The sequence below is a fragment of the Indicator indicator genome, chromosome 15, assembly GCF_027791375.1.
Source record: "Indicator indicator isolate 239-I01 chromosome 15, UM_Iind_1.1, whole genome shotgun sequence".
NCBI lineage: Eukaryota > Metazoa > Chordata > Aves > Piciformes > Indicatoridae > Indicator > Indicator indicator.
This window is the reverse complement of record NC_072024.1, coordinates 24518135-24660047: the sequence shown is the minus strand read 5'-3', so window position 1 is coordinate 24660047 and position 141913 is coordinate 24518135. Positions and strand designations below refer to the sequence as shown.

Sequence of the window (141913 nt, the reverse complement as noted above, 5' to 3'; positions counted from 1 at the left end):
GTCTCAGGGGTTAGCTAGCATGGCAAAAGCCTGTCTAGCTTCCTGCCTTTCTGCCAGCTAGCCCCCACCTGAGCTTGTAACAGCTGCTGCTGGAAGTGTTGGCGTGGAGGCAGAAGTCACAAATGGAATAGCTGATGACTGTGTTTAGCATCTCAGTAAGGTTCCCTTCATTCTCTGACTCCTTGTCTGCCCTTCCCAGTGCCCCGTTTCTGGTGATGTTTGTGCAGAAGGATGGGGGTGTGGCTGCTGAATGTGGGCAAGGTCCCTGCAGAGTCTGTGAGCTGGGAGTTCTTGTGCTCTTGGTTGTCATAAATGGATCTTGCTGTGGGGTTGGATTTATAAAGCAGCAGAGCCATCATTGTGTGGAATCTCTTGCTGTGGTTATCAATTGTTGACTGAATCCTCGAGCATCATTTCTTTGATTGTTGGTGCTGGGCTGTGGCTGGCTGGTACTTAGGCTGAGCTTCAGCTGAGTGTTTGGGTAAGCTGTGGTGTTTCTTCTGAAGGAACATGGTCAATGCAACTCTTTTCCTGTCTGTGTGCTCCTGACAGCAGCTGTTGCTCAGATGGGAACTGTTGGTGACATTTGACTCTGGTGTTCCTTGCTGTTCCAGCTAGGTCTGCTTGTGGAGCCATCCATCCCTGCAGGTGAGGATGGTGATGGTGCAGCCCTGACTGCCCTGCTGCTTTTATTAATGCAGATCAGCTCCAGGAAGGCAGCATAACGAAATGGATTTTCTGAGCTGTTGGGTTACAAGCTCTGTATTATGAAAAAATTGGTTGCTCAGAGGGCTCTGGATGGCTCTGGATGACTCTGGTGCTGACGTTAGCTGTGTCAGTAAATAGATTCATGACAACTGATTCATCCTCCAGTCCAGCTTGCGGCAGGAGGCAGCACCTTCTGCCATGACATGGTCCTTGCTGCTCGTTGTTCAGGGGTAGCTGCAGTGTACCATCAAGATTGCTGCTGCATGCATTGGGAGCTGTATGCAGCTGTACAACTTCTCCCTTGAAGTAACTTCCATGTGAAGAGCTTAGAGACTGTGTGACTCTGCAACCTTACCACAAAGCCTCCTTAAGCTTTAGATTTTGCTTGATAAGCACAGAGAAGCTGTGCATGGAAGCTGACCTACAATCTTGCTAAGGTATCTGTTCTAGCAGTGACACAGTTGTGACGAGTTCCTGGTCTGCCAAAGTCTGGTGAGAAGAGAAGAGAAGCTTGGATTCATTCACTTTGTTGCAGTGCCACTGGATGGCTTCCTGGTGTCTATTCAGCAGTGGCAGATGGACAAGGGAGAAAGAGAAGTCAGGATTTTTTTTCCCCCTCAGGAAGCAGCAGATGCCTGTACTTTGCCTTTCACAGTGGAGGCACCACTGAGCACAGCTCCAACACTGCTTTCAAGGGCTTCTAGGTGATGAAATAAGAAATACAGTGCAAGAGGGAGGGTATCCAGAGAAGAGCAGAGATGCTGGTGAGGGGTTTGGAGAGTGTCCTCCAAGGAGCAACTGAAGGAGCTGGGGGGAGCTGGAGAAGAGGCTGAGGGGAGACCTCATTGCTCTCTACAACTAGGGATAGAACAAGAGGAAATGGGGATTATAACAGGGTTAGGTTGGATATCAGGAAATTTTTCTTTCCTGCAAGAGTGGTCAGGCACTGAAATAGACTGCCCAGGGAGGTGGTAGAGTCCCCATCCCTGGAGGTGTTCAAGAAGCTGTAATGTGAAGCTTCAAGATATAGTTTAGTGGTCATGGGAGCTGGGTTATGGTTGGACTTGATGATCTTAGAGGTCTTTTCCAGCCTAAATGATTCTATGATAGGATAAGCATGGTGAGAGCCTCTCAAGCCACTCTTCTGGTGACTTCTTTGTGCCTTATTATAGTTTTCCTGAGACATTCAGGGGTCTGACACCTTCTGAGATTTTAGGAAATGTAAGAAGATGTAACCAGCTGCCAGTCCAGCCCAAACAGGTATTCTTTGATCCAAACAAGTTTTTCACTTTGCAAACGAGCAGAAGCTTCCTCAGCATGCAGTGGCTGTGTTTCAGGCTGCACAGAGTGTATCTAAGGTGTTCCTCACTGCTGGCAGCAGCTACAGGATGTGCAGTTGCTGCCTTTTCCCATATCTCCCCCCAGCACCGAGGAAGTTTGGATGTATCCCAGCTCTCTGATCTCCTCTCTGCTGTTACCTGGTCAGTCTTTGAGAGTTCCCACTGACCTCAGAACAAAGAGCCCAGGTGCTGTCCTTGGGACGTGGGCTAAGCAGAGATTTGTATGTGCCTCCAGGACTTGTGTGGGGTTTGGCTTCCTGGCTGACCTGTGGTGTAACCGGGGTCAGACCCACTGCTGCCCGAAGGTTTTTCCCTGTTGTTGGAGGTGGTTCATTCTGTCTTGTTTTCCTGGATGGACAATGCTGGTTATCAGTGGCAAGCAGGTGTTGAGAGTGGTGCTGGATTCAGGTGGATCTGCAGAACCAAAGTAGATGAGAAGCTCAGGGAGGAATTTTGACCAGGACATGATTTTACTTCCTTTCAAAGCGATTCTCCCTATGAGCAGGCAGAGCAAGAAATACAGGAGGGAGAAAATTTGGACCACAGTTAAGGAAAGCAAAGCTAACCCGTGGAGACCCAGCAGGAGCTCTGCCAGACACAGCATCTCTTTGCACAGGGCACGTTCCCCCGCTGGCCCTCGCCTGCCCTGCTGCTGTAAGCAACTCTGCCTTTCTCCTGAGTGCATCCTGCGAGCTGTGTGCTCTGTGACCCCACCTGTGCTTGCAGAGCCCTTGCAGCATGCATGCTTCTGTGCTGCTGGTGCACGTCACCGTGAGCATGCCACCAGCACCGCCGCTGGTCCCTGTGTGGCTCGTCCCGCGGGGTCACAGGGATGCATGGTGGCACCTCCCTGTGCTGCCGCTGCTGCTGCTGCTTCAGCCTTCTGCTGTGCTCTGGGCACCCTCACTGCATTCTGTTCTGGTGCTGTCGTTTCGAGCCCTTAGCACCTCTGCACCCTTTTGTGTCCCGCCAGCCGTCTGGCCTGGTCTGTGAAGGGTGGTGGAGGCTGATGGGTCCCATCCCTGCCTTGTGTTCTGCTGCCGTGGGTATGGCTTCCCTGCCTCCCAGGTAGGAGCAGGATCCTGGGCTGAGGTTGGACAAGGGAGACGAGCTTGGGCTGTGTTGCCAAGGCTGCAGGCACAGGGAGCTGGTGCTCACAACTTGCCTCAGCAGTCTCACCACCCTCTCAGCAGCCTCCTGCAGCAAGCACCCTGGTCCTTTCCCCTCCTTGCTCAGCAGCAGTCCCACGAACTGAGAGGAGCGCTGGACACCCGTGCTGGCTGTCTCTGTTTCTGCCTCCTAGGAGTCTAGTCCTTCCCCCATGGGAACCAAGACTCCAGTCTGAGGGACTCCACAAGGTGCTGGGGTTCTGCCACCAACATGAATGTGTTTATGCTTCTGAGCTTTCAGTGCAACAAAGGTGATGTTACAGGAGTTTGGTCTCCGTTTCCCTGCGGTGCCCAAGCTGTGCACAGAGGCTGGCATGCTCTGACAGAAGCATCTTCTGCGTGCTCTGAGTCCACAACCTCCTGTGGCCCTTGTGGGTTTTGCTGGGGTTTTCCTGGATGTGAAATCCATGTATGGATGTCTTTTTTGTTTGTTTTTAGATGCTGAAAATGAGATCATCAGCAACTGACACGTGGCCCCCTCAGCTACAGTGCCAAGCGCGAGGCCCTGCTGCGGCTAAGGAGGAGGAAGAGGAAGATGGGAAGTGAATTACCATGTGTGAGAAATTCTGTGTTCTGGTCCATTCAACCCAATTTTGTAACTTCTTTCTAATAATTTTTTTATTTATAGTTGGAAATACAAAAATGTTATGCAAAAAAAAAAAAAAAGGAAAGAAAAATAAAGGAAAATTATTTTGGGGGAAAAGGATTTTGTTCCAGAGCGTTCCCTTCTGTTGTGAGCCAGGTTCCCCTGAGCAGCATCTGGAGAAGAGGGAGGGAGAGGAGGAGGCAATCCTTCAGACCTTTTTGTTTGGCAGTTAGTTGTGACTGAAGCCCTTTGCCAAAAGATAAGCTAGGCACAGGGCTTCACATTCTAGTCCAAGGCAGGTAAGTCCCAACTCCACTGAAGTTTCTCACAGTCCTTTTGTAAAGCTCATTCTCTGCTTTAAACCTGCTGTAATCCAGTAAAGAAACCTACAGACACTGCACCAGAGAGTAAGTTGGTGCTTGGCACTGCCCCCTTTACCCCTTTCTTTTCCTTATAGACCAGCCACACTTTCTTGCTCGAGTGAAACAGTTCTCTGATTGTTGATATAAGACTATAATCCTTCCACAGAGGAGTTGGTAGTTGGAGCAGGTTTGAAGAGACTTTGGAGTGCCTTCAACAGGCTAAAATGATGTAGTGGGAGAGTTCTGGTCCTTGATTCACTGTCTGGGTTTCAGCTGTCTGCTGGATTCCAGGTGATGTACAAAGCAGCCTGTGGCAATAATCTCATCAGCGATGGTTTCTCCTCTGCTGGGTGTTTGTAGAGAGGTGGCTTTAGCACTGTTCCTCAACGATGGGAGAGTGCTGCTCTTGCTGCTACCTTTGGGCCCCAAGCTTTCCCACCCCCTGCTGCTGTGCTGTGTGCCCAAGGACTTCAGTTGCTTCCCCATCAGACAGTTTCAGACTGTGATGTTCTGGCCTTTTCACTCTTGTTTTGGTACCAGAGAAAGGGATTTCTGTTAGCCTCATAGCCTTCCAGTGCCCCTCTGCCTGCAGCTGCAGCCTGGCATGTGGTTTGGTTGTTATCTGCCACGTCTGTCTCTTCCAGGCCTTGGTTCTCACCAATAAATCTTATTTTGATGCTGTTGTTCCCTATTTCCTTTGCCCCTCAGCTGTGTCTATCAGCAAGGGCATGAGAGCACAGGTGGGCTCAGATGTGAGGCTGAAGCTTAGGAGCCCTGAAGCAAGGAACCATTCAAGCACTTTGGCAAATGCAGAGTTTTGAAGCCCCAGGGCCAAAAAAAGAGAGATTTGTGTTAAGTTTGTGCTTCTGGCGGTATCCCTGTCCTAGCCCTGGCTAGGGAAATGACTCTGATCTCCTGCATGAGAGCAGGAGCTGAAGTGATAAAGGTTCTTGCTAGGTAATTGCTTGCCCTGGGCCTTTCTGCTTGTAGGAGGGACCAGATCTGTTGTTAATGGGTGTCAAAGTGGGGTCCAACCCAGCACTATGCCTTTCAGTTCCTTTTGTTGGTTGTTGTCATCTTTCCCTTGGCTGTGAAGGCATCTCCCTCACCTGCTGGTCCCACACACTCCCCCCCGACACTGCTGGCATACTGGTATGGGGTCAAGGACATCACGTTCCTGATGTGCTTGTCCAGGGATGAGTCACTGTTCCAGTGACCATGGCACAAACCCGATGTGTCCTCACCTGAGACTTTTATTCCCTGTAAGTTTCCAAGGCTGCTTTCTCCAGGGAAATGCCTTGCTGGTCTCCTGGGGTCCAGGTCCTCCGCAGTGTGGACAGCCTCCAGCAGTTTCTGTGCTGCCTGACCCTCTTTACTCCTCCTGCAGACCCCTGGGCTGCTGCATGGCCCTAGCTGTGGCTGCAGGGAACCAATGGGCCTCCAGCTCCAGATAAGCATTCTGAAAACATTTAGATTCAGAGTGAATATAAGGATTAGTGTTGGGATTAAAGATCAGGAGAGGAAACTGTGGCAAACCCTGGCTGGTGGTTGCTCCCCACCTCTGCCAAGCCTGCCTACCTTTACATCATCTCTCCTGCAAAAGGCTGCTCCCTTTTGGGGTGTAGTCCATCCATTTGCTGCTTGCATTGCAGTTTGAAATAAATACCCTGAGAGGTGCTAAGTGTCCTTAAGCTCCACTGAATGTGATCCTCCATGGAGGAAGAGCTGAGCTTTGCTGCTTGTCCTCCCTAGCTGCTGTCTGCAGTTTCTCTCTTCCTTGCAGAGCAATCACAAGTGTTCCCCTCTCAGTCTGATGACACCAATACTTTGGTCTAGAGTTCAAACAGAAGTGTCTTCTGCTGACCACAATCAAAAGCCCAGGCAGGTGAGTGTGACCATCACAAGGTGTAGCCTAGCACAGTATCACTCTTGCTGGCCTTGCTCCTGCTTCTCACCCATAAGGACTCAACCCTATCATCACCTTCATTACTCTGGATGCCTTCATATAGAGGCCACTCCACCTCTTCTTCCTTACCTATCCCTTCTGAAAGGCAGGTACCCATCGATGGCAGCTGTGGGAGCTGTCCCAGCTGCTTCCCCTGATGGCTGCTGTATCATAGTTTGCCCGGGGCAGGGGGGGATCACCAACCCTGGATGTGTCTAAAGGTCGTTTGGATGTGGTGCTTGGAGATGTGGTTTAGGAATGAACTTGATGTAGAGTAGGGTTAATGGTTGGACTTGATCCCAGGGGTCTGAGTGACACTGTGATTCTGTAAGAGCAAGAAGGAGGATATGAAGCCTGGAGCTTTCACTTTGCTCTCAAGTGCCACACTTGGTCCCTGCTTCCATCAAGGACACACACTTTCCCATGGAGGCTGGCCAGGCTTGTTCCAGTTCATCCCTGTGCTCAGCTCAGCAGCCCCAGGGGCAGTGTGCAGTGGGGACCAGGAGCAGGACCCATGTGTGAACAGCTCTGTCCACCTGCCAGCAGGCAGCAGCCCCTTCTGTGATGGAGCTCCTTCAGTTTGCCCCTTGGGCTGCTGCTAGTGAAGTGTTCCCAGCCTCCTTTTTCTGGCATGCACATTGATTTCTTCACTGAGGTGATGAGATGTGAGCTGGGTTAGCTCTGTGTGTCCTGCACCTGCTGCCTGCCTGGAACAGCAGTGCTGAGCAAGGGGCACTTCCTGCAGCTCTCCTCGTTGCACCCATGAATATCTCAAGGAGTTGGTAATGTCTCCAGCTCCAACTGTCTGCAGGGAGCCACCAGCAGCCTCACCATCTCCTCTGAACATCTTACAAATGCCCCCCTGCAGTGACCAACTCTATGCTGGAGCCATTGTGGTGCTCCTGGGGAGCGTCACTTAAACTGAAGTAGTGTTGGAGCTCACCATTTGTAGTGCTGCCCTTGCTTTGCTGCCTGGCTCGGGTTCATGGGAAGCCCAGGAGGATCTTCTGCCAACACCACTGCCTCCCAGGAAGTCACAACTAATGCTGGGCCCTCAAAAATACTTTTCCATGCTACTGTGGGTCACTGCTGTTTACAGGGCCCTGGGCCATCTCCTGAGGAAACCACAAACCTCTCTAGCAAACAAACCCTTTCAGCTTGGGAGCTTGATGCCATGAAAGCAATCCAGCACATTGGGTTTGACCACGACCATGTCCCTCAGAAGGGACTTCTCAGTGCTGATTGGTGATTCTGAAATTACTTTGAGTATGAAACAAGTGTTGAAGGGAAAATCAGTGACTCTGTTGTAATTGAGCCACCAGTGGTGCAGTTAGAAGGTTTAGAGAGAGTCATAGTAGACTAAGATGGGCATCAACTTGTCTTTAGCTAAATGCAGACCAGGTCCTAGATGTTGTTCTCCCAGTCTCTTCCATCTCCAAGGTGTGGAAGTAAAGCATAATTGTCAGTCAAGAGTTTCTGGGTTATTGGTGCTGGGGTATTTTTATGTATTCAAACTGCCCTCCAGGATGTCCCTAGAGTGGGGCCTGGGCTTCAAGGTTTCCTGTGTTCTGTCCATCCTCCAGGGAAAACAACTACCCCCTCTGGGCAGCAGCAAGAGGAATCACTAGTGAGGAAAGCTTCTGTGGGCATGCTAACAGCAGCCCCAGGGCTGTGAGAGCTCAGTCATACGCACATGGGTGTGATGGCTGAGGCAAAATGATGGCTCCCAAACCTTCTGACAACCCAGGTTTGGAGGTTCTCAGTCCACTGTCAGTCCAGCTTTGAGGGCTCCCAACCACCCAACAGCCCAGCTTTGGAGGCTGCATAGCTTCCCCAGTACCAGCCAAGCAGGTTCCAACAAAGTAATCACAAAAATTTGGAGGTTGTTCCATCAGATCCTTCTGAGATCCACTGATAAAATACAGAGCAAGTACCAGAATGAGCCTTGGTTGCAGTGTTGAGGGGGTAGAGGGATTTGGGCTGCAGCTTGTCTCCACCTAGGCTTGCTGTGCATAACCCTGGTGCCAGGGCAGTGCTGAGCAAAGCAGGGTGAGGTCTGAAGTCTGGCTGACATCCCAGCTGTGATCCACTCACCAGCTCCTGAATCACTCTGCCAAGTGTTGTTCTAAAAGCAGGTGAGGCTGTGGCCCCAGGGCTGCCTGGGCCAGCAGTGTGGCTTCAGTCAGGCTGTGGTGTTGGGCAGTGGTGCAGCTCCATCCTGGGGAAGGTCACAGCTGGAGCCTGCATGGTTTGTACACTGCTCTGAAATGCTAACTGGAGTTTAGAAAACAGGCTTCAGTTTATTAAACTCAATTCTGTGTTGTAAGCCTGCTTTTGTCCATCAGCACCCTGCATGTCTGCTCTGCAGCACAACACAAAGGCACCTGCCAAGGCAGGAAAGCTTGGGCACATGCTTAGGAAAATTGGAGCTTTAAGAGCTGGAGGAGCTGCTGGGGCAGCTCTTAGTGTGTGAAAGGATGAAGCAGACCCTGCCAGGCTGAGCTCCTTGCTGCTGTGCAGAAACATGTGCTCCCTCTTGACTGTGCCTGTTTATCCCAGCACTGCATCTCTGCCTTTCTTCTGCAGAAGCAGAAGGGTGGCTGCTGAAGATCTTTAGCAGCTGTTGAAGGGAATTTCAGAATCCCAGCGTGGTGGGGGCTGGAAGAGACCCCTGGAGCTCATCCAGTCCATCCCCACTGCTAAAAGCAGAGGCACCCACAGCAGCTTGCCCAGGAGCACAATGGCTGGAGTGTGTCGGTGTGAGCTGAAATTCCACCCCCCCACCGACAATAACCAGGCTAGCTCAGTCTGGAAGCAAATGAAAAGCTGTATTTACAAGCAGAGTCTAAAATCTACAATGAAATGCAATGAATATGTACAAATATACAAAATTCACAACATTCACAAATATATACAATCAACAGAAAAGCACAATCGATCTCCCTTTGCTTCCCCCCAAGGGGACCCTCCCAAAGGGGCCTCTCTCTCTCCCAGGAGCTTCCCCCCCAGACCCCCAGAAGCAGAGTTTAGTTAGAGCAGAAAGCTGTTAACTTAGCTGCCAAGGTCAGTGTGTTATCTTCAGCCAGAAGAGAAGAAGAAACAGCAGCCAGACAGCCCAGCAACTGCCCCCACTGCCGAACGCAGAATGTGCAGAATGCCTACTTTGTTTTGGGTAATAGTTCTTAAACATTTCTATCTATCCAATGGAAGTGTTTAGAACAATCGTTATTTTGCTTTCTTACACCCAATAGTGACTTATTTACATTCTTTCACTTTCTCTGTTCTGAACTTTGCAAGGAAAAATTAAAAAGACAGTTTCAAACCATCACAGTCCACCCCTTCTAAACAATTCCATTGGCTGCTACTATCCTTTATCTAATCTAAAATAATATCTACAACAATAGGTGAATAAAGACCATAGTCCATTCCGGCTATTTCAGATGTAGGTGATTCAAAAGAGTCAAATCACAGGAAAAACAGCAAACAGCTTGTTTCCTCGCAGATGGAGCGAAGAAAGGAACAGGGACTCTCAGGTGACTCAGGGCTCTCAGGGTTCGTGCACCGTAGATCTCATGAACTCTCCTCTTGGGCGCGATGCTGTATCTGCGCAACACTCTGAATTGAACCTCTCTCAGCCAAAGTTAGATTTCTTTGTGGAATACACTGAATTTCACCATTTTCTTGCATCACCCAATAGGTGTGACCAGGACCTTCAGCAGAAACCACCCCTCGGACAGGTTTGGCCTCTCCTGAAGGAGAAAATACCCAAACAGTTTTGCCTAACAGATTCTTTTCTCTGATAACAGGAACTCTATCACCTTCCTCCTTTCGCAACAAATCTGATTGGGCAGGTCCAGCTCGATTCACTGAACCTCTACTATTCACCAACCAGGTTGCTTGTGCTAAATGTTTCTCCCAGTTTTTCAAAGATCCACCCCCCATGGCTTTGAGAGTGGTTTTCAGCAAACCGTTGTAGCGTTCGATCTTCCCTGCAGCTGGTGCATAGTAGGGAATGTGGAATATCCACTCGATGCCGTGCTCTTTGGCCCAGTTTTTTACAAGATTGTTCTTGAAATGAGTTCCGTTGTCTGACTCAATCCTCTCTGGAGTTCCGTGTCTCCACAGGATTTGTCTCTCCAGGCCAAGAATGGTGTTACGTGCAGTTGCATGAGGAACTGGATAAGTTTCCAGCCATCCAGTGCTTGCCTCTACCATAGTCAGCACATACTGCTTACCAGATCGAGAACGAGGTAGAGTGATGTAGTCAATCTGCCAGGCTTCACCATACTTGTACTTGGACCATCGGTCACCGTACCACAAGGGCTTGATCCGCTTTGCCTGCTTAATAGCAGCACAAATGTCACAGTCATGGATGACTTGTGTGATAGCATCCATGGAAATGTCAATGGATCTGTCACGAGCCCATCGGTAGGTTGCATCTCTGCCTTGATGTCCTGACGAGTCATGGGCCCACCGAGCTAAGAACAGCTCACCTCGGTGTTTCCAGTCAAGATCAGGATCAGGATCAGAGTTTGTGTCCACCTGGGAAACTCTTGCAGCTAGATCTGCCTGATGGTTATGTTGTTGTTCCTCTGTAGCTTTGCTCTTAGGAATGTGAGCATCGATGTGTCTCACTTTCACTGGGATTCTCTCAATGCGAGCAGCAATGTCTTGCCACAGATCTGCAGCCCAGATTGGCTTTCCTTTCCTCTGCCAGCCATTCTTCTTCCAGTCTTTCAGCCAACCCCACAAGGCATTGGCTACCATCCACGAGTCGGTGTAGAGATAAAGCTTTGGCCATCTCTCACGTTCAGCTATGTTAAGAGCTAGCTGGACAGCTTTTACCTCTGCGAATTGACTGGATTCTCCTTCTCCATCTCTCGCTTCTGCAACTCTGCGCGTTGGACTCCACACTGCAGATTTCCATCTCCGCTTGTTCCCAACAAGACGACAGGAACCGTCTGTGAACAAAGCATATCTCTTTTCATCATCAGACAGATCACTGTAAGGAGGAGCTTCCTCAGCACGAGCTACTCTCTCCTCTGGAGGTTTAGCACAGCTTGTGCCTTCTGGCCAGTTTGTGATCACCTCCACCAAACCAGGCCTTTCGAGATTTCCCATTCGAGCTCTCTGTGTTATCAGAGCCATCCACTTAGACCAGGTAGCATCTGTTGCATGATGTGGTGAAGAACCTTTGCCTTTGAACATCCAATTCAGAACTGGCAATCTAGGAGCTAGAAGAAGTTGTGACTCAGTTCCGATCACTTCAGAAGCAGCTTTCACTCCTTCATAAGCAGCTAAAATCTCTTTCTCTGTTGGAGTGTAGTTTGCCTCTGAGCCTCTGTAGCCACGACCCCAGAAACCAAGAGGACGTCCTCGTGTCTCCCCTGGAGCTCTTTGCCATAAGCACCAGGTTGGACCATTGTCACTCGCGGCCGTGTACAGAATGTTCTTAATGTCTGGACCAGTTCGGACAGGTCCCAGACCCATCGCTTGGACTACCTCTCGCTTGATCTGGTCAAAGGCTGCTTGTTGCTCAGGACCCCATTGGAAACTGTTTCTCTTTCGAGTCACATCATAGAGAGGTTTCACAATCTGACTGTATCCAGGAATGTGCAGTCTCCAAAATCCCACTATGCCTAAGAAACGCAGAGTTTCTTTCTTGTTGATGGGATTTGCCATGGTGGAGACTCTGTTTATCACATCCATTGGGATGTGACGGCGACCATCTTGCCACCGCACTCCCAGAAACTGGATTTCTCTGGCAGGTCCTTTCACCTTGTCTCGCTTGATAGCGAAACCAGCTTGCAAGAGAATGTCAAGGATTTTGTTACCTTTCTCGAAGACTTCTTCAGCAGTCTCACCCCAGACGATGATGTCATCGATGAACTGAATGTGTTCTGGAGCTCCACCTTTCTCCAAAGCATCATGGATCACTGCATGGCAGATGGTTGAACTGTGAATCCACCCCTGGGGCAAACGATTGAATGTGTACTGAATGCCTCTCCAGGTGAAAGCAAACTGAGGCCTGCATTCCTCTGCTATGGGAATAGAGAAGAAAGCATTAGCAATGTCTATGGTAGCATACCATTTGGCCTGCTTGGATTCCAGCTCATATTGGAGTTCCATCATGTCTGGTACAGCTGCACTCATGGGTGGAGTTACTTCATTCAAGGCACGGAAATCAACTGTCAGACGCCACTCTCCATTCTGCTTTCTCACAGGCCAGATTGGACTGTTGAAAGGTGAATGAGTTTTGCTGATGACCTTCTGACTCTCCAACTGACGAATCAAGTTTTGAATGGGCACCAAAGAGTCACGGTTGGTTCTGTATTGTCTGTGATGCACAGTTTGAGAAGCAACCGGCAGCTTTACATCCTCTATCTCATGTTGTCCCACAACTGCAGATTCATCTGAAAGCTCAGGTCTAATGGACAACTTCAATTTTCCTCCATCAATTTCTACAGTTGCTATTCCAAAAGCCCATTTGTAACCCTTAGGGTCTTTAAAACGCCCTTCTCTCAGAAAGTCAATTCCCAAAATACAAGGTGCATTAGGACCTGTTACAATAGTATGTTTCTTCCACTGCTTCCCAGTTAAACTTATATCAACCTCTATCTTAAACAACTCTTGAGATCCACCAGTGACTCCCTGAATAGTTATAGATTCTCCCCCTTGATAATTTGATGGTATTATGGTGCACTGAGCTCCTGTGTCAACCAAGGCCCTGTACTTCTGAAATTTTGAAGTGCCAGGCCACTGGATGTACACATCCCAATAGATTCTGTTATCTCCATTATCCCTTACCTCCCCCTGGCGGAAGGCAGGGCACCCCTAATGGTGGGGATTACCTCCACATGTACAGCTGGCACAACGTCCAGCACCAGAATTAGGATCACTGTTGGAGCTATCAGAGTTGTTCTGGGAAACTGAGGAAGCGACAGCTACCCTCCTGGTATTGCTACCTCGGGATCTGCCCCTCTGCAGCTCCCGTAACCTCTTGAAAAGATCAGAAGTTGGTTGACCATCCCATCTGTTCATGTTCTCACCAAACTGATCACGCAGAGTTATCCAGATACTGCCACGTGATTGCCTCTGCTGTCTGTTTTGGTTTGACCTATTCTGGAATGGCCTTCTTGGAGCACGTCTGTTCCTAACAGCTGAAACTTGTATCCATCTGGAGGAAGAGGAATCAGCATCATCCCCCTTCATCAAGTTGGATATGGAGGTTTTAAGTTCCTCCTTCAGCTCTTTCATGCAATTCTCCATCTTTCCAGACAGAGTTTCAATGGCTGAAACCAAAGAAGTACGTGCAAGACTATCCTCCAACTGCCTCATTTGGTCAGTGAAATGGCCAACAGTAGGAGGTGCTCCACCATAATTTCTTGCCACAATCCTGCTTGCCAGAATAGTAGCATAATTAGGAGGAGCAAGCTTAATGAGCTTTTTGGCAAGGCCTGTTCCAACAGGAATTTCATCAGGATTCAGAGTCTTATGATCTCCATACATTACTTCTCTCACAGCAAACTCTCTCAGACGCTTGATTCCCTCAGCTATTGTGGTCCAAGGCTTAGGGTTCCATGGTAAATCATCTCTGCTGGGGTACCTCAGCGAGACTGCCAGTAGGAGGCGTGCCCACAGAGAAACTTTACCAATGCACTTGCCTAGATGCCTGTCTATGCCTGTATCCTTTGAGAGCATCCCCAACTGAGAGGCCGACTTGTCACCTACCACCAATGCTGGGGCTCCCATATCAAAACACCTGGCTAGCCAAGACAGGACTGGCTCATTATCTCCTCTGATGTAATCCTTCCTCACATGTCTAATTTCCTGTCTGGGTGCATTAGCTGACTGTATGTCATCCTCATCATCATCATCATCATCATCCTGAGGTCGCTGTCCCCATAATCCTGTTGTAATCCTCCGTTGAATTTCCTTGAGTTCAGAGGCTCTGCCAGCAGTTGCTAATCTACCAGGGTCTACATCCTGACCTACATCTCCATCATCCATGTGGGGTCTCAAGAGGTCTACCAGAGTTTTAAGGCTAACCCTCTCTTCCTCATCAGAAGGATCTTTCTTAACAGAGGGACCCTGAGTAGAAGGACCCCCATCTCCATCTGCACCATCTCCTGCAGCATCTGCATCTCCTTTACGCTTTCTGGTTACAGTGGCCACCAAATTTACTGGCTTGGTTTTCACATTCACAGCAGAGTTGGAAGAGCAAGTAGCCTTATGTCTTTCTTGACACAGTGCTATCAGTAGCCATATGATTATTCCAAGAAGCAACAAAATTAAGATTAAGGCTAGCACAAGATATCTAGGGTACCACTGGTTCCAAAGACCCTCTGTAGTTGTAAGAGGAGTAACAAACTCATATGTGTCTGCTAGCAGATCCATAGTTGAGTTACCATAGCTTCTTAGCCCAATAAGACCACAACAGAATTCACCAACATTCAGTAACTTGTTCTTAACCCAAAGAAACGACTTATATGCCACATATCTCACAATCTTGTCTATCATGCAGGAAACAGCCCATCTGTAGACAATCACACTGATAATAGATGAAATAAAATTACTCAAAATCCAAAACAGCTTCATTTTGCTTCCTAATCTGAGCAGAAATAAATCACAAGCAATCGAGCCCCACGTTGGGCGCCAAAAATAAAAAGTGTGTTGGTGTGAGCTGAAATTCCCCCCCCCCACCGACAATAACCAGGCTAGCTCAGTCTGGAAGCAAATGAAAAGCTGTATTTACAAGCAGAGTCTAAAATCTACAATGAAATGCAATGAATATGTACAAATATACAAAATTCACAACATTCACAAATATATACAATCAACAGAAAAAGCACAATCGATCTCCCTTTGCTTCCCCCAAGGGGACCCTCCCAAAGGGGCCTCTCTCTCCCAGGAGCTTCCCCCCCAGACCCCCCTGGACAGAGAAGCAGAGTTAGTTAAGCAGAAAGTTGTTAACTTAGCTGCCAAGGTCAGTGTGTTATCTTCAGCCAGAAGAGAAGAAGAAACAGCAGCCAGACAGCCCAGCAACTGCCCCCACTGCCGAACGCAGAATGTGCAGAATGCCTACTTTGTTTTGGGTAATAGTTCTTAAACATTTCTATCTATCCAATGGAAGTGTTTAGAACAATCGTTATTTTGCTTTCTTACACCCAATAGTGACTTATTTACATTCTTTCACTTTCTCTGTTCTGAACTTTGCAAGGAAAAATTAAAAAGACAGTTTCAAACCACCACACTGGAGGGGTTGGAATCTCTCAAGAGGAGACTCCACAATCTCTCTGGGCAGCTTGCTCCAGGCCTCCAGCACCCTCACACCAAGGAATTTTCTCCTCCTTCTCAGATGGAACCTCGTGGGTTCCAGTTTGTGCCCCTTGCCCCTTGTCCTGTCCCTGGGCATCACTGACAAGAGTTTGGCTTCAGCCTCTTGCCCCCCCACCCTTTAGCTCTTGCTGAGCATTGCTCAGATCCCCTCTGGGGCTGCTCTTCTCCAGGCTCAACAGCCCCAGGGCTCTCAGCCTTAAAAGGAATGAGGGAAATTGCAGAGAAAATGGGGAAGCCTTGGGGTCTGCTGGACAAGGACTATTGCAAACAGCATTGGAGTTTCTGCAGCAGTTCTGGTTTTTACCCTGGAACGGGACAGTTCTTCTCATTGTGGAAGCCATAAGTAAAATCTCTCAATACATTAGGAGAGCTGCATGTGGAAAAGCAGCCACTTCAATTGCACCAAAACCTTTTGGGGGGCAAAGTTAAAAATGCAGCTTAGGTTCCTGCAACAGAGGCTTCTGAAGTGGCAAAGCATTTTAGTAGCTTTTGATTTGTAGGGATAGAAATGGAAAGGGTTTCAAACCCCCTCTGGATTTGTGCAGTGTCTGTGAAAGCTGAGAGCATGTTTAATGGCATAGTAAGTGTTTCATTTTCTGGGTGCAGTTTCTGGTGCTTCAATGCTCTGAGCAAGAAGGAAGGAAAAGAAGGAATAAATTCGGTGAGATGCTGGGGCCATCTGAAGCTCCTAGAGGCTGTTAGATGTTTAACAAGGACCCCAGAGGCTGTTAAGGCAGTTGTGGCAATGGGGAGTCAGTTTGTAATGTCAGACACAGCAGAATAATTCTCCAGTGTTTGCTCAGCGCAGGTGAGCCAAGGCTGCAGGCTGTGCTGGGCAGCTGCTGCCCATGGGTGGTACAGGCAGTGGTAGAAGAGCAGTGTGCATGGAGATCCTGGAGGACTTTCCAGCCTTAAGTGCTCCATCTGGGGGGTTAACTCCAGAAGGTGACCTGCTTTTGTTGGCCCTCTTAAACCAAAGTGTGCCTTGATTTGAAACAAACAAAGGGTTGCTCAGGCTGGAGAAGAGAAAGCTCCAAGGAGACCTTCTTGTGGCCTTCCAGTATCTGAAGGGGGCTACAAGAAAGCTGGAGAGGGACTTTTTAGAGTGTCAGGGAGTGATAGGACTGGGAGGAATGGAGCAAAACTAGATTCAGATTGGATGTTAGGAACAAGTTCTTCCCCGTGAGGGTGGTGAGAGACTGGCAGAGGTTGCCCAGGGAGGTGGTGGAAGCCTCATTCCTGGAGGTTTTTGCAGCCAGGCTGGATGTGGCTGTGAGCAACCTGCTGTAGTGTGAGGTGTCCCTGCCCATGGCAGGGGGGTTGGAACTGGATGATCCTCGGGATCCCTTCCCCCCTGGCAGTTCTGCGGCTGTGAGCTGGTGCAGCTGAGCCCTGCTGCGCCTGCCTGCGGGTGGCAGAGTGAAGCTCGACATGGCCAAGGCTGCCGTGCGGCGCTGCGGGGCAGCGGTGGGAAGGGGACACTGCTCCAGGCATGGCTGCCCGGCCGGGGCCATCCCTGTGCTTTGCCCCTGCCGGTGCCAAGTAACACCCTGGCTGGTGGGGTTCTGTGTGCTCCTGCAGCCTCGAGGGTGCCAGCAAACGTTTCCCTACCGTTTGACTGTCGAGTGAATGCTCATTGTGAGATGGGATGGAAGATGGCAAATAGCAGTGCAGAAGGGAAAGTATTTCTCTTTAGGGACCAGTGAAGATCAGTAAAGGGACACACATTGTGTGAAGCACTTGGAGACTTCTATTCATCTCCTTTCCTTCCTTTCTTTTCTCTTTGCTGACAGCTGTCATTATGAAGTTCTGCAGTGGAGAAATGTAGTGCCTGGGGAAGCAAAGCCCAGGTGCTCTCCTATGGCTTGAACTGACTCTGCTCAGAGGTTTCCCTTGTCCAGCACCAGCTCATTTAGAAATGATTCTGAGCTTGGCCATCTCACCCCAGCCCTGTGTGAGGTGAGACCCTATCGGGGGAGGCTTAGCTCTCCATCACTTTTTAATAATCTCTGAGATGCTTTTTAGTTCCCCCCTTTGCCCTGAGCTGCACAAAGCCTCTCCCAACAGCTCTGTCTCCACTGGAGAGCTAACCCCAAGTGCTAAGGCAAAGCTGGGAGGCCAGGATGTGTTTTTCCACGAATTTCTGAGAGGCACAAGTTGGCTTTTCTGTGGCAGCAGCCCTCATCTCCTGTTCTTTGCCATGGTGATTCAGTAATGCTTCAGTGTTGTCATGGTTGCAGGGTTACTACTAAAGCCAAACCTGCTGCACAGCCCTTTTATTCATAGTTTCAGTATATAAACTAATTAAGTAAACTGAAAGCAGCCATCAGCTCCCTGGGCCTTGGTTTTATAATGCTCAGGCTCAGAGAAATTCAATTTCTGCAGTCCTCCAAAATATCAAACCTCACTATTTCATCTCCTTGGATGAGTTTTGCATCCTAAGGCTGGGAAAAGTTCCCTGAGCATTGAACTGCCCAGGACCATCCTTGCAAAACTGATCAGGTCTCTGGAAAATCTCTTTTGAGCTCCTGAAGTGGAGCTGGGAGCCAGCCTGCTCCAGGCAAGCTGCCTTAGCCAGGCAGAAACCCAGGCCAAGGGTTTGCTGTCTGAGCTCATGCTTGCTGTGTAGCAAGAAGAAATGGTGGCAGAATGATGGGGGGTGGGAGCACATCTGTGAAGGGCCCCCGCGCACTCCCCGCAGCGGGAAGGGTGGTGAGCAGTGAGCAGGGCGCAGGCGGTGCCAGGCTGGGCTGTGAGGGTTGTCTGTGCAGTGACACAGCCAGCTGGGGCTGAGCCATGCAGTCACAGCCTCATGAAGCTGGAAAAGACCTTGGAGAGCATCGAGTCCAAGCACAACCCAGCTCCCATCACCACCAAACTCTATCCTGAAGCACCACATCTTCACGCTTCTGGAACACCTCCAGGGATGGGGACTCCACCACCTCCCTGGGCAGCTTGTTCCAATCCCTGACCACTCTTGCAGCAAAGAAATTTTTACTAATAGCCAACCTAACCCTCCCCTGGCACAACTTCAGCCCATTTCCTCTTGTCCTATTGCTGGGTACTTGGGAGAACAGACCAACAGCACCCTCACTCCAGCCTGCTTTCAGGGACCAGTAGAGAGCAACGAGATCTCTCCTCAGCCTCCTCTTCTCCACACTAAACACCCCCAGCTCCCTCAGCTGCTCCTCATATGATGCCCTCAAAACCCCTCAGCAACCTCTACTGCTCTTCTCTGGACACCCTCCAGCCCCTCAATGTGTTTCCTATCCTGTGGGTCCCAGAACAGAACCCAGGACTCAAGCTGTGGCCTCATCAGTGCTGAATACAGCAGCACCATCACTGCCCTGCTCCTGCTGCCCTCCAGACCCCTCAGCAGCCTTGCTGCTCATCTCTGGTCACCCCCCAGGACCTCAACACTTCATAGGAGCCCCAGGAGCTGAGGGGAGCCCAGCAGGCAGTGTGGCCTGCGATGGGAGCGCTGGCACTGGCACCTGCCTTTGTCCCCAGCTGGTGTCCTGCTTACTGCTCAGCTGGTGCTCTGCCCTTGGCTCTTGTCCCACTCTGCTGCGGGCAAGGGGGAATTCGAGAAAATGAAGCAAAGTAAAAACCAATTTCCTCTTAAAATTATCTGCATCTTAATGTTCTCTTGGTATCCCCCAGGAGGGGACACTTGCTCTGGCATTTGCTCCTGGGAAGCACAGTGCAGGGTCAGCCCTTTCCCTTCTCCTGCAGAGGGAAGCAAGGATATGGGAGATGCCCCCTGCCTCTCAGCTGAGCTGAGGCCACAGGTGCTGATCAACTCATCTCGAGGTGCAAGGGCAGCACAGCATCCTCCTACCCACCAGTGGTCCTCCCTCCCTGCCACTGCTGCAGGGCCCCTGCTTGTCCAGCATCAGTGCTCCTGCTTGGCTTTGTGTGGTGAGTATGGGCTCTGGCACTGAGGGGGCTCTGCTGCTGTGGGAGGCTGGGGGGCACAAGGCTTCTGGGGAGCTGCCCCTCATTGAGCTGAAGGGACCAAGGGGCTTTCTGGGGACCACTTAACTTCTTCCCTTTTTCACACCAGATGAAAACGCTCAGTTCTCACCCAAACTTGTCCCACAGAGAAGCTTCCCTCTGCTACCTGTGATCTATCCCTCTCCTCCACCTTCTACGGGGTGTGAGAGCAGCAGGACCCCAGCTGTGATGCTCAGGGATGAGGGATTCAGAGGCAAACTTGCTCTGCCATGGCTCCTGCTTACTCATGGCTTTCTGTGTTCAGCATTGCTACCTAGTGCTTTGGTAGGCCTATTTATTACTACTACTACAACTACTATTATTATTGTTATTATTATTATTAACATATGGAAAATTGAAAAAGCATTCTCTGGAAGGCAGCCTGAGGTCAGGAGAGGTGCTGGCTCTGCAGTACTACTTTGCCACTCTTCATCATCACCTGGGTTTTGCTGAAGCTGCAGCTCATGGCCCTGCAAGCCATCCCTGCACTGCCCCGAGGAGGGAGCAGGGGTTGGGGCCAGGGCCAGGGTCCTGTTCACCTGCGTATGTGAGGCCAAGAGCCTCCCACGGTCGCTGCGCGCTGCAGAGAGGCTGCTGCTTGGCGTCTGCCCGAGAAATGCGGAATCTCGGCGGTGCTGAAGGGGAGGTGACCTGCACAAACCAGGGAGGACTCCTGCCCCAGGAAGCGGTGCCAGCTGCTGACCCCCAGACGGGTGACGATCGCTGTCCCTGTGCTTCGTGCTCAGTGCCTTTGGGAAGCAGAGATTTCATTTGTGCAGCAGCAGGGACATGGCCAGGGGGTGATGGAGGGGACCCCTCAGTGGCTTCAGCCCTCCTGCATGTCAGGCTGCACAACAGCAACCCCTGCTTTCTGCCCCTTCCCCTTGTCCACTCTGGATGAGACGCGTTCAGGGGGTGTGCTGGAAGCTGCTGCTGGAAATGTGGTGTGGTGGTTAATGTGAGAAACATCTGTGCAGCAGCCCTGCTTGCAGGACCCAAGAGCTATGGAGGGGCTGTCCTGCTGCCAGCAGGGCATGAGGTGTGTTACTGCTGGGGGGGATGAGCCATGGCCATGTGAGCCCTGGGCACTACAGAGGCTTGCTTGTGCTGGAGCCCTGGGATGCCTGGGGAAGCAGCATCACTCTGCTGCAGCATGGCTGGGCTGTCCACATGGTGACACCAGGCAACTTTCTTGAAGTTCAAGGCCAGCAGCTGGAGCAATATAGCCAGATCCACCTGAACTAAACCATGGTAACCACCTTAATGTTACCAGCCCTAACCCAGAGCTGCTGACTCCAGGGCAGGTTCTTTGCTGCAGCCCTGCCTGTACCAGCAGGTAGCCATGAGGCAGCATGGCTCAGTCACTGCATTTGACAGCTCTTAACTGACTGCAGTTCAAAAGAGGCTTACTTAGGAGAAGGTTAAGAAAAATCACCACGTTTTGCAGGGTTACCCTTTAATCTGGCAAAGCTGTGTCAGAGCCTGCAGCTCCTCATACCCAGAAAGTGCCATCTCATTCTGCAGCCACTGCCTTTCCCCTTCTCATGAGCAGAGAGATCGATTCCCTCCCTTGCACCAGCAGCTGGGCCACAGCCTAGCAGTAAATCAACCACCTCTGTGGGCTTGCTTCCACATCCACCCAGTGCCCTTCACTGGCAGAAGAGCTCCTACAAGGCTGTTCATAACCTGTGCCCACCCAGCTGACTCCTGGTTGGTGGCAGTAATGAAAACAGAAAATATTTAATCTCTAAGGAGTGAAATTCTCCATGCTGCCTTCTGCTTTGGTAGTTAATTAAGGCAGCATGACCCAGTGCAACAGGATCACAGGATGTGAACGGCTGGAAGGGACCTCTGGAGATCTTCCAGTCCAGTCCCCATGCCAGAGCAGGACCATAGAGTCCAGCACAGGTCACACAGGAACACATCCAGACAGGGCTGCAAATGTTCCAGAGAAGGAGACTCCACAACCTCTCTGGACAGCCTGTTCCAGGGCTCTGGGACCCTCACACTCAAGAAGTTCTTCCTCGTGTTGAGGTGGAACCTCCTGTGCTGCAGTTTCCATCCACTGCCCCTTGGCCTATCCCAGGGCACAAGTGAGCAGAGGCTGTCCCTGTCCCTTCCTTCCCGACCCCCAGCCCTCAGATGTTGACCAGATCCCTCTCAGCCTTCTCCTCTCCAGACTGATCATCCCCAGGTCTAACTTCACCTGTCTAAAGTCTGTTTTGCAGCATTAGCAGCAAGCACTTTAAAGTCCCTAAATCCCTCTCTCACAGAGGGATGGCTTTAAGGGATGGCTACAAACAGCTTTCCATGCTGCTGCTTTCAACATTGTCAGTAAAAAGCAGTTCTGTGATACAGAAAGGGAATTTCCTCTGAAGGTATGCAAGAGGTTTTGAATGGTTCAGTCACCATTCCTTAAAGGAGTTCAATATTTGATTATCCTTCAGTTGCAGCACTGATTTCTTTTGGAGGAGCCTATCTGCACTGAATATTGCAACTTTGCATATTTATGATGCTGGGGAAGGGTCTGGGGTCTGGCTCTTTAGTCTGGAGAAAAGGAGGCTGAGGGGAGACCACATTGCTCTCTACAACTCCCTGAAAGGAGGCTGGAGCCAGGTAGGGCTTGGTCTCTATCAAGTGATAGGACTAGAGGAAACGGCCTTAAGTTGCACCAGGGGAGATTTAGGTTGGACATTAGAAGAAAACTCTTCCCTGAAAGGGTTCTCAAGCACTGGCAGAAGCTACACTGGGAGGTGTTTGGATCCCCGTCCCTGGAGGTGTTTCCAAGAGGCAGAGCTGTGGTGCTGAGGGCCTTGGTAGAGTTAGAGACTGGTTGAACTGGATGAGCTTAAAGGGCTTTGCCAGCTGAAACAGTTCTGCAGTTCTATGAAAGGTAACTCCATAGGCATTAACTTCAGCTTTTCAGGAGCAGTTCCAAGCCCACAATTGCTTCTTGGTGCAGAACAGCAGCTCTGGGCACTTCTCAGAGCCCAGCCTGGTGAACTGATCTGCAGCAGGGTGAAGGTGGAAGCAGAGCACGGCTCTGCAGAGGGCAGAAGGTGTTCTGCAGAAGCACTTCTTACAGATGGAGTTCTGCACCTCCCAGCAAATGCCTTCGTGCAGGGGTAGCCTTCCCAGCACTGTTTGAAGCTGTTTGCTGAGCGTGCTCCCAGCGCCGCCTTGCTCCCGGCAGTGCTGCTGGGTGGGCACGGCGGGGCCAGGGCGAACAGAAGGGCCTTTGGTGCTGTCCTGGGGCCGTGCCTTGGGGAGCCACTCTGCTGCCCCACAAACATCCAGCAAGGGCTGCTCTGCTTGCTTCCTTAGCAAATACTTCTGTCACAAAGATTACTAGGCAGACATACATATATACGTATCATGGCACACCCAGCTTTATTTAGCAGCAGCCTTTGGTACACTGGTATCAATCTGCCTTCGCTGGATTTACTCTCTAGAACCAGAGCCTTTTGAGTTAAAAAACATCTTACTAGATGCAAAACACTGAAACACTGTGCTAGAATTGAAAGCCAAACTGGTGTGAGTTAAACTATTTACCAACACAGACGTGGAGGGCACAAATACAACAGGTAGGGGTGGGAGATCTTCTTCCTCAGCTCCAGCCCCTGCCTGGGGACCTTTATGGTGCTTAGTGCATCAGTGGAGCTCCTGCCTTACCAGGTGTCCCAGGTCCCACCACTGTCATCATGCCAGTATGGTATGTGCCTGAAATCTGGGCCTGAGGGCAGGTGGAGGGGTGGCAGGGAGGGACCCATCTGGCCTGGTACAGAGGCTGTGTCCTGCTCAGCAGTGCTCAGAAGGTGCAGGAATTGCAAAGCAACCTGCAGCAAGAGCTCCACCAGAGACAGGTGGGGATCCCTGAAGGGAGGAAGAGCAAGAACGTGGGAGGAGGACAGTTAACAGCAAGGTGAGGAGCAACATTCTGAAGTGCCTTGTGCTTACAGAGGTGGTCTGAGCAGCTTATGGAAGGGTTCATAGAATCACAGAATCATCAGGGCTGGAAGGGACCTCAAGGCTCATCCAGTTCCAACCCCCCTGCCATGGGCAGGGACACCTCACACTCCAGCAGGTTGCTCACAGCCACATCCAGCCTGGCTGCAAAAACTTCCAGGGATGAGGCTTCCACCACCTCCCTGGGCAACCTCTGCCAGTCTCTCACCACCCTCAAGGGGAAGTAACAATCTCTGGAGACAGAAGATGGCCTTTTGGTGCTGAGTGCTTGGGGACTTGGTGTGCTGCTGTAGCTGAGCAGGAGGGGGTTGCTGGCTTGCCCCCTCTCCTGCTAGATGTGTAAGTGTGGGGTCGTAGTGTTTCTGCTGGTTATCTGTGGGCATAAGAAACCAATCCTCTTGATCTGTCAGCTACTTTGGGGTTGGGGGGGAAGGGTTTTGGTTTTTTCCCCTCCTCTCAAGCACTGAAGATTAGTCACAGCCAGAAACAGGATATAAGTGAGATTTGCTAAGTGCCTTTAAAGTCATGGGGGGTCTCCTGGTTGATGTCCTCACAGTCAGATTACTCACAACTTTGGGGTGGGATGGAAACTTCTACCTTAGTCAAGGCAGCAGAGACCCCCCCTGAGAACTGATGTCCTTGTCCCCCTGTGCAGGAGGGGACATCACTCACTCCCTGGACACCACCAGCACTTTTCACTGCACAAATCTGCATCAGGACACAAATCTGCATCAGGAAGTGCTGCCGCTGATGACTTCTAACTCTCTTCTTGCTGCATGTCAAAGGCCTGAGCTTGGGTGCTTGCTACAGGCCACAGCATTTGGCATGTAAGCAGATGCCCTTTGTGCCATTGTGCCCCAATGGCAGGCAGATGTTGGGACCTCAGCTATGTAGCCCTGGCCTCCTGTCCAGCCCTCTTGTTCTTGCATTACCCACACATGGTGGTACCCCATGGTCTGTGCAGATCATCTTGCATCCAGTGCTCAGTGATTTTTCAGTGGAAAGCAGATGAAGAATGGTGAATTTCCCAAGCTGTGGGGCAGGATGCTGGCTCCAGTGCTAGGAGGCACCATGAGGATGCTGCCTGCTGTCCTGCTCACTGGATGCTGGTGCCTCACCTCTGCCAAGGGGCTACCCCCTGTGTTTCTGGGCATCACACTGGACACAGGGCATGGGCAAATGGAGAATACCTACAGGGTCCCAACAAATAACACATACAGCATAGAAGAAAAGCAAGGTTTGATATTTCATTCATTAAAGTACATTTGTTTTCCTAATAAATAAAAGTCTGTTATGTCCAGCAGGGCTGAGACAGCAGAAACTCTCCAGTTTGCTTTCCTGAAGCCCTCAGTCCCCTGCCAGCAGCCTCGGAGGCCTGGTTAAACTATTTCTGTCTATTAGATGACAGCCACAGTATTTGTGTGGGCTCTCCAAGCTGCACCCCCCAGACCATCCCCAGTCCTTGCTGTTACACAGTGTAAGCCCAGAATATCTGAGGCATGGGTTTGTATTATGCCAAGCTCCTCTAGAAAGCGCTCTTCACTGATTAGAAAGTAATTACAGAGGACAAGTTTTGCTCAGTCCCAGAATAGCCTCGTGTCACATTCTCAGCTGAAGTAAACTGATTGCCTGGAGCAAATCCACCAGGACAGAGCAGCAGCAGCTTTGGCTCCAGCTGGTGAGTGGTGAACATGGCAAAGAGGCTGTCATAAAAGGGATGGGAAGTTAGACTTGATCCTTCCCCTGCCCTCCCCTCCCCTTCCCTCCCCTCTCCCCTCCCCTCCCCTCCCCTCTCCTCCCCTCCCCTCTCCCCTCCCCTTTCCCCTCCCCTCCCTTCCCCTCCCCTCCCCTTCTTTCCTCCCCTCCCCTCCCCTCCCCTCCCCTCCCCTCCCCTCCCCTCCCCTCCCCTCCCCTCCCCTCCCCTCCCCTCCCCTCTCCTCCCCTCCCCTCCCCTCTCCCCTCCCCTCTCCCCTCCCCTCCCCTCTCCCCTGCCCTCCCCTCTCCTCCCCTCCCCTCCCCTCTCCTCTCCCCTCCCCTCTCCCCTCCCCTCTCCTCCCCTCCCCTTCCCTTCCCTCCCCTCCCCTCCCCTCCCCTCCCCTCCCCTCCCCTCCCCTCCCCTCCCCTTTCTCTTCTGTTTTCCCTTCCCCTTCCTCCTTCTCCCTTTTCCATCTTCCTCTCCTCTTTCTCTCCTCTTCTCTCCCTTCCTCTGTCTTTGTGCTGGGAAGCCCTGCATTGGTGAGGCTCTCAGAACATCCAAGTCAGTACAGTTCCTTATTTATGCAGCTTTCTTCAGAGCCCTTTCCCTACTCAATACTTCAGTGGTTAAAGGAACCTCTAGTTGATGCAGAGGATGAGAAGGCAGAAGATGAAGACACCTGCTGTAGAGATGTTCAGGACCAGGCTGGCCTCTTCCTTTGTGCATGGGGCAATATGTAGTAAGCATCATGAGCAAAAATCCTGCATTTCTTGTTCAGCCAGAACAGCTGTGGCAGGAGACTGCCAGATGGATTAGCACACACTTGTCATTCTTATTTGATCCCCAGTTAAGTGGTGAGGCCTTTCTGCCTACTGAGCTTCATCTCCAGCCTGAGAAAGGATTTTTTCTGCTATCCATTCCCCTCAATCACAGAAGTGCCACAGAATGGATTGGGTTGGAAGTAAACTTAAAGATGATCTGGTTCCAACCCCCTGCCATGGACCTTCCACTAGATCAGGTTGCTGAAAACCTCATCCAGCCTGGCTTTAGCCCATAGGATCTTCAGTGAACTAAACCACCTGAAGCATACAGGAATGGCCATGCAGCTGTCTCTGGTCAGCAAGACTCTGGAGCAGCTTCAGTGGCTGTTGGCATCACAGACTTTACTGCAGGTCAGAACACTGCTGGCCAAGAACTGTGTGGTACTCACAGCTCCTGTGCTTGTCATCCCAACACAGTCAGAAGCACCACAGGAACACAAACCAGAAGCACTAAACATCAGCCTGACTGCTGCCAACCAGGCAGCAGAGTTTGGCTGACAGAGTTTGGGATCTACCTCCAATTCAATCTATCCCACAGCCAAAGCCATGTCCTTTGGCTTTCAGCTCTTCTGTTCAGGACTTCAACGACTCCTTCATGGAGCAAACCTCCACCTGTGCGAATTGGGTGAATATTGCACCTGTTACATTTCCAGCTTTTCCCCCACCAGCACCCCCAAGTCCTTTCCCACAGGGATGATTTCTATCACCTCATCCCCAGACTGTACTAATAGTGGGAATTGTTCTGATCCAGGTTCTCCTGGGCTCACTTGTCCAGCTCCTTCAGGATGATATCCCAACCCTCTGGCATATTGACAGCACTACTCAGCTTGATGTCACCTGAGAGCTGCCCTCTCTTTGAGATGCCAGCACGTATGCTGATTTGCTTTGTTTCTCATCAGCAAGACTGTAGGATGTGCCTGAGCAACAGTAATTGAGTAGCAAACACTGGAGTAGTCCTGTCTGTTCTGGCCAGGCTCCAGGAATGGCACTGGGAAAGCCAAGGAACTGGAAGCTGAAGAGCTACAAACATGGAAGGCAAAGATGCTAAGTTTGCAGCATTGATTAGCACTTGGAAAATCTAATTCTAGAGCCTCAAACATCCCTGGGACCACAACCATGATGTTCCCTATAGTGTGAGGTGCTGAGCAAAGGGAAGAAACCACTGCCTGCTTCCAGCTGGTGGCAGGTGAAAAGACAAAGGAGTCTCTGGAGAAAAGGCTACCAAACGAGCAGGGGATCTGGTGCTGCCCAGCCACATGACAGTGCTGGCTGGGTCTCTGATAAGCTGGAGCATCACTGCTGCTCCTCTAACTCTGAGCAGCTGCAGTGGCTCAAGAAGAAAGGAGCTGTGGGGTTAACTGTGTGAAGGACAGAGCAAAACCACATCCTGATAACTATGATTGATGGTACAAAATGTATGGAGGTGGTCACAGAGCAAGGGGGTGGGCAGTAGGTGGGGCTGCTGCCTCTTTAGAAAGAGGATGAGAAAGGGATGAGGATGAAGGCAGCTGAATAAATCATGTAGAAGGCAGAGTGCTCCACATGAGCCACTACAGAGCAAGCAGCCCTAACAAGGGCAACTGCAGCTGGTGATGTGCAAGGAGTGGGAGAGGCTGGCTCAGACTTGCTCAGAGTAAATCAAAATGCTCACTCCACATCTTCCACTGTGCTCAGAGAACTTTCCCTGGGTAACAGTTTCCCAACTTTCTAAGTGTTTTTGCAATTTTAATGACATCTTTGCAGTCAAACCAAGCAACCAGTGGACAGCATCAGGCTGCATGAAGGCAAGCCCCTGGATGCTGTAAACCACAAAGCTAAGTGGAAGGCTGTGAGAGTGACAGCTTGTGATGATGGCAGCAGTTTGGGATGGCTGGGTTACCACATGGGATGGCTGGGTACAACACAAAGCTGCCTCTCCATTCATTTATTTAAAGCCATCTGGCTGTTTTCACATACTCTCTGACAATCTTTCATCTGCTCTCAGTGCCACAGCTGACCCTTGTTGACTAAGATACCCTTCACTCAATAGGTTTGCTCCTAAAAAAGCCCCAGTGAAGAAAACAGCACAGCTTATGTTCTCCCAAGGTGAAATGTTTTTCATTTCTACAGGCAGAAAGAGAGAGCTTCTCAGCAGTACTACAGCTGGCTGAAACAACCTGGCAGCTCCTCAGCAGATCAGAGGATGCCTGTGAGCTGTGCTGAACCGAAGGAGGGGGACACAGACATCACATCACAGCAGTACCCACCACACAAGCAGGGTATTTCCCAGCACAGGAGATGCTTCCCAGTGGCATCAGAGAGGTGCAGGTGGTGGTAAAAGTGATTAATTTGTTCTCAGATCTGCATGTGGCCAGTGCAAACCCTAACCTTTAGAATTCCTAATAGCACAGAAAACAACCCAGCAGCATCCATGCAGTATGAAGGATGCTAATTAGAGCCCCTCAAGTGTGAAGGCTGTGCAAAGCTCCTGCACTGGAGCCATATGATAGGGCTGATTTAGAGTGCAGTGTCTGTACCATCAGCTGGGGGCAACAGCACTGCTAGGGGCAGCACTGCAAATCAAGAGTGTCTGCATTTGTGACTGGACTTGGATGAAAGAGGAAGCAAAAAGCAGCCTGCAAAACTGAGAGATGCAAATGTGTTACCAAGATTGGAACAGAAAGCAGAGTCAGAGAACAGCTTCAGTTGGAAGCTCAGGGCAGGGACATGTCCCACCAGCCCAGGTTGCTCAAGGTCTCATCCAGCCTGGCCTTAACACTTCCAGGGATGAGGTATCCACAAGTTCTTTGGGCAACCTGTTCCAGTGTCTCATCACCCTCAAATCCTCATAATAATCGTGAAGTCTGATCTAAATCTACCCTGCTCTAGTTTCAAACCCCTCCTTGCCCTATCACAATAAGCTTTTACAAAAAAAAAGTCCCTCCTCAGTTCTCCTGGAGCCCCTTCAGGGACTGGAAGGCTGCTCTAAGGTTTCCCTGGAGCCTTCTCTTCTCCAGGCTGAACAGCCCCAACTCTCCCAGCCTGTCCCCACAGGGGAGGTTCTCCAGCCCTCTGAGCATCTTTATGGCTCCTGTGGACCCTCTCCAACAGTTTCTTGTCCTTCTTGTGCTGGGAGCCCCAGAACTGGACACAGTGCTCCAGGTAAGGTCTCCCCAGAGCAGAGCAGAGAGGCAGAATGCCCTCTCCATCTCTGGCCATGCTGCTTTGGATGCAGCCCAGGACAGGTTTGGCTTTTGGGCTACCAGCACATATTGTCAGCTCAGGTCAAGCTCCTCAGCACCCAGCACCCCCAAGTCCTTCTCTATAGACAGATATATATAAATAGATGGACAGATAGATAGATGATAGATAGATGGATGGATAGATGATAGGTAGATGGATAGATAGATGGTTAGATAGATGGGTAAATAGATGGATACATAGATGATGGATGGATAGATAGATGGTTAGATAGATAGACAGATGGATAAATAGATAGATGGTTAGATAGATGGATAAATAGATAGATGGTTAGATAGATAGACAGATGGATAAATAGATGGATACATAGATGATAGATAGATAGATAGATAGATAGATAGATAGATAGATAGATAGATAGATAGATAGGAAGTACCTTTGCTCACTCTCCAAGCCTGCCTTTGGAGTGATATGCCACCTGAATCCTGGAGTAAAGCAGGCTATCCAGCTCTGGCTTTGAGCTAACACTCCATTTTGTATCAAGTAAGATGTTGATCCTAGTGAAATTTACTTGCTCCTTTCACTGGTGTATTCCAGACTAGATCCCAGGGATCAGTCCTCCAAGAAACCAGGATTATCAATATGCTGCCACCAACACCCTAAGCAGGAGCACAGAGGAAAGCACTAACATCCCATGGAGAAGAACTGTCAGGGGGGAAAAAAAAATCTCATGTTCTGATTTGCATTTACAGCCCAAGCCAGGCAGTCTGCTGGGAGCAGGAGTCCTCTGGAAAAACAAAGCTTCTGAAGACTCTGCTCTTATTTACTTTCCAGCAGGGCTGCAGCACACTGGGTGTACTCACAGGGTATTTTTAGTCACAGATTCTGCCAGGCAGAAAGGCAGTGGAGTTAATCACACCTCGCAAATCAAACAGAAGCAAACCTGCTGGCAGGCTCAGGGGGCTTGCAGCAGCTGAACCCTTTGTCACCCTTTCTAGGCAAACCTTCTGGCATTGCATATGGGGAGGGAAAAGGCAAAGGCCAGATGAGGGCTTTTTTGACCTGGATCAAACAACCTACCTATGTATCTGCAGTTAGCAGAGGGAAGCAGCTGAGAAATCTGTCCACATTCATGTTGTGGTCAAAATTAAAGCTCTTTTATAGTCAAATTGTCACAGGTGGTCCACCAACATACCAGCAGTCCACTGAGAAGTACTTTGCAGGTGATGAGCTACTGTCTGCCCCGAGCTCCTGTCCCAGGCACAGGCAGGTGATGCAGGAAGGGCTCCTAAAGCACATAAAGGTGGGCAGAACACTCACCACTGGGGGACTGGTGGTTACCACCCAAAAGACTTCAAACAGTCTTGGATCTAAGGTGAAAATTCAGCAGCATGGTACAAAGGACACAGAATATTTGCAGAAAGGTATAAAGGGCAGGAATTAAAGGTGGTTTCAGCACAGCTCAACAGGATGCAGACATCCTTATCCTGTGTCCTACTAGGCTGACGAAATAGCTCCTGAACATCCTCTTCTGCAGCACAGCATTTGTTGGAAAGGTTGCTAGAAGATTCCTGCAGGAATGAACCTTCAGTGGACATGGACATGCATCAGTCCTGGTATCCTTCTCTCTAAAAACACAGTAACAGCAAGCTTCCCTTGCAATCAGTAGTTAAGTTCTAACAGACTAACTCAGCTCAGTGGAAATCAGCCAAGAGCACACAACAGAATTACAGCAATCAGTATTTATGGCAATGAACACATCACTGTTTTAAACAAAACCTATTCTTCCATTAGCTCAAAGCAGCTTGTAAAATCTCTCACCAGGACTTAAGTGTGGAGTGCTGCTGGCTGTCACTCACCCAAAGCTTGTGCTGGAAAGCTTATTTCCAGCATCAGCACTGCCAGTGAAGCACAGCAACAGCATGAAGTGGGCTCCCTCGCATCTGCTACGCCTTTGAAAGGCAGCATGGGCCTGCCTGGGAACTCAATTAGGAAAGAAATACTGAATGAAGAAAACACCTGGAATGAGTTAAGGATATCTGAATGCTGAACTTGCACCTCCCATGCCACAGGCATAAACAGAACACGTTCCAGCCACTGCTGTCCTGAGCAGAAGGTAACCGCCGGCAGCCCAGCACAGTGTCCCACAGCCTCTTGCCCAGGACAGGGCTGGCTTCGTCCCATGGCGTTGGGAAGAGCACACAAAAGTGTGCTTTGGATTCTGCCAGGGGGAGAGTAAATCACTGCTCATTTTTTTAGTGTGGCATGGAAGATGGGCTGGTGGAGATGCACTTTACACAAGACTCTACAACTCAGAAGGCTGCAAAGAGGCACCAAGCGTAAGACAATGATGTGTCTGTTCTGGAAGGGCAAATCCTTTACTCTCCAAGGCAAAGATGTAAAGGGGATGAAAATAGCAATATCCTTCCTCAGACAGGTTTGGGATGGTTTTTTTTCAGGCAAGAGAGATATTTCCTAATAAATAATTGCTCTTTCTTATGAGCTAGCTTTTATCAGTGACCACAGGACTACACAGACACAGGACAGATTCTATCTGCCCAAACCAGCTCACAGACACTGACACTCATTTTGTTTTCTTTACTGGGTAAAAGGAGGAAAATGGCTTTAAAATTAGATGTTGAACCCTTTCCAGAACTGCAATATAAGACACTGAATCAATCATTCTTCATACAGTTACCTCCTACTCCACAAGCTCCTACAACCATAAAAATCAGTTGTTGCCTGCTGAGCCGAGTGAATAATTTGCAGTTTCGTATTTGTTGGAGGAATTTTTCCTCTTCCTATTTTCATTATTTGTCCATGAACAGACTGACTTCCTTGATTTCTCCTTTTCAAAACCATGTTGTGTAATCACTCTGCAAGTGATCCTTGCTGTAAACCATTTGTGAGCTATTTGTTGCAGGAAGTCTTCAGTGCTCACCCTAATTCCATTCATTCTGTATGAACTCGGTGCCTGTTTCTGTGAACACAACAGCAAAAGAGACAGTTCTGAGCACTCTCCTGGAGAACCACCCCACTGCTGAATGTGGGAAACTCAAGGAGAAAGCACATTTGTCTGCAAATTTAGACTGAAGGACACAGAGTCACAGAATCACAGAATCAACCAGGCTGGAAAAGACCTCAGAGATCATCAAGTCCAACCTACTACCTAATCCCTAACACCTCCTGACAACTAAACCCTGGCTCCAAGTGCCACATCCAAGCTTGTTTTGAACACCTCCAGGGGCAGTGACTCCACCACCTCCCTGGGCAGCACATCCCATGGCCAATTACTCTTTCTGTGAAGAACTTTCTCCTCACCTCCAGCCTAAACTTCCCCTGGTGCAGTTTGAGACTGTGTCTTCTTGTTCTGGTGCTGCTTGCCTGGGAGAAGAGACCAACCCCCACCTGGCTACAACCTCCCTTCAGGTAGTTGTAGACAGCAATGAGGTCTGCCCTGAGCCTCCTCTTCTCCAGGCTAAACAGTCCCAGCTCCCTCAGCCTCTCCTCATAGGGCTTTTTAGGGGTTGGAAGGGACCTCAAAAGATTGTCCACTGCAAAGCCCCTGCCAGAGCAGGAGCACCTAGAGCAGATCACACAGCAACACATCCAGGTGGGTCTTCAGTATCTCCAGAGAGGGAGACTCCACAACTCCCCTGGGCAGCCTGTTCCAGGGCTCTGTCACCCTCACAGGGAAAGAATTCTTCCTCCTGTTTCCATGGCACTTCTTCTGCCTCAGCTTCCACCACTGCTCCTTGTGCTGGCATTGGGCATCCCCCAGCAGAGCCTGGCTCCAGCCTCTGGGCACTCATCCTGCACATCTTTATCCCCAGCAATGAGGTCACCTCTCAGGCTCCTCCTCTCCAAGCTCCAGAGCCCTCAGCTCCCTCAGGCTCTCCTCCTAAGGAAGATCTTCCACTGCCTGCAGCAGCTTTGTGGCTCTGTGCTGGACTCTCTCAAGCAGTTCCCTGAGGTCCTTCTTGACCTGAGGGGCCCAGAACTGGACACAATATTCCAGATGTGGTCTCAGCAGGGCAGAGCAGAGAGGGAGGAGAACTTCTCTGACCTACTGACCACAGCCCTTCTAATCCACCTCAGGATGCCCTTGGCCTTCTTGGCCACCAGAGCACATTGCTGGCTCATGGTCAACCAAGACCCCCAGGGCCTTTTCCCCTTCAGTACTTTCCAACAGGTCAGTTCCCAACCTATCCTGGTTCCTGGGGCTGTTCTTTCCTGGATGCCAGACTCTACACTTGCCCTTGTTGGATTTCATTCCATTTCTCCCCACCCAACTCTCAGCCTGTCCAGGTCTGGCTGAGTAGCAGCACAGCCTGAGGACTGTCACCACTGCTCCCAGTTTGGTGTCATCAGCAAACCTGCTGACAGTGCCTCTGTGCCCTCACCCAGGTCCTTGATGAACATATTGAATAGTGCTGGTCCCAGTACTGACCCCTGAGGGACTCCACTAGATACAGCCAGACTCTGTCCCACTGAGCACAACTCTCTGACTTCTTGCCTTCAACCAGTTCCCATCCACCTCACTCCCTGCTGGTCCAGCCCACGCTTGCTCAGTCCAGCTGCACACTGTTCACCAGAAGCTGGCAGGCTGTGCACATCTCTATTTTCACACTGCCTAGAAGACAGCTTTTCCAACCTGGAAGAGAACATTATTTTAGCCACTTCACAACTCAAACCTGCTCCTCCCAGAGCTTTTGTCTCATCCTGATTCATTACAACCTCAGCCTCACAACCCCCCTGTGAGAGGTGAAGCTTTCTTTCATGGTGTGGAAGGGGTTGGCTTCCCCATTAGGACTGAAGTGATGTGCAGGGTCACCACTTAAAACCAACCACAGGATTCTACTGCTTTTTGCTGCACCTTCATCAAAAACAGGACTGTATCACTAGCTGGAGAGTCTGATCCCAGCCCTGCTGGAGTCATTGGGAAGCCTCTCTCCCTCCAATATCTAGATGGGGAAAACTGCCCTGCTCAGATGACAAAATACCATCCTTTCAGGCAGCAGTTCAGAAAGAAGGACTGTGCTGTGCAGAGGGTTGGACACCTTACAATGTGTCCTCTTAAAGTGTTACAATCAGTTTGCAATATTGACAAGGAGGGCGACAAAGATGGTCAGGGGGTTGGGGCAGCTCTGCTGTGAGGACAGGCTGAGGGAGCTGGGAGTGTTCAGCCTGCAGAAGAGAAGGCTCCAGGCAGACCTCAGAGCAGCCTGCCAGGACCTGAAGGGGCTACAAGAAGGCTGCAGAGAGACTGTTTGCAAAGGGCTGCAGGGACAGGACCAGGGACAATGGCTTCAAACTAGAGCAGAGCAGATTGAGATTGGATGTGAGCAACAAGTTCTGCCCCATGAGGGTGGTGGAACACTGGAACAGGTTGCCCAGGGAGGTGGTTGAGGCTCCATGCCTGGAGGTATTCAAGGTGGGGCTGGACAGGGCAACCTGATCTAGTTGGGGATGTCCCTGCTGAGTGCAGGGGGCTTGGACTGGATGAGCTTTCGAGTTCCCTTCCAACCCACACCATGCTGTGATTCTGTGTGATTCTGTGATACAGAGTACCATCATACACCAGAGACAGAATTTCAAATCCAAGTCTTGCAGTTGGTCTTAAACATTTGTCTTGAAGCCATTTGTAAAACTCAGGACCCTTGGCTCTTCTGGGCACACTGTGGAAATACTTTGCTGGTATCTCACAAAATGTGAACAGTTGCTGAAGCTGTCACCCAGGCACTTGATGATGTTAATTAGGAAAACCTGTACTGCAGTGTGACTCCTGTGAAATGAAAAGGTCATTAAATTCATGGCTGATGACATCTGTAGCTGCAACTGGCACACCTTATGGGTGTCTCTTCCATTGTGCTTACAAAAGGTCCATTCTAGGAGAACAGAAACTGTTGCCTTTCTCACGGCAACGGTGACCTGGTTCAGGCACAGCACGACGACCAATCCCAGGTCGCTTGGGGCATTAGCCCTCTGACACCAATGTGGTGGATGGCAAATGGCGTTTATTGGTATGCAACACCCCATTATATAGCTTAGGTTTACAACGTAGCTTCCGTCTGCTTACATCAAAGGTTAGTGCTGTTGGCTATCTGGAGAGGTGGAGAGGTGTCTTATCTTTCCGTACAGCGCGACATCTTCCGACCGCCAGGCCCTAACTACCCAGGCCAGGCCCTACTGCCCACAAGAAACATCCTGAAAGAGATTAAAAAAATAAATCTGCACAGAATTACTAAAGAATGCAAGACAGAAAGCAATGGACGTGCTTTCAAACAGGAATTTTGCAAAAGGATGCTTTACTTTGCTCACAGACAAACTTCCTCTGAAATCAGTTTTCAATTAGTCAGTGCAGAAAAGACCTAATGCACCACATTCATCTTCTTGTTTATATGTTAGAAGGAAGTTCTTCCCCATGAGGGTGCTGAGACACTGGAACAGGTTGCCCAGGGAGGTGGTGGAAGCTTCATCCCTGGAAGTTTTTAAAGCTGGAGAGCAGCTCCACAGAGAAAGACCTTGGAGTGCTGGTGGGCAGCAAGTTCCGCATGGGACAGCAATGTGCCCTTGTGGCCAAGAGAGCCAATGGGATCCTGGGATGTATCCAGAAAGGTGTCCAGCAGGTCGAGGGAAGTTCTTCTACCTCTCCACTCTGCCCTGCTGAGACCACACCTGCAATCCTGTGTCCAGTTCTGGGCTCCCCAGTTCAAGAGAGACAGAGACCTGCTGGAGAGAGCCCAAGGGAGAGCCAGGAGGATGCTTAGGGGACTTGAGCATCTCCCTGTGAAGAGAGACTGAGAGCCCTGGGGCTGTTTAGTCTGGAGAAGAGAAGGCTGAGAGGGGATCTGATCAATGTCTATAGATATCTGAGGGGTAGGTGTCAGGAGGAGGGGGCCAGGCTCTTTTTGGTGGTTCACAGTGATAGGACAAGGAACAATGGGTTTGAACTAGAACATAGAAGATTTCAGCTCAACATGAGGAGAAACTTCTTTGGTGTGAGGATGACAGAGCCCTGGAACAGGCTCCCCAGAGGGTTGTGGAGTCTCCAGAGAAGGAGCCTTTCAAAATCCACCTGGATGCATTCCTGTGCAGACTAGCCTAAGTGACCCTGCTCTGGCAGAGGGGTTGGACCTGATGATCTCTTGAGGTCCCTTCCAAACTCTCTGATATACCCTGAAACTGTGATAATTTAGTCTGCTTCATTTAGTGTGCTACAGAAATAAGTTGTTGATGCTAAGCATAAATTTCCCTGAACCCAACTTCCAAACCAGCAGTTTAGGCTTGTCTACCAACCTGGGTGCTGACTCCATCCCAGCCCAGTGATGGGAGTTCCTCAGGAAGCCACATTCCTCACATCAGCAGAGGCACGGCCACCTTCCTCCTGCCAGAGCTGGGGTGTTTGGTACAGTTGAGTGTGCTGGCTGTAACACAGAGAGCAAAGCCACCATGAGCCATTCAGAAGAGATAATTATATCATGTTAATTGCCATCTCGTTTCTGTGAGGTAGCTGTGCACAGCAGGCATAGTAACGGGGAATGAATACAGCAGGGTTTGTGCCCTGTCACACTGCTGGCCCTTCTGAACAAGGAGTTTGTTCATAACTGCGCTCATAAATCAAGTCCCTCAAGACAAGAAAATGATTGTGAAGCTGAGCAATCATAACTTAGAACAGCTCCCTGCTTCTTCTTCCACCCAGAGAGCTCTTAGAATATTTTCTCCGGTGCCGAAGTGAAATCTGACATCTTCAGCAACAGCAAATAAATCCAGGGCTCTGTTATGCTGCTAACCAGTGCAGCCTCTCGAGAAAGGTCCTTGGAGTGGCTCATTCTGAAGGCATCACTCAAAGGCTGACACCTGTGTTTTAGAGAGGTGGCACAGCAGTTCCTGCATTGACAGCATTCCTCTTCCTGCTCACTGCAGAGCTCAGGCAGCACAGAATCTTTCACTCTGGTTTTACCTCTGGTTCATGCTGAGGCACAGCAGATGTGACTAACTCAGACATATTTCTTTGCGCTTTTCCCTGCTATCTGCTATGGTTTTCCCAGGGCCTACCTTATGGCACTTCACATTTGGCATTCTGGTACTAATAGCAGAGTTTTAGGGCACAGAATCATAGAACCACAGAATGTTAGGGGTTGGAAGGGACCTCTGGAGATCATCCAGTCCAACCTTCTGCCAGAACAGGATCACCCAGGGCAGGTTACACAGGAACACATCCAGGCAGGTGTTGAAAGTCTCCAGAGAAGGAGACTCCACAACCTCTCAGGGCAGCTTTGCTCCAGGGCTCCAGCACCCTCACACCAAAGAAGTTTCTCCTCATGTTGAGGTGGAACCTCCTAGGTTCCAACTTGTACATGTTGTCCCTGGGCACCACTGCAAAGAGTCTGGCACCTTCATCCTGATCCCCACCCCTTGGATATTGATAGACATTGATCAGATCCCCTCTCAGCCTTCTCATCTCCAGACTAAACAGCCCCAGGGCTCTCAGCCTCTTCACAGCAGAGATGTTCCAGTCCCTCCAGCATCCTCATGGCGTCTGTTGGACTCTCTCCAGCAGGTCTCTCTCTTGTGAACTGGGGAGCCCAGAACTGGACACAGGATTGCAGCTGTGGTCTCAGCAGGGCAGAGCAGAGGGGGAGCAGAACCTCCCCAGCCCTGCTGGCCACACCTTTCTTGCTGCACCCTGGGATGCCATTGGCTCTCTTGGCCACAAGGGCACATTGCTGTCCCATGGATAACATGGGACATGGGGATCTCCTGGCACACAGCTCTTTAAAACTCTCTAGAGAGACAGACTCTTTCCATGCACTTGTCACCTGTGATTCTTATAGAGGCCTACAAAATCACACATGAGAGGAAACTGCTGTGATTCCAACCCTCCCCCACCACACCTTGGCCTGGCTGATTTTGAATCTGCATATTCCAGGCCATTTCCATCACTGAGACGGTAGCAGGCCAAGATATGAATAACTGGAGCTCCACAAGCAAGGCTGCCACCCTGAACAGCCAGGAACCAGGGTGATGACAGCATAACAGCACTGTGCAGCCTCATTCCTGGGGCTTGCTTCCACCCACAGCAGAATGCAACATTTTGCTAACCTGTCTGCTGCTGTGCTCTGCTCCCCCAGACCAAGGCAGGTGAAAGAGCTCCAAATGAGGTACCCTGTGCACCCTCACTGCACAGGGCAGCTCTAACTGCTGTCACAATGCCAAGTAAGTGCAGAGCAATTGCATGTTCCCACAGCTTGGCTGCCAATTGTGCCTTGTTACTAACGAGTTCCCAGATAAATTATCACAGCCCTTGCAGCACTGAGGTGCTTGCAAAGCTCCCAGACTCTGCGATAATGGAATTTGTACTACTGAATGCTTGCTTAAGAGGTTGCCCAGGGAGGTGGTTGAGGCCCCATCCCTGCAGATATTCAAGGTGAGGCTGGACAGGGCTCTGGGCAACCTGATCTATTGGAAGATGTCCCTGTTGAGTGCAGAGGGGTTGGGCTGGGTGAGCTTTGGAGGTTCCTTCCAACCTAGCCCATTCTGTGATGCTGTGATCTGTCCATTGGAATGGGAAAGGGAAACCACCCACTTCTCACATCCAAAACACTTAAGTGCACATTTCTTCCTGGTACAGAAGTGGGAGGCTACCATGCCTCTTCTTCCAGGAAGGAAATCTAGATGAATTAACAAAAATCCCTATTTCCATTAATAAATCACTACTCAAATTCTGTGTAGGACTCTCCTAAGCAAATGCTGTGTTCAAGACCACTGGGACTTGCATGCAATAAAGTCATACTGTTGTCCTGAGCCAGTATTTCATGTTGCAGAGGCTGAAAACGAGAGGAAAGCATCCTTTGAATGATGTCACCAGCACAGCTCCTATTGATTTCAGCCAGGACAAGTCTCTACCCAGACAGCTTCCTCGTGAATGGGTTCTTGAAATAGCTTCTCTTATATTATGTCAGAAACAGCTCCTCGTGTAAGGCCATTTCACAGCCTATGCTGGCTCCTCCATCAGCTGCACTGCAGAATTTTACACTACAACTTAGAACTCTTAGGAGCTATTTCAACAGTATTCAACAAAATCAACCTAGCCTCCCTATTAACATTGTTCTTCTCCAAAGTGAAGCTTCACTTGAAGTTGTGACTCCATAGTGGCTGTTTGGTCAGCCATTCACACCACCTTTTACAATCCATACTGGGTCACCTTGGATTTATTTTGCCTTTTTCCCCCATTTCATTATTTTCACATTGATTTTCAGTCTGAAAGGTGATGCTGATTTTTCTGAGCCTTTTGTTGTTGTTGAGCATTTATTGCAAGGAAGTACCAACATTAGTCTTTAGGTGCTACAGTAACAAAACAGTCACCTATTATTATCTGCTACTCACAACAACCTTAAGTACAGACTAAAAGAAACACTGACATTGGCTCTGCATAAATGCAGAGGAAAAGGGCAGCCCCAGGCCAGGGAGGTGACATGGTGGGGATGAACCAGAGAAACACAGACAAGCAAGGAGATGGAGGCACTGGTCATGCTGATAGATTCTAGAATCATACAATCACAGGATGGCTCAGGTTGGAAGGGACCTCAGATATAGTCTACTCCAACCTCCCCACCATGGGCAGGGACACCTCTCAACTAGACTCAGTTGCTCAAGGCCTCATCCAGCCTGGCCTTGAACACCTCCAGGCAGGAGGCATCCACAGCCTCCCTGGGCAGCCTGTGCCAGAGTCTCACCATCCTCACACTGAAGAACTTCTTCCTCAGCTCCACTCTAACCCTGCTCTGCCTCAGCTTCAAACCATTCCCCTTGCCCTGTCTCCAGACACTCTCAGCAAAAGTCTCTCTGCAGCCTTCCTGCAGGATCCCTTCAGGTCCTGGCAGGCAGCTCTGAGGTCCCCCTGGAGTCTTCTCCTCTCCAGGCTGCACACCCCCAGCTCCCTCAGCCTGTGCTCACAGCAGAGCTGCTCCAGCCCTTGGATCATCTTTGTGACCTCCTCTGGACTCTCTCCAGCAGCTCTGTGTCCTTCTCCTGCTGGGGACACCAGAGCTGGAGGCAGGATTGGAGGTGAGGTCTGAGCAGAGCAGAGCCCAGGGGCAGAATCCCCTCTCCTGCCCTGCTGCCCACACTCCTCTGGCTGCAGCCCAGCACACAGCTGCCTGCTGGGCTGCAGGAGGGCACTGCTGGCTCCTGGGGAGCTGCTCAGAAACCAACTCCCCCATGGATCTTTCTTCAGAGCTGCTCTCAACCCTCTCTGAACCCAGCCTGGATTTTTGCCTGGGATTGCCCTGACCCAGCTGCAGGACCTTGCACCGTGACTTGTTGAACCTCCTGCAGCTGGCATTGGCCACTTCCCAAGCCTATTGAGATCCTTCTGGATGGATCCTTACCCTCCTTTGGACCCTGTCTACATATCTGTAATGAGACAGGGATAAGACACGTGGTGGTCTGACAGTGTTTTGAGGAAGAGTAGGAGTTAGCTTTGTGGGTGAGCTAACTTCTGAGCCACAGAGGAAAGTTTGGAATTCTTACCTGTGGCAGGGATGAGTCGGTAATTCCCCAAAGAGATGGCTGGGGGAGGTGGGTCAGGGAGGGTACTGGGAAAGAGCAATAACTTGCGTGAAATGACAGAGAAGCAGAAAACAGAATGGCACTGAAGAGGCTACTAGGGATGCAGAGCCATAGATGAGATAAAATTACTGTACTTTGTCATTCTAATGGCACTGGTCGAGCCCCGAAAGCAGGAGTGTTGTGGGTGTGAGCCACGAGATCAACACAGCCTGCTCCAAAGCCTTAGTCCCCAGCTGGGCTGGAAAGGGATGTGTTGTAAACACCACTGGAGTTTAGATATAGCCTCCACCTGCTAGCTGACAGTGTAACCTCTGCTGAAGATGAGACAGGCAATGGGAATGACAGAAAAAACAATGGGATCAGACTGGTCATAGAAACTGGGAGACAAATTGATGGGACAAGCTTGGGAGGGACACTAGACCCCTCTGGTTTAAGACAGTGACCTTGAACAGATAACTACACCTTCATGAAGAACTGACAGAGACATGGGCTGAGGTTCTGGTTTGCTTAGAAGCCTGCCCAGGAATGACAAGAGAGCTCATGCCTGTGGTAGAGGCTCCTTAATGTCCAAGCATGGAGGAAGCAGGAAGACAGATCAGAAGACCTTCAGCAAGGTAGAAAAAGGATGAGGATGATGCTCCAGTGTAGTTTTAAAGATAAAATAGAGAGACTATGATGTAGAAGGTTATATTTCAACAGGACAATAGCTGAAAATGCTCAAGGCAGACTTTAAAGTTGAAGACAAGAGTAAAAGAAAGGCCAAGAACTGGCTTAGAGAAGCCAAGCAGGACCCAGGCTGGGATTAGGTCACTGCAGGAATGCATGACATGCTGGGAGTACTTTATTAGGCAGCATGCTCTTGAACTGTGAGTGCAACACTGGCAGTCACTTCCAAAACAAAGTATGTTCTTGTAGGACACGCTTGGCTCCTGAGTGGGGAAATAACTTCAGATGCAGAAATGATTTGTTGGGTTTAATGGGTTTGTTTTCATGTAACTGACTTTGAAGAGCTGCACTGCAAACCTGGCAGCATAATTGAGGCTCATGAGCCCAGCTGCCAAAGCTGATAGTGTCTTTGAAGATGGGATCCTTGTTCAGATGAAATGATCTTGTTTTCCTGCACTCCTTTCACTCCCTCCTCAATCCTGCCTCAGAGCCTGAAGAAACATATGCAGGTTCTCCTAGAAACTGCTATAGACAGTGAGATTGGGGTACTCTCAGAAAATATGCAGATGACACCAAGCTGAGTGGTGCAGGTGATAAGACTGAGGGACAGGATGGTGCCATCCTGAGGGATCTGGACAGGCTGGAGAGGTGGCTGAGGAGAACCCCACAAGGCTCAATAAGGCAAAGTGAAAGGTCCTGCACCTGGACCAGGGCAACCCTCAATGTCAGCCCAGGCTGGGGGATGATGAGGTTGAGAGCAGCCCTGCAGAGAAGGACTTGAGGGAGCTGGTAGGGGAGAACCTGGACAGAAGCCAGCAATGGGCACTGGCAGCCCAGAAGGCCAATGGCAGCCTGGGCTGCATCCAAAGCAGTGTGTCCAGAGATGGAGAGAGGGGATCCTGCCCTCTGCTCTGGACCTCACCTGCAGTGCTGTGTCCAGCTCTGGGGCTCCCAACAGAAGAGGGAGATGGTCCTGCTGGAGAGGGTCCAGAGAAGGCCACAAAGGTGATCACACAAAGCTATGAGGTCAGGCTGAGAGAGCTGGGGGTGTTCAGCCTGGAGAAGAGAAGGCTCCAGGCAGACCTTAGAGCTGCATTTCAGTGTCTGCAGGGGGTCTGCAGGCAGACTGCTCAGAAGGGCTGTGGGGATAGGACGAGGGACAATGGTTTGAAACTGGAGCAGGGCAGAGTTAAGTTGGACATCAGAGGGAAGTTCTGCACAGTGAGGGTGGTGAGACACTGCAACAGGTTGCCTGGAGATATGGTTGAGGCTCCATCCCTGGAGACATTCAAGATCAGCCTTGATGTGCCCCTGTGCAGCCTGCTCTAGCTGGAGGTGTCCCTGCTGAGTGCAGGGGGCTGGCCAAGCTGCCCTTTGCGGGTGCCCTCTAACCCCATGCAACTGTAAAAACACACATCTCCCTAAGGCAAAGGGAATCAGCTGATTCTTCTTCACTCCTAGGGGCTGATGTTGTTCCTCCTGAAATTTGCGGTGAGATCCTCCTGCCTTCAGCAGTACCAGGCACTGTCTGACCAGGCCAGATGCAAGCCTGAAATTCTCCTAATGAAAAAGGCCTAAGTGTAGTGCACTGGGGAGATCCTCATTAATAACCATTGAGGAGATCACAGTTCCCTTGAAAAGGTTAAGTATTTTCAGTGTTGCCCATTCAAAAAAAAAAAAAAAAAAAAAGAAAAGTCTAATCAATGAGAGAACAAATTAAAAATGAAGACTCTCTGATAAAACCAGAGAGCAGAACACTACATTCAAGAGGACAGCCACCCCTTAAAAGAAATGTCAACAACTCAAGAGGCAGTAACTTCAAAAGGGAAATCTTTTCCTCGTGCTCAGATGTATTCTTCACAAGTGACATCAAGAAGTGTAAGACGCTAATAGCTAATAACACTCAGATTAAGATCCACTCATTTACTAACTGCATAATTTAATGCATATCAAAGGAATGATTTTCTCATTTCATTCTGGGGCATTATCAGGCAGATGGAGCTGCAGAGATTGCAGGCATCCCTCAAACAGCCACTTTGGAACTGTGTTTGATTTCTTCTGCTGGGTAGCTTGGTTGGCTTTAAGGAATCAAAAGCCTTTCCCTCTCCTTGTAATTCAGACCTCAAAACAGAAATCAGGAAGACATCTGTATAGATGTGATGTTTAACAAAAACCAGTCTGGAGAAGAGGAGGCTGAGGGAGACCTCATTGCTCTCTACAGCTCCCTGAAGGGAGGTTGGAGTGAGGAGGGGACAGCCTCTGCTCCTTGGTGGCAAGGGACAGGAGCAGAGGCAATGGTTCCAAGCTGCCCCAGGGGAGGCTCAGGCTGGATGCTAGGAAATATTTCTGCACTGGAAGGGCTCTCAGACATTGGAATGATCTGCACAGGGCAGTGCTGGAGTCACCATCCCTGGATGTGTTCAAGCAGCTGTGGAGCTGTGCTTAGGGACATGGTTTGGTGGTGACCCTTCAGTGCTGGGTGGAGGGTTGGACTGGATGAGCCTGGAGGTCTCTTCCAACCAGGTATTTCTGTGATTCTGTTCTGCAGAGACAAATCTGTGGTGATGTTAAACTTTGAAGAAGCTGGGAACTGCAGTAGTGCCATCCTCCTGTCCCTGCCTCCTGCTGTGTGGAAGCTGGGAAGATCAGGCCCTGAGCTGAAGCAGGGACAGGAGCAGTGTGCTGCAGAGGTCTTGACTGCTGGCATGGAGGACTCTCCCTCCTGCTCCTAGCAATGGTGAGAAGTTGGTTTGCTTCCAGTGCAGAACCAAAGAGAACTGTTTGGTGGTTTTTCAGTTGCAGAAGAACCTCTGCATTCTCCAGTGTGCCAGCCTGGGTACTGGCAAAGGCAGAGGCAAGAGGGCAAGAACCATTTCTTGCCATTTTTGGAAGCTTATTCACAGGATTCTGCTACATTTAAACAATGCTTTTGCCTTTGCCTCTCTTACACACTGTGCAGCCCACCACCACCTGCCAGAACACTTTACGAATGGGTTCCCAGTTAAATTACCAAGCTGAAAACCCACTTTGGTTCCTGTGTCATGGTCAGAAGTCACACTCAGAGAGACTCCAGACAGCCACCAACACTTGGAGGCCAGAGTGAAGCAGAGCACTCCAGGGTCAGCACCAGGGCTGACACTGTTTAGCATCTTGTCTGACAACCTGGATGATGATACAGAAACAACAGATCTGAAGATGACACTAAATGAAGGTTGAGTCATTGACATGCCAGGTATTAACTTTTGTGGAGGGATCTCTGGGAGCTTGCAAGCTGGCCAACAGAAATCCCAGCAAGTTTAACAAGCTCTGCAAAGTCCAGCACCTTGGGCAGAACAAAGCAATGTGCCATGGCAGGCTGGGGACTGGGGCCAAGTAACAGCCCTGCTGGAGGGAACCTGGAGGCTACACATGTGAGCCTGTGGCCTGCTCATTGCAAATGGGGCAAGCTGCACAGTGGCCTCAATTTGAAGAGGGCTGGCTAGCAGACTGAGGAACCTCATCACCCCTGTCTCCTCAGAGCCAGCTAACCTTCCACCTCAACACTCAGTCTGCCTTTGGGCCCTCCAGGCCAAGAGGGCATTCAGGAATGGAAAGGGAAGGTAGCAGAGGATGGTCAGGGACATGGAGCACATGCTTCAGGTGATGAGGAGGCTTTGGCTTTTCAGCCTGGGGCAAAGAGGCTAAGGGCTGATCTAACAGCAGGCTGCAACTACTACAACTTCAATTAGAAAGAAGGGGGGGGGGGGGGGCAGCTTCTTTTTGCTAGTGACAGATGGGACAGTAAGGGGGTCATGGATTGCAGCCTGGGAGGCTCAGATTGGACTCCCTGCTTCCCTAGGAGGACACTGCAATACTGGGAGAGGTTACTCAGAGTGGGCTAACCAAGATTTGGCTGGACAAAATCACAAGGGACCTGCTCCAGTACTGGCTACAGTCCTGCTTTGAGTGGAAGGTGGCAGGGGGAACCCTTCCAACCAATGTTTCTATGACACAACTCAGAGTTAAGCCAATGGTGTTAATAACTCTTACGTAGATGATATTAAACACAACTACATGAAAAGTTCACTCCTAAGCAAGAGGAAGGAAGCTCTGCCTCCTGGGCTGGCAAACACCACCCCAACAGGGCAAACTGCTGCAGTAGGTACCATTCAGATTGTGCTCCTGTCCTGGTAACCCAGCAGCAAACACAGAATCACAGAACTGTCTAGTTTGGAAAAGCTCTCTAAGAGCATTGAGCCCAGCCACCAACCCAACACCACCACAATCACACAGTTCTGGAACACCTCCAGAGATGACGACTCCACCACCTCCCTTGGGCAGCCTGTTCCAATCCCTGACCACACTTGCAGCAAAGAAAATTTTTCCTAGTATCCAACCTAACCCTCCCCTGGCACAATTTCAGGCCATTTCTTCTCCTTCTATCACCTGATTCTAGGGAGAAGAGACCAACCCCCACCTCTCTGCAGCCTCCTTTCAGGAAGCTGTAGCGAGCTTCTCCAGACTAAACACCACAAGGTCCCTCAACTGCTCCTTCCCAGCCCTGTTCTCCAGACCCTTCCCCAGCTTTGTTATCCTTCTCTGGACCTGCTCCAGCCCTCAGTGTCCTTCTGGGAGTGAGGGGCTCAAAACTGAACCCAGTGCTCAAAGTGTGGCCTCAGCAGTGCCCAGTCCAGGGGTGCAATCCCTGCCATGCTCCTGCTGCCCACACCATTGCTGATCCAGGCCAGCCTGCTGGTGACCTTCTTGGCCACCTGGGCAGTGCTGGCTCATCTTCAGCTGCTGTCACCCAGCACCCCCAGGACCTGTTCTGCTGGGCAGTTTCCAGCCACACTGCCCCAAGCCTGCAGCATTCATGGGGCTGTTGTGACCCAGGTGCAGGACCCAGCACTTGCCTTTGTTTAACCTCGTCTCATGAGGATCCAGCCTGGCAAGGCACTTCTGCAGAGCCTTCCTACCCTCTAGCAGATCAACAGTGCCATACAATTTAGTGCCATCTGCAAGCTTACTGAGGGTGCACTCAATCCCCTCCTCTGGATCATTGATGTTAAAGAGAATCCATCTGTTTCTGTGATGCCCCTGTAGCAGGGCAGGCCAGACTGCTGGACCAGGGGCTTTGTGGCAGATGGAGCAGCATTAGGAACTGGGAAAAGGCACTCTCATGATGCCACTGTATTCACAAGGGGCTTCCTCACAAATATTCTGCTGCAGTCACCCATAGAAATAAGCTCCCCATGGAGATAGTGCTTCTTCCAAAGGAAAGGCTATTTTTCAGCAGGCTGAGGACAAGGACCTCTCCACACAGGGTCTTCTGCAACCTCCTTTGCTTCCAGTCACCAATTTGCAGCGAGGCAGCACCTCACAGATGCTGCTTGTGGTAACTCCAGTGAGAGACAGCAGCAAGCAGGGCTGCCTGGGGCAGGCTGTCCAGCAGTGCCCCCCATGGCTGGGCTGGGCAAGGGGAGAGCCTTGGCAGCAAGGACACAGTGTGAAATCAAGCCTGGTCTGGTTTCCTTTGTGTGCTTTTGGGTTTTTCTTTGTCTCTCTGTGCATGGCTGTGCTCCTTGCATGGCAAGGAAAAGACAAAGGCTTTCCTGACCGTCCCTTAGAGCACCCACTGCTTTGTACAGCCTTATAATGGCTTTTATCAATTTCCTTTCAGAAGTACAATTCTATTCCTTTCAAATTCCACAGATATGCAACACAGACTCAGAGAATGGTTGGGTTGGAAGGGACCTTAAAGATCATCTAGTTCCAACCCCCTGCCATGGGTGGGGATACCTCCTACTAGACCAGCTTGCTCAAGGCCCCATCCTCAACTTATCGGGGCAACCTGTTCCAGTGCCTCACCACCCTTCTTGTGGGCAAGAATGCCTTCCTAATGTCTAATCTCAATCCAGCTTCTTCCAGTTTGAAGCCATTAGCCCTCATTCTGTCACTCCATGTCTGTAAAAAGTCCCTCCCCAGCCCTCCTGTAGCCCCCTTTGATACTGGAAGGCTGCTCTAAGCTGTCCCTGGAACCTTCTCTTCTCTAGATATAATAACTCTCCCGGCCTGTCCCCATAGGGAAGGTTCTCCAGCCCTTGGATCATCTTTGTGACCTCCTCTGGACCCACTCCAACAGTTCCACGTCCTTCTTTTTTTTTCTGGGGGCTCCAGAGTTGGACACAGTACTCCAAGTGGGGTCTCAGCAGAACAGAGCAGAGAGGCAGAATCCCCTCCCTGGATCTGCTGGCCAGGCTGCTTTAGATGCAGGAAAGCATTGCAGTGAGGTTTTGAGTCCATCTATGGGGCAGCAATCTGGAGTCAGACATGTTAAGGCACCATTGCAAGCAGTTCACCTGCTCTGAACCTGCTGCAGTTTTCATTGCTCTAAGTACTGATCTCTGAAGAAACTGAATAGCAAAAAGCCTTTCTGTGATGACCTTTCTGTGATTTGCAGAGGGCAATGTGACCAGGGTGCTTTTTTCTTACCAATGAGACAGCCAGTGCCCCCACCTTGAGAAGATTCTGAGATTCATTTTTAACTTCAAACTTTTCTAGGCATCCTGGAACAAGTTGAGTAACTCTGGTTTCATTTAGGAGTGGATTACAAGAGAAAGAATCAGTCTGATACATTTTAGAGTAGAGGTTCTTCCCCAGGAACAGAGGCTGTAACAGTCCAGTGTCCCACCCCAAGAAAATAATTTCTTCAGTATTGTTAGCTGGGCCCAGTTCTCCACCATATATAGATAAATAGATAGATAGATAGATAGATAGATAGATAGAAAGAAATATAAAATTCTATGTACACACACATAAATACATACATACATATATAGAATCATAGAATCAGTCAGGGTTGGAAGGGACCACAAGGATCATCTAGTTCCAACCCCCATGCCATGGGCAGGGACACATATATATATACATATACACAAATACATATATATATATATATAACTATAAATATATAACATAGAATTACAGAATGGCAGAGGCTGGAAGGGACCTCTAGAGATCATCCAGTCCAACTCCCTGCCAAAAGTAGGATCACCCAGGGCAGATCACACAGGAACACATCCAGGCAGGTGTTGAAAGTCTCCAGAGAAGGAGACTCCACAACCTTTGTGGGCAGCCTGTTCCAGGGCTCCAGCACCCTCACTGTAAAGAAGTTTCTCCTCACATTGAAGTGAAACCTTCTATGTTGCAGTTTGTATCCATTGTTCCTTGGCTTATTGCTGCGCACTACCCAAAGGAGCTTTTCCCCCCTCCACTTCACAGTCTCACAGTCTCAGAGTGTATCAGAAGTTGGAAGGGACCTCAAGAGATCATCAGGTCCAACCCCCCTGCCAGAACAGGATCACCTAGGATAGTCTGCACAGGAATGCATCCAGGTGGGTTTGGAAAGTCTCCAGAGAAGGAGACTCCACAACCCCCCTGGGGAGCCTGCTCCAGGGCTCTGTCACCCTCACTGTAAAGAAGTTTCTCCTCATGTTGAGCTGAAATCTTCTATGTTCTAGTTCAAACCCATTGTTCCTTGGCTTATCACTGTGTACCACCAAAAAGAGCCTGGCCCCCTCCTCCTGACACCTACCCCTTAGCTATTGATAGACGTTGATCAGATCCCTCTCAGTCTTCTCTTCTCCTGACTAAACAGCCCCAGGGCTCTCAGTCTCTCTTCACAGGGAGATGCTCAAGTCCCCTAAGCATCCTCCTGGCTCTCCCTTGGACTCTCTCCAGCAGGTCTCTGTCTCTCTTGAACTGGGGAGCCCCAAACTGGAGACAATACTCCGGATGTGGTCTCTCCAGGTGTATTAGTTTGGGTTAAATTAACGAGACAGGAATTATAAAATGTAGTTATTTTTATTTTCCCAAAACCCCACTCCAAAACTCTGTACAAAACTGATAGAATTATTTACAGGTTCTATTGGGTCGTGAATTCTTCCAGGGTGCTTATGGCAATTTTGACACAATTTAGAGAGTTCAGAGACTGGGAAAAGCTATGACACAAATAACTTCACCCACTTATAAACCAAAGGCCAACCAATAACCCTTAGGAAAAGATGAGCAGGCCAGGGTTTACTCACGAGGACTAGAGTGGGAATTTGGAGATGGTCCCTAGCTTGCTCTCCCTGCTGACAGGCTCCAGAAACTGTCAGTTTGTAATCCAGTTCCAGGCTCAGGCTTTATCCCAGGGCTCTGGACCAGGCACTGGAAGCAAGGCAGGACACTCCAGACGACAAGGCTTGAAGTGAGGAGAGGCTTCAGCAGATGTGAGCAGGGCTTCAGCAAGCAACAGCAAGGCAGATTTGAGCGAGGTGGATCTGAGCAAGCCCCCAGGCTCCCCAGCCACTTGTATATAGACAAAATGCCAGAGGTCACTTGGTACAATGGGCACTAAAGCTAACATGGAGCCACCCAATGGAAAAGCCTCTGCCAGGCTATGACCATAACAGGCAGAGGCCAGGACCTCGTGTCTGGGGAAGCTTTCGTGCTCTGACCCCAGCTGGCATCTTGTTTACCAGACAGGCAAGGGCCTGTGCCCTTTGTTCCTTTTCACACCTTGCTCTGTTGTTGTGGTGGGAAGGAGGGGAGAGAAAGGACCTGTCTGGACATCCTGAGGCCTGTCTGGATTTGTACTGGGCCATGTGTCATGGCCTACCACCACACCAGGGCACAGTAGAGGGGCAGGAGAACCTCCCTAGCCCTGCTGGCCACACTCTTCATAATGCACCCTGGGATCCCATTGGCTCTCTTGCCACAAGAGCACATTGCTATCCCATGCAGAACTTGCTGCCCACCAGCACTCCAAGGTCTTTCTCCACACAGCTGCTTTCCAGCAGGTCAACTATTTATACATAAATAGATGCATTATTTTTGTGCTAAACTAAGAGTTACCCAATGTGATGATTCAGCGAATTTAGCTACCTCTCCCTCACTCAGTGCTGGAATTAAAAAGCCATGCAGGTACTTTGCACCCCAGTGATATTCTAATTATTTCTGAGAAATGTAAAAATATCACACATCTGTGTTTTCATTCTCCAGCTTGAAATGTACCTCTAGGAAGGCAGCTTCTGATGACATGTTTGGGCAAAGGATCCTTAACCTGCATGCTTTTTTTCCTGTATCATCCTGATCTGGTAACCTGAACACCATAAGAGAAAGCTGTGTTCATTGTATGTGTTTTTAAGTCAGTCTGCTCCAAACCCTGCTCCTCAAACCAATCAGCCTCCCAAAGCCTGCTGCCTGGTTGAGGCACCAGAGATGCTCTGTCTCTGCTAGAGGAACCAGGTACACTCTTTGTAATGACAACAATCTCCAATCAAGGTAATCTCAGCCTCATGGATATTACAAACTTCTGATTCCTAAAATTAAAGCCATTCAGTGCATGATCTGGGACTGGAAACACAAGTGCCAGGAAAAGAGTTGTGCAGCTGGACTCCTCCTCCCACCCGATTCCGGCAGTCAGCAGAAATACTTATTCAGTACTAAGGTACAGTAAAGAATTGTTGATCCTGGTGTAACCGAGAGCAGAGAGAAATAGTCAGTGCTTCAGCCTCTGACGTGGCAAATAAAGCCTCTGGATTTGGTTGGATCAAAAAAATCAAAGCACCTAAGAAAACATTTGTTAAAAACTACAGTCTATGAAAGCTTCTGGATGAAATAACTGTCCCCAAGCTGCTCCCAGCTGAGCTAGCACGATCTGCTGTGAACCTGGGCTTCCTCCTGAACATTGTATGTTAGCAAACTTAGACTGCTTTACACATTGCTCTTTAGTTAAATTCTCTTTGCCTCAGTCTTCACCAGTAAGGCCTCTAGCCACACTGCCCAAGTTCCAGAAGGCAAAGGGAGGGAGTGGAAAAAGGGAGATCCACTCAGTATACAAGATCAGTTCTGACACCATCTAAAGAACCTGAAGGTACACAAGTTCATGCGATCCAATCACAGGTTGGGAGGGAGCTGGCAGACGAAGATGCCACAGCACTGTCCATCATATGTGAAAAGTCATGGCAGCCTGGTGAAGCCCCTGCTGACTGGGAAAGGGGAAACACCACCCCCATCTTCAACAAGGGAAAAAAAGGAGATCCCAGAAAGTACAGGCCAATCAGTCTGACCTCTGTGCCTGGCAAGGTCATGGAGCAGATCCTTCCAAAGGACTTGCTAAGGCACATGGAAAATGAAGGAGAAGTGACTGGTGGTAACCAACATGGCTTCTCTCAACCTCCTGGGCATCCTTCTGTCCACCAGCACCCCCAGGTCCTTTCCCCCGTGCTGCTTTCCAACAGATCAGCCCCCAGCCTATCCTGGTCCCTGGGGTTGCTCTTTCCCAGATGCCAGACTCTACACTTGCCCTTGTTGGATTTCATTCCATTTCTCCCTACCCAACTCTCAGCTTGTCCAGGTCTGGCTGAGTGGCAGCACAGCCTGAGGACTGTCACCACTGTTCCCAGTTTGGTGTCATCAGCAAACTTGCTGACAGTGCCTCTGTGCCCTCACCCAGGTCCTTGATGAACAGAGTCAACTTGGAGGCCTGTGGCAAGTGGTGTCCCCCAGGGATCAGTACTGGCTCCAGTTTTGTTCAATATCTTGAATTAACAACCTGGCTGAGGGCATTGAGTGCACCCTCAGCAATTCACTGATGATACAAACTGGGGGGTGGCTGACACCCCTCAGGCTGTGCTGCCATCCAGCATGACCTGGACAGCCTGAGAGCTGAGTGCAGGCAAACCTCATGGAGTTCAATAAGGACAAGTGCAGGGTCCTGCAGCTGGGGAGGAATAACAGCAGGCACCAGGACAGGTTAGAGGCTGCTCTGATAGAGAGCAGCTCTGCAGAGAAAGACCTTGGAGTGCTGGTGGGCAGCAAGTTCTGCATGGGACAGCAATGTGCCCTTGTGGCCAAGAGAGCCAATGGGATCCTGGGGTGCAGCAAGAAAGGTGTCCAGCAGGTCGAGGGAAGTTCTTCTACCTCTCTCCTCTGCCCTGCTGAGACCACAGCTGCAATCCTGTGTCCAGTTTTGGGATCCCCAGTTCAAGAGAGACAGAGACCTGCTGGAGAGAATCCAACAGAAAGTCACAAGGATGATTTGGGGACTTGAGCATCTCCCCTGTGAAGAGAGACTGAGAGCCCTGGGGTTGTTTAGTCTGGAGAAGAGAAGACTGAGAGGGATCTGATCAATGTCTATCAATAGCTAAGGGGTGGGGATCAGGTGGAGGGGGCCAGGCTCTTTTGGGTGGTACACAGTGATAGGACAAGGAACAATGGGTTTGAACTAGAACATAGAAGATTTCAGCTCAACATGAGGAGAAACTTCTTTGGTGTGAGGGTGACAGAGCCCTGGAACAGGCTCCCCAGAGGGTTGTGGAGTCTCCTTCTCTGGAGACTTTCCAAACCCACCTGGATGCATTCCTGTGCAGACTATCCTGGGTGATGCTGCTCTGGCAGAGGGGTTGGACATGATGATCTCTTGAGGTCCCTTCCAACCTCTGATATGCTGTGAGACTGTGATACTGTGATATTGAATAGTGCTGGTCCCAGTAGTGACCCCTGAGGGACTCCACTGGACAAAGGTCTCCAACTAGTCTCTGCTCCATCAACCTCAGCTCTCTGACTTCTTTCCAACCAGTCCCATCCACCTCACTCCCTGCTGGTCCAGACCACGCTTGCTCAGCTCAGCTGCGAGGATGCTGTGGGAGATGGCGTCAAAGGCTTTCCTGAGCTAGCTCTGTCACTCTTCCCCTCGTTTAGCTCTTTGCAGCAGTTTTCTCCTCCATGACTCAGTTGCACAGGGCTGTGGGTTTGACATTTGAGTTCTTGAGCAAAAGGTAAATTAGGGCTACCCTGGGGCCCAGCCTAGTCAGAAAGGGACAGAGCGGAGTGGTTTGGGATGATACCCACTGCTGCTGCCGCTGCTCTGCACAACACTATCACCTTGCAGCTGCAGAAGGGGTAGAGGTTGTCTGGGTGCCAATGTAAAGTTACTTTCCTAACTGTTGTTTTTTTTTCAGTTACTAAGTTGTTACCTAGTTACCAGCTAATCCCAGCCTGGTAACCATTTAGGGAAATCTAGGGATTTGTTTATGACAAGGTAAGTGAGCCTAAATAAATCAGCCTGGTGACACTTGAGCTGCCCAACTGTACAACAGGCTAAGACTCCCCATGAAATGCATTCAGACAAAAACTGCAGGATGAAGTTAATTATGATTAGTCTTGACAAGACTAATTCAATTTAAAACATGCTTAAGTGGTTAAAAATAAAACTTCAGGTTCCCTTTGCAAGCCAGTCCTAAAGCTTTTTAAGCCTACCTTGCCTATCTCCTGCCTGAGTTTCCGACTTGGTTGAAAGATTACTACTGACAGAGCAGAAGTGAGGTTAGAAAACACCCAGAAAGAAGCCAAATTACCTAATTCTGCAAACACTTGTGTTTGTTTATTAGCTTGCTCTGTGATAGGGAAGCATGTCCCAGGTTCAGTTTTCTGAGGGGGATTAATCTTTCCCTTTTGTGACTCTGGACCATCCATCCTTCTCTGCTTCTCCCCCCCGCCCCGATTCCAGCACGAGGTTGCTAAGCGACATGTTCCTCTCTTCTGTACTTTAGCAGGGAGGAACAGATCAAAGACACCCACAGTCCTGAATTATTTTATAAATTAATTTAAAGAGACACTCTCCCATGCCGTATTATGTAGGGGAGATCAAAAGTTGCTCTATATACTCAAAGCATCTGAAGAATTAAACCAGCATCTCTGGGAAAATAAAAACACTGTCATTACTGGGAGCTGTGCAATATCTACTCTGATGGTCTTTGCTTTTTCAGAACCAGGCTATGAATTATAGGATCCCAGGATGTTAAGGGTTGGAAGTGACCTCTGGAGATCTTCCAGTCCAACCCCCCCTGCCAGAGCAGGATCACTTAGGGTAGTCCACACAGGAATGCATCCAGGTGGGTTTTGAAAGCCTCCAGAGAAGGAGACTCTACAACATCTCTGGGCAGCCTGCTCATGTGCTCCATGGGAAAAAAATCTAAGACACTAATACCTCAGAACTCTCTGAAAAGAATGCAAACCAAAGGAATAATCTCCCACACAAGTTTAAACATTACCTCTAGCAAGGTGGGAGCTGCTCTGGCATCAGCTCAGGTCTGCTGTTGGGTACAGGCTGTGTGAGAGCATGCTGGCAGTTCAGGCAATAACTTCCTGAAACAGAAAAGGGAAGAATGGTTTACCCTCAGATCTTCCCCCTTTCAAACACCATCAACACTGTAAAAGGAAAGAACCAGCACTCTACCGAAGTGCAAGGAACTTTTCAAGGCTCTCATTCCCACAACCCACAGCACTGCACAGCCTGGAGGAGAAGCAAAGGAACGCAGCAACGTGCTTGAGGCATTGCCTAGGCAAAAGGGACAGGCCACTGGAAAACAAAACTCCTGGGTCAAATGGCTGCAGAAAAAGGCACCCTGAGCACTGCAAGCAGCATCTCTCCATGTGCAAAGAGCAGTGCTCTTTAGCCATTTCATCTGCATACAGAAATGACTCTTCCACAGCAGCTCACACAGGCAGCTGCTCCAAAACTGCAGGTGTAAAGTACACACAGGTGACCTCACTCCCGTTACCACATGTCTGGTCATGGAGCAGTGCTAGCTCCTTGCTCTCATCCTGTGCCTGCAACCTCCCAGAAAACTGAGGCCAGATTAGTGAAACCTCACATACTCCAGGACTGCAAAGGGATTAACCTCACATACACCTTGATCCCCCTCAAAACTCAGTGTCACTCTTTATTTACACCATTGTACTTTCCCAAGAGAACACCAGCCTCCCCTTTGGAAAAGCCTTGTTAGAGATCTCATTGCCCAGCTCTGGCCTTTGCAATGCAGTGCAGGACAGGTAAGGTATTCCTGTCAGAGCCCGGCCCTTTAGCAAAGGCCTGAGCCAGCTTTTCCAGCTCATTGCTAGGGATCTCTCAGAGGGGTGAGATGTGTGCTCTCCCTTCTCTGAAGCAGTGTTTTGTGTATAAAGATCTCTCCCAGCACTGTGCTGTCACTGGTGAGCACATCCCGTGTGTTTTGGCTCAGTTTCTGAAGGGGAAAGCTGAGACTTGCACTCTAAATATTTTCTCTGGAGAACGGATTCCTCAACAGACTATGGGCATCTTGTCCAAAACACAAGCAAACGTTAGGAGGGGAATGCAGCACTGCTGGTGGGGACTGACTTGCCAGCCTTGGAAACTGGAATCCTCGGGACCGGCGGCACAGGCAGAGCCTCGGAGCTGTGCTCCACAGCCCGGCCGGCTTCCCAGCGTTGCTCTTGTGCCGCTGCAGCCGTGAGGAAGGAAATACCGCCTGCTCCCAACAGCCCGGGAGTGCTTTCAGGGCTAGGGACAGCCGTGAGGAAGGAAATACCGCCCGCTCCCAACAGCCCGGGAGTGCTTTCAGGGCTAGGGACAGCCGTGAGGAAGGAAATACCGCCCGCTCCCAACAGCCCGGGAGTGCTTTCAGGGCTAGGGACAGCCGTGAGGAAGGAAATACCGCCCGCTCCCAACAGCCCGGGAGTGCTTGCGCTGCTGGGGAGCTGTGCTCAGGACGCTGCCCGCAGCTGCTCAGCCGCCCGGGCCAGTATCTCAGGTAACATCATCTGCAGCGGGGGAGTCCTCGGCCGTCCTTCCTGCTACTGCTCTGATCATATTGGCGGGCTTTTGGTTAATGAGTGTAAGTGACTGGGAATCACTGCTCCTTTTTACTTATTGCCAGGCTGCTGCCAAAACACAGAATCACAGAATGGTGGGTTTGAAGGGACCTCCAAAGCTCATCCAGTCCAACCCCCCTGCACTCAGCAGGGACATCCTCCACTAGATCAGGTTGCCCAGAGCCCTCTCCAGCCTCACCTTGAATATCTCCAGGCATGGGGCCCCAACCACCTCCCTGGCCAACCTCTGCCAGTGTTCCACCACCCTCATGGGGCAGAACTTGTTCCTCACATCCAATCTCAATCTGCTTTGCTCTAGTTTGAAGCCATTGTCCCTGGTCCTGTCCCTGCAGTACTTTGCAAACAGTCTCTCTGCAGCCTTCTTGTAGCCCCTTCAGGTCCTGGCAGGCTGCTATGAGGTCTCCCTGGAGCCTTCTCTTCTGCAGGCTGAACACCCCCAGCTCCCTCAGTCTGTCCTCAGAGCAGAGCTGCGCCAACCCCCTGAGCATTTTTGTGGCCCTCCTCTGGACCTGCTCCATATGCTGCAGATGGGCAGGCTCCTCACATCTGGACAGACCTTTGGGCCTATAAACAGGAAACGATGCATTGGGTAGGTGGGACAACATTGAAGGCCATGGAGAACTGGAATAGTGTTACTTCGTGTCTCTACAGTGCCCAGCCTGCTTAAAGCACCACATAGGCTGCTAGTAATTAGCAATGTGATTGTTTCTGAAATGATCAGCTGGATCATTTAAATCATCATTAGGATACAATTAGCAGCCCTTTGAGCTGAGTGCTGTAGTTCAAAAGAGTCTAATTGGTGGCTCATGGGCCAGATCTGGGCAACAGCAGGATTGTGTCTGCTTTTCCTCTTCCCTAACTGAAGCAGCTCAAGGAGCACCTCGTCCCAGGAGTGGTGATGCTGCCCATGGCAGGGACATGAAGAGATACGATGTGGCTGGGAGAGGCAGTGGCACAAAGCATCTTGTGTCCTGCCCAGTGCACCCAACAGCCAGGATTCAGCCTGTGTGCAGAGTCCAGTAGGCACAGCCCCACAACTTCACACGCTGCAATTTAAAGAAATGCTTCTTTTTTTGTTTGTTTACTTGACTTCCAGAGCACAGCCTTGTGCAGCAAGAGCAGTAGGGATGGTAAGACCAATAACTGAGCTATCTACATCTACGGCTGACACACTGGTAGACCACACTGGCATGTGTTTGGGTAAGATTTAGTTACTGTAGCAGACTGAAAGCCAGGCTCGGGCTTGGATGGTGTTCCCCAACCTGGCGCCCATATCCCACGTTTAGGCAGCTAAATCTGTCACTTTACATGCTTCAGACACTTGTGTTAATTGCATAAATGCCAATAAAAATGACATGTTTGTGAAGTGTTGGAAGTGTAAGTAGCTGCTCTTCTGCAAGGGGCAGAGGAAGTATTTTTAGCTCCCCGCGTGCTCTCCCGAAGACACCACTGGCAAATGCATCACAGTTGTAGTAATGGATCTGTTTGCAGCCCCATGGATGCTCCTGCAAGAAGCGCTGCAGCCTATACTTAAATGCTGGCTTTTTGTGCATCTCATACAACTATTCATTGCCACCAAGGGAACAGCAGGCTACTGTTCCAGGTTTTCCAAGAATCGGTGCTATTTCTCTCCACTGGCTCCCATTGCCTGCTTCATAACGCCTGCATTATTTACACTCTCACTCCTGAAAATTCAAATTTAGGACTGAAAATCTGCATGCCTTTTTAAAAAAAAAAAAAAATCCTTGAAGGCAGCAGTGAGTGGCCCTGATGTCAGCTGTATCCTGCATGCCCTGGCTGTGAAAGCACTGCTTGTTCTCTCAAAGGAAGAATTCTTCCAGGCAGTGTCACTCACCCCCTCCTCCATGAGGCCACTTTGCCCACCCCCTCCGAGTTCTTGCTGCCACTCATCCTCCTGCCCTACAAGTTTGCTGGAGCAATACTGACATTCACCTGGTGCTTGTGCAGGCCTAGCTCTAAACTGCTTGGCCTGATCAGGAATTTGTTTGAGTCTAGCAGGGACTCTGCTAAAGTATGATGGCTTTTAAATCACCTTTTCTTTGAACTGGTGATTGGACTGCACAGTGCTTCATCTTAATGTGGCCTTCACAACAGACTTTAGGAGAACTTCTTTGCTGTAAGGGTCCCAGAGCACTGGAGCAGGCTGCCCACAGAGGTTGTGGTATCTCCTTCTCTGGAGCCTTTCCAGCCCTGTCTGGATGTGTTCCTGTGAGACCTGTGCTGGATTCTGTGGTCCTGCTCTGGCAGGGGGGTTGGACTCGAAGATCTCCAGAGGTTTCTTCCAACCCCTAACATCCTGGAATCCTCTCATCCTGTTGTGGAGAGGCTGGTGCTTGTCTCTTCCCACCGGCAATTAGCGACAGAATGGCCTCATGCTGCAGCAGGGCAGGGTTAGGCTGGACATTAGGAAAAATCTTTTCCCAGCAAGAGTGGTTGGACACTGGCACAGGCTGCCCAGGGAGAAGGTAGAGTCACCAACCCTGGATGTGCTTAAAGGTTGCTTGCATGTGGTGCTTGGGGATATGGTTTAGGGGTGAGCTTAGAAGACTAGGTTCTTGGTTGGACTTGCTGATCCAGAGGGTCTTTTCCAACCTGAATGTTTTTGTGATTCTTTTCTCTTCCTCAGCCAGTAATGCAGCAAGCAGCAAGCTTTCAGATAGCTCCTGTCTATGAAAGTTTGCAGTGTTGGCCTGGCTTGTTTTACTAGTATTTGAATGGCCCAAAGACATTATTTGGAAATCGGCAGAAGCCTTTGGAAAAGAGAGAAAGAGAGAAAAAAACAGACTTGAAGAGGATATTAGCAGGTCAGCTGACCTGAGAAAAAGTACAACTCCAAAGTGGCTTACAACAATCAGTCTTGTTATGCCCACAGCTCCCGTGATCCTGCTTCTGTGGCCTGATGCCTTCGCTCCCTCTCTGTGTTCACCACTCAATACAAGAAACGTGAAGCATTGCCCAGCTCACTCAGATGTAAGAAACTGCCCACACCTGCTGTTTTCAAACACACAAAATACATGATGCCCCCAGAGGAACAAGAGGTCAAGAACTCCAAAACATGATGCAAGCTTTGTTCTAGGCACTACTCTAAGAACAGGTGCTCCAGGGAAGCCATTTGCTGGTGTTTTGCATGGGTAATTGTTAAGGATACTAAAATAGTTATCTGCTGGAGCACAGACAACACAGCAGAACACAGGCCAGCACTCTAGCAGCAGACAGGATTACAAGGGGCTCACAGCAAAATCAAGATGCCAAGAGAAATTCCCAAATACTACGAAGACACTGAAATGGAAAAAAAGAAATAGAGTCTTTGTTCCACCACTGGTGTCTTCAGTGAGCTTCTGCCCCTGTGCCAGCCAGCTGGATCAGCCTCCTTCATGGGAAGCTATCACGGCCACAAAGAAAGCACTGAATATGAAGAAGCTCAGGACGAGTTTTTGAACAACTAACTGCACTTAATGAAGAAGAATTAATCAAGAATCAATAGCAGTTTGCCTTGACAGCAAAGACAGATGCATGAAATCAAACAGCTTACCACAAAGTGACTTTTGACTAAAACTCAAAAACATAATGCAGAAGAACATGGTTTGGATAAACCTAAGTTCTTTTAAGGTCAATAAAAAAGCAAACGGCAGGATGAGTGGGAAAAAAAAAGACTTCTTCTGGTATGGTCAGCACTGGGCATGCATTTGCATGAGGCAAGCAAAAGGAGAGCAGACTTCCTGAGTGCCAGAATAGCACCCTATCTTAGATGGGCAAAGAAGAAGTGGGATCTATTCTCAGACCTCACAAAAATTAAAGGTCTATCAGGCCAGCTAGTGAGGATGAGTGAAAAAAAAAACATCAGTGGACTGCAAATTCTTGTGCATCTTTTTGCTACCAGTCCTCAGAGTTAGAATCAAAGAATCATAGAATTGTCAGGGTTGGAAGGGACCTCAAGGATCCAACCCCCCTGCCATGGGCAGGGACACCTCACACTACAGCAGGTTGCTCACAGCCACATCCAGCCTGGCTGCAAAAACCTCCAGGGATGAGGCTTCCTCCACCTCCCTGGGCAACTTCTGCCAGTGTCTCAACACCCTCATGGGGAACAACTTCTTCCTAACAACCAATCTGAATCTCCCCACTTCTAGTTTTCATAGAATCATAGAATCAAGAAGGCTGGAAGAGACCTCAAAGATCATCGAGTCCAACCTGTCACCCTAAACCTCATGACTATCTAAACCATGGCACCAAGTGCCACGTCCAATCCCCTCTTGAACACCTCCACGGAGGTGACTCCACCACCTCCCTGGGCAGTACATTCCAATGGCCAACCACTCTCTCTGTGAAGAACTTTCTCCTCACCTCCAGCCTAGACCTCCCCTGGTGCAGCTTGAGACTGTGTCCTCTTGTTCTGCTGCTGGTTGCCTGGGAGAAGAGACCAAACCCCTCCTGGCTACAACCTCCCTTCAGGTAGTTGTAGACAGCAATGAGGTCACTGCTGAGCCTCCTCTTCTCCAGGCTAAACAGTCCCAGCTCCCTCAGCCTCTCCTCATAGGGCTTGTGCTCAAGGCCTCTCCCCAGCCTCGTTGCCCTTCTCTGGACATGCTCCAGCAATTCAACATCTTTCCTAAACTAAGGGGCCCAGAACTGGACACAGTACTCAAGGTGTGGCCTAACCAGTGCTGTGTACAGGGGTACAATGACCTCCCTGCTCCTGCTGGCCACACTATGCCTGATGCAGGCCAGGATGCCATTGGCTCTCTTGGCCACCTGGGCACACTGCTGGCTCATGTTCAGCTGCTGTCAACCAGTACCCCCAGGTCCCTTTCCACCTGGCTGCTCTCCAGCCACTCTGACCCCAGCCTGTAGCTCTGCATGGGGTTGTTGTGGCCGAAGTGCAGCACCTGGCACTTGGATTTGTTGAATGCCATCCTGTTGGACTCTGCCCATCTGTCCAGCCTGGCAAGGTCCCTCTGCAGAGCCCTTCTACCTTCTAACAGATCAACACCTGCTCCCAGCTTGGTGTCATCTGCAAATTTACTGATGATGGACTCAATCCCCTCATCCAGATCGTCAATAAAGATATTGAACAGGATGGGGCCCAGCACTGATCCCTGGGGGACACCACTAGTGACAGGCTGCCAGCTGGATGTGGCACCATTCACCACCACTCTCTGGGCTCGGCCCTCCAGCCAGTTCCTAACCCAGTGCAGAGTGCTGCTGTCCAAGCCACAGGCTGACAGCTTGGCCAGGAGTTTGCTGTGGGGGACAGTGTCAAAGGCCTTGCTGAAGTCCAGGTAGACTACATCCACAGCCTTTCCCACGTCCACCAGGCTGTCACCTGAGCATAGAAGGAGATCAGGTTGGTGAGGCAGGACCTGCCCTTCCTAAATCCATGTTGGCTGGGCCTGATTCCTTGGCCATCCTTCAGGTGCGCAGTGATTGCCCCCAAGACAATCTGCTCCATGATTTTCCCTGGCACTGAGGTCAGGCTGACAGGCCTGTAGTTCCCAGGTTCTTCTGTCCGTCCCTTCTTGTGGATGGGTGTCACATTGGCCAGTTTCCAGTCTTCTGGGACCTCTCCAGTGAGCCAGGACTGGTGGAAAATGATGGAGAGAGGCTTGGCCAGCTCATCTGCCAGCTCTTTCAGCACCCTAGGATGAATCCCATCAGGTCCCATGGACTTGTGAATATCCAAGTGACTCAACAAGTCTCAACCTAATTCCACATGGATTTCAGGAGTACAACACTGCTCCTTGACCCCATCGACCAGCTCAGGAGGCCAGTTATCCTGAAGTCCTCCTGCCTTACTGTTGAAAATGGAGGCAAAGAAGGTATTTAGAATCTCAGCCTTCTCCTCATCCTTAGTTACAATGTTACCCTCCACGTCCAATAAAGAGTGGAGGCTCCTCTTGCCCCTCTTTTTAGCATTAATATATTTATAAAAATGCTTTTTGTTGTCTTTCACAGAAGCGGCCAGTTTAATTTCTAACTGTGCTTTTGCCTCTCTAATTTTTCTTCTACATGATCTAGCAACATCCTTAAACATATCACTAGTTGCCTCCCCCCCTTTCCAAAGGCGATAAACCCTCTTTTTTTCCCTTAAATCCTTCAGGAGCTGCTTGCTCATCCAGGCCGGTCGTCTTCCCCGCCGGCTCGTCTTACGGCATGTGGGAACTGCCAGTTCCTGTGCCTTTAGGAGCTCCTGTTTGAAGTAGGTCCAACCATCCTGGACCCCTTTGTTCTTAAGGGCTGTTACCCAGGGAACTTTCTGAATAAGTTGCCTGAACAGCCTGAAGTTTGCCCTCCAGAAGTCCAAAGTGAGGGTTCTGTTACTGCTCCTCCCTATCTCCCTGCATATTGAAAACTCCACTATCTCATGGTCACTGCACCCTAGACAGCCTCCGACCATCACATCTCCCCCCAGCCCTTCTCTGTTTGAGAACAGCAGATCAAGCAGAGCCTTGCCCCTGGTAGGTTCACCTAAGAGCTGCATCAGGAAGTTGTCATCCATGCACTCTAGGAACCTTCTGGACTGTCTCCTCTCTGCTGAATTAAGTTCCCAGCAGATGTCTGGTAGGTTAAAGTCCCCCACAAGGACAAGGTCTGATGATCTTGAGACAGCTTCCAGCTGCTTATAGAACATCTCATCGGCCTCCTCGTCCTGGTTGGGTGGTCTATAACAGACTCCAACCAGGATGTCAGTTTTGTGCGGCCTCCCTCTGATTTTAACCCACAAGCATTCAACCCTTTCTTCTGCAACCTCAAGTTCTGAGGCATCAAAGGATTCCCTAATATACAGGGCCACCCCTCCTCCTCTTCTCCCTTGCCTGTCTCTCCTAAATAGCTTATAACCCCCCAGTGCAGTACTCCAATTGTGAGAATCGTCCCACCATGTTTCTGTGATGGCAACTACATCATAGTTCTCCTGGTGAACCAAGAGTTCCAGTTCCTCTTGTTTGTTGCCCATACTGTGTGCATTGGTGTACATGCACTTCAGCTGGGCTGCTGATTTCACCAGTTTGTGTGGTCCTCCCTCCTCTCCAGGGAGACTGGTTTCCACACCCACCCCCTTCACACCTAGTTTAAAGCCCTCCCAATGAGTCCTGCCAACCCCAGTGCCAGCACCCTCTTACCCTTTCTAGATAAATTCAACCCATCTTGGTCCAGCAGGTCAGGTGCAGTAAGAGTTGCCCCGTGATCAAAGAAGCCAAAATTCCACTGCTGGCACCATCTCCTAAGCCAACTGTTGATGGTGTGTGTTTTCCTGTTCCTCTCAGTGTACACCACAGCTGCTGAGGGAACTGAGCAGAACACCACTTGAGCTCCTGCCCCGTCAATCGATTTCCCAAGGGCCTTCAATTCCTTTTTAATCTTCCTGGTGCTGCTCTTTTCAATTTCTTCACTTCCAGCCTGGATTACCAGCAATGGGTAATAGTCAGAGGGCTGGATTAGTTTAGGTAACCTCTGGGTGATGTCCTTCACCCGGGCCCCAGGTAGGCAGCACACCTCCCCATGGGATGGGTCGGGAGACATATGGGTCCCTCTGTTCCCCTCAAGAGAGAGTCTCCAATAACTATAGCCTTTCTCTTTTTCTTTGTAGCACTGGTCCTTAAGGTTTGGGGGGGCTGCTTCGTCTTTGGCATCTCCTTGATTGGTTCCTCTACAATACTCTCATCCACATTGCCCTCAGCCTGCAGAGTCTCATAGTTATTGCTCAAGGGCAGCGGGGGAGGGGAAGAGGGTAGGGGTACATTCCCTTTGCTTCCCCTGACAGGGACCTGTATCCATCCTCCACTGCTCCCCTCAACTGGAGGGGGTTTCAAAGCCTGTTCCCACATATCCAACTCCCTTTCACATTCTCGTATGGTCCTGAGCCTTGCTACCTCCACTCCATTTTGCTCCATTCCCCCCAGTCCTATCACTACCTGACACCCTAAAAAGTCCCTCCCCAGCTTTCTTGTAGGCCCCCTTCAGATATTGGAAGAATTATGTCTCCTGGGTTGCTTCTCCTCTCCAGACTTAATAGCCCAAACTCCCTCAGTCTGTCTCCATAGAAGTGCTCCAGCCCTCTGATCATCCTCATTGTCCTTCTTTGGACATGTTCCAGAACGTCCATCTTTCTTGTGAAACCAGCAGCTTAAGCTAAAAGAGAAAAAGAGCTTAAGAAAGGCACAAATTCTACAGGGCTGATGCAAGAACAGCACTGAAAAGCAAATCAAGATGCTGCAAAGCAATCCATCACCAAAGCTCATAGCAGCTGGTCAGAAAGCAGAGTCTTCTACTCCCCAGTACCAGTCCCCTGCAGAAGTTCCATGCTGCAGCAAAACAGAGTGGCTACATATGCAGCCACCAGAAAAGCCTTGACCCCACTGCAAAGATGCAAGTCACAGTCACCAGACACCAGGGCAACTGGTTTCTCACAGCTGTGGTGGAATTTGAATTGTAAATGAAGTTGAAATGTTAGAGTGGAGAAATGCTTGATGGGTGAGAGCAGATCGACCCCAACTAAACATTCCAGCAAAGTCTTCTTTGTACAAAGAAAGTTTTACAAAAGAAACCATGAGAATTGTTTGCTGAGTCATATTCCTTTGGGTAGACTAAGGAAAATGCAACTGTTAGCAGTAAGCCTGCTGAAGCCGACCAACCACTTCTGGCCTTCCACAGCTCTTACATCTTGCAGAAAGCTGAAAAAGGAAGAAGTTCCAGAAAGAGACTGAAACTCCTCCAAGAGCTGATGAAGAGACTGATAAGAACTGAAATGATTCAGTTAGGTGGCTCCCATATGCACACATTTTTGCCCTAGGAGGAAAATGTTCTATCATAGGCATCATAAATATTTGAAAACAGTTATTGTATGCTAAAGTGAGATGGTGTTTGGAGATAATTTTGGAAGGCTATAGATTCCCAAAGATGGGAATTCTTTAGTTGTCTGTATTTTGTGTGCCTGTATATAGTTTGATCCAAACTAAGATACAAGAAAGGGATGTCTCACCAAGTAGCAAGTCCCATGATACAAAATCAATTATGTCCCCCAAATCCTTTTTGAAACCTAAGCAATTTCTCTTCAATCTCTAATTTTGCAACTATTTTAGACTAAGTAGCAGGCACGTCTGTAACTTAACTAAAAAATAATACCAAATAACACCAAAACCCAAAAGGAGATAGGTTGGATTTGATGATCTTGAAGGTCTTTTCCAATCTGGTTAATTCTGTGATTCTGAGATCATTTGGGATAACACACACACAGAGGATGGAGGTAAGTCAACGTGCAGAAGTGCCCAAGCCCAGTTTTGCTGGGTTTAGATAAATCACATGAAGAGTCTGCAAGTTTCTGTCAGGAGAATTTGTAATAATTATTTGTAATAATACAGTAAGAATTTGTAATCATAAGTAGGTATGCAGGTAATACAAGGGGCAGATTCACTGCCACATGCTACTTAACCCTACCAGAGTCAAATGCTCCAGGTGACAGGGAAGGGAAGCAGGGCAGCTCACAGCCACAGCTACCAGCAGAGCACTAACCTCTATTGGACATTCACTTGCAAATGTCTGTGGTTAAATTTGGTACCAAAATAATAACACAAGAGACATTTCCCTCTGAGCACTGAAGTAACAATGCAGAAAAATCTCTTGCCCACAGGATGAGCCCATGGCTCCTCACAGACTTGGCAGTAAGGAGCAGGGCTGGGAGTTTCTTTCCTACAGCAGCAAGAACTGGGAACAGCAACTCCACTAGGACGAGAAAGGAGGAGAAATATTTAGGGAAATCACATAAACAAGTGTTTCCCACGGATAACAGATGTATCAGTTACTCCGAGGCAAATGCACCTAATCTAGCAAGGCTCCTGTGGATGGCCTGCTCCACAGCCTGTGTCCATGTTCACCCTACAGTGGGACCGAGTTTCATTAACAAAGGAATCAAGGCTGCAGTGATAACTTTCATCTCTATTTTCTTGCCCCAACATGGTTATTCTTTGGGAGTTCTTCCTAATGACTGTTCAGTTCCTTCCTTCTAGGGTGCCACTCCTAATTTTCTCTGTTCAGGTTGGATAATGAGTCACTGACTTTAATATTATTCTTTATTAACCCTTCCCTTGCACAGCCAGCCAGCCAGCCAGCATCTGGTACCAGTGAAACGTGCTGTCTCAGTGCTGAGAAAGAAAGCTCTCCAATGCCTTTCCTCCATTGCCCATTTCCTTAGATGCAGATAACCTGGCAATTCCTGCAGGCTTGCTGCCACTGCTGCTGGATGAAAAAAAATGGCCTTGTTTGTCTTCATGCCTTTGGTTAACTGCTCTTTAAGTCCCACCTTAGTCTACTTGTTTCCCAGTGCAATTCTGCCATTTGTAAATTACACTTTTTTTATGTCACCTTCTCGTCTGCCCAAAGTTTTAGTTGCAGTAAAACAGCTGTTTTTGGCAAATAACTTCTTGCAGCACCTTCTTTACCCTTCGGTTTTCTCTCTCTTTTCTTATTTAGTGGAGGGAGGGAGGGTCATGCTTGTGAGCCTGGCTGTTGTGCTTTGTCCCTGACTCCACAGGAAGCATCAGCACATTAACAACCAGCCTTCTGGTGGCAGGTGCTTTTGACTATTATTTCTTCTTAAACAACAAAACCCCCGAATAAACTTGGGAGATATTTTCTTTCCACATAATTTTCTATTCTGAGGACTATCTGTGAGACAATTACTTACTCAAGTATTGAATTCTTTTAGAATCAGCTGAAGCCCTGTCCTGTTTTTGATCTAACTCCTGTACTGTTTGGTTAGAGCACTGAACGTGTACATCTGACCACCTGCTTTTCATGCACTTCACATATCGCAGTACTTGCTTTTGATCAAATTTTGGTGTGTTTTAGCTTATTTGGTATTCCAGTTCTTCCCCTTTGATCCTCTTTCCTTTCTAAGGAGTCACCAATGCCTAGAGATGTTAAAAAACCACACAGACATGGCACTTCAGGACAGTTTAGTGGGCATGGTGATGCTGGGTTGACAGTTGGACTTGACCATCTTAAATGTCTCTCTGAATCTACTAGCACTGGTGGCCTACTGCCACATTTTGTGTGTCCTCCAAAGTGTTCTACAGTGGTTTATTATTTTGCTGTCATCATAGCATGTGACTACTCCTAAAAGGGAATCTAGGAAGTCTAAGTGAGAAGTTAGTTTGGAAAGAGTTCCATCTCTTTAGTTAGAAAACCACACTTGCAGCCTTCTAGGAAAAACTGTGTTTCTCTTTATTTCACTGTCCCTATGTTCTGCCTGATGGTCTTGGATACATCCAGAGCAGCCTTGCTTTAGCAACCTGCAAGGAAATCCACTCCTGAAGAACCAGCTATTATTCTCTGGTAGGAAGATTTGCTGCAGGTGCTAGTCCAGCCTGACTGAAATCTCATTAACACATTTTTTCCTGATTACTGAAGTATTAACGTGTGGCTATACAGGACGTGCAGCTTGACATCTTCTTGACACCTGTACAGCAGAGAACTAGTCAGATGCTGTGTTACTATTTCAGTGGCAAACTGCAACTCTCAGGCTTGGGTACGGCCCTAATACTGGTCTTTTAAAAGATAATTCTGTCCAACTGAAGTTAAAGAAAGCTCACTCCTCACTGCTTGTGCAGAACAGAATGGGTTTCCGCCGAAAGGTTCTGTTTAAGCTCATTTACCAGTCGCGGCAAGAGATTCGGCTGGCCTGTGGACAGTAGGCCTCAGGGTGCAAGCAACCACCTGATACCTCCGTATGGCGTTAAGATCAAAATCACCCCAAGTTTTACCGGCAGCAGCGAAGGCTCAGCCCGGGCGAGGCTAGCCTGTAATTACCATCCGTGAATAGCGGCCGCGCCGGCCATTTCTGTCACCACGGAGGAGCTGCGAGCCTGCCGCGCCGCCCAAACGGCCCGAGGCCGAAAGCGGCGTGGCCCCAGGCCGCCTGCTCTGCGGCCTCCCGCGTCAGGCGGAACCGTTCCGGGGGTGTTCCCGCTGTAAACGCCGGCGCGGCCACTGCTCGCCGGGGCCCCATCAGGGCCGGATAACCCCCCCAAGTAGCAGGCAACAGGTGCCCCGAAGCGCCGCTTTCCCGGCTCGGGCTCGCTATGGCGGCGGCCGCGCTGTCCCGCCCCGGCCGCTGGCGGCAGCGGAGCTGAGGGGAACGGCGCCGGCCGGGAACTTGGGGCGTGGCCCGGACCGTCAAGGCGGAGTGTCGGCGGAGGCACCGACAAGGCGTACGGTGACGACCACCAGCCGCACAGGGCGACGGCCTCATGGAGCCCGGCCCTCGCGGGCTCCCACCGCCCCCCGCGCCGGTCCTCACCTCCCTCCGCCACTCCCCCACCTCCCCCCGAGCCCCCTCCCCTTCCCCGCCAGCCGCTTCCGCCGACCCTCCCGCGCATGCCTGGGTTATGCAACGGCCGCGGTGCGCGGGCTGCGCAGGTCCCGCCGCCCCAGTGCCGCAGGGCAGGGCAGGGCAGCGCGGGGGCCGCGAGGGCGGCGGGCACCGGGCCGGCGGCGCTCCAGGCGCGCTCCCCCCCCCCCCCCCCGGCGCCCGTGTGCGTGTCCCGCGCTGCCTGTGAGTGGCAGCGGCGGCCGCCGCCAAGTCCCGCCTGTTCCGCTCTCCCTGCCGCAGGCGGCGGCGGCGGCGGGTTGGCTTCCTGCGCGCTGTGCCGCTCCCCCTCCCCCCGGCAGTCGGAGCCGCAGCGGCAGCAGCCCGGATCCCCGAGCCATGGCTCTGTGAGAGCAGCACATGGCGGCCGCAGCAGCCATGAGCCCCCCACTAATCCATACAACTCCCCCCTGAACGGCCACCGACGGCAGCCAGCGCTCCCACCCGGCTCCACCGCTCCCACCGCCCACCCGCAACTACAGCCGCCGCCGCGCCGCCCGGCCCGAGCCCAGACCCCTTCGCCGCCGCTGCCGCCACCGGGCCCCCGCTCGCCTGCCCGCCGCCGCCGCCCGGTCCTCACCATGGGAGTGCAGGGTTTTCAGGACTACATCGAGAAGCACTGCCCCAGCGCCGTAGTGCCCGTCGAGCTGCAGAAGCTGGCGCGGGGCAGCCTCGTGGGTGGGGGCCGCCAGCGGCCACCTCAGACCCCGCTGCGCCTCCTCATCGATGCCGACAACTGCCTGCACCGGCTCTACGGCGGCTTCTACACGGACTGGGTGAGCGGCGGGCAGTGGAACCACATGCTGGGCTACTTGGCGGCCCTGGCCAAGGCCTGCTTCAACGGCAACATCGAGCTCTTCGTCTTCTTCAACGGTGCCCTGGAGAAGGCCCGGCTCCACGAGTGGGTGAAGCGCCAGGGTAACGAGCGCCAGACGGCGCAGCAGATCGTCAGCCACGTCCAGAACAAGGGCACCCCGCCGCCCAAGGTCTGGTTCCTACCGCCCGTCTGCATGGCGCACTGCATCCGCCTGGCCCTCATCCGCTTCCACATCAAGGTGAGCAGATGGGGCCAGCCTCCCTCCCGGGCCGCCGCACCACGACCCCCCTTTGCCCCCCGCCCTGGAGACCAGCGCCCCCTCCCCGCTGCTCTCTTGCGCCCCCGCCGCTCCCCTCCGCCGGCGCCTCTGCTCTAAGATGGCAGCGGGGGCTGCCTTGGGCCTTGCCAGTGCCCTGCCAGTGCCCAGCCTGACAGAGGAAGGGAGGAGCGGGGGGCACCCTGTCTCCCCCCTCAGCACCTCAAAATGTCGTCGAGGCCCGCGGGAGCGGCGCAAGTTTTTACGGCCTGAATCCCCGGGGGATTTCGCTATTTATACGGCACCGTCGCTCCCCTCGGCGCCCCGAGCAGGCCTCTGGCCTGTTCGGATCGGCGGGGCGACCGGCAGCGCCCAGCGCCTCCCGGATTGCCCTGGCTATGAAGCCAGGCCCAGCAGCAGGGAACATTTTGCCTCCATGTTCTTTCGGGGCCGCCGCTCTGTTGACTCAAAATGTCCCTTCTTGCCCAGGCTCGTTCCCCCTTCCCTCTCCTCGGGAGGGTGGGGGGGCTGGGACTTTGGTACCGCAGGTGAGAGCGGCTGACCAAAAGCATCGTAATCTAATTAATTATTAAGACGAAAGGAGGAAAAAAAAATCAGTTTAGTTATCGCGCATGGTGGGTCTGCAACAAGTTCCTCACTGAGGCGAGGTGCCTAAACTTGTGCTGAAGGTGAAATCACTTGCTCTAGAATGCAGAGGTTTCAATTTCGTGCTTATGAAGGTGACGGTTTTGCTTTGGGTTGCCCAAATTTATTAACGGGATTTTAATCAAGTGTGGAATAATTCATTCTTCATAGCGGCAAACACTTTCGGTTTGCGTGCTCTGGAGCACTGATCTGACAGGTCCTCATTTCAAGTTCTTACTTTCAGGGGGAGCTTCTGTTTTCTTATCACAGAAGCCACACTTGAGGCAGGAGCTGGGGTCCGTGGTGATCTTGTGCTGATACCAAGGCCACACTTTCGAAGGCTGCAGAACGTTAACGTGTCCCAACTCTGTGGAGCGTTCAGGATAGGGGATGGTTTCTGTGAAGCCCGGCAATTGTGTATATTGAAACACAAGACGCTGGAAAAACAAGCCCTGGGATGAAGCTGCAGATTTAAGAGTTGCTGCTCACTCTCCCGCTAGAGAGGGAAGAGCCAGCGGGAGTGGAGTGCATGCTCCTAGGCTTTGTTATTGTAAATTACTTTTATATGTAGAAAAATATTATGCAACCTTTTAGATTGGCACACTTGATCGCTAGCAGCAGCTTGACCTCACCTGTCTTTTGTATGTCCCATTCGGAAGATCGTGAAGTTCTGAGCAGGCTGCAGTACTAGGGCGAAGATGTATCTTGAAGGAGCTCACCCAGAAGGTAACTTTGGGTGAAGTTCCTCCCAGTCCTGCCAACAGGGTGAGAGTTGCTGTTGGTCCTTCTTGGCACCCTGCTCACTCAGCCAGACCCACCATGGAGGAGTGTGTTCCCTTCACTCTCGGCCCTCTGGGCTGGTGTGAAGTCACCCTGGGCAGGCACGGCCCTTCAGCCCGGTTGCCGGTGGAAGTCCCACCCTAGGTGGCCCTAGCTCGGCTCTGGCAGGCCAGTCCCCACCGTAGTGGCTGAGGTCAGCACGCCGGTCAAAGTGTGTGCAGAGCAAACTGGAAGAATTCTTGCAGCACACCTCGAGCTCTGCCACACCGATGTCTTGGGATTGGGGCTTGCTTAGTGTGAAGAGGTTGTGGCTGTCTACTGTACTAATCTTTTCCTGGTAAGTGTAGAAGCAAAATCGTATGGGTGTTTTGGGTAAGAATTTGAATGATAGCAAAAGCATCCTCTCATTGCCACTTCCCCCCCCCCCTGTGACTAGGAAATACTTCTATTCTTTAAGCAAAAAGTTGTAGGGACCATACAGTGAAGTTGCTTACTTGGATCTGGTTTTGGGCATATTAGAGATCATCCTTGATCTGATTTTGAGACTTAGAGATTCATCAATTCATAGATTGATAGAATGGTTTGGGTTGGAAGGGGCCTTGAAGATCATTTAATGCCAACTCCCTGGCATTTGCAGGGACACCCTCCACTAGCCCACGTTGCTCGTTAATCGAAGCAATGAATGGGGTAAAATAAGAATGCTTTTCTTTTAGTGTGCAGTAGTGAAATGCATAGTACCGCCAGGAGGCTGGCAGGTTTGGTATGGATATTTCTTGCGGCAAGTTGAACTAGTCGTTAGTCTTTTAACTGCCTTCCGTCTCAGCCCTGCTTCTTTTCTGTCGAGGTGCTTTACATCCCAATAAAGTTGCTACATTTGACAACAGTGTCACCTGTAGCACCTTGTTTACTTTGCAGCTTAGCTGCAGCATTAGCTGCTTTACGGTTTCTCAGTTGCTCTTAATCTCTGGAAGCAGTTTTAGGAACAAGAGGACATGTCATACTGAGGCCCTTTTCTGTCATTTAAAACAAAACCTGAAACAAGCACAAAACTCCGTCAAGTTTGATGGGGAAGATTTCAGGGGTGAATATTTGTCTGCTTTGGGTTGGCAGTGTGAGTTGGGAAGGGCATATTACCGAATCCTGGGTGGGGGGAGCGCAAGAGTTGCTATTGGGAGGGTTGATACGGAGCTTGAACTGTGGATGTCCAGACTGCACCAGTTCTCTGAAGCAGGCAGCTCTTATGGGATGGGAACATAGCAGCAATTCCCGTTTGATGCTTCATCCCTGCAGCTGCTGACAAACTGGAGAGCCCTGTTTTTGACTGATTCACTTTCAGGTTAGGAAGTACATTTCATGGCTATAGTGGTAACATGCATAATACTCATCAGAGGTACTGCTGAAATGAAGTCCCCTTCCTTTTCTGCCTTTCTTCTCTCACGTGATTTGATATCTTTCTAAAGTTCTGTTACACAGATCTTTCTCTAAACCATGCTCCAGTTTATTGATATTCTCCCTCAGGCTCACTTTCTCGCAGCCCTTCTGGCGTGCAAGGAGCACACGCATCTTGAAGGTGTAATTTGTATTTGCATGTGTAGGTGACTTTAAAGAACATTTCCATGTGCAAAAGGCAGTTGTCAAATTCTAGTGTTTTCTTGCTTTGTTTTGTGAAGTTGGGCTTGAGAATACTGATTAAATATGAAACTGATTTCAATATTTTCAGGAAACATTGGAATCTTGAGTAGAAGGCTTCTTTGCATTGCTAGGAACTGGCTGTGAATTAATCTATTTTGGTAATTAGAAGGAGAAAAAGACTAATGTCTTCTATCCAGAGCAGTTATAAATCCCTTGCAGATGGTTTTAGCAGGATGTAAAAACAACAGGTTGCTGTTACAACAGATACCCTATGGGTTCTTAGTCCAATAGTGACCTGGTATTTTTCTGTTTGTAGGAGGAAGGGAAGGATATTTCTTAAACTTCTATGCAAAGCAGGTTTGCTAAAATGTAAATGTTTGAGCAGTGGAGATTTTAATATCTTTAATACTATGGTGAGACTTGGTTCTATCTAAATGTGCACATGCCTGTTCACTCGGACAGGACTCTTCTCTTATCCAGCATCGTTGATGTTTACTGAAGATTTAAACTTGAGAATTATTTCCAGCTCCTGGCTGCGATTTCCCCCCCTGTCTTACAGCCCTGGGTTGATTTGGAATGTAGCCTTGGTACAGATGCATCTTCAGACCCTACTTTTGTGAGAGCTGTTTTTCTGCCTCTCGTCTCATCAGTTTTATGTTAGGAGTTAACTGTACCTGGGTAAATAGAGCTCTTTTCCCTGTGAGAGTTCAGTTATTTGAAGGTGGGTTCTAGTATTACCTAAACATCCTGCAGTTTCATGCTGGTGCTGTGCTGTGTCAGATAGCTCTAATAAAATGAGGAGGAAGGGATCTGGAGGCTGTGGAGGTAAAGGAGATGGTTCGCAAGAGGTCAGAGTGGGCTTGCACACCCAGTTTCCTCTTGCGTTGCTTGCACACCCATGTCATGCAGTGCTCTAAAAATTCTTACTTGTTGGGGTTTTTTGATAGATGTTGTGTGGCTGTCATGCATGCAGAAATGTTGATTTCAGATAAATGTGCATAATTTATTTACTCATAATAACCCCCCCTGTGTGGGGTTTTCCACATTTAAAACATGTAAAGACTGAGCAGGGTGGCAAAGCCTAAATTCCCCTTCTTGAGTAAGCAACTCAGTAAATTTGGTATCTTTCAATTTCTCCGAAGGTGCTTACAGTCTCTTCCAGTTCTGTGTACAGCAGGCACACCTGATGCTGGATGCCAGTGTAATTATTAGGGAAATGAACATACTCCTTTTTGTTGGGAGCAAAAGTAAATCTGAGAAACACTGATATAATCCATCAAGCGTAGGGAAAGCTAAACTTCACATACCTCATCAGAAGACTGTAATTTAATGTCAGGTTAGAAAGTGCAAGGCATGAGGAGGACAGGAAGGGTTGCTGCAAATTTGCTGTTTATCAGAAACTCTTTGCTGAGAAGCAGATGGCTGTGGGACGGTTGGAGCAGGCTGCAGAGGTGTGTGACCCTCACTTGGCATCAGCTGCAGAGGAAGTAGATAGCATTCCAGCACTAATGCTGTGTTGTTCCTGCCTACTGTGGAGACTGAAGCTTATGGTTCTGTACTGGTCTGGTTTGGGATAGCTTGCTGTGAAATACTTGGTGAGGGTAGGTTATACCAACACCCAGCTTCTGCGGGGTTTTGTGACCCACTGGCTGTTTATTTTGTATGTAGTTAGTAAAAGCATTAAGCATCGAAAGCACTATAATCACTTGATTGCTGTGGGCTTGTGTGCAGACTGGTTGTAATGGCTTCTGACAGTGTATGGAAATGCAGGACTGTAGCTACTAACCTGTCATCTTGGGGGGGTTGTTTTCTTTCATCTTCTTGATGAGAAAGGCTTGCTTTTGTGTTTGCAGAGTTAGGAATTGGCCTGTCTCCCCCCTGCACCACAAGTCTGTTGAGTCATCTGATTGCCATAGCCTAAAGTATGTGCTTTGCTAGGCAACACGAGTTGAGAGGTGAAGTTTGGGCTATAAACTTGAAGCAGTTTGCAGCATCAGAGACAGCTGTGCACAAGTGAACAGACTGAAAATGAAGAGAAGGAAAAATTGGCTTAATACAGCGAGGGGGACCTTGAAAGGTTAAGAAAGTTACCTCTGCTCATCTAGGGTTATGTTTAACACAGGGCTGCAAAACTTTAGAAGTGCTCATGGGATTGCTTTTTAAGGGGGCATCTTGGCTTGCTGAGCTGCTCAAGTATCCACAACCTTAAGATTTTTCCCTTGAGTCAATCCAGCCATTGGTGCAGCGACATGTTAAGAGTTTGAGGCTTGCTGTTAGCAAAGAGTCACTTCGGATGAGCTTGGTAATCCATAACGTCATTTCAGCTCGTGGGCTTCCAGAACTTTGTGTTGTGCTGCTGGGTACTCCTTAAGGTCCCGTCTCAGTCTGCTGTGTCATTGGACTTTCCTTCGGGCTTTAAATACACGGCAAATGTTTCAAGTGTGTGTATGCAGTGTCAGAAAGACCCAATGCTTCGTAATCCGTGTGGTAAATCAGGACTGCCATTTACCACTGTGCCTAATTACTCTTGTCTTCTACCGTAGGTTGCACAGAGCATTGAAGATCATCACCAAGAAGTAATTGCTTTCTGCAGAGAGAAAGGTTTCCATGGTTTGGTTGCATATGACTCCGATTATGCGTTGTGCAACATCCCTTACTATTTCAGTGCCCATGCCCTAAAACTGAGCCGTAATGGGAAAAGCCTCACAACAAGCCAATACCTAATGCATGAAGTTGCCAAGCAACTGGACCTGAATCCAAATCGCTTTCCTATTTTTGCTGCTCTTCTAGGTAAGTGAAGTGCTAAAAGCAGTGGATGCTGCTAGTCAGCCTGTGATGGGGATTGCAGTTAACTATTGTAGCGTATGCATGTAACATTTGACACAGCACCTAGGCAAAGGCATTCCTTTGTGTTCAGACATTCCTGCTATACCTGAGGTGGGCTGGACATGTTTTTATGAGGCCAGACATGCTGAATTTGTAGAGACCTGTGAATGATGCAAATTGTGGCTGTCTAGAATCGAATAGAAAGTAAGAATTCTGCAAAGCTCTTCCTAGCCAAAATGTTATGGGTGGGTGGGGAATCAGGATGGTTGTTGTTTGGCTCAGTTTGGTCTTAGTATGTGAGGTCTACTTTTGATAAGGCACATTTCAGACTAGGGAAGCATACTGATGTTTTGTATTCTGCCTAAAAATAACATGTATGGAGATGTTTGGATTGCAGGGACTTTTTATTCCCTCAGAAATGAGTATTGGGCAAGTGTGACCAGAAATATGTTAGATTGCAGAATTGAGCGAAACTCCACATTTCTCATAACACAGGCAACCAGGAATTTTGTTGGGATAGTTTCTTAGCACTCCTGCTTCTAATGCAAAGTGGTGTAGTACCTTGAAGGAGGAGAGATGGGAGGGACTTCACACCTTTGCTTCAGTGGGACAGTTTTAACGCTTTTTTCCCCACCAGGGGTAGAAAACATCTGTCATGCTCAGGTGGAATTGTGAAGTAGTTACTAATAAAGTTTGCTCCAGTGAATAAGATCTTTTTAGAAGAGCATTCTGACATATTTTTTTGGTAAATCAGTGCGGGGCAGCCACGTTCTTGATCTTAGCATAGTAAGCAAACAAGAAAACATGGATTTTTCTTTTTATTTGCTCACTGACTTTGTGTTTGAGTGTGGGTACAGGGTGGAAGAGGAAAGCTTCCCCTTTGGAAGCTGTAAATGAGAGAGGCTGTGTGTTTCTGCTTTAGCATATTAATAGTTTAGTAGTCTTTAATATTAAATTGTTTCTAGTCCAGGCAAGTACCTTCCACGTTAAGAAGAGGAGAACCAAAGCATCTCACAGTAGAAAACCACAAGTATTTGGCTGGTTGAAGTTGCTCTCTGTTGGTGCCTTTTTTCATACCCAGGATGGTTACCTGTCTGCAGGGCTGTGTGCAGGAATGGCAGATGGTTGGCTAAGCTGCAATTTAGAACAAAACCCCAGTGTCAGTTGCATGACAGACTACTATTGCTGGGCTTTGTTTTAGATTCTATAAATAAGTTGTTGCATGCCAGTTCAGTGAGTAAGGATTACTGCTCAGAAGGCAGTTTCACAGTTGCAGATATGCTTTATGGCACCGGTGTGGAGCACATGTGAATGACATTGTTTTAACTTGTCATGCAGTTAGAGCTGCATGACCAGCTGGGCCCTTGCTTGGCTTTGTTAAATGACAGGTGAGAAATATTCTGCAAGTTTTCTGAAGGTTCTGCAATTTTATGCAAGAAGCTGTTGACTGTTTTTCTCTCTCGCTATCTTACACAACAAAATACATTTTAGCTTGCTCTTAGGACAAAGAAACTTGAGGTTACTTCACATGATTACTAGAGGGAGGTTTTGTAGGGTTTTCTTCCAAATTGATACAAAGGTTAAAAGAAGTTTAGCTACAAGTTTAGTTTTGTGTATTCTTCTGCATTTCTTTTTGTGTGTGTGCATGTTTGTTCAGTATGAGCAAGCAGGATAAAGTATGTGGAAGTCAAGGTTAGGACTAAAGAGCTTGGGAGGCCTTCCTGTGAGAAAGGGGGTTTATATACTATCAAATACTTAAAAAGCATAGGTATTTGGTGATCCAAACAAGGATTACATCAGTTTACAACAGACAGACTTCAAGTGCTGGCAACATTGCTTAACTTCTGCACCTCAGGAATATAGTAGCTTCAGGGGCTTTACATAAAGTACTAAATACATATAGGAGCGTAATTGTGTGTAGTGTGGCAAGTGTTTAAAGCAAGGTAGCTCATTCAGGTCTCCATTTTTATATTTGATTTAATATCTGAGGGTGTGTCTGGCTTCACAGGTTATTTGTTCTTGCTCCTGTGGCCTCTTATGGTCTTCTTTGAACCTGATAAGTAGAATGAAGAACATCAGACATAATAAGAGTGCTTGTTTAGATGGGAAGGCACATGAAGCTGTTAGGTTGCTCTTCTGTTCTGGGTACATCAGTGTGACTCCTTATGCTGGTACTTTGTTTAGGAGTAAATTAATGTATTCTGAAATAATTGCTGCTGGCTTAAATGATCATAATTACAGAAGGCCAAGACCACCAAGAACTGTATCAGTGTTCAGCTTTAAGGGTCAGTGTGGGGATGCTGAAGATAAAAAGGAGTCTTGAATGATTCAGCAGGTGGAGGAGCCTGTGGAATGACCCCTAATTGATCAATTAAACAAATGTTCTCAGTGGTAAATTATTTGGAATTGTGTTGAGGGGTAAAGGTTATATTGAAGTACTTCAGCAAAATACTTTTCTGCCTACCAACCAGGCAAATTTTTAAAGATTGCTGTCTGAGAAGGTTATTTATACCCTGTGGCTGCTTGCTTTGGTTTATAGGTTTTTCCTTCTTGTAGCTTTTAGTGTAGAAGAATTTTGTAGTTCTAGGTTGTTAATACAAGGAGTAGCTTTGTCGTGAGTAGTTAAAATGTGGATAAAATACTGCATCCTCCAAGAGTGTGCCCTTAAAATGTTCTGTCCTAGTTGCTGATGTAAACAGGTAGTTGATTGGGGTTCTCTTGTAAATTTTGACTCAAATACTTCAGAATAAAGAAACAAAGAAAAAAACCTCCACAAACCCAAGCTTCAGCAGTAGAAAAACAAACACAGTGTGAGGTATAGGACTGTAATTCTGTGAACCCTTTAGAAAGGGCAATGGCTTCAATTAGCATCTAATTGCTTTAAAAAAACCCAAGGCATACACTATAATAAGCCATTAAAATGGGGAAAATCAATATATGTGGAGGTTGGTCAGCCAGGTCAAGAAACAGAGGTTGCTTATGTAATGTTGATCTCTTTCCCACTGTGACAGTGCTTCCCAACATGTGTTTAGTGATGTAGTGTGTTGAGGTTCTCAGTAACATGGCCGGACTAGGTAAGGTAAGTACAGGCATTGCTTCTGATTTGGACTACAGAAGACACTGCTGCACTTCAGCATCCTAAACTCTATAGCTCAGTGTGTGGGCAGAATTGATCAACTGGTCAAAATGCCCTGTGTGTGTTTAAGGGGATGGAATTAACTGGAAAGACAGATGGAGAGCAAACAAGGTTGAAGTTTTGGTAGAAGGGAGAGAATGCCTAACTGTTTAAAAAGGTAAGGACCTTTTTAAAAAGCACCTAGAAGAGCTATTAGTAGTTATCACAAAAACTGTCCAGTGACCTAGCTGAAATTGATGTTTTCAGACCTGCAGGGTGAAGGCAGTCCAAACCTACCTCAATTAGATCAGTATAAATGTGGCTTTTACATAGAATCATAAAATAGTTTGGGTTGAGAAAGACCTTTGAGATCATCCAGTCCAACCATTCTCTAACTTTACCAAGGCTGGGGCTAAACCATGGCCCTCAGCACCACAGCTTTGTGTCTTTGAAACACCTCCAGCACTGGGGTTCAGATACCTCGTTGGGCAGCCTGTTCCAGGGTTTGAGAACCCTTTCAGTGAAGAGGCTTCTTGTGATGTCCAACCTAAACTTCCCTTGGGACAACTTGATGCTATTTCCTCTTGTCCTATCACTTTTACTAGGGAGAAGAGACCAACCCCCACCTGGCTCTGTCCTGCTTTCAGGAGCTCAGAGAGCAAGGTCTCCCCTCAGCCTCTTGAGGGAAGACCCTTACACATCTCGCATCTCTCTGATGTGAGTTTAAAGTTTAGCTCCTGGAAGATGATAATATTGCCTTGCTGGATGGAGATCTCAGCAGTAGGGGAAGCATTAGTTGGACACAAAGACTTCCCTCTAAGAGGACATCTATTAGTCACCAGGCAATCAACAGCTTTCTTGGTTTTCACATTAGGGGCAAACTATTTTACAAGCACAATATTAAGAAAGTAAACAGCTGTCATATTCAGAGTATCTGGTGATGTTCTTCATGAGTAGGTGGGAGCTGAAGGTGTTGTCCAAACCATGGAAGTTGAAAAAGCTGTAAGGACATGAGCAGCCCCAGGAACTGTGTATTCACTGCCATGCTGCTGCTCTGCAAAACCAGATGTTGAGAGTATCCCGAAGTTTCTACCCAGAGGGTAGCGTAATATTCTGCTTAGTTCTCTGCATTGTTTGCATCCACAGACACTGAACTCTGTCAGTGCTTGATTAGTTACTCTTTGATTAACTCAAACGTTTGAAATATTTCATAGCAAGCAAGAACTTAATTTTTTTTTCTGAGTATGATGTGCTTTGGAAGAAAAAAAAAGGCAAAAAGGCATTTTAAGTGATCTTCCATTTGGTGTGAGCAGCCTGGTAAATAGCCACTGACTCTTTTCATTGGAACAGCTACAGAATTGCCCAATTTCTTTGCTGCTGGTCGGGTCAGCAAAAGAAACTTCAGCAACTGGGATCCTTCTAGGTGTCACTGGAGCTGCCTGTGCTCCCAGGGTTAGAGAAATCTTGCTGGACGATGGAGCAGAGTGCAGATTGCAGAGCCAGCTCCGAGGTGGATCACAGGTGGCATATGCTGAGATGCAGGCAGAGCTGGTGTCAGAGGGCAGCAGGCTGTGTTCTTCCACTGTGGCACCTGCGGTATTAAATCCTCTGGAGAATCCCCTAACAGTGGCCATGCCAAGTTGAGGTTGACACCATGTGTCGTGACTGGCTCTGCTGCTTCTGTAAGTGACCTGGGGCTCATGGAAGAGTGCTCCTGGAGCAGAGGGAAGTGTATCTTGCTGCAGCAGCAGCATACTAATTGGGTTTTCCTGGAGTAACAGCAAGATCTCTGCAAGTTTAATCTCTCTTTGTTAATCCTATCGATTGGGAATTGAGGATTGTTTTGCTGCCTGTAGAAACAATATGTAACATTTATGGTGTACTTCAATAAAGCTCTGCATTATGTTCTAGGTAATCATATTCTACCTGATGAAGATTTGGCTTCCTTTCATTGGAGTTTACTTGGTCCAGAACATCCACTAGCTTCACTTAAGGTACAAATTTAACAATGAGCAATTAAGCTAAAGTCAATCACAGTGGGTACTCTGAGCAGTGCAGTAGGTTAATGTACAGCAGCTATGCAAGGCTCTTGTTCTGGGTCACCCTCTGGTTTCCCAGTCCCTCTCTGTTGACTGCAGAGGATATCAGGGGTGATTAACCTCATGAGGCTAAACTTAGCTTCTGTGACCCCCCTCTGTGCCCTTCAGCTACATGAGCCGTACTGCTGCAGCGTGGGTTGGCTTTCAGAATGTCACTTCTTACTCAATCATATTTTTAAGAAGAGCATTTTTTGTTTAGTCATGTTCTTCAACTGTCAGAGATAATTAGCTGGATCTCTTCCTACCATATTGCTTTATTTTCTGCTGATCTGAGTATGTGTGTGTTAGTGTTCTGTACTTAAAGTGTAAATGTGCTAGAGAATGGGCTGCACAAGGAAGTTAACGTGGCCTTCAATAGATTGATTGATTTTTGAGAGAGAAGTGTCTGATGCTCTTAGTTTACAGTATGTCTGTTCTGCTGCTTCATCACACCTGCTTTGTTCATCTGCCAAGTAGACAGCTATAAAAGGGAAGCTGGACACATCATAGAAAGGGGTAGTAGTGACCTTTCTTTCTGCCACAGCAGACATCTCCTTTCCCTGTCTCCTAGGGTGCATCATGCAGCAAATCAGTTTGTGTTTGTAAATTCTGTAAGACTCTGTTGTTATAGCTACAGCAAAAATAGGTGAGAGGTTTTTCCCCCCCTTCTGTTCCAAAAGTTTATTAAGCATTGAAAATATTAAGGATTTAAAATCAGATTGAATCTTTTCAGCAGTGTTTAAGGCTTGCACAAGCATTACTTAGTGAACAGCTGTGACAGTTTGATGTTACACTCATCCCCTTTTGCTGCTGCTCCTGTGCTTAGAAAGGTAAGTGTCAGCACTTTGTAGTGGCACAACAAAACCTGCTTGTGTGTTTTGCTGCCTCCTTGTCAAAGTGGAGGTGAAAAAAGGAAGGACTGAGTGGATCTGCCTTTTCACTTTTTGCTGTAAAAGTTATAATGTGGGACTTCTCTCAAAGCACTTCATAAAATTCCTGATGTTCAGAATACTTTGTGGTTTAGACTGAGTAGACTTGTTTTACAGCCAGTTCAGAGTATGACTTCAGACACCTAGGCCTTCTGGAAAGCTTTCTAAATATGTATTGAATTAGACTGGAATAAAAATTGGATATTGGCCATCTTTGCATCTAGATTTACATTTTCAGTGGGAACAACAGTTGGGCTTTGTAGCTGGCATCCTAAGGAAATGTACCTTGTTTCCTTGGAGCGTCACTGGGCTGTCTGAGGCAGCCCTCCCTGTCGTTACTTAATCTCTTTGCCAATGCTAATCAGATTTGAAAGTGGTTCCCCATTTGGCTGTTAGAGGCTCCATGAAAACTGGTGCACTATTACCAATGAAAAAGACCCAAATGATTGATTGCTCTTAGTGAGGGAAAAAGCTGGGACAACACATGGTTAGTTTCATTTCACTGCAGCTTGCTGCCTAGTTGTGAAGTAGTCCCAAACTAACCACAGCACTTCTGGCAGATAATGATGTCAAAGGAAGGTAAAGAAGGACTAAATCAACAGGGACACAAGCCTACAGGAAACCGATTTTCGTTAGTTACTGATCATGGAACAGTTGAGCTTGGGTTTCAGCAGTGCTCATGGTCTGAAATTATAACTTGTTTCAGTAGCTCATTAATTCAGTTTGGCAGTGTGGCAGTGATGTCATTGCAGCTCTCTTTATGGAGACCTGTGAACTGGGCACATGCAGAGAGCAGTCAGTGCTAGGAATGCCTACAGAACCCTAAAAGACACTTGCTTGTTACCCACAAGTGGAGAGCACAAAGGAGCTTCAGAGCAGTGTAGGAAGTGCAAGCTGTCATGAAAACTGGAAATGGGCAGTGGGGGGAGGTGGTGTGGCTGCCCAGGATGTCATCCCTGGGCTCTACCTCAACCTTTGCTTTGTTGTGTCTGTTTAGAGTTACTGTTGAGTATTCTCCATACTGACAACCAAGAGCTCTAATTCCACACCTCATCCAACTCAGGAGTTAGAAAACTTTCTCACTGTGCAAAGATTTCTGATCTTTTGTATCTAAGACAGTGTGGTGTTGAGCATCAAAGCTAATAGATTGAATTTCCAGTGTCCTGGTCTGGTGCTTTTCAGGGAGAGCTGTCAGAGTTAATAATGCATATTTTATTTTCTGCATTCCTTCTCAGTCTTTTATTACAAAGTAGAGAAATGGTTAGTCTTCTTAGAGGAAGCTTTGCTGGTTTGCCAATTAAAAAGTGGAACTTGAAAAAGACCAGTCTTTGCTGATAGAGCATTGGTGTGTCTGCTCAGGTGTCAACATAGTGAGGTGACAAAAAGCAAAGTGAATATTAGAGAAGGACATGAAGGTGGGACTTCAGTTCACATCTAGAAGGACATGAACCTAACGATCAGGAGAATATCTGTACATGTTGGAGAAAAAGCCATGCCTTTCACAAGACATCAGCAATGCAGCTCACAGACAAATTTAAATGAAGACGTTTCAATTGCTCTTGCTGCAAAAGGGACAAAGAATCCCAAACCTAACCCTGCAAGCTGTTCTGAATTTCCCAGTACAAAACAGATAATGCACCTAATAAATGTGTAGACCCATGAGTGAGTTCTGTTACCTGGCTGAGAGCAGAGCTTACTGAAATTCAGACCACCTGAGTGAGAAGCTGGAAGAAGAAAGGAGTTGATAGACTTCCCGAGAAATAACTTGGCTGCTAGACCTTGCTTGGAAGCTAGCATGGTACTCTGCTTTGTGTGCTTTGAGATCTACCTTGGAGACAAAGACATGTGGTTCTTGTTCTGGTACAGTGTGGAGCTTCAAGAGCAACGTGTAACACCATCAGAATGATGTTAGGAGAGCAGTTCCTTATCTCTGGAATGAATTAGTATCTCTTTGGGAGCACATACCACCAAAGAAGTGCTGACTCTCTATTCTCAAGGTTACCTTAGAAACAAGTCTTAGTGCAGTCTCCCTTTTGGAGAAGGGGTGTGCAGGGAAACCTAATCTCCTTGCTTGGTTCATCTCAGCAGAGTGGCAGAGAGAGAGGCTTCCAGAAAGCAATCCAAAGTATGCAGGTTAGGCTGCTTCTCTGAATTGCTCTAGGAAATTCCTGTCTTTCTCTGTTGACTTGAGAGGGTGTCTGCCAGAGGGAGACTCATATGCTAAGTAGAAGCCTGGGTAATTTGCTGCTGCTCAGGTAACAGACATGGTGCTCTTAAGATTTGCTTAAGTAAATGTCTGTCGGTTGTTGGTTTGGGGGGCTTATGCAAAGGGTCCTCATAGCGTGGTGTGGGAAGCCCAGCCCCCTGCTAAAAGCATGGGCATCTGGAGGTCAGAGCAGCTTGCTCAGGGCTTTGCCTAGGCTAGTCTTGAAAGCTTCCAAGGATGGAAACTGCACAGCCTGTCTGGGCAGCCTGCTCCATGGCTTGGCAGACCCAAGGGTAAAAATGTTTTGCCTTTCATGCCATCTGAACCATCTCTGTTCAGGCTGTGTCTGTTGTGTGTCTTTCTCCATAGTGGAGCACTGTGAAGAGTCTGTTTCCATCTGCTTGAGGACCTTTCTGCAGGTATGGGAAGGCTGCTGTTTGGTATCTGCAAAGCCTTGTCATTGCCTGGCTGAATAGAATCACAGAATGGTTTGGGTTGGAAGAGACCTTAAAGGTCATCTAGTTCCAACCACCTTGTTGGACAGGGACACCTCCCACTAGACCAAGATGCTCAAGGCTCTATCCAGCTTAACTGAACGCTTCCAGGGTTGGAGCCTTCACAACTTCTCTGGAAAGCCTGTTCCAGTGCCTCACCCCTCTCACAGGGAAGACTGACTTTCTGTCTAATCTAAATGCAGTTTATTCTAGTTTGAAGCCATAATCCCCATTCAGCCTTTTTTTCTAAAACAAGTGCTCCAAATCCTTGACCATCTCAATGGGCTTCTGTAGAACTAGCTTAACTTTTTTGACATCTGGCATGAGACCTAAACTGGATGTCGTGCTCTAAGAGTGGTCTAACAAGCACTGAGGAGCAAGATCCTTCAGTCTGCTGGCTGTGCTCCTGCTACACAACCCAGGCAAAGTGCAGCTGGCCTTCTCTGCTGCCAGGGCACCAACCTGCTTGGCTTGTATTCCATTTGCTGTCTTCCAAGAGCCCCGGGCTCCTTTTGGCATGACTCCAGCCTACAGAGTAGCCAGGGGTTATTCCTGCCCAGGTGCAAGACTTTGCCTTTGGAGTTGCTGAATTTCTTAAGGCTCATATTGGCTTACTCCTCTGCTTTGTGGATGTCTTTCTGGATGGCAGCCCAGCCCTCCTGGTGGTGTGCAGGGTTGTCATGCAGGTTGTCTCATGAAGTCTGTATGTGTCATGCTTTTGACTTTCTGCTCTCCTCTTTTCTGTCTGATAGCATTTTTGTTCCTCTTGATTGGATTTTCTGAGTCCTCCATGTATAAACTGCTAGCAAGGGATCTCCACATTGTGCATATTCTTATTACCATCAAGACACACAAAAGCAGAGGTCAGTTTCCCAACCAGGAATTTCCAATTGAATAACCTGATCCTCAGGGAAGAGCTGGGCTTCACTGGTTTGCAAGGATGTAAAATCATCCAGGAAACTTCTTGCCTCTTCAGAAAGTTTGTCATTGAACCAGATGCTCTAAAAGCTTGTAAGATGAGATGCTTCTAATATTCAAAGGCTGATACAAAATCCAAACTGTTTGTATGCCTTCTCTAATAGAAATTACTAGCCAAAAAAACCCCAAACCAAAAACCAAAAGCCATGCAGTTTGTTGTAGTGTTCTTCATATCTTCAGCCTTTTCTCTTGCCAGTGGGGAAAAAAAAATGTTCCCTCTTGTGTCACCTCACAGGCACTGAATGTTCAAGGTCTCTTTTTTTTAATGGTTTGAAAATAAAGCTAAATTGATTATCTGTTTCTAGCAGGCATATCAGTAAATGCTGCTACTTGTGTTGATTAGCTTTTAAAGGCTTCAGATCCTGGAGAGAGTAGGCAACTGGAATGATCCCAGGATTGAGGAGCTTTTCCCAGGTGTACCTTGGGTGCCTTCTGCAGTAGCCCACCAGTTCCATCAGTCACTTTTGCAAGTTTATTTTGTCAGACCACTACATTTTTATTTAACAGCTTATGGGCTCTGTAATGTTGCTCCCTGTCTCTCATTTTGACAAACAGTGGTACAGAATTAATTTCTTTTCCCCATGTAATATTTTCAGAGTGCATTAATAGGCCTCTTGTGATTTTTGTCAGTGGTCTGTCATGAAGTTGGAGTGGTGCTTTTACATCTAGCAAAAAAGGGTCATTTTTGGGCATTGTGCTTTTTAACCTGACCACTTCCAAGCATGTGATCCACCTCACAGGATGTTAGGGGTTGGAAAGGACCTCTGGAGATCTTCCAGTCCACCCCCCCTGCCAGAGCAGACCATAGAATCCAGCACAGTTCACATAGGAACACATCCAGACAGGGCTGCAAAGGCTCCAGACAAGGAGACTCCACAACCTCTCTGGGACCCTTACAGTTAAGAAGTTCTTCCTCATGTTGAGGTGGAACCTCCTGTGCTGCAGTTTCCATCCACTGCCCCTTGTCCTGTCCCAGGGCACAGTGAGCAGAGGCTGTCCCTGTCCCTTCCTTCCTGACCCCCAGCCCTCAGATATTTGTAAACATTGATCAGATCCCTCTCAGTCTTCTCCTTTCCAGACTAAACACCCCCAGGGCTCTCAGCATCTCCTCATCAGGCAGTGCTCCAGTCCCTTCATCGTTTTTGTAGCCCTCTCTTGAACTCTCTCCCATCAGGTCCCTGTTCCTCTTAAACTGGGGAGCCCAGAACTGGATGCAATATTCCAGGTGTGGCCTCACTAGGGCAGAGTAGAGGGGAACAGAACCTCCCTGTTTGCCTTTCTAAAATTGATTTTCTGTGGTGTTGCTTGTTTGAAACTCCTCTGTAGAAGATAAGGAAAAAAAACTTCTAGGAAGAGATATCCTATAATGAGAAATCAGTGCAAGGTGACAGTGACTGTGCTGTGAAACACTTTGTGTGCAGCTCCCAGTGACTGACCTATCAACATGTTTTCTGCGACTTCAGATGATAAGGCTTCCTTTTTCCCATAACTAACACTTACTAAGGACTTGTCCAGTGGTTTAATTCACACAGTATTAGAGAGATTGTTTATGGTTCAGTACAAGATCTACCCTTTTGGATTACTGGAAAGCTCTAAAATGAATAAAAACCTTTTCCTCTCTGTTGTCAGGAAAGTACATCTTGTGTTACCACTTCTTGTATCTGCCTCCTGTGCAGGCTGTGACAGTTTTAGTTTTGAGGGTCTTCTCACATCTGTACTGGATTTCTTTGAAACAGAATAAAAGAAGACAAAATGCCCAAATCTGAACCATTCTTTCAGAAGGTCTTGCTTCAGGAATGAAGAACATGCCCCAGGGAGGTCTCTAGGCTGCTTGTTTGAGAGCAGCTAAATGGGGGCAACGTGTGCAGTCAGCCTGCTTAGAGGTGAGCAGGTTAGAAAGCATGGCACTAGAAAAGAGCAGCTCTTTGCTCGTTGCTAAAGGACTACTACAATTCCTGAGAGACCTGAGAAAAATCACAGGAGGCCTACTAGTGCCCTTACTGTGTCTTGCTTGAGCTTCATGCTTCCAGGGTCTGAGGTGGCCATTGCTTCCAGAGTGATGCTAACCACTGATGGTTCGTTGCGCGTTGCTATCAGGGAGGTCACACACAAGCCAGGAGGGATTGCTGACTCCTTCCATCCAGCCACTGTTGAAGTGGTGATTGCAGAAGCACTTAGGTGGTAGTTCAAGGCTTCTCCAGGGAGCTCTGCAGAGGGCTCATTGAACATGGCACAGTCATATTGTGATTCGGTCGCTTTAGAGGGGTGTGATTATTCCATGTACAAATGGGCTGGAAGGTGGTGGTGAAACCACTGGCTTTGTACCAGTGAGAAGGAAATCTGCTTCTGCTTGCAGATTGGGTGCAGAATCTTGTCATCAACATTTGTGACTGCGAGCTTACACACAAATACCATCCATGGTTAGCATTGCCTGTATTCAGAGTGCACACCAGCAACATGGTACTGTCTGAAATAGAAATCATTGCTGTGCCACCACCTGCACTAAACAGAACCCTTCTTACTTTAGGGTCATAGAACATGGAGCTCAGCTTTGGTAGAGAATGGCCACATAGAGAATATTTTGACATTTGTAAAAATCAGGCATTAGAGAAGGAAATACATAAAAACAGGAATCTGGGCCTAAAAATGTTATGGTCTAAATATATGGAATACAGTCTAAGAAGTTGCGATCAAATAAGGGCAGGAAAGAGAATAATTACACATGGTAGACTGTCTCTATAAAAAAGAGTTGTGGCACAGGTTTTAAAGTTGCAGGGACAACTAGTGAAGTGCTAATAAGATTCTGCATAAATATTTCTCACAAGGCAAAGTTTTAGTTGAAGTGTGATACCTCTGTGTAGAATGCAAGCATAATTCTCTCATCTTCTCATCTCTTAAAACCCGGAACTGTTAAATAATAATAATAATGATCTCTCAAGTCTTGAATCCCTGAATTTTGCAAGTAGGAAGATAAAAATATGCTGAAAGCAAAAAAACTGAGCACCCCTGGGGAGGCGTGGAGGGAGCGCTCCAGAATTGCACAGAGGTTCCAGACAGAATTTTCAGAAATTCCTCAGGCATGCTTTAAAATGTAGGACACAAGGTTGGAGAGCTGTTTCCTGCCTCTCTGAGTGTGTGCATTGTGCAGCACACAGGGAAGGTTACAGAAGCAGCTTGGGGTTGAGTTGTTCTTCAGATTCAGCTGGCAGCACCACTCATTTCTTTCCATTTCTCAGTGGTTGCTTGCCCTAAGGTTTCTATACCCTATCTAGGATCATGTTGTACATCTAGGAGCAGTGATTCCCATAACTGTATGCTAAATGCTCCTCAGTTTGTTTTCAGGAGGAGCCTGTTTAGAGATGGAAGTCCAGGGATCCCAGCATAATTCCAGTTCTACTCTTTTCTCCCTATGGACACAAGAAAGGGATCAGGCCAGAGAACTGAGTCTAGAACTTCCTGGTAGCACACATCCATCTCCAGCTGCTTGTAGGAGTCCAGGGTTTCCAGGACTCTCCAGTTCCACTCTGTTCTCAGTGTAGACATAAGAAGGGTTCAAGCCAAAAGAATGAGTGTAGAACTCCCTGGTACAGCATCCATCTGCAGCTGCCCCTCGCTGAGCTGCAGAAGCTTCCTCTGTAGGGCTTTCAGCATCATCCCACGCAGGTTTCCCAGCTCTCTTTTCTTTCTACAAAGAGAGGTCTTTTGCTGCAAAGTCACAAGTGATTCCATTCAGACCCATGGCCTGAGTCAGTGAGCAGTGAATCAATGGGAATTCATCCTTTCCTACCATCTTGAGTGGGGTGTGCTCATGGACTCTGGTTTGTAGACAGATCTATGGTTTGTATTTGCTCAGGTTGTAACACCAGGGACGTTTTTAGCATGCATTTAAGAGCACGTTTCTCATCCGTTTAAAAGCTGGTGAATATGGGAAGTCAGACACATCTGTCACTGGATGGTGAAACATCAGTGATTTTTAATGCCAGAATACTGAGCCTCTTTTATCAGTGGAGTTACCTTAACAATTTCCTCTGTGTCTGCAAAGAGAGTAACCAGCCATATAACCCTGCTGCTACTGAAGTGCTTGAAAGAGCAGGTCACTGTGCTCACATCACAGCAGCAAGAGAATCCATCCATCAGCCCTCGTCCATGTGTCATACAAAAGAGACAAAAAGGGCTCCTTGCCTCAGATGTCATCTGAGTGTGAAGCTGTATGAGCGTGTTCTGCTACATCTAATGAAATACAGAACGTTTGAAAACACTGCTCATTAAACTCTGTAATCTTCAAATAGTGAATAAAATAGTGATTTCGATCAGTTTCTGTAGAATCTTGAAAATAAGTTTCCTTGTGCTACTCTATTTTTCTCCACTTGTTTTTGCTGTGTGCATAGAGATCTTCCCCTTCTCAACTTTTCTGTCTTGGTTCTGCTACCACTTTGCATTCAGAATAGAAGCTGTGTGAACATGAAGTGTTTGCTGGCATGCATGTCCATGTATATAGATGTGAAATGGATGTATCCACATCAGATGGAGAATTTTGCACTAGAGGAAAGGTCCAGCTAGAAAGCAGTAAAGTTATGAGCATTGTTGACCTTGTTTGTTGTTGGAGCTGATGTTTAACTAGCCAGTATTTACACAGAGGTGAGGCTCCACATATCCAGAGCTGTAGCACTGATGACAAACAGAGAAGTCATTGCTGAAGGTAAAGGCTTCAAAACAAGGTGCAAGGCACTCGATATATTTAGACCTTCAGGCAAGGTGGAATTTGTGGGCTGTATTTTCAACAAGCAAAGAGTGTTAAGTGTCTGCTGTGTGAATGAGGGGTGTGGGACTGCCCTGCCTGACTCTGGCTGTCTTTGTTTGCACAGGTACGTGCTCACCAGTTAGTTTTACCACCCTGTGACGTAGTGATCAAAGCCGTAGCTGACTACGTCCGAAATATTCAGGACACCACTGATTTGGATGCCATAGCTAAAGATGTTTTTCAACATTCACAGGTAAAGTAGAAAGCAAATAATTGGGTTGAAGGTGGTGGGTTTTTTAAGCCATTTTTGCTGTGTATTTGGGCTCTATAAAAACAGAGGGGTTAGTCAGTTGATAATAGGGGATGTCTTGTTATATGCAGGGGCTTAGATACTCTAATTTCACTTTCACAGTTTCCAAAGGTAAAAATGCTGCATTTAGCCTCAGTGCTTTAAAGTCAAATTAAAGATTCCCAAAGGGCTGTTGCCACCTGGCTTTGTGCACTGTTGTTGAGAGGCAGTGATACATGGAGATGGTGTTTTCTAGTTTTATCCTTAGATGGGCTGAGATAATAATGCTTGTACTGGAGTAGTGCTGTAGTCCTCGAGGGTTGTTGGTGCTGTGTGTGATGTGGTGTATGTTAACTGCTCTAGAGTGCAGTGCTGAGCTAGAGATGACATACCTGGATTTGCTCCTGACAGATCTTTTTCTTATTTTAGTCTAGAACAGATGACAAAGTTACTCGGTTTAAGAGAGCAGTTGCATATTACTCAGCAACTAATAAACCTATGCCATTTCATCCATCACATTACCTAGGTAAGTAATGCAAGAAATGAGGCTTTTCATGCTGACTGAAACCTGGGGCTGCCCTCAGTCACTATTAGCAAGATCTTACCCAAATGTCTCTGTTCTCTGGTGGCTTTCATTGAATGTGAGGTTTCAGAAGGTTTTCATAGGAAACCTGCAGAGGTTGTGTTCTTTCCCTAAAGAGAGGAGACCAGCCTGGACTGATTTTCCCTGTAGCCATTGGTTCATCGGTTCTAGCGTTAGGACACTTGAGAGTATGCTGCTGTGAACTGAGATCTGGTGACCACTTCCAGTCTTGGATGGTTTCTAAGCAGGAAAGTTTCCTAATAGCTTTATCCCATGAACCACATTTCCCGTTCAAGTAAGCTGGGCTTACTTGACATGTTTGAGAAATCCATTTGTAGTCTTTGATTACTTTTTTGATGTCGTAACACACCGAGTTAACTTGCAGCCCTAAATCATTCTGGCATTGCAGATGATGGAACAGGTTGCCCAGGGAGCAACCTGATCTCTAGTTGAGGATGTCCCTGCTGACTGCAGAGAGGGTTGGGCTGGATGAGCTTTGGAGGTCCCTTCCAACCCATCCCATTCTGTGATTCTCAAGGCTTACAAAAGAACTGTGTTCTCACAGGATTTACTACACGTACCTTATTCGTAAGAAGGAAACGTGATTTGAGCGCAGATTTCTAGAGTTTTCAGTTCCCAGCTTGCTATACTCATACAGATTTAGTTTTAATCTTTGGGGGAGGGGCTGGAGTGTCTTTATTTACAAAGCCCTGCATTAGATGGCATTAAGGCTACCCTAGGTCAGATACTCAAACGATTCAAAATGCCAGCACTGTGTGTCTGTATGACACAGTTGGTGCTGGCTCCTTCATTGTGACATCTCTTGGGATTTTTTTCTTTCAAGCTTCCTTTGATTTCCAGGTAGAACAAAAATGTGCAGTAATGAGAAATACAAAGCACTGAGACAAGGCAAGACAAGTAAAATAGACTTCACAAGCTACAAATACTTTCATTAAAAGGCAAGAATGAATAAAACTGACTTGAAGGCATACTAGGAAACAGTAATGCTAACAGAAGAAGAATAAATAAACCATAGAAGCAAGAGGATAAAAAGGGTAACGTTTGTGTCAAATACTGAACGTTTTCATGAGTGTTTGGGTTTTTTCTTCTCTCTCTCTTTTTTTTTTTTTTTTTTTTTTTTTGCTTCCTCCTCCCTATTCACGCTACAGCAGCCAGACCAAATCAGTTTGGTATGCCTGGGATAGTGCCACCATATGTTCCTTCTCAGATGCTTAACATTCCACAGACCTCACTACAAGCAAAACCTGTGGTAAGTATAGCCCTCTGCCCTTCTCCTTGGGAGAAGCCTATGTACTCATCACATTAAAACCTAGGTGGGTTCACTGATGGAATTTTAAGTCTGGAGCTACAGTGATGCTACAGACTTCTATAGATGTCCAAGATGGCTGAGATTTAATGTTGCACCTTTGGAAAATGCCACTTGATCAAATGCTGCATTTTGTTGTGAAACAACAAAATTCTCTACCAACAACAAAATTTTCTACCCTTCACTTAAGAACCATCACTTTCTTTTAGGCCCAGCAGATGTCCAATCAGGGTGGGGCCCAAGGTCAGGGTCCATACCCATACAGTCTCTCTGAGCCAGCCATCACCTTGGAAACAGGTGGAAAAAGTCTTTCTGAGCAGAACAACTACAGTAACATTCCTCACGAAGGAAAGCATACACCATTGTATGAGCGGTCCTCTCCGATCAACCCAGCTCAGAGTGGCAGCCCTAACCATGTGGATTCAACCTATTTCCCTGCCTCTTCTACATCCTCCTCCTCTGACAACGATGAAGGCAATGGTGGTGCAGTGAAGTAAGTTCTTCACGAGGATGTTTGCTTGCTCAGCTTCTGTTACATCAATCTGCTGTCAGAGTCATTTGCCAGTATCCTGAAAGTAAGAAACCTGAAAATTGGTAATGGGATAGACTGAGAAAAAGAGAGGTGTAGGTCACTGTGACTGCAAACACCCCCCCATGGTTCACTCAGGTCACCTCTGCTGGTTTCTTACCGAGCAGAAATCCACACCCAAATAGTGTTGGGTGTTTCTCCACTCCTTCCCTTCTCTTCTATTGAAAGGAGTGAGTGAGATGTTGGTAAATGTCATAAAGCCCTGGAGTTCTTTACTTAGTGTAAGAGAAGTTCCTAATTAACAGTGTAATTCATCAACATTTCAGTAGCAAAGAGCAGTGAACCTTCACTGGGTGTTGTGCTGTTTACCCTGGTAAAATGTGGGGATGTTGGGGCTTTGGAAGGACTGCTGCTGTGAATGTCACAGCTTCACCATTTAGAGCAGTGACCAAGAGCCCTCATGGACAGGCTGAGTTTGGAGCAAAGCAGTAAAGTTGGTTTTGTTCTGTTCTGTTCATGTGCCTGCTTACTTGAAGTATTTCTGACTTCCACCAGATCCTGTCTCTGCCCTTAGCAATAAAGTTGTGCAGACTTTCATGTAATTACCGCTCCCTGACCTAGAAAAAGGAAATTTGAAGAGAAGACAGTTTGGATTTACCTTTGTCTTGTCAGGGGTAGTGGCTTGCTGTGTGAGAATCAAAGCCTGGGGCTTTAGGAGGTCTGTGATTGCCCCTGGAAGTCTGTGGTTGTCTGTGACAGTGTGTGTTACTACTGGATGTGCCTGTGGTTCTACACATGGCTTGGACTTAGCTTTGGGATGCAGTCTTTAAATAATACCACGTCTTGCTTAGTGAAGCAGGTAAATGTGCATGGCTTCCATGCACCATGGAACTGGAAATGTGCCTGTTTCAGAAAAAAAAGGAGCAGATCTTTTTTTCAGGCTGTTTTAGAGTTGCCTTCTGCATTGTATCAATAGATGAGAATAAATTCAGAAGCAGACCTGAACAGTGTCCTGTATGTTGCAGTTTGGAGAGACAATCTCCTAACTGAGGGAAATTCTTGGCACAGCGACAGATATTTAAAAGTTCACTCAGGGCTTTTTCCTGCCTGAACATTATTTAGTCTTTAGTAATACACAGCTTTTAAATACGGGCCACCTGTTGACACGGGCTAAGGGTCAGGACTGGAGTCTTGAAGAGAATCCTACAAAGTGGCTTTTCTAGTACATAGCATCCCTTGAAATCAGAGTCTGGCCAGTAGTTCTGATAAGTCACCAAGGACTCATTCCCACCTTATCTCAGACAGCCCTCTGATACTTGACTGTTTTTCTTTCTGTTGTCCTTCAGCCATGTCAGTGGGAACAAAATAGGCTGGGAGAAAACGGGAGCCCAGTCAGAAAGTCAAACGCGTGGAGAGCTGGGAGACCAAACAAAGGTAATTCCTTCAGTTCCAGACACCACAATTTGCTCTTTTGTATTAAACTCAGCAAACTCGGAGTAGAATGTTCAATATTGGTCTGTAGGGTTTAGTATGAACTTGTCTGCATTGTTGTGAATTCCAGAGCAACAGCTTGAAAGCACAGGAAGAATTTTTGCAAGGAGCATTGTTGTAGCATATACATAAAGGAGAAAATGAAACAGAATGTGTTAGAAAGGTTTAGATATAAAATAGGAACCAATTAAGGTTAACTTAACAGTCGTGCTCAGATATTGCTGCCCATGTTTGCAGCAGGGCATTCTTTCGATCTTTTGTAAGTCTCAGGGTCTGAGCACACAGACTCCATGGCCTGCAACCTGCAGTGCAGTCAGAACAGCTCTAACACATTGTGGTGTTAGCTACAGACTGTTACTCATAGAGTCATGGAAAGGGTTGGGTTGCAAGGGACCTTAAAGATCATTCAGTTCCAACCCCCCTGCCATGGACAGGACACCTCCCACTCCCCCAGGCTGCTCAAGGCCACATCCAGCCTGACCTTGAACATCTCCGGGGAGGAGGCATCCACAGCCTCCCTGGGCAACCTGTTCCAGTGTCTCACCACACTCGCTGGAAAGAATTTCTTCCTAATATCCAGTCTGAATCTGCCTTCCTCAAGCTTCAATCCATTCCCTCTTGTCCTGTCACTCCCAGCCCTTGTCAGAAGTCCCTCCCCAGCTTTCCTGGAGCCCCTTCAGGTACTGGAAGGCTCCTCTAAGGTCTCCCTGGAGCCTTCTCTTCTGCAGGCTGAACAGCCCCACCTATCTCAGCCTCTCCTCATAGGGGAGGTTCTCCAGTCTCTGATCATCTTTGTAGCCTCCTCTGGACCCACTCCAGCAGCTCCAGGTCCTTCTTGTGCTGTGGGCCCCAGAACTGCAGGCAGTGCTGCAGGTGGGGTCTGAGCAGAGCAGAGCAGAGGGGCAGAATCCCCTCCCTGTGCTGCTGCTCTCCCTGCTTTGGATGCAGCCCAGCACACAGCTGCCTGCTGGGCTGTCAGCAGCCATTGCTGGGGAGTTTTTCATCAACTAACACTCCCAAGTCCTTCTCAAGGCTGCTCTTGAGCCCCTCCTCACCCAGCCTATATTTGTATTCCCTTATTAAAGCTCAGCTGAGGAATAAAAGTCTTTTTGTAACCGCCTGGTGTGAATGCCACACGATGCATATTAAAGTAGGTCTGTGGGACCAGTTAGAATGTTTTGCTCCTAAACTAAGGATGGGAAAACTAAGCCCTTGATAAAGACTCACCATTATACCATTCAGTTTCTTCATGGTTTAAAGCCATTGTCTGGTGTGTGATGGTCTGTGTTCCAGATCTGAGCCATGTTTGGAAAGAACATTCAAAGCATTTGCACCTAACATTGCTGCACCTCTGTGATGGAACTGCACGCTGCACACCAGCTCTTACTTCTGTGTCAGAAAGGCACTCACAAGTTCCTTACACTGCAGACAAACAGAGCATTTTCCCTGTACCTTTGGCATAGAAATTCCAGTGAAGTTGGGCTTTGTGCTTGGAATATCAAGCTGCTGAGTTCATCAGCAGTGGTTCTTGTTTTTCAGACTACACCCCATAGGATACATGCCGTTGTATGTGCCTGCAGATCACTCACCCTATGCAAATGCTGATTTGACCTATTCCATTCCTTTCTTCTTGGCATTTCAGGCTGGGTGTGAAGCCTGCTGGGTGCCAGCTACAGCCCTGCATGTGCTGCACAGCACTGTGTCTTGGGGAGGGAGAGAAGCCAGAGCAGCAGCAGGGCCTTCCCTAGAGCTGGATGATGGGGTGGGTGGGAGCTGCTGCATGGCTTGCCTGGCTGCCTGTCTTCAGGATTAGAGCTAGACAGGCAGTGGTGAAACCTTCCTTTAGGTGCATGCATGCAGTCCAACTGAAGTCCATCCACTGTAATATGTAAATACTTCTGAGTTTTACTTGCCTTTTTCTTTTTTACTATAAAACCACTTCTTCAGCCTTCACTAGTAGCAGACAGTTGCACCCGTGAAGCATGACAGGGAGGATTCTAAGTACATTTTGTAGATGAGCTAGTTTCCTAGAGAGGTAAGATATTAATGATTAAAAGAAATCTTCCCTGAAGATTGCAGCTGAACGAGCACTGTGAATTGCTGAGTTAACTTCAAGTGCTGAAAGCAGCACAGATCAGGCAGGTAGCAGCAGTCTTGACACTTCTCTCAACCTGATTTCGTTGTCAAAACTCTGTGCTCATAGTTGTCTCTTGGCATGATTATGTATGACAAAGGTAGGCTCATCTCATCTGGGAGGGAATGTATACTGCTAAAGAAAAAACCCACCTGTGGTAGTTCCTAAGATGTCTGAGCATGGCTGGAGCAGATCCAGGAGGCACCTTGTCATTCAAACAGGGCAAGCATTGCAGATGGGGGGAGGTTTGGCCATATTCCTTCTCTGCTCCCAGGAACTGGCAGATCTGTAAACTCCTCTTTGTGGTCCCCTATCACTCACCTTTAGTTGTTGGGGTAATAGAAGACAGGGACAAAAGTCTTTAAACTGATAAAGCCATATTTGATAATATAATAGAGTTTGACTAGAGCTATGATAGCTCAGCTGTTCATCACAACATCCCAGACTGTGTTAGCAGTGTTTTCCTTTGCAGCTTTTAACCCTTTCTTTTGTGTATTTTCATTTTTGTAAATGAAATAAAGATTTCCAGCTATAAAATAGCATCTTTTGGTCACATCCTCTTTGTCTGCTTAAAATGCAAACTATGGCTGAAAGTTTCCATTTTCCACCCAAAGCCAGCTTTGGATCATGCATTATAGGTACAGCTGAGAATCAGAAAATCACTGAACCATTTGGGTTGGAAAAGTCCTTTAAGCTCATCCAGTCCAACCAAGCTCAACTCTACCAAGGCTGGGGCTAAACCATGGCCCTCAGCACCACAGCTCTGCCTCTGGGAAACATCTCCAGGGGTGGGGATTCAACCACCTCTCTGGGCAGCCTGTGCCAGGCTTTGAGAGCTCTTTCAGGGAAGATGCTTCTTCTGATGCCCAACCTAAACCTCCCCCGGTGCAACTTGAGGCAACTTCTTAGCAGAGGGAAGAGACCAACCCCAACCTGGCTTCAATCTCCTTTCAGGTAGCTGTCTTCCCTCAGCCTCCTCTTCTCCAGACTTAACATGCCCAGTTCCCTCAGCTGCTCCTCCCCAGCCCTGTTCTCCAGACCCTTCCCCAGCTTTGCTGCCCTTGTCTGGACCTGCTCCAGCACCTCAGTGTCCTTCTTGCAGTGAGTGGCCCAAAACTGAACCCCAGTATTCAGAGTGTGGCCTCACCATTGCTCAGTACAGGGGCCCAGTCACTGCCCTGGTTCACCCATGAGGTGAAGATGTCCTATTTAAGTTGTAGGTGAAGAGGGAAAGTGCTGTTTCTCTTGGCTGATCTCCTGGCCTGTTTCTGCATGCATTGAAAACCTCTGCATTTTGTGTGTTCTCTTACAGGTAGAAGGTTCCTCTAGTGCTTCTTCAGGAAGTCAGGCAGCTGATGTCAAAGGGAATCAAAGCAGTAATCCACAAATCCCCTGCCTGTTGTCAATGCCCACCAGAAACCACATGGATATTACTACCCCTCCATTACCTCCTGTAGCACCTGAAGTATTAAGAGTGGCAGAACACAGGCACAAGAAGGGGTTAATGTATCCTTACATCTTTCATGTCCTAACCAAGGTATGGCAATGTAAAGTTCTCTTCTGTGCACTCATGATTCTGGAGAGATAATTGCATCTGCTGAAGGGCAGCACAACTTCACAGCTCTCATCCTGCTTGGAGGGTTTGGGCCATTTCAGAGCTTCTGCCAATATTTCCCCGTTTCCTAAGCACTGATTTGGGCTGGTAACTCTTGCAGTAAATGTGAGGTGATTGTGGATTTGAAATGTTTACTTACAAGAGGAATCCTTTTTCCTGCCTGGATGGAGATATTTTTACATCTGTGCATCTGTGTCTGTGTTTTTTATAGAGTCCATCTGAAAACTCCTGCCTGTGTGCTTTGGTGCCTGTGCCAAGGCTTTGCTATTTTCAGAGTTCAAACATGCTTAGATTGTTTTCCCTCACAGTCTGCTCCCTCCCTCCCATCCCTGGTAGCTAGCCCTGATGGAAGCATAGTAGCTGTAAGAAATCTCCTTTGTCTAGTCCTAAAATGGCATTCCAGAGATGTTCTGAGTTGGTGGTGGTTTGTAGTTTGGCAGAACATCTCTGATGGCTTTTTTTGCCTGGTGGGGGAAGGGAGGGAGGAAGGGAATTGGCTGTTTTACCTGCTTCCAGATTTGGTTTACTTTGAGGTGCCAGGTGAGCTTACAAGCATTTTCACACAGCTTTAGGACCCTTGGTCTGCTCAGAGTGTTCAGTAAAAAAAATTACCCAAATGGCCATGTGAGGATGCCTTAGAAGGCAATGAGGCAGCTTCTCACAGGGAGAGGCAGTTACAGCCTGCCTCAGTGTGTCTGGAAGCTGCTGAAGACTGCTTCATGCAGAACCAGGAAGGAGCCAGAGCAGTTGGTATTCCTGCACATCTGGATTTGACTTCATCCAGTCTCCAAAGACATTAAGTTTGTTCCTTTCAAGTGCAAAGAGATTAGTCCCAAAATGAGACAACTTCAGTCTTCTTCCTCTTCAGTGTTCAAAGCACTTAGTACAAACCTCAAACCTGTTCAGCATTCAGCAAAATGGCACTGTCCACATTCCTCTCAACTTGGATTTGTCTTAAAAATCCACTTCAGGACAAAAAGTACTGGAGGTGGGGGTCTGGAATCCATAAAAAGGAAAGTGGAGACGAATCAGAAGGTGTGAAGCCCATTGATGGGCTGGCTCTCTTCACTGCCTGCAGAGCCATCATAGAGTCATGGAATCATTCAGGTTGGAAGAGACATTTAAGATCATAGAATCACAGAATGGCTTGAGTTGGAAGTTGCAAGCCCCCCTGCCATGGGCAGGCACACCTCCCACCAGCCCAGGTTGCTCAAAGCCTCGTCCAGCCTGGTCTTAAGCACTTGCAGGGATGAGGTATCCACAACCTGTCCAGTGTCTCCCCACCCTCACTGTCAAGAATTTCTTTCTCATCTCCAGTCTCCATCTCCCCTCTTCCAGCTCAAAACCATTGTCCCTCATCCTGTCACTCCCAACCCTTGTCAAAAATGCCTCCCCAGCCCTCCTGGAGCCCTTTCAGGTACTGGAAGGCTGCTCTAAGGTCTCCCTGGAGCCTTCTCTTCTCCATGCTGAACAGCCCCAGCTCTCAGCCTGTCCCCATAGGAGAGGTTCTCCAGCTCTCTGATCATTTTCAAGGGCTCCTCAGGACTCACTCCAGCAGCCCTATGTCCTTCTTGAGCTGGAGGCACCAGAACTGGACACAACACTCTGGGTGAGGCCTCAGCAGAGCAGAGGGGCAGTCACCTCTCTTGATCTGCTGGCCACACTGCTTTGGATGCCATTGGCCCTCTGTGCTGTCAGTGCCTGTTGCTGGCTCCTGTCCAGCTTCTCACCCACCAGAGCCCCCAAGTCCTTCTGCAGGGCTATTCTCAATCTCATCATCTCCCAGCCTGAATTGGTACCAAAGATTGCCCCAAGCTGAGTGCAGGTCCTTGCACTTTGCTTTATGGAACCTCATGAGATTCTCCTCAGCCACCTCTCCAGCCTGTGCAGGTCCCTCTGCACAGCACCCATCCTGTCCCTCAGTCATGTCAACCACTCCACTCAGTTTGATGTCATCTGCAGACTAGTTGATGGTGCCTCAGTTCTACTGTCTGTAGCACTGGTGAAGATACTGACCAGCACTAGTCCCAGTACAGACCCTTGAGAACACCACTTGTCACCCATCTTTACCTGGACATTGAGCTGTTGACCACTACCCTCTGGATGCCACCATCCAGCCCATTCCTTATCCACTGAACAGTCCGCCCATGAAATCCAACTCTCCCCCCATCTCCTGTACTCAGAGAGAAGGGTGTTGTGGGGAACTGCGTCAGAGGCCTTGCAGAAGTCCAGACAGGTGACACCTGTTGGTCTTCCCTTGTCCACTGATGTAGTCACCCCACGGTAGGAAGCCCCTGGATTGCACAGGCAGGGCCTGCCCCTGCTGAAGCCATGCTGACTGTCTCCTGTCACCTCCCTGTCCTCCATGGGCCTTAGCAGAGCTTCCAGGAGGATCTGCTCCATGATCTTCCCAGGCACAGAGTTGAGGCTGACAGTTTGGTAGCTCCCAGGATCCTCCTTTCTGCCTTTCTTAATGATGGGTGGGGTGTGTCCCTTCAGTCTCCAGGGGCTTCACCTGACTGCCAGGACTGTTCAGATATCATGGAGAGGAGCTTGGCAACTCCCATCAGCCAATTCCCTCGGGACTCTGGGATGCATCTCATCAGGTTCCATAGACTTGTGTATGTTCAGGTGGTCCCAAACCTGATCTTCCCTTGCTATGGGAGGGACTTTACTCCCCTAGTCCTCAAGTCCAACCCAGCACTGATTGAGTCATCCTTAACTATGTCCCTCAGCAACATTTCTACATGGCTTTTAAACAGCTCCACTGATGGGGACTCCCACCACTGTCCTGGGCAGCCTGTTCCAGTGTTTGAGAACCATTTCAGTGAAGAAGTTTCTTCTCATGTCCAACCTAAACCTCTCCTGGTGTAACTTGAGGCCATTTCCTCTCATTCTATCACTTGTCACTAGGGAGAAGAGACCAAGCCCCACCACACTGCAGCCTCCTCTCAGGGAGCCTCCTCTTCTCCAGACTAAACACCTCCAGCTCCCTCAGCTGCTCCTCACCAGCCGTGTTCTCCAGACCCTTCCCCAGCTTTGTTGCCCTTCTCTGGACCTTTCCAGCCCTCAGTGTCCTCCTTGGAGTGAAGGGCCCAGAGCTGAACCCAGTGCTCAAGGTGTCACTGCACCTGTGCTGAGTACAGGGGGACAATCTCTGCCCTGCTCCTGCTGCCCACACCATTGGTGATTCAGGTGAGGCTGCTGGTGGCCTTCTTGGCCACCTGGGCACTCCCTGGCTCATGTTCAGTCGCTGTCAGGCAGCACCCCCAGGTCCTGTTCTGCTGGGCATCCATCTTTCCAGCCACTCATTCCTAAGTCTGGAGTGCTCATGGGGTTGTTGTAACCCAGGTGTAAGACCTAGCACTTGCCCTTGTTGAACCTCACATGGTTGGCCCCTGCCCATCTATCCATCCTGGCCAGGTCCCTCTGTAGAACGTTCCTACCTTCAAGCAGGTCAGTACTCCTGCCCAACGTGCTGTATCATACTGCACAGTGGGGAATGCTTTAGATGGCCCTATTTGAGAAACCCTTTAGCAACAGGGAAGTCATCAAATCATAGAAGGGCTTAGGCTGGAGGAGACCTTAGAGATCATCTAATCCAACCCCTCTGTCATAGGCAGGGATGCCTCTCAGCTAGCCTAGGTTGCTCAAGGTCCCATCCAACCTAGCCTTGAACACAGGATTATAGAATCAGTCAGGGTTGGAAGGGACCACAAGGATCAGCCAGTTCCAAACCCCTGCCATGGGCAGGGACACCTCACACTAGATCAGGCTGGCCAGAGCCTCATCCAGCCTGGCCTTAAACACCTCCAGGGATGGAGCCTCAACCACCTCCCTGGACAACCCATTCCAGGCTCTCACCACTCTCATGGGGAAGAACTTCTTCCTCATGTCCAGTCTGAATCTCCCCACTTCCAGCTTTATTCCATTCCCCCCAGTCCTGTCACTACCTGAGATCCTAAAAAGTCCCTCCCCAGCTTTCTTGTAGCCCCCTTCAGATACTGGAAGGCCTCCTCGGAGCCTTCTTTTCTCCAGACTGAACAGCCCCAACTCTCTGTCTGTCCTCATAGGAGAGGTGCTCCAGCCCTCTGATCATCCTTGTAGCCCTATCTCCATCATCTCCAGGGGGCATCCACAGCCTCTTCGGACAATGCATTCCAGAGTCTTGGCACCCTTGTAGTGAAGAATTTCTTTTTAAGATCCAATCTAAACCTATTCTCCTTCTCCTTCAATTGAAATCCATTTCCCCTTGTCCTGTTGCTGGACACTTGTAAAAAGTCCCTCTGAAGCCTTCCTGTAGGATCCTTTCAGCTATTGGAAGGGTGCTCTGAAGTCCCTCCAGAGCCTTCTCTTCTCCAGGCTGAACAACCCCAGCTCCCTCAGCCTGTCCTCACAGAGGACACAGAGCAGAGGTGTTCCAGCCCCCCTGGATCATCTTTGTGGCCCTCCTTTGGACTCGTTCTAACAGATTTATGTCACTCTTATGCTGGGGACACCAGAGCTGGAGGCACTATAGGAAGTGGTGTCTCACAAACGCAGAGTCAAGGGACAGAATCCCCTAAGTCCATCTGGAGATGGCTGCAGAAGAAAATCAGTCTTACCTGAGTTGCCATGTGTACACTGACTGGTGTCTTGGTGTTGAGTGACAGCATCTTGCAGAGATGGGCACGGGAGGGGTGTTCCAGGCCATGCTGCAGAGCCCTGTTAGACATGGCTCATACCTAGAGCAGCACTGCCTGAGTTAACCCTGGCAGTGTCCCTGTGTCATCACTCCAAGGTGTCACCCACAGCATGACTTGACTCCAAGGTGTCATCCAGCATGTCACTTGGGGAGCTGCAGTGGAGGGGAGGAGGTCAAAGTGAAGGTACTAAAGTGAAGCACTCGTTTGTCACTGTGGCAATTCCAAGCTGATACTTGGGAGCAGTGCAGTGAACTTGGTCATCTTCCAAGAGAGTCTTAACAGGGTGGGATGCAGAGACAGAAAGATAGAATGTTGCTGCTGTTCTGAGAGAGGAGGGTGGAAGGCTCCTTCCTCCTTTTCACTGAGAAAGCCTAAAATGTATATAAAATATAAACTATGTCTTCAGTTGGATACATTCCAGATCAACCTTGTTAAGGGCACTCCCAGTTGAGAGTTTTTGACCAGCCCTTCTCAGCATGGTGGTTTTTTCACAGCCTGTCCCCAAAAAGTCAGGCTGGTGGTTTTAGGCAGCATGGATGCTTCCTAATTTAACTGTCTGAAATCTAGAGCAGCTTCACACATGCTTTGGGTGTCTACAAGCACATTGCTGTATTTCCGTGTGTGCCATTTCACTCTTCATGTTATCCATATTTGAACATTAATATTTACCAGGTAACCTTCACCTGCAGATAGTCCAGACAGGAGAAAAAAAAAAAAGTCTATGATGGAGCAGAGAAAGAGGAAAGCCACAGGGATCATCAGAGCCTGGAGACTTACTGGAGGAAAGCAAGTGTAGGGTAATGCTCTGCAGCGTTACCTCCACCTACCTGAGATTACTTTACTACTGAAGCAGGTTTCTGTTAACTAGCTGAGGTTAATATTAGAGCTGGCTTGAGTTACCATGCAACCCTTCTGTTGGCTGTAACCTGCCTTTTTTTCTGCTTTCTCTCCTGCCAAAGGGTGAAATCAAAGTTGCTGTTTCTATAGAAGATGAAGCCAACAAAGACCTGCCTCCTGCTGCTCTCCTTTATAGGCCAGTTCGTCAGTATGTTTACGGAGTCCTCTTTAGTTTGGCAGAAAGCAGAAAGAAAACTGAAAGGCTTGCTTTTAGAAAGAACAGACTTCCACCTGAATGTAAGTGCTTGCAGCATCCACTCTCACTGTGCCTTCCCTCGCCTGTGTTTCCATGTCCATCCGTGCCAGGAGTCGAATGAGAAGAGGTGCTAAGGTTTCCCTGGTGTGGCTAAGGCTGGAGGGATTTAGGGCTTACTTGACCCCTGGATAATAGGAAAAGATGCTAGTTGGAAATAGTGTTTTCTGGTGTAGTGTCAGAGCTATAACTGATACCATTTCTGAGCAAGCCCTGGGGCTTGGGGGGTCAAATGTGCACTCCAGCTGCTCTCAAGCTTGCAGCAAGTAATGGCAGTCTGTGATGTCAGCTTCAGAGTATATGGCAGAACTTGATGAGGGGAGAGAGATGTCCATAAATCCCAACTTAGATACTCTTCACAAAGGAGAGGTGCTCCTCTTACCTTACCCTGCTTGCCCAAACGTGTACTGCAGTATCCTTCAGTGACGCTTGCAGGTCTGTAGCATCTTTATTGGTTTACGACTGACAGAAGTCAGATGCAATGTCAGAGTCTCAAACCTGGGTGTAGGCAGACTGAACTTCTGCAGACAGTCTGGTCAAAAGATCCTTTTGCTCAGAGGGAAGAATGTTAATCTTCCTATGAATCTGGAAGCCGTCTCTTCACATCCTCTGCTTCCAGGAATTGCTGTCATTCCAGAAAATTCAACCTCCTCGTTCTAGAGTTTTTCTTACAATGAAATGCAGACAAGGAAGTGATTGAACTTTGCAGTAGCATCTCATAAAGGTTAAAGGAATGCTGAAGCATTAAGTGAATGGCAGCAGCAGCACAAGGGTTTATATATAGGAGTCTGCTGTCAGTAGACTAAGAATCAGCTCTTTGAAGGGTATGAAAGCACCATTCACAGCCTCCCTGGGAGAAAAAGGAGAATCGGTTGTAAACTTGCTGTTCATTCCCTTTTCTCCTTCCATTTTTAATTGTGAAAATGAGTTTGTTCCTTCGTGCTGAAGTTGATCAGCTTCCAATAATGCTTGAAAAACTTGATCTTACTGAGTTCTTCTGTGGGAATTAGTATTTCCCCTGCCATTTCCCCTGCCTGAGTAATGCCTCAGCATATGCGTTGTCAGATACTGAGTTCTTCAGGCTCACACAGCATAGTAAGTATTTCAGGTCACAGGGTTATTTCAGGATTAAAATAGTGACGTCATTCATCCTCATTAGACTTCTGCCCTTAAAACTGTACTACAGTGTTTGTAGCGGTGAAGCAGCTGAGTGCCGAGGGTCTGCTTCAGTCTTCAGAATGTTTTTATCTTGTAAACCTGGGATTTTCTCTGGAGGCTGCTGAGGAAAAGTATAGAATCTAAATTTTCTCCTCATTTATGCTGCTTTTCAGAGGTTTATTCTCAATGGAGGCTAAGAACGCTACTGCTGACTTGGTTTAGTTGTGGGAGCTCCAGCAAATCTTGCTGCAGGACACATCCAGCTACTGACCTACTTCTATGTTGGGACTGACCACGCTCTTAACTACAAAAAATGTTTGGACGTCTGCCCAGATGTTAGCTGCTAACACTGCTAGTAAAGAGGGATTGGGGCTAAGAGGCAAGCATCTCCTTTAGCAGGGCTGTGTTGCTGAACAGTGATTTTGGTCACTTCTCTTACAAAGCAGCAAGAGCTGGGCGGGCTGTGCAAGACAGAAAGAGAGAATAGTGTCTGAAATGGCAATTTCTCAGATTGATTAGTCACACTCATTAGCTCGAGCTGGCTTTTCCAAGGGCTGGGGCTGTAATGAACTGGGCAGGCTGATTCTCCTTCAGTGCCTGAATTTTCTTGCTGCCCTCAAAAATCAGTTGTGAAACAGAGTAATGAAGACAATGAAGAGAAAAATTTAAGAATTAAGGGACATTAAAGGAATTAATTTGTAAAGTGTATGTTGGCCCTTAGGATTTATGTGGAGAGATAGGGAACATACAGCAAGAAGGCTGTTGTCTTTGTTGTACAGCCCAAAGCCCTGGCAATGCAATAACTGTGCATGAATAATTTGCAAGTGTATTACATGTGGCTGTGAGAAACACAGAAGTAGCTGACACATCAGTATTACTGCTAAATATATATACAGCAGGATAATGAATCTTTCCTAAGATGGATGGCTTCCTGTCTCCTAAATCATTATTGTTTTAATGTAGTTGAAAAGGCAATAAAAAGCAACGGATCCATTGGAAGCAGTAGTGGGTGAGGTTCTTCAATGATAATTGTCTGCTAAGTAATGCCTTTGCTGTATATGTCATCATGTCTGCTCTCAGAGGATATGGAAAGCTTAAATCACACAGTTCTTGATTGTGCTTTTGCTGCCAAGGGTACAGCACCGTCTCTGCTGCCTTTTCTTTCTGAGGAGAGGGGAACAGAGGGTCTGACTCTCCCTTCCCAAGCTCTGAGACAGGTTACTTCCCATCCTCTGATGAATCCATGTGTAGATGAAACCATCTGCCCTTGCCACTCGATGGAGAAACACAGGCTTGTACAAGCTGTTGGAACTGTTGCTTGATCTAGAGCTTTGTTATTTTAAGCCTGAGCACCTTGTGATGTACTGTTCCCCATCAAGGCTGGCCTCAGCTGATGCTGCTCCTGCCAAAAGGGAAGCCGTGTCTTGGGCAGCCGCCCTTCTGCAAAATCAGGCATGCTTAGCTCAAGCTGTGCTGTCAGTGAAGATTACAAGGTTAAAAGTCAGGCTTGATTAATCTGCATTAGCTAGCTCATCTTCTGCTGGCACTGAGCTACCTCACACCTCACCTTCAGCTCATGAAGAATGAACTGCAAAGAGATTACCAAGCCCACCTGAGTTGTGGTTAGCAACAGGGACTCCAGCAGACAGCTTGAGCATGCAGGGGGCTGTGACCAGTGACTTAGAGCCTGGAACAGCAGGCACCTATTTATCAGCAGGTTAGCCTAATGCAGATTGATGCTGACTCTTGTTACTTGGAGTGACCTGAAAGTGTGGTGAGGGTAATGATTAAAGCAGATGTCAAGCTGCTGGACCTGCTTTGAGTATCCGGGTCTGGTGATGGGCAGCAGGTGGAAGTTCAGCATGAGCAGCACTGCACTGCAGCTGAACACACTGCTCAGGAGGGCTTGCTGTAGGCTTCAGAGTAGACATTGCTGATCTCTAAGTGGAAGTCCTGGGAGGAAAACACAAAACATTCCTCTGAGGACAGAGATCCTCAGCAGCTGAGGAAGTCTGGTTTTGGCAGTAGGCCCAGCAGAGAGTTGTCAAAGGTGTAGGAAATGCCCTGGAGAAATAAGTGGCTGTGGACAAGCCCTCAATTTATCTGTTAAGTTAAAAGCTAAATTTAGGTGAACAGTGCTGCGGTTCCTTGTCGACTGATAGAGCTTCAATTCCTCTTCCTCACCATTCACAGTGACTTCTTATTAAAGACTTCTGCAAGAGGCATGGGTAACTTTCCCAAAATAACCACTACTTTGCAGAATTTTGAAGCCAGGCTGGATCTCCACTGTGACCTCTACAGGGAGCAAACTGTGGTACTCTTCCTCTTAGGGTTGTGGAAGTTGTCATCCCCAGATTAAAGCTTTGAACCAGGCTTGAATGTTGAAAAATAGGATTGCAGTTGGAAAACACAGAATAGTCCCTTCTAAGCCTGAGGTCTTCATACGGGAAAGAAACAGTACTGAAAGGTTTGTGTTCTGTACAGCCAAGTCCCTGTGCTGCTGTCTGCTGTTAAAGGAGTTGGAGGAGCTGGTCATTTGAGGGGGCTTAAGTGCCATGTGCACACAGTTCGCATCTGCTTGGGCATCCACACTGAACAACAGAGTGTAGCTGGTGGCAAAAGGAAGTTGAAGGAAAGGAAGGAAGAACTCCAAAACAATTGGGGTTGGGGTTTTTTCACTGCTAACACACAGATTAAACTCTTCTGCATAGTAGCCTCACGTTTCCTGTTTGCTGAGAGAGCTCAAGTGATCTCTTGCTTCTGAGACCTAAAGCAATTCAGTCTTTGAAAGCCTACATGGAATCCATCCTTTTATTTGTCCGTGTTCACTGTGCCAGGCCTAACCATGAAGCTGAAAAGCAATGTGATAAGCCATGCTCCAATAATGGAGTGGCTCTGCTGGCTGCTAAAGCCATCTCACATAGCTTGGTGGCAAAGAAAAACTGGTAGCGACCGAAATAGAACATGATTTTGTAGTGAGGCTACCAACTAAATATATCAGAATATTTATGGTCCTTGCTGCATGTTGTCTGGCTAGAACTTACCCTGAGCTCTACAAACTGCAGCTATAATGCTGGGCTAATTTTATTCCAGAAAAGTAAAAGAGGGCTTTGGTATGTTCTGGAAGGTCCATTTTTAATCCCAGCCATCATCCCTGCTGTGGTTTGCCCCATCCTAACTACAAAATTACTTGTAAGGCTGCTGTCTGATTGCTGAAGGAGACTGTAGCTGTAAGGGCTTTCCTGGCACCAGTGCTACTCTGCAGGAACTGTGACCGAGATTTCCAGCAGAAAGAGCAGATCTGTGCTCCTGCAATTGAATCTCTGCAGGCTGTAACCTGAAGCTTCACTAACAAGCTCCTTGAATCTTTCCACACTGCATAACTGGGCTCTGAGTTAAGGGTGCAAACACATTTTGAGCTGTGTCAAATTTGGGGTCATTCCAAGGCCAAAGGTATCATTACTCACTCTTGACTTTGCTTTTTGTTTTGAACTTGTGTTCTGTATGGTTGTCTTCCAGTATAAAAAGGAGATGATTTAGCAGCCATGTCAAGTTGAACAGTCTCTTTAGCTTTGGATGGAAGGCAGCTTAGCAGACACACAACTTCTGCCCTCTCCACAGAAAGCAGTGCAGTGAATGGAAAGGCTTTTGTGAAGTCGTGTTTGTAAAATCTGTGTTCAAAAAGCCTCACAACAGCAAATCCACCCATAAGAGACCTCCTCCCATTGCAACAGCTGAGCAGCTACAAACAAACCCGGTTGTATTTGTGGGCCCTTACTCCAGGAAGGACAATGTGGGGGCTGGAAAAGGGTAATGAGGTTGATGAAGGGTCTGGAGAACAGGGCTGGTGAGGAGCAGCTGAGGGACTTGGGACTGTTCGTCCTGGAGGAGGAGGATCACAGGATGTAAGGGGTTGGAAGGGACCCAAGGAGATCATCAAGTCCAACCCCCCCTGCCAGAGCAAGACCATACCATCTAGGTCAGGTCACAGAGGAGTGCATGCAGACGGGGCCTTGAAAGGCTCCAGAGAAGGAGACTCCACAACCTCTGTGGGGAGCCTGTTCCAGTGCTCTGTGACCCTTACAGTAAGGAACTTCCCCCTTGTGTTGAGGTGAAACCTCCTGTGCTGCAGCTTACATCCATTGCTCCTTGTCCTATCCCAGGGAGCAAGTGAGCAGAGCCTGTCCCCTCCCTCCTGACACCCAGCCCTCAGATTATTATAAACATTCATTAAATCCCCTCTAAGTCTTCTCTTTTCCAGACTAAAAAGCCCCAAGTCCTTCAGCCTCTCCTTGTAAGGCACATGCTCCAGTCCCCTGATCATCCTCATAGCCCTCTGCTGGACAGGGGGGGGTTCAGGGGTGGCCTTCTGGTTCTCTACAACTTCCGGAAGGGAGGTTGGAGCCATGTTGGGGCTGATCTCTTCTCCCAAGTAACAAGTGATAGGATGGGAGGACATGACCTGTAAACGTTTCAGGGGAGGGTTAGGTTGGACCTAAGAAATGTTTTCACTGGAAGAGGCTCCTCAGGGAGGTGGCTGAATCCCCATCCCTGGAATTGTTTCAAAGAGGCAGAGGTGTGGTGCCGAGGGCCATGGTTTAGCCTCAATCTTGGCAGTTAGAGAATGGACTCAGTGATTGTAAAGGTTTTTTCCAACCAAAGCTATTCTATGATTCTAAGTTTTAAATCTCATTTGGCTAAAATCCCTGGGATGCTATTTTCCTGAGAAGATGACAGATGGAATGTATTTGTGTTCATATCTTTATTTCTCACTGTGGTTCTGGATCAATGACCCAGATACTTCAGGAGAAAAGAGCTTTTTCAGATGATGTTGTTTGTTCTAGAAGAATCCATGTGGTGCCTTTACCTCCCATGTGAAGTTGAAAGGGTTAATGTCACATTCCTCATGGGCACCTGGTTTACTTGATTTGTAAGGGCTGGCAGGTGCAAGGTGCTCCATCCAGAGTCTGAATGAGCAATTTGGCAGTGTCACCCTGGACACTGGTAGCTGTCATAAAGTGAAGCTCTTGGGATCAGAATCTCTTGCAGGCAGAGTCTGAACTGCAGGCTGCTTTTAACTGGGAATGTTTTCTTTGCACTGTTGCCATTCTGCAGTTTCACCAGTGATCATTAAAGAATGGGCTGCTTACAAAGGAAAGTCTCCTCAGACCCCTGAGCTGGTGGAAGCACTCGCATTCAGGGAATGGACCTGTCCCAACCTGAAGAAGCTGTGGCTGGGAAAAGCAGTGGAAGACAAGAACCGAAGAATGAGGGCGTTTTTGGCCTGCATGAGATCAGACACACCAGCAATGCTCAACCCAACTAACGTGCCCACTCATCTTATGGTGCTCTGTTGTGTACTAAGGTCAGTGTCCCCTGGGGGTAAAACAGAGCCAAGGCAAGCCTTGGTCCTGGTACCTCTCTGACATATTTAACTTGGTGTTAAACCACAAGTAGAGAAAGTGTTCATTCATGTATGCATCAGGAGATGTTGTTTTGCTTTTAGAACGTTGCTGCTGGGGCTTCAGTGTATTCAGTGCTTTTTGCTTCAGGCACTGCAGGGCTGGGGGGGAGGAGGAGAAGAAAAAAAATCTTAGGCTGCAAAGAGGCAACTGTAGCATTTGAATTTGTTCACCCTTACTATACTCTAGGCTTCACCTTACTAACAAATAAGATTTGGGCTCTTGGAGACTGTGTTGGTGAAGTTATGAAGCAAAAGTGAGGGTTCTTCAGAGAGCAGCTGCACAGCACCTTACCAAGATGCAGAGTTCTGCTAGTTGTACATTCAGTTCCCTGTGTTGCAATTGCTCCTCTAGTTGAGATGACAATAACAGCTCCCTCTGTACTTCAACTTTCCAAAGAGAAAGTCACAAGGTCCAAAATAGTTGCCTGCTTAATTTTCATACAGAAAATAGAGGAATACAGAGGAATTCAGAAAATAGAGGAATGGAGAGATGCTTGCCTGGTTGGGAAGAGGTGATTGTTCCAATCCAACTAGCTTAGAAAGCTGGCAGCATCCCAGGTTAGCATGTTGCACATGACAAACTGTCAGCTGTTTCTCACAGGGGTAAAGGTCAATTAGTTTTTAGTTCTGTTTAACTTTTTCTTGCCTTGTGAGCACTGAATCTCATCTTTCTCTTCTTAGAGAATAGTAAATGTACCAAAAAAGAGTCCAAATGGCATCTCAGAGCAGAGCTCCTCCTTTCATACAGACAGCATGATTCTGTCCTATGTGTCATACAGAAAGTGCTCATTAAGACATGCTGAGCATTACAGTCACCAGCTAGAGAATTTCTGAGTAATGCCTTATCTGGAAAACCTGTTCACAAAGTCCTTGTACCATTCATCTTTTTCATAAAGATCATTCTTCTTCATATTACTTTATGTTTAGAGGTATCAGTATTGGTGTGTTGTAAACTTTATTTTGATGTCCTGTCCTCCCCTTCCTCACTGGAAATGGGGTTTGCACAACTGATTCACAGTCAGGAGCTCTTCCATAGGAACTGAAGCAAATTTGAACTCCAAATCTTTTTAGTGTTTTAGCCTTTTTAGCTACTCAAGTCATAGAATCATAGAATGCACTCTATGCACTTTGTTCCTTTATGCAACATAAGACTGAATAGTTTGGGTTGGAAAGGACCTTAAAGATCATCTGCTTCCAACCCCCTCCCACTAGACCAGGCTGCTCAAGGTTCCATCCAGCCTGGCTTTCAACACTTCCAGGCTTGGAGCCTCAACAATTTCTCTGGGCAACCTGTTCCAGTCCTCACCACCCTCATGGGGAAGAATTTCTTCCTAATGTCTGATCTTAATCCAGCTTCTTCCAGTTAAAAGCCATTCCTCCTCATCCTGTCACTCCATGCCTTTGTCAAAAGTCCCTCTCCAGCTCTCCCAGAGCCCCCTTCAAATCCTGGAAGGCTGCTCTAAGGATTCCCTGTCTGTTGAACAGAAATGCTGTTTCTGGTGACTTGTGATCACATAGAACACCACTTGGTTTACCTGTTGAAGCCTGTGGTTGATGCAGACCTTCCCCTGCAGGTATATGGTACAGTGGCCGGGGGTTCGGATACTTCGCCGCCAGGAACTCGATGCTTTTCTTGCCCAAGCATTGTCTCCGAAGCTGTATGAACCTGACCAGCTTCAGGAACTCAAGGTAATTCTGAATACAACTTCCCTAATTAAGAGATTTATCTGAGGATGATCCGTGTTGGTAGTAGTGAGTGACGTGTATGTGGCTGTGTCACTAAAAGCCTGCCCATAATATTAGATACAATGTTGTGAAGCCTTGTGAGGATTGAGAATCGGTTCTGTGTCACTGCTTGGATAGGTGACTCAAATCTCAAACATGTTCTGTGCTGCACAGCCTTTGCTTACAGGTTGCTAAGTAATTCTTTCTTGGAAGTTTGAAACAGATGTGCTTGTATTGAGAAGACAAAAAGGAAAACATGTCTTCCTTGTGTGGCTGGTTTTGAATACCAGCTTGGGTATTTTGTCATGGTTCAGCATCCAGAAGGTTTTTGCAGCTAAGTGGAGAAATGGAAAGAAACTTGCATAATGTGGAATGAGAAAATGCAGAAGGAAACAAGGGAAGAGTGTGTTAATACTCACAGAACTGGAGAAAGAATTATTCTGAGGATTAAAAAAGTTCAGGTCTTAAATGTTGTAATTTTTTCAAATACAGCAGAATTCCTTGAAGTGAATCCTGATAGCTAGTGGAGAGAGTTGTTCAGCTGGCAAATAAGCAAAATGCAACATGCTATTGATCTGTGCAACATCCTGGCACTTGGGGGCATTTCTCCACTCAACCTTCCTCTGCTCACACTGAAATTGCTTTTCTCTTCTAACCTTTGAGCTGTAAGAGACAAGATTTGGTTTTTGCTTTGTTTGCTCTTCAAATTTTATTCAGATCTATGAAGATTACAGTCCTTTGGGTTCTTTAAGCAAGTATTTTTCTGAATGGAAGTAATTTCAGATGCTTTTCTCTGTATAATGTTAGGCCAAGTAGTGTATTTGATGGGTGGAACTATGGGAGGTGTTAGGATGAATAGGAAATGCACAACTGGAAGTGATCTCTCTTACCTCCTGTCTGCACTACTGATAAACATAGCACACAACAAACCACACAACCTCATGGTGAAGAAGGCATTTCAGAGAGTCTTTCAGATACTGGGGTCTCAAGTCAGTTCTAGCAGGGCCTGGGTAGGTGCTGCCCTGGTAGAATCAGCAAGGAGAAGAAGGTGCTTGTTTGCCAGGCACACACTGCAGAGGGGCACTGCTCTTCTCAGGAGAAACAATAACTAAGCTCACACAAATTTCAGGCTTTTCTAAGGAATATTTTGCCACTGATGCCAAGTCTACAGGGGCATTCCCAAAGCCAGCAGAGTCTGGGTTGCATTCCTGCATGTAGTACCCTGGCAAGGAGTTCAGCTTCAGTCTCTAAACCAAATCAGTCTGCTTGTGGAAATCCAGACCTTAGAATTACTAATAAATGTAAGAAGAAACCACCTGAACCCATTTCAGAATGTGTTTGAACTTGTCACACAACAAGGAGAGAATTCACATGGCAGTACTAATGGCAGAGCAAACAGAGAAACAAAACCCTCCTGCCGTGTGCCAAAGAATGAATGTCAACAGCATATAAATAAGATCCAACAGGAAGACATTCACTTGTCCTTGCCCTCATTGCTGAAAAAGATGTGAGGAATCACAGGAAGATGACAGCTGTAGTGAACACCTGATGAGTACCTGCAGAACTGCTTGTTTGCTCCAGCACACAGGGCTGACGTGGCTGCTTGACATATATTAGAAACGATTTCAGCACTACTCACTGTCGCTAATTTCTTTAAAGCAGCCTAAAGATAGATCCTGGCCATTAGGAGATTCACTCAGGTGTTTGCTGGAACTCCTTTTCAAGGTGCTGGAAGCCCTGTGTGCTTACTGGGTCCTTCAGAACCCTGCAGACTCTGGTCCAAAGAAGCTGTTTGTGTTGTATGAAGAGCAGTGCTTTGTCTTCAGTGAAGTGTGTGGCCAGCTGACAGCTGCCTTGCATGTCAGAAGCTATGTACATAGCTCGTGTGAGGGAACAAATGTTGGGACTAAGCAGAGTGTAGTGGAGAGCCTTTTAACACCTCATGAGAGCTACCCCAGACTCTCCAGAGCTGAGTGATTGTGCCTGTGGGAATCGGTAGAAATTCCAATGGCAGTTTTGCAGGCAAGGCTGGAGAGCAGTGTGTCAGCCACTTAGTCTTCAGTGTCCATTTCCAAAGCACAACACAATGAGCCAATGACATCTAGGGGTAGAGATTTTGGCAACGGTATCTGTAAGTCAGCAAAGTCTTGCCTCATCTGTAAGCTTTGATGCAGAGAGGAGGAAACCCCACTGTGAAAATTGCTGGTCTCAGATCTAAGAAAGGAATTCCCTGAGAATTTTCCTTCTCCGTTGCAACAAGGCAGCAGCAGACAATATTTTTGTTCAACAGACGTTGTTCTCTAGGCGTTCCTTGTAAATTGTTGCCTGAAGAGTAACTTGTATCATTTCCATAATGTGTGTTAGGCAGCTGAAAGAGGAAATGTTTCCTGGGCTGTTGTTACTGTCTTGGTGTGAAGCTGCTGCTTCTCTTTTTATTGAAGTTGGCCAGAAAGAGAGTAGCTGAGGAGTTTGAGCCCAGCTGCAGATCTGCAAAAGAGTCTTTGGATCTTAAATTTTGCTTATGCATCCGCAAGGTAATGTAGTTGAATTTCAACGTTTAATACCAAGGTCTTGCAATGTTCCCAAGGAAGGGCTGATGTTTTCAGAAGTATTCCAGAGAACACTTGCAGTGATATTTTCTTCTGCCAGAACTAAAAATACATTCTCTGCAAGCAAATCCTTTTTCCTTCCACCACTAACCATTCACCATTTAACGCTGTCTCTAGCCTGCATCCTAAAGACAGCTGCCATATGTGTAAACATCACTGCATTAGTAAGAGACACTCCCTCCAGTAAGGTCTTTAGCCAAGCTAACAGAAAATTCATTCTAAAGGAGTTGGGAGGGAAATGTGATAGCTGGGAAGGAAAACTGAATGCTGACATTGAGCTCAGGCCTGAAACTTCACACAGGATTCTGCAGAAGCACAAGATTGTTTGAAGTAGGTTTTTGAGGGCATTCTTTACTGCTGAGTTCCTTCAAGTGTCTTCAGAGCTTTTCCTTGCTTTGAAGACCTCTGCACTGCATATTTATTGATGGTCTTCGTGCAGCTGAAGTTTGCCTCTTACATGGCTATGTGCCACAAGTTAGCCTTGAGTCTTGTATTTAAGATGTTTTACTGACTGCGTCATAGTGAATTGAGGTAAAGCATGCAAGCACTAGAAATTAATAGTAGAAATTAATAATAGAATAAGCATTGTTGAGAAAATAGGCTTGATTTTATTTCTCTCCTCTGGACTGGAAGGATGGGGCTAGCAGGCTTCATGAGTGTGACAGTTGGACGTGTTCAGGTGACATATTCCTTCTTGTCAGATTGGCCCTCACATGTGAGAAGTCTGAGCAGCATGGAAAACTGTGGTGTTTTCAGAGTGGTGAGGAGGTGCCTCGGGTGTTTCTGTGCCGGTCTTGTGCTCTCAGGCATCTGTGGCAGAGCCCAGGCCAGAGCCGTGGGAAGCAGGGTGGGATTGGAAAGGTTGGAGCAGATGATCCTCGAGGTCTCTTCCAACCTGGTAGTCTGTGATTGTGTGAACTGTTGGAGTAGCTGTGTTCCCCATCTCCTGATGACTCAGCAGCTTGCCCACTGTGTTCGCACAGATAGAGAACCTTGACCCACGCGGGATCCAGCTGTCAGCCCTGTTCATGAGCGGGGTGGACATGGCTCTCTTCGCCAATGACGCCTGCGGCCAGCCCATCCCCTGGGAGCACTGCTGTCCCTGGATGTACTTCGATGGAAAGTTATTCCAGACCAAGCTCATCAAAGCAAGCCGGGAGAAAGTTCCGCTCATTGACCTCTGTGACGGTCAGGTGTGTAGCCTGGGGCGCGGGACAGGGGAGCCAAGGCTGCCACAGTCTCACCAGTGTCAGCTGCTGACGGCATCGCTCGTCTCTCTACTTTCAAAAGAGACATAGGAGGTGAAAAGCTGTGGGGGCTTGGGGGTTTTCTCCTTGAAAAATGAAAGTTGAGTGCAGTTGTGGTGTAACGAATGACAGCACTCAATATGAGCTGCCATTGGACACTTGCAGCCCAGAGAGCCAAGCAGAGCCTGGGCTGCAGCAAGAGAAGTGTGGCCGGCAAGGCCAGGGAGGTGATCCTTCCCCCTCTGCTCCATTCTGCTGAGACCACACCTGGAGCACTGTGTCCAGTTCTGGAGCCACTATTACAGGAAATATCTGGAGGTGCTGGAAGGTGTCCAGAGAAGGGCCATGAGGATGAGCAGAGGGCTGGAGCTGCTCTGCACTGGAGACAGACTGAAAGAGTTGGGGTTGTGCAGTCTGGAGAGGAGAAGGCTCTGAGGAGACCTTCTTGTGGCCTTCCAGTATCAGAAAGCGTCTACAAGGAAGCTGGGGAGGGACTTTTTAGGGTGTCAGTAGTGATAGGACTGTGGGGGGATGGAACAAAACTAGAAAGGGGTAGATGCAGATTGGATGTTAGGAAGAAGTTCTTCCCCAGGAGGGTGGTGAGAGACTGGCAGAGGTTGCCCAGGGAGGTGGTGGAAGCCTCATCCCTGGAGGTTTTTGCATCCAGGCTGGATGTGGCTCTGGGCAACCTCATCTTGTGTGAGGTGTCCTTGCCTGTGGCAGGGGGCCTGGAACTGGATGATCCTTGAGGTCCCTTCCAACCCTGACAATTCTATGATTTTATGAGTTGAAAACTTCTCTCTGCTTAAGCCTTTTTGGGTCACACTAGCAAGACTGTCACAAAGGCCTAAACTGCAAGTGACTTTACAGTGAAAGAAAATATATGATTTCCATCTAGCAAATGTTACAGTCATGCCCACTGAAGTCATTCTCATGATCCTTAAGCTCAAAACCTTCTCCTGTTTCTTATAAGCATCTCAAAATAAAAAGGATTTAGTGTTTTGTTGTATGGAAATCATGCGAAGTTACTGCCCCACTATAAAACCAGGAATCTGATGAAAGTGTTTTGATTTTACTTTTTGGAAGGTGTGAATATTAAACAATTCACAGCTTCTTATTTAGAGAAGGCTCAGGGGTGACCTGCTGGCTTCCTGAAAGGAGGTTGGAGTCAGGTTGGGACTGATCTTTTCTCCCAAGTCAGAAATATCAGGATGAGAGGGAATGACCTGTAGGTGTGCCAGGGGAGCTTGGATAGAAGAAACTTCACTGGCACAGGCTGCCTGGGGAGGTGGTTGAATCTCCTTCCCTGGAGGTGTTTGAACGAGGCAAAGATGTATGTGCTGAGGGCCATGGTTTAACCCTAGCCTCGGTAGAGTTAGAGAATGGTTGGACTCAATGATCTTTTCCAACCAAAGCTATTGTATGATTTCTGACTCAGGGGACACTGATGATAGGTTAAATATTGGTGATGGCTGTGGTCCCTCTCAGGTTTATAGCCTCCAAGCATGCTTTAGCCTCTTCACAGAGACTTTGTTTTGTTGTCCCTGTTTGTGACAATTGCTCTGTTGAAAGTAAGGGGCTGCTTTAAGTGTTCAGGAGGCTATAGACAGAAATTCCTCTGTCCTTTCTGAAAAACCCTTTTTAACTTGTGAACTGTTTCCTCATTACCAGCTTTAAACAGTCTCAGGATTTAGACTCGCATCTCTCTGCCAATGCATCAAGATATTCTTGTGAACAATTTGTCATTGAACTATTAGTAGTAATCTGCAAGACAGATGTAATTTTCTGCCTAGCTTTACTGGAGCTGTTTGCAGTAGTTACCACTCTGCTGCTGTTCTGCTGTCTTTGGATTTGTTTTGTAAACCTAGCTTGATGCAACTGAAATTGGAATGTTAACATCTGTGCCCTTCTCCTTATTCACAGGCTGAGCAGGCAGCCAAGGTTGAAAAGATGCGTCAGAGCATCCTAGAAGGATTAAATTTCTCCAGGCAGAACCATCCTCTCCCTTTCCCACCTCCACCTGCCATGCCTTTCTATCCAGCTTCTATGTATCCTCGACACTTTGGGCCAGTCCCACCACCTCAGGGCAGGGGGAGAGGCTTTGCTGGTAAGTGCTGGGGCAGCGGTGTGGAATGCATTGGTGTTACCTTGCCTTTCCCTCTCCCAGAGCTCCAAACTTTGTGGGGAACATCCATCAAAGCAAGCAGCTGGCATGTGTTGGCATGTGCCAATCACTGCACTTGGTTGTTAGCTTCATTAGCCACGGCCTAGCAATATGGAATATGTTGTATTGCTGAGTGTTCCTGTCAGGACGGTTAGTAACTGTGCCAGATCAAAATATTTGTACTGCTGCTCTGTGAAATAGAAAAAAGGAATGGATCAACAGTGGGTGACATGAAAAGGCTCTTATCTGCACTGCACGCTGCCTCAAAACTCTTATGTTTATAAATATTAAGCATGCCCAAATCAATGGACACAGTTTAACTGTCAGGGTCGAAGACAACCTTTCCTCCCCAATCCTCTGTGTTTTGCTACAGTCATTTAACCATTGGCACCCTTAGGTGTGTACATGCTGATAAAGCCATTTCATCTGGAGTCATTCCCTTTCTCCAGATCTCTCCAGTACCATGGCCCATGGGTGTATTGATCCTGGACATTGGGAGTAAGATGTTCTTGGGGTGCCACAACTGTAGCCTTTGGACCTCATTGCCAAAACCTTGTCACAAGCCTTTGCAACGCTGATCGTGCCATAGAAGTCAGGATGGCTGTTCCAAAGCCAGGCTGAAGGCCTGCTCTTTGGAGAAGAGACCCCACACTCACTAGGGCAGCAGGACAGCCTCGGCCAGGGCTCCCCGGGCAGTGGTGGCTTGCTGTTGCGCAGCAGTGCCTGCAGGAGCCTGGCCCTTCCTGCTGACTCCGGAAGGGTGGAAGGAGGCAGCAGTGTCTCTGCTAGGGGCCTTCCCGGCTGCCTGGCCCCCTCACAGCTTTTCCCGTGTCTTTCTTTACCCTGGGTCTAACAGGAGTCTATGGCTTCGGAGGCCCTTATGGGGAAACAGTAGCCACAGGCGCTTACCGGGCCTTCCGGGTGGCGGCAGCGGCAGGACACTCCGGAGCCTTCTCTGGCAATGACAGCAACAGGACTAGCAAGTTTCAGGGCGGTAATTATACCCAAACCCCTTTTCTTAGAGCTTCTGGCAACAGCTTCCTTCACTTCACAGTTTGGTCTGAGGCTTTCCTGCTGACTGCCAGTCTCCCTTTCTCCCTAACTGTCTCAGCTCTCCTCTCTAGAAGCCTGCCCAGGCTGCTCTCTGCTCTGCTCTCCCAGGTCCCTGCCGCAAGCCCCCCCCCAGGCACCAGCCTCTCTTATGCCTAGAAACCCTTCTCCAAATGCAGGGTAGCTGTGAAGCCCAGGGAGATGGTCCATCTCCTGTGCTGTGAGCTGCAAGGATGGAGTCTGTAAGCAGCTCAGCTTGGCTCCACTGCATTAACAGTTGCTCTCTAAAATTCAGGGCAGTTAAGCTGTTGCTAGACCAGCCCAACATAGAAATCCTTGACTTGGGTCTTCCTGCTCACCCCTTTGCTGGTGTGGACACAGGCATGGGATTTGCCTACCTATCTGTAATCCTGCTGCCCACCTCCTGTATGAGGTGGGACAGTGGAATCATTAATCCCAATCCCCCCAAACAGGGTCAGAAATTCCTCTATATTTAGCTGTTCTTTCTGGCCTCTGAGCTTTTATCCTAAGAGCAAACATCCCTCTAATGCTTGGTCGTGTGAATAACTTTGCCCCTGTAAGCCCTGTGTGTTTGAAGCCAAAAGGCTTGGACAGGGAAGTGTGAACTTTTTGCCTTTAATCAGTTCCTAGCATATTCACGTTTGAAGGCTGATCACAGCTGCATCAATGCTGTGTCCGTAACCCTCTGAGTGCTGATGGTCTCACCAGGGATATCTGGCTCAGTTGCACTTACCTGGCTTCCTTGAGCTCTGTGTTAAGCCCCAGAGTTGATTTTTAAGGGCAAAGCACAGCAACTTGAACAGAAGATGGATTTGTATTGTAGACAACTGCCACTTCAGCTGCTTTCTTGGTAGGGGAAGGCTAAACCTACCTTTCACACTTTAAATGCTGTATTTTTATGCCAACTTCTGTTAGCACAGATCTGCCTAGTAAATTGATGGTAGCAATTATAGTCTGTGTGCCCTGTGTTGATACTCGGTGTTCACCGAAAGCGCCTTTAAACCAGCAAAAATCACTCCTTCATTAAGAATGCACCTGTCGATGTAGAGAATGGTTGGACTCCAGGATCTTAAAGGTCTTTTCCAACTGAAAGGATTCTATGAATGCAAGCAAAAACCCCAACCAATCTTCAGACAGCTCGTAAAACTTCAGTTCTTGAACACTTCTCTCAAGTGTATTTTTAGCTTGAAAGTGAAGTGCTCATGTAAGGTCATTTCACTTTCCAGAACTGATTACAAGGGGGGAGAGAAAGATTTTCGAAAGACTGCAAAATGAGAGAGAATCTGCTAGTGTCAAAGGAGGAAACTGTCTATGAATGATACCATCTGGGCAAACCATGTATTTGTGACTTCAGTGTTGGGATTGTGAAGGTCAAGGTTTGCTTTTGCTTTTCTGTGCAGGAGTCCAACCTATTCCTTCTCAGGGAGGGAAACTTGAAATTGCCGGCACTGTGGTCGGCCACTGGGCTGGAAGCAGACGCGGACGAGGGGGCAGAGGGCCGTTTCCTCTGCAGGTTGTGTCTGTGGGAGGCCCAGCCAGAGGGTAAGTGCAGTCTTGTGGAGTGTGGAATTCAATGGTGGGGGAGAAAAGTGAAAGAGGGAGAGGATGGGGGCACAGGAAATTGCATGCAAGCACGTTTTAGGGTGCACAGACACAGAATCACACAGAATGTGAGGGGCTGGAAGGGACCTCCAAAACTCATCCAGTCCAACCCCCCTGCCAGAGCAGGGTCACCCAGAGCAGATCACACAGAAACACATCCAGGCAGGTTTTGCATCTCTCCAGAGAGGGAGACTCCATAGCCCCCCTGGGCAGCCTGTTCCAGGGCTCTGTCACCCTCACAGTGAAAAAAAAATTCCTCATGTTTACATAAAACTTCCTCTGCCTCAGCTTCCACCACTGCCCCTTGTGCTGGCATTGGGCATCACCCAGCAGAGCCTGGCTCCAGCCTCTGGGCACTCATCCTGCACATCTTTATCCCCAGCAATGAGGTCACCTCTCAGGCTCCTCCTCTCCAAGCTCCAGAGCCCTCAGCTCCCTCAGGCTCTCCTCCTAAGGAAGATCTTCCACTGCCTGCAGCAGCTTTGTGGCTCTGTGCTGGACTCTCTCAAGCAGTTCCCTGAGGTCCTTCTTGACCTGAGGGTCCCAGAACTGGACACAATATTCCAGATGTGGCCTCAGCAGGGCAGAGCAGAGAGGGAGGAGAACCTCTCTGACCTACTGAATACAGCCTTTCTAACCCACCCCAGAATACTCTTGGCCTTCTTGACCACAAGAGCACATTACTGGCTCGTGGTCAACCTCCCATCCACCAGGACCCCCAGGTCCTTGCATTAGGTAACTTTTACCCACTGAGTAGAAGTTACAGTCATTGGTTTTAAGATGTTTTTAATCAGTTACTCAGATGAGTATAAACATTTTTGTAGGCATGTAAAATTCATACTCTGAATCTGAGATAGAGGTATACATAGAGAGCTGTATACACAGACAGGATATGACTTGGGGGCTTTCTCTTACGTGGAATCAATAAATACATTACCCCCAACCCAAACTATTTCAGCACTCAATTATTTTCTGTGCCATGGTAGAACATTTATTAAGTTATATGATAAAATATTTAATAACTTCATTATACAGTTCTTCTGTGAAGCAGAAAACACCTGAAGGACATTTCTAGGTTTAATAGTTCTGTGCTACAGTTGTAATGGGAGATGTGCTTAAAAGAATATTAATTCCTTCAGCCCTTCCATTTCATTTCACTACAGCTGAAATTACAGGGGCACAACATTGCTGAAAAGGAAATATTTTGTTACCAAAAAATATCTAGGCCTTTACTTCTAAGAGTTTTGTTTTGGTTTTGTTTGTTTTGGTGTTTTTTTTTTCCATAGGCTTAATCGTTTTGTGCCTTCTCTTTCATTAGGACTGTATCTATTAGAGGAGACAATCCCAAAGTAAAGTGGTTTATCTCTCATGTTTGTCTTCAGCTCTGTTAAAGGAGTGGAGCAGAGCAGGTGTGTTTATGCCATCTTGAGCTAGCAAACAACAGTCTGCAGGAGCAGGTCTCAAATATGTGATTGCCCCTCTAGCCATTAATAAATCAAATGTGCAGTGTGAAGCATAGTGCTAGAGTCAGCAAGAGCTGTTGGAGTGCCTGTCGTGTTGGACTGAGTGAGGAAATGGCTGGGTCTGAAGCCCTGGGAGAACAGGAGTGTGGGAAGGAGCTGCTGGTGTGGGTGCAGGGAGGTAAGAACAGCAGCAGCAAAGACTGACAGGTTCTGCAGAAGCAGTGCTGGGGTAAGAGCAGAGTCCATGTTTTGAGGGGAGCAGATTTTGGTAGGAACACTTCATTGTGTAGATGGAGATGCAGTTGGCAGAACATAAGCATCCAGTGTTGGTTTAGATGCTGCAGACAGCTGTCAGCTAACTGTGCGGGCTGGCAGGGTCCGTGGGACTCCTGTGCTCTTCCAGGGGAACAGCAGAGAGCAAGGCAAAGCTGAGGTGTATGAGGAGACACCAGGTGCCTTTGGGTATTTTAATCTGACTCCTCAGTTTCAGTGGATGAAACACCATTTTTCACCATTTCAATGAGATTAGTGAGTGCTCCTAGGTTCTGTTTCTATGAGGATCCATGAACAGAAGACTCTGTCTAGAGCTTGTTCCTTTTCTTCAGTTCAGTACAGTCTGGGAACAGGTCTGGGTCATTAGAGTGTCCTGCTCAGACTGCTGTCTGGCTGAGGCACCCCAAGTGATGGTCTGGAGACACCCTCAGCCTCAGCTCTGGCTTACATTTGTACACACCATTGGCTTCCTGCACAGAAAGGCAGTTGGCACATTAGCTCACCTATATAAATTAGTAGCCAGGAACCAACACTGGCAAGATCCTGAGAGCCCTACTTAACCTGAGAAGTGGTCAGATCACTGAAAGGATGTTACTGCTCCTGGAAGTACCTTGGTGATGGAGAAACAGAGATCTCCAGTAGTAGCTGTGGAGTCAGGAGATCAAATATCTGACATTGTCTTATTGTGGCCTTCCAGTATCTGAAGGGGGCTACAAGAAAGCTATGAGGGACTTTTTAGGATGTCAGGTAGTGATAGGACTGGGGGTAATAGAGCAAAACTAGGAGTGGGGAGATTCAGACTGGATGTTAGGAGGAAGTTCTTCCCCAGGAGGGTGGTGAGACACTGGCACAGGTTGCCCAGGGAGGTGATGGAAGCCTCATCCCTGGAGGTTTTTGCAGCCAGGCTGGATGTGGCTGTGAGCAACCTGCTGGAGTGTGAGATGTCCCTGCCCATGGCAGGGGGGTTGGAACTGGCTGAGACTTGAGGTCCCTTCCAACCCTGACAATTCTGTGATTCTTTGACTCTATGATGCTATTTGTAGGTGCAAGTTGTCACCTCAAAAAGACAGGACAGCTGTCAATGGCAGATCTTCCTATTGCCATCAGATCATTACTGATGTGAAATTCTTTACAGGAGGAGTTACTAGAATTAGAGAAGGAAAAACTGCATGGAGCTTCTCTTTTGTGTGCATGTGTTTGTTTGTATGATGTTTGTTGTGTCAGTTGGTGCTAAAAATAACACTTGATAGGAAGACACAGTGCTGGTGGTGCACTCAGCCCAGAGAGTTGAAAGGCTGAGGTCCTTGCTGGCAGATGCTGTGCCCTCTAGAAGAACTCCACCAGCACACTGCACATGACATTGTCTGCAGTTTACCTCCCAGTCCTGCACGCTTCTGTTTCATTATTTTTATCTCTGTTTCAGCTGAGGGGATCATGTCAGGCTTTGTCACCATGTCACCACTGTGTCTGTGCAAGACTCAACTTGGATGTTGTTCTTGTGTAAAATTACACCAGCTGCTTTTTATTGCCTTTGATCCATCAATGTATTTAAGTCTGATTTTTTTTTTTTTTTATGAGTAGGAAAAATCTTACTCAGCTCCCTGAAGGGCACACTTTCACCTTGTTAAAAAGCAAGTGGGATAGGTAAGCCCTGTTAAAACTTTTGGAAGAATGCAGTGGGAGTGAAAATACCAAACCCAACCCTTTCCTGTTCATGCTTCACTGTTGCTTTTAAATCTCAATATTTAATCTCTCACTGCTCCATGTGGGAATCTGCAGCATGTGAGAGAAGACTTGATGGCAGGGAGCAGTGTTTCTGCACTGAGTCAGTTCAGGTTTCCCAGCAGAGCAGCAGGGGGGTGGGTGGGAGCACTCCAGCAAACCTTCCCTGCTCTTCAGGCAGGTTTCAGTACAGCTCAGACTCCTCGTGGCATCGCTGGGTAGATAGGAAGTGAGATGCAGTCAAACTGCAGCTGCCCTTCATTGCCAGAGCCACAAACCAGGCAACTGCAGTCCACACAGCTTAGAAACTGGGGCTGGATGCAGCACCTGGCTGCTCTCTGCCAGCTTGAAGAGAGGTCAGTGGTGGTGTTGGGGCTTCTGGTATGGGGCAGTGGATCAGGGAGCAAAGTGGAGCAGTTGGGTGTTTCTAGGAGACAAAACAAAGATTTTCTTTTTTTTTTTTTTTTTTAGTTGAGAGGCAATCCTCGACATAAGGATAAGGAAGCTGAGTTCCTACAATTGATGGCATTAAAATAGTTTTAGCTGAGTGAAATTTTATTTTGATCTGATCTAATCTTTATTGAATCAAATCAAAAAGCTACCACCTGATGTGTCCTGGTTGGAAGCCTCCATTTGAAAGCATCCAAACTTGATAAATTGCTATGTCAGATCTGGCTGAAGCCTCCTCTTTCCCTCAGGTTCTTAGACAATTTTGCATTCTCCCATCAAAACTGAAGCAATTTTGTATTTTGCTTTCCTTTCTTTTCTCTGATTTCTTCTGCCTGGCATGTTTATATGTGGGGGTATTATTAAAGGGGAGAAATGGTTTGTGTTTTTTAAGGAGAAAGTATGATAAGCTCTGTTTTTAAAGCACTGTAAGGGTAATTTGACACTGAAAATGGTTTTGCAAAGCTTAAAAGTACTCATTTATTGTTTTTTTTTAAGAGTGAAATGCAGAAATAGTCATTTTATTGCTGTGAAAACAAAAGAGTTGTTAGGTTTCATGCACTTGCAAGCAGTAGAACCCTGTAATTCTGAATTGTGATGTGAATGGTAGTCACTTGACAGCAAAGATAGGGAAAAAAAAATCTTCCAGCAAACTGAATCTGAAGTAGTTTTAACCAAAGCTGATCTGTATCCTTCTTTCTCCCTTTCCCTCTCATCTTACAGGCGTCCTAGAGGAGTTATTTCCACTCCAGTGATAAGAACTTTTGGAAGAGGCGGAAGGTACTATGGGAGAGGTTATAAAAGCCAGGGAGCAATTCAGGTAATCAAGCCCTGTGCCTGACTTCACAACACTCTAGTTTGCAGGCTACTATGGTGTGGGCTTCAGAGCAGCTAATATTGACAAGATAAAAGTGTTCCTTACAGTGATCTTGCCTGCGTGCTGAAGCTGTAAGCTGCACCACCACTGATGCAGGCTAGAGTTGCATCTCAGTTCTAAGCAAACCTGGGTTATAAAGGGAGATGTAGAAAAATGTCTGTTGATGTGAAGGCTGTGCTTGCACAGGTCTGACCAGCCCTGGGATTAGAAGAAAATTTAGGAAAATGGGAGAAATACAAAGCTGAAACAAACCAGGCCTCTCTGTCCCACCCCCACTCCTTCCCAGCCTTTCTCCTGGGAGCACTGTCCAGCTTCGTGAAGAAAAAGCAGTAGCAGTAGAAGGATCTTTGCAGCTGTGTGGCTCCAAAGATAAGAACTCCCTCTGAAGCAAGCTGTAGGCAGTGACAGGTCTTTGCCCCCATGAACACTTCAGTGATGAAAAGTCTGTGGCTCATGGGGTCTGGCTTTTCCATGGATCCTTTAAAAACAGCTGAAGCAAACGGCTGTTTCTTATTAAATGCCAGTTGCTTCAGAGTTCTGTTTTCCTCCCTTTTCCATTGTTCTTGCTGCTCTGCAGTTCTGAATGCCGATTCAAGTCCCAGTGGTAATGGATGAGTAGGTAGTAAATAGGTGGAAAACTTTATAAATATATCCTATGGATGTGCAATTTGTCATGGAGACATTAGTGTAGAAGAGTAGGAGGTGTTTGCAGGTATCAGAGAGTATGAGGAACACATTGCTCCAGTGGATGATGAAGCAACTATTAACTTCAAGTAAAACTTGCTGTGTAAAAATACAAATGCTTCTCTTCCTTGTTGTATAATGTGTACCCAGAAACTGATGTCTACAAATGTACCTCTGAAGCTTTACATCTTTTACTTTAAATAGAAGAGAACCCACTGTGTCAATTAGAAAGTGTATCTAATTGCCAAATACCTTCACCCAGGAAATAGAGGAAGCCCTGAAAAGGAGCTCCCAAAGGTTCTAGGCTTACTACAGGTTTACACACAATTGGGATGGTACCTGAGGTGGAGGGTGGATAGTCCTGGCAGGCAGACAGTAAGTTTGAGTGTTCACATTTCAATGAATGCTATGGAATTTGACTGGTAAATAGCTGTGATCACAGGGATCTGGGTCTGAACTCATGCCTGTGGTAGGGAGAAGAAAGCAAAGTGTCATCTGCACTGCCTACTCTTGAGCTCACAGCGGGTCACCAAGGCACTGTGCTACATCTGGTGTCTGTGCCTTTTACAGGGAAGGAGAAAAGCTGCATTGATGTGCACCTGGCAGGGAGAGCTTGGGAAACTCGATGCGTAACAAGTAGATTTGATACCAGTGCAGCCCAACTGGCACCAGTGTACTTCCCTGTCCACAAAGCTGGGCCACTGACGAAAAGGTGCCTGTGCAGGGCCAGATTCAGGCATCTTTACATCAAGATCCTCCCTGCAGATGATGCTTACTGTGAGCTGATAGGAAGACAGGATGGAGAACCTGACGAAGCAGCAGTTTGTGTTTCTTCCCCGTAAAAGCCATGGCTGCTTTTTCACAAGAGGACTCTCTTGGCTTTTGGTCTGGAGAGAAGCCAAAGCCTGTGTTTGATCTCAGACTGAGCACTTGGTAAAGCCTGGCAAGAACATTCACACCTGGTGGGGAGTCACTGTCCTCATGCACCAGGCACACCTGGGCAGTGTTACCTCAGAGTTTGTTGTGCCCTTTGGGGGTACTGGAGGTCAACAGCCATCACCTGCAGGACCTACCAGCAGTTCAGGGAGGGCCTGAGCAGGCTGTTTGTAGTGTATGAAAGTGAAGACGATTGCCCAAGGACACTGCTTGCTGTTGATTGAGGTGTAGAAGACTTCCCTACCTTCAGTCATTTCTTAGCACTTGGCTTTGTTAAGAGCATGACCATGACCTATGTTGCTTCTTAGCAACCCAACCTTCAGATTGTGTGGTGGTGTTTAAAGCCTACGTTGATTCTGAAATGCTAAGAGTCATTGTTGCAGATAACCTAAAAACTAAATCCACCTTCTGATGCTGCCTAGAGCTGGCTCTGGTTGCTGTGCTCAGTCGTGTAAGATTCTGCTATCTGCTTTTTGTATGAAGTCACTTGCCTGATGCCTGAAGCAGCTAGACCAGGGTAGATAATACTGCATGGAACTCCTGCACTCCTTTAAAAGCTGTCCATAAAAAGGTTCTGGGTTGTGTTTGAGTCACATGTAATCATTAAGTCCTGCTCTGTGTGAACCAAGAAGCAGAGTTAAGCTCTATATTGATTCCTAGTGCTGGCGTTTCCAGATGCATTGAGGCATCAGAGTTAGCCAAGGGCATTTGACCACGGGAGGAGCAGCAAAAGGCATGGCTGGAAGGCCCTCAGAAATCCTGAGCAGTCTTTCTCTTCCCTCTCTGCTGTTCCTTTTGTCTGCCACTCCTTACTGCAGCAGCCCCCGCTGGCCAGTAGTGGCTTGTGATGTTTGTGCACCCTGCATGCTGCCTGTGATTGGTGTGGTTGTGCCGGAGCGCGGATCGCCAGTAACTCTCTTCTTCTTTCAAAAACTAGGGCAAACCTCCTTATGCTGCTTCAGCAGAAGAAGTAGCCAAAGAACTTAAGTCAAAATCAGAGGAATCTAAATCCTCACTTGTGTCTTCAGATGGATCCCTGGCTGAAAATGGAGTTGTGAATGAGGAAAAACCAGCTTCCCAGATGAATGGGAACACAGGAGACATCAGGGCTTCCAATCAGTCTGAAAGTGCCTTGAGTAATGACTCTAAAATGTGCAATACAAATCCTCACTTAAATGCACTAAATGCAGACAGTGTTTGCCATAAAGATGATGCTCTTGAGGCCACTGTCTTAAAAAAAGAAGAGTAAACTTATTTTTTATAGAGGGTGAAGGATGTTGGGAAGGGTCAGGATTAGGAATATCTGGAAAGAAAGAGAGCCTACAGTTATGTACATTTTTTCCTTTCCGTAAGAGAAAAATGAGGACTTTGGAAATTCGGATCCCTCTTTGATGTCAGAGATTTAAAAACAACACAATTTTTGGTTTTTTTTTTCTTTAGTTTTAACCAGTTGTAGTCAAAATGCTACAATAAAACAAAAAGAAGAAGAAAAAAAAAAAAGAAAAAAAGAAAAAAAACCACCAAGCAAGAGAATGAAGAGCATTTGACTCCCGCACTTAAAATGAAGTATACATAAAGTTGAAACTGGTTATGACGAAAGCTTGTAGGTTTTTGTTGGGTTTTTTCTTTTGAACTATAAAGAAAAAAATAAACAACAACAAATTTTGGCAGTCTTTAAGTATATATAGCTTAAACTATTAATTTGTAGTACTTGGCACCATATGTATGCCATTATATTTGAATTTTTTTTTTGCATTACTGTGTCACAATAAAAGCTTTCTTTAAGGCTTTGATTTCATGATTGTGGGGGGAAAAAAAAGGCACAACCACAGGTTTTGGGTTTTTTTGTTTTGTTTTTTTTTTTTTTCTTTAACTCTCATCACCGTTGCCGTGGTTCTTTTTGTGTTCCAATGTGCAAACTCTGGAAACAAACCAATCCTCGAGCATTCTTGCAGCTCTGCTGGTTTTCAGTACACATCATCCATGCTTTTAACAAGCAAGGTTATAGTAAATGGAGATAAACTCGAAACCATAGACGATGCTAAACGACCTTTCAAAAAAAAAAAAAACAAACCACCAATGTGTTGGGAAACTTTTTTGTGACTTAATACCATGCATCCGTGATCAATGAACTATGTGGTTTTGGAATCAGACGTAGACCATTAGTACTACTATTTGAGCTGAACTTCTGCATGGTTCATGATTTTTAAAGTGTGTAGTTAATATTATGCATGTTCTTGTCCTCTTTCTTCCATTCTTACCAGTACTGTGCCCATTCGCAAAACAACGAGAAGCTAATAATCAGTAATAGTCCTATAAAAGATGTTAACTATGTTTAGTCATTGACTGATCTTGCTCTAACCTTTAAAATTTTGTGATTATTGACCTCTGTTGCATTTATTCTAAAAAGTTTTGAGAGAAAAAAAAAACAAAAAAAAAGTTATCTAGCCGTTTTGAATATCAACGTTACCCTGGTGTACTCATTGCTGTATGCATTATTGTTCTCTGTTGCTGTTTTATGCCTTCATATTAGCAAATATGAAATTCTGTGGAGAAAAAAAAAACAAAAAAAATAATAATAATAAATAATATGCTTTGATCTTCATTAAAAAAAAAAGTTACCCCCCTTCTGTAGCAGGAAACAAATGGCTTGTTCTTGAGAACTTTCCCATCAAGGATTTAGTATAAGCAAATATACCTGTATCATTTTGATGTTTTTGTTAGTGTTTCCAAACTTAAATGTACTTCAAAAATCAGAATCATTTCTTTATATTCGTTTTCATATAATTCTCCTGATGCTCTTCATCACACATTAGTGATCAGAAATGAGGTGTAATTCCCCATTCCCTGCCCGCAAGAGCTAAGTAGGTATCTTAATGTAAGTTGAAGGGAGTTCTGCCCCAACTCATGGATTGTGCAAGAATGAACTACTGTTGGGTTTGATTGGTTGTAGATGGATTGTGGTGTGGTGTATTTGAAGGCTATTGAATGCAACTTACAGTGCTTAATAAAAATCTTTATTCTTTTAGTATAAAATCCTGTATGCCTTTTTTGTCTGAGCTCTTTTTTAATCCACCTGGTGTAAACAAAAGTGTTCCTGTGCCCAAAGAAAGCCATGGAGGTGGCAGGCCATGTGCTGTCCTCCTGGAGGCTGAGGAGAAGGCCACTTGACCACACTGGCACTGCTGGGGCATGCTGCTCTTGCTCGGGGTCACGCTTTGGCCTCCTCACTTTATGTCCGCGTTTGGATGCGAGATGGTTTGGCAGAAGGAACAGGGGTGGTTGTTTAAACAGGAGAAGGACCAACCCCAGGTGCTTGCAGGGTTTGAAAGGTAAGGGCTTGTAACACCAGGTTGGGAGCAAGTGTCAATCTGGTAGAGGGGAGGAGGGCTCTGCAGAGGGACCTTGCCTGGATGGATGAATGGATGGATGGGCAGAGTCCAAGGGCATGAGATTGAACAAGTCTGAGTGTCAGGTTCTACACTTTGGCCACAACAACCCCATGCAGTACTGCAGGCTGGGGACAGAGTGGCTGGAGAGCAGCCAGGCAGAGAGGGACCTGGGGGTACTGGGTTGCAGCTGAACGTGAGCCAGCAGTGTGCCCAGGTGGCCAAGAAGGCCAACGGCATCCTGGCCTGCATCAGGCATAGTGTGGCCAGCAGGAGCAAGGAAGTCATCCTGCCCTGTGCTCAGCACTGGTTAGGTCCACACCTTGAGTGCTGTGTCCAGTTCTGGGCCCCTCCATTTAAGAAAGATGTTGAGGTGCTGGAAAGTGTCCAGAGAAGGGCAACAAAGCTGGGGAGGGGTCTGGAGCACAGCCCTGTGAGGAGAGGCTGAGGGAGCTGGGGGTGTTCAGCCTGGAGAAGAGGAGGCTCAGGGCAGACCTCATTGCTGTCTACAACTACCTGAAGGGAGGTTGTAGCCAGGTGGGCGTTGGTCTCTTCTCCCAGGCAAGCAATGGCAGTCTCAAGTGCCTCCAGGGGAGGTTTGGGCTGAAGTTAGGAAGAAATTCTTCCCAGAAAGAGTGATTGGCCATTGGGATGGTCTTCCTGGGGAGATGGTGGACTCACCATCCCTGGAAGTGTTTAAAAAGAGACTGGATGAGGCACTTGTTGCCATGGCTTAGTTGATTAGATGGTGTTGGGTGATAGGTTGGACTTGATCTCAAAGGTCTTTTCCAACCTGGTTAATTCTGTGATTCTGTGAGTAGCAGTGCCTGTGCTCCTGCCAGCTGAGGATAAACTCTCCCAGTAAGTGGAAGTTTTCCCTACATCTGGGATCATCCTGAACAGCACTGTGTGGTGGTAGGCCATGACACATGGCCCAGTACAGATCCAGACAGGCCTCAGGATGTCCAGACAGGTCCTTTCTCTCCCCTCCTTCCCACCACAACAACAGGGCAAGGTGTGAAAAGGAACAAAGGGCACAGGCCCTTGCCTGTCTGGTAAACAAGATGCCAGCTGGGGTCAGAGCACGAAAGCTTCCCCAGACACGAGGTCCTGGCCTCTGCCTGTTATGGTCATAGCCTGGCAGAGGCTTTTCCATTGGGTGGCTCCATGTTAGCTTTAGTGCCCATTGTACCAAGTGACCTCTGGCATTTTGTCTATATACAAGTGGCTGGGGAGCCTGGGGGCTTGCTCAGATCCACCTCGCTCAAATCTGCCTTGCTGTTGCTTGCTCAAGCCCTGCTCACATCTGCTGAAGCCTCTCCTCACTTCAAGCCTTGTCGTCTGGAGTGTCCTGCCTTGCTTCCAGTGCCTGGTCCAGAGCCCTGGGATAAAGCCTGAGCCTGGAACTGGATTACAAACTGACAGTTTCTGGAGCCTGTCAGCAGGGAGAGCAAGCTAGGGACCATCTCCAAATTCCCACTCTAGTCCTCGTGAGTAAACCCTGGCCTGCTCATCTTTTCCTAAGGGTTATTGGTTGGCCTTTGGTTTATAAGTGGGTGAAGTTATTTGTGTCATAGCTTTTCCCAGTCTCTGAACTCTCTAAATTGTGTCAAAATTGCCATAAGCACCCTGGAAGAATTCACGACCCAATAGAACCTGTAAATAATTCTATCAGTTTTGTACAGAGTTTTGGAGTGGGGTTTTGGGAAAATAAAAATAACTACATTTTATAATTCCTGCCTCATTAATTTAACCCAAAACTAATACACACTGGTCCCAGCACAGACTCAGTACTGCTGCAGAACGACCAGGCAGTGCCAGGCTTGGTCCTGAAGAACAGTCTGCACCGTGGTCTCATACAGCAGCAAGTACCTTCTGCTGTGTCCTCTGTGTGCTCTACAGCCCCCTGAAAGGGCAGGGGTGGGGGGAGGGTTGTGCTCTTCTCCCTCTTAACAAGCGATAGGATGAGAGGAAATGGCACTAAGACAGGTTGAAGTTGGACATTAGAAGAATCTTGAATTTTCGAAAGGGCTCTCAAAGCCTGGCACAGGCTGCCCAGGGAGGTGGCTGAATCCCCACCCCTGGAGATGTTTCCCAGAGGCAGAGCTGTGGTGCTGAGGGCCATGGTTTAGCCCCAGCCTTGGTAGAGTTGAGCTTGGTTGGACTGGATGAGCTTAAAGGACTTTTCCAACCCAAATGGTTCAGTGATTCTCTTGATTCTCAGCTGTGCCCATAATGCATGATCCAAAGCTGGCTTTGGGTGGAAAATGGAAACTTTCAGCCATAGTTTGCATTTTAAGCAGACAAAGAGGATGTGACTAAAAGATGCTATTTTATAGCTGGAAATCCTTACTCTATTTCATTTACAAAAATGAAAATACACAAAAGAAAGGGTTAAAAGCTGCAAAAGAGAACACTGCTAACACAATCTGGGATGTTGAATCCCCACCCCCAGAGGTATTTCAAAGGCACAGAGATGTGGTGTGGAGGGCCACAGCCAGACTCTTGGTAGTGTTAGAGAATGGTTGCACTCAACGATCTCAAGGGTCTGTTCTAGCCAAAATGATTCTGTGATTCCATTTCATGGACCTTTCTGATGTGCTAATGAGAAGTTGAGATCCTTTCATGATATTATTGATGTGTAGGCCGGTTGCCTGGACTTGATGATCTTGGAGGTCTCTTCCAGCCTGGTTGGTTCTGTGATTCTGTAGCAAGCCTGTGGACAGCTGTCCTGGGCGTGCAGGTGTCGGTGCTGCTGGCTGTGTTGCCTCTGCTTGCAGCTCCACGCTGGCATCGGGACGTGTGTGGCCTGCAGCGTGCCAGCGGGACGGGGCCGGTGGGGTGTGCCTGGTGTCGGCCTGAGGGCTTCCTGTTAGCGACCCAGCGAAAGGGCTCCGAGCGTGGCGGCTCAGGCCAGCTCCTTGCCGTCCAGCAGCTCTTTGTGTCCCTGTGGGTGCAGTGTCCGGGACAGGTGGCTAAGGCTGGGGGCTTGGCGTGGGCTGCGAAGGCCAAAGCCAAAGGGCTCTGTGAGAAAGGGACCTTTACGTTCCCAGAGTGAGAACTGATCGATAAAGGTGGTGGCGCTCAGCCCGCTCGGCGTCGATGTGACCGATAGCTCATGACCCATCTCCACGGCGGGTTAAACCGGAGACAGTGGCTGTGCGGGTGGCCGTATGGCCAGGCTGCCGTCCGTGCCCCGCTGCCGTCCGTGCCCCGCCAGTGGGTTCGGCAGAGGGCAGAGCACCGCTCGCTGCCAGCGGCTGAAGCATGGCGGCTGCCCCCCCGGGCTGGCCTGGCTGGCGGTGCCGCTGTGCTGCTAGCGGCTGACAGCTATCCCTGCCTGTCCCAGCAAAGCGGCTCACAGCCATCCCTGCCTGCCCCAGCAAAGCGGCGCCTTCCCGCAGCGCCTTTCCCGCGGCGCCGGGGAGCCCTCAGAGGCGGGTGGGCAGCGGGGAGACTGCTGGCAGGGAGCGGGGGGTGTGCGTGCAGGGGGAGCCCAGCACGGGCAGCCTGGGACGTTTTCCGCCCTCGGCTCCTGCAGCTGAAGCCCTGCGTCGCGTTCCGGGCGGAGCAAGAGGAGCGGAGGGCGATCTGCCGACGGCGATCGGACGCGCAGCGCCGTGCCAGCCCCTGCCGAGGAGGCGCCGCCACCATTTTCTGCGCCGCGCTCAAGGCTGAGCTATTTCAGGCGCTGGCTGCGGGGCTACGTCACGGCCGGGGGGGATCAGGCGGCCGGAGGGAGCCGGAGCCGCCGCTCCGCCTCCAGCTGCTCGGCACAAAGCTGCCAGGGCTCTGCACAGCCCTGCGACCCGCAGAGTCCTGCAGCCGACGGTGCCCGGGGCAGTTCCCACACCCTTAAGGGAAAGGCCCCGATGGCCACTCTTGTACAGGCTCCCTGGTGTGCAGGGTCCCTGGTGTGCAGGGCCACTGGTGTGCAGGGCCCCTGGTGTGCAGGACCACTGGTGTGCAGGGCCCCTGGTGTGCAGGGTCCCTGGTGTGCAGGGTCCTTGGTGTTCAGGGTCCCTGGTGTGCAGGGCCCCTGGTGTGCAGGACCACTGGTGTGCAGGGCCCCTGGTGTGCAGGGTCCCTGGTGTGCAGGGTCCTTGGTGTTCAGGGTCCCTGGTGTGCAGGGCCACTGGTGTGCAGGACCACTGGTGTGCAGGGCCCCTGGTGTGCAGGGTCCTGGTGTGCAGGGCCCCTGGTGTGCAGGGCCACTGGTGTGCAGGGCCACTGGTATGCAGGACCACTGGTGTGCTGGGCCTGTGGTGTGCAGGACCCCTCAGGCCAGTGAGCAAGGACCGGGCAGGGCGGAGCCTCCGCGCCCTCTCTGTCCCCTCTCCGCGTCCTCTCCAGGACCAGGATGGTGCAGCCGTGCCCCCTGTGCCGGGAAGAGATGCACAGGGAGGCCGTGGGCACGATTGCTGTGTGGTCAGTGCTTGGGAGTGTAATGTTCCAGACTGGGGGCAGAGGGCAACTCCCCTTCTCATGTGCAGGCCCCTGGTGTGCAGAGCCACTGGTGTGCAGGGCCACTGGTGTGCAGGGCCACTGGTGTGCAGGGTCCCTGGTGTGCAGGGCACCTCAGGCCGGTAAGCAAGGACCGGGCAGGATGGAGCCTCCACGCCCTCTCCATCCCTCTCCGCGCCGGGATGGGACCAGACTGGGACCAGGATGGTGCAGCTGTGCCCCCTGTGCTGGGAAGAAATGCACAGGGAGGCCGTGGGCACGATTCCTGCACGGTCAGTGCTTGGGAGTGTCATGTTCCAGACCCGGGGCAGAGGGCAACTCCCCTTCTGCTGTCCAGAGTCCTCAGAGCAGCCTCCGCAACCCTACCCCAGAGCAGCCCCCGTGCTCCCCAGTCACCCCACAGCCTGAGGTGCGGTGATGCTGCCCCCCACCAGGTACCACTACCCCTGGGAGCTGGCAGGGGCGTGCAGGGGGTTGGAGTGGGATGACTCCTAATGTCCCACTGCTGTTCCCTGGCTCTAGCATGTCCAGCCCACCCATGGGTGAAAGCCTGAACAGCAGCAGCTCTCTTGGGGGCAGTGTGAAGGGGCTGGAGCTATTTTCCAGCTGCAGAGATGCAGCCTTCAGGGTGAGTTTTGCAGCACTTAGTAGCCCCGGTGTCTGCCACTAATTAATAAAAAGGAAGCAGTTTTGCATGAGTCCTTCCTGAGCAGACTGCTGCCCAGAGCAGACGTGGTACTTATATCTGCTGGATGCCTTCAATGAAGCCAGCAGCAGTATCCACCGCCCGTGGTTACAGCAGGTTTTGCTCTGTTCCCCTCTGGGCACTGCCCCAAGCCCCAGGGGGGTGTTTCTTTATGAACCCTTTTTCTCCTTATCTGATGAGCTGTGGGGATTACACCTTGCATTCCTCAGCCACTGTGGGTAGCAGTGGTTCTTCCTGCAATCACCTCCTCCAGGCATGGAGGGGCTGTGGGTCTCTGCCCAGCTCAGCTGCTGCCTGATCCTCACTCCTGCCTCTTCCCAGACCTTGACCTGAACCACAGGCTTGTGCCCTGCCCAACCTGCCATGGCCTGGCCCAGCATGCTGTGGCAGGAGGGGATGCAGGTGCAGGGAGAGATGCAGTGACAGGAGGGGATGCAGAGGACGCAGCATGTGCTAGCACAACTTAGCTGAGGACAACCCCATGGCCCCCTCAGAGATCCTGTCCTGAGTTTTGCCCTGAGATACCTCTCCTTGGACCAGGCAGAGGAGAGCAGGAAGCTCCCAAGCCCTTCCCTGGGGGCTTTGCCCTCCAACAGCGAAGCAGCAGGTAAGAGCTCGGTGCTAGTTCTTTCTGTTTGGTCCCCAAGTAGAGGGTGGCAATGCCCTGAGGGATGCAGGGGCACTTCTGACAGTGCTGTGGGCTTGCCACCTGTCCTGGGTCTGGCATTGCAGCCTGGGGGCTCACTGCTGTGTTTTGTGCTTGAGGGTGTGCCCTGGGTTCCAGTTGAAATCCTGCCTGTTCACACCTGGCTGGCTGCAGTAAGACTCCAAAATCCCCACCAGAGAAGGGTGGAAACTGAAATGTTCAGGAAAAGTTGGACAAGGGACTGTGGATAAGCAGAAAGGTCAGAAAGCACCCCCAGCCTTCAGCTTAATTCCTGGTGCTTCTGGGAGGGTTGTGATGAAATGTGACAGTCAGTGACCTCTACCAGAGGTATGCAACATCTGCAGGACCTGGGCAAGGAAGCTAAGCCCAGGGAAAGGGTGAGGCAGAGGAATGGGGACCTGTGCTGCTGCTGCTGTGGGGATGTGGTGGGATGGCAACAGAGGGCTGGACAGCAGGATGGTGGTTGAGCACTGGAACAGGTTGCCCAGGGAGGTAATTGAGGCCCCATCCCTGGAGAGTTTCAAGGTGAGGCTGGACAGGGCTCTAGGCAACCTGATCTAATGGAGGATGTTCCTGCTTACTGCAGGAAGGTTGGACTGGATGCCGTTTGGAGGTCCCTTCCACCCCAGGTGATCCTATGATTCTATGTTGAGCAGCTGCTGGAGGGTGGTGGTGGAGCCAGGTGGCTCAGAGATGCAGCACCCATGGGTGCCAGAGCCTCCTGGAGGGGATGAGGGTGAGGACAGAACCTCCAGCCCATGCTGCCAGTGGGAGGCAGGCAGCTCACAGGTGGTTTTCTTCTGCCTTTTCAGCTGATCCATCAGGGCTGTACCTCGGGGGGGGGGGGGAGCCTCAGCAGGTCTGTGCTCAGCAGTGGATTTTGTCACTGCCTCAGGCCAGGTAGCAGCTTCCCTGCAAAGCTCCAAGAAGCATGTCCCCAGGGGTCATTTCTGGTGAGCTCTCTCAGTGCAGACATCCCTCTGCTCTGAGTCTTCCCAGCAGTGTTCATCTCGCTTTTAATTCTGCTGTCTTCTCTTTCAGAACAGGCTCTCAGCAAACCAGAAGAGCAAACTCAGAGCACTCTGGAAGTCTCCTCTCCTTGCTGAACTGGCTTCCTGGGCTTCCTAACAAACGAGCTGACGATCCCCAGTGCACCACAGTGAGGAGAAGTGAAACAGACATTGCTGAGCCTGGTGCACCTTACCCACACAGGCACAGAGTGCCAGGGGCTGCAAGGGACCTCCAAAGCTCATCCAGTCCAACCCCCTGCCAGAGCAGGTCACACAGAGCAGATCACACAGGAACACAGCCAGGTGGGCTTTGAATATCTCCAGAGAGGGAGACTCCACAACCCCCCTGGGCAGCCTGCTCCAGGGCTCTGTCACCCTCACAGGGAAAGAATTCTTCCTCCTGTTTCCATGGAACTTCCTCTGCCTCAGCTTCCACCACTGCCCCTTGTGCTGGTATTGGGCATCACCCAGCAGAGCCTGGCTCCAGCCTCTGGGCACTCATCCTGCACATCTTTATCACCTGCAATGAGGTCACCTCTCAGGTTCCTCCTCTCCAAGCTCCAGAGCCCTCAGCTCCCTCAGGCTCTCCTCCTAAGGAAGATCTTCCACTGCCTGCAGCAGCTTTGTGGCTCTGTGCTGGACTCTCTCAAGCAGTTCCCTGAGGTCCTTCTTGAACTGAGTGGCCCAGAACTGGACACAGTATTCCAGATGTGGCCTCAGCAGGGCAGAGCAGAGCAGGGAGGGAGGAGAACCTCTGACCTACTGACCACAGCCCTTCTAATGCACCCAGGAAGGAAGCCCCAGGCTAGCAGGAGCTGGTGGTCCTGCTCTGCAGACAGGAGGCAGTGCCCAGCGTGGCAGCATGCTCTGGGTGAAGAACCACCACAGCTCAGCCTGCCTGCCAAGTTATGAAACCTTGTTTACAAATGGCTTAAATGTTTATAAAAACCATTCTGCAGCAGGCTCCACAGTGGCCACAGAAGTTGAGTAACTGTGGCCAACCCCCTTTGTTAAAGAGGATTTTTGGAAAGCTGTTGCTGGGGCTGGCAGCCTGTGTGGGCTGGAGACAGCCACAGCAGCTGAGCCAGCACCAGTGCTGCTGTGCCAGAGCTGTGGGGTGAGCCCAGGAGGAGCCTGCTGGTTCCACCCCCCACAGGATGCCTCTCCCTGCCAAATGTGGCACCAGGTGCTGATTGCCAGAGCCTGCAGCTGAACTGCTCTAACAGTTTTGTTCCCTGCTGCATCTCAGCCCTGGTACCTGGCTGGTGACTCCTGCTCTTAGGATGGCAGTGAAGAGCAGCCCTGATGGCCTCCTCCAGGAGCCAGCCCTGACAGGAAGGGTTGGGAAGCCACAATTTAGGGACTGTGGACAGGTCTTCCCCTCCTTTGTACCTGCAGTCCTGCCTGGGCACTTGGCTCTGGTTCCAATTCTGCAGTGGTGCTGCTGTGTTCAGGCTGCTCTTCCTGGGGGGCTCAGGCTCAGATTGAAGGGCTGAGGTGTAGTCTAGGGTTCAGGTGTGCTAGTTTGGGAGCTCAAGTGTGCTTTAGGAGCTCAGATATGGTTTGAGGGGCCTAGGTATGGTTTGGGGGCTCAGCCAATGTTTAGGGGACTCAGCCATGCTTGGGAGCTGAGGCATGGCTTGAGGGCTCAGCCATGGTCTGGGAGCTTAGACACAGTTTGGAGGCCCCAGGTCTGGTTTAGGAGCTCAGGTCTGGTTTGTGGGACTCAGGTCTGGTTTGGGAGCTCAGGTCTGGTTTGTGGGACTCAGGTCTGGTTTGGGAGCTCAGGTCTGGTTTGTGGGACTCAGGTCTGGTTTGGGAGCTCAGGTCTGGTTTGTGGGACTCAGGTCTGGTTTGGGAGCTCAGGTCTGGTTTGTGGGACTCAGGTCTGGTTTAGGAGCTCAGGTCTGGTTTGTGGGACTCAGGTCTGGTTTGGGAGCTCAGGTCTGGTTTGTGGGATTCAGGTCTGGTTTGGGAGCTCAGGTCTGGTTTGTGGGACTCAGGTCTGGTTTAGGAGCTCAGGTCTGGTTAGTGGGACTCAGGTCTGGTTTGGGAGCTCAGGTCTGGTTTGTGGGACTCAGGTCTGGTTTAGGAGCTCAGGTCTGGTTTGTGGGACTCAGGTCTGGTTTGGGAGCTCAGGTCTGGTTAGTGGGACTCAGGTCTGGTTTGGGAGCTCAGGTCTGGTTTGTGGGACTCAGGTCTGGTTTGGGAGCTCAGGTCTGGTTAGTGGGACTCAGGTCTGGTTTGGGAGCTCAGGTCTGGTTAGTGGGACTCAGGTCTGGTTTAGGAGCTCAGGTCTGGTTAGTGGGATTCAGGTCTGGTTTGGGAGCTCAGGTCTGGTTAGTGGGACTCAGGTCTGGTTTGGGAGCTCAGGTCTGGTTAGTGGGACTCAGGTCTGGTTTGGGAGCTCAGGTCTGGTTTGTGGGACTCAGGTCTGGTTTAGGAGCTCAGGTCTGGTTTCATAGAATCACACAGTCATTAATGTTGGAGAAAGTCTTTAAGACTATTGAGTCCAATTGTCAACCCAACACCACCGTGGCACCAAACCATGGCCCAAGTGCCATGGCCATACATTCCTTGAACACCTCCAGGGATGGGGACTCCACCACCTCCCTGGGCAGCCTCTTCCAATCCCTGACCACTCCTGCAGCAAAGAAATTTCTTCTCCTGTCCAGCCTGACCCTCCCCTGGCACAATTTCAGGCCACTTCCTCTCATCACCTGAGGCTAGGGAGAAGAGACCAACCCCCACCTGGCTCCAGCCTCCTCTCAGGAGCTGTAGAGAGCAATGAGGTCTCCCTCAACCTCCTCTTCTCCACACCAAACACCCCCAGCTCCCTCAGCTGCTCCTCCCCAGCCCTGTTCTCCAGACCCTTCCCCAGCTTTGTTGCCCTTCTCTGGACCTGCTCCAGCCCTCAGTGTCCTTCTGGGAGTGAGGAGCCCAAAACTGAACCCAGTGCTCAAAGTGTGGCCTCAGCAGTGCTGAGTACAGAGGGGTGATCCCTGCCCTGCTCCTGCTGCCCACACCACTGCTGATCCAGGCAGGCTGCTGGTGACCTTCTTGGCCACCTGGGCACTGCTGGCTCATCTTCAGCTGCTGTCACCCAGCACCCCCAGGTCCTGTTCTTCTGGGCCACTCCTTCCCCAGCCTGGAGCATTGCATTGAGTGGCTGTGACCCAGGTGCAGGGTCTGGGGGGCTCAGACATGGTTTGTGGGGGCTCAGACCTCCCATGCAGCATCTGAAGCGGGGCCTTTGCAGGGAGGGAGCAGAGTGGCTCACTGCTGCTGTCCCACATGGATCAGTTCTGAGAGAGGTCTCCTTGTGGTGCTGCTGGCAGTTCCTGCTGCCCAGGCAAGTGCTGCTGCCCAGGAGCTGGGCCGTGCTTGGGGCTGGGGCTGTTTGCTGGGGGCTCTTAGGTCTGCTGGTCTGATTTGCAGCTGCTTTGTGCTGCCTGAAGTGGCCACTGCTGCAGAGAACAGGGGAGTTCAGCCAGGCCTTGAGAAAGGGGCAGGAGCTGGGGTGGCAGGCTGGCACATGCTGCCTCGGGGGCTGCATTTGCAGCTGAGCAAACGTCCCCCTGCCGCTCCAGCCCTTCCTTACGTTTGCTCACAGAGCCTGAAGGGGGCTGCCGAGCCCAACCCGACTGTGCTCGGTGGGGAGGAGCTGGTGCTGATGGGCAGTGTCCCTGGGAACAGAGAGAGCAGTGCCCACATCTTCCTTTTGCCTTGGCCACAACCTCTGACAAAACACTTCCTAAGCAGCAGGAGCTTCTGGTGTGTGTGAAGCTCAGAGAGGGAGCAAAGGCTGAGGATGGTTCAATATCCTTGTGGGGAAGGGCTGAGCTGCTGGAGCACCTGCACAAACCCTGCCTCAGGAGCACCTTGTGTGAAGCAGAGCTGATGCCAGACATCCATGGGCTGAGGCCAACTCTGTGAGATTCAGCAAGGCCAAGGGTCAGGTCCTGCACTTAGGTCACAACCACCCCACGAACGCTCCAGGCTGGGGGCAGAGTGGCTGGAAACTGCCCAGCAGAGAAAGACCTGGGGGTGCTGGCAACAGCTGAAGATGAGCCAGCAGTGCCCAGGTGGCCAAGAAGGCCACCAGCAGCCTGCCCAGATCAGCAGTGGTGTGGCCAGCAGGAGCAGGGCTGTGGGCAGTGAGGCCACACCTTGAGTGCTGGGTTCAGTTTTGGGGCCCTCACTCCAAGGACATTGAGGGCTGGAGCAGGTCCAGAGAAGGACAACAAAGCTGGGGAAGGGTCTGGAGAACAGGGCTGGGGTGGAGCAGCTGAGGCAGCTGGGGGTGTTCAGCCTGGAGGCTGAGGGGAGACCGCATTGCTCTCTACAGCTCCCTGAGAGGAGGTTGGAGCCAGGTGGGACTTGGTCTCTTCTCTCTGGGTATCAAGCAACAGGATGAGAGGAAATGGCCTCAAGTTGCACCAGGGGAGGTTGAAGTTGGCCATTAGAAGAATCTTGACTGAAAGGGCTCTCAAAGCCTAGCCCAGGCTGCCCAGGGAGGTGGCTGT

The 141913-nt window shown here is 48.8% G+C and overlaps 1 protein-coding gene across 6 annotated transcripts; it reads left to right on the top strand.

Annotated features, from left to right (window-relative positions):
• Nucleotides 1-68990: 68990 nt before the first annotated feature.
• Nucleotides 68991-128816, top strand: FAM120A (family with sequence similarity 120A). 6 transcript variants are annotated; one of them, XM_054387668.1, is made up of 19 exons: nucleotides 68991-69464; nucleotides 75083-75329; nucleotides 80392-80474; nucleotides 90031-90159; nucleotides 90625-90721; nucleotides 91948-92048; nucleotides 92315-92598; nucleotides 93981-94068; nucleotides 97572-97796; nucleotides 103519-103693; nucleotides 109983-110232; nucleotides 111906-112020; nucleotides 115649-115858; nucleotides 117836-118019; nucleotides 118933-119070; nucleotides 120548-120689; nucleotides 124067-124129; nucleotides 125378-125474; nucleotides 128089-128816. In XM_054387668.1, exons 1-19 carry the CDS (start codon nucleotides 68991-68993, stop codon nucleotides 128398-128400), a joined length of 3414 nt encoding a protein of 1137 aa, XP_054243643.1. In that variant the 3' UTR covers nucleotides 128401-128816. The 6 variants fall into 6 exon arrangements, with proteins under 6 accessions (XP_054243643.1, XP_054243648.1, XP_054243646.1 ...); XM_054387673.1 differs by lacking the exon at nucleotides 128089-128816 and adding an exon at nucleotides 126786-127230; XM_054387671.1 differs by lacking the exon at nucleotides 124067-124129 and having other exon boundaries at nucleotides 91951-92048.
• The last annotated feature ends 13097 nt before the right edge of the window (nucleotides 128817-141913 follow it).

Excerpts from the sequence above, each read along its gene's own strand:
- FAM120A (XM_054387668.1), top strand. The coding sequence starts at position 68,991 with ATGGGAGTGCAGGGTTTTCAGGACTACATCGAGAAGCACTGCCCCAGC. Across the intron at positions 103,694-109,982 it reads GAACAGACTTCCACCTGAAT|TTTCACCAGTGATCATTAAA; the intron begins GTAAGTGCTTGC and ends GCCATTCTGCAG. Across the intron at positions 112,021-115,648 it reads ACCAGCTTCAGGAACTCAAG|ATAGAGAACCTTGACCCACG; the intron begins GTAATTCTGAAT and ends GTGTTCGCACAG.